This window comes from Perna viridis, chromosome 6, assembly GCF_037379345.1.
Source record: "Perna viridis isolate PV_CMFRI_1.1 ecotype Kerala chromosome 6, ASM3737934v1, whole genome shotgun sequence".
Lineage (NCBI taxonomy): Eukaryota > Metazoa > Mollusca > Bivalvia > Mytilida > Mytilidae > Perna > Perna viridis.
In genome coordinates, this window is record NC_142450.1 from 3,337,108 (window position 1) to 3,462,050 (window position 124,943).

Consider the following 124,943-nt stretch of genomic DNA (forward strand, 5'->3'; position numbering starts at 1 on the left):
ATCTTGTTTTAATAGAAAATGCAAATCACTTGTCTTCCCTCTTTAAAACAATGCCGATTGAGAAACATTGACGTAAAGGAGATGACTGATGACACCGGTACGGTTGCGGAATCCTTTCTTCACAGCTGGGTATGATTATTTAATTATCTTTTTAATAACAACATACTTGTATGTGTTAGACTTCCCATTCTATGAAATATAAGGAAATGGGGAATGGAATTGTTCCAGGGAGGATCGGAAAATAGTTTTTAAACTATAAATTGCTATGAAAATATATCAAATCAATAAGAAATAACAGATTGAATTTCTAAAGAATTCGAAAAATATCATGTAAATATATTTAAGGAAAATGCCGTGGGAACTGCATGGGGATTGGCATTTGCTACAGGGAATGAGGAAATATCCATTGGAAATGGAGGTAAAATTAAATGTGAACGGGGTTTGGTATGTCGTGCAAATGGAAATTTTTTACCATTCAAGGTCTGTAATGAATATACAACAGAGTGAAAAGAAGGTGGGATAAGAACATTTATATCAGAGGAATTTTTTTATTTAAGAAAAATATTGTATATATTATAATACCGTATATATATTTCTATCATTTTTTTTTTATTTTCTTTAATGAATAAATATGACGAAAATATTACAAAAAATGCCGTGCAATAAAATAAGACGGTGAACAATGTTTGCTGTGTAGAATTCTTTCTAGAAAAAAAACCCATTCATATTGGGTATGTAAGGCTCCTCATGTGACCCCGTGATTTCACGAGATTGGATCCTAGTCTACCATTCGAAAGCATGGAAACTTGTCGTTTAGAGAGCGTTGAGTTCAGTGTTGAGGGCAAAATATCTTTTTGTGTAAATAATACCCATAACAAAAATTATCTATTATTATCTATTATCTATTTCTGCACGATAAAGGTATTAAGAAAAATATATAATAGAAGATTTTGCATTGTTATACAGCGTTTCGAGTACCCGGAAGTAATCAATAAAATGCAGATCGGTCCTCGGTTTTCAATACGTTCTACGTCGTAAATTCTGGTAAAGAAAATGAAACTATAACGAGACTTACATACCCTATTAATGGGCTTATATTTATTTAATTTACTTATCCAGAATAAAGGTGACAATAGCATTGATAGTGATAGGTCAATAAAAGTTAACGAAAGATACTATATTGACGATGAGGAAGTTACGAATACTGTAAAACTGGGGGAGGATCTACGGAAATTCTACGAGAAATATGGAACGAATGAAAAAGGTGAAGGTTTTCCATTGTTTAAGGAGAAGAAACTTCCTGAAAATGCAGTCTTACTGAATATCACCAGCTCTGGAGGTAAGTTTTCAAAGCAAACAAATTGTCATTTATCAGTTTGAAACTTGGAAAGACAAAGGATTCATGATGCGGGTAGGTATGAAGTGTACAACACTCAAGAGTATCATTTTAGTATGTGTCATTTCAGTTGACATGGAACATGTAGGACACGATCATTAATTGTCGGAAGCTTAACCACAGATAACAGTGAAAACCCATTTCCAAGAAGGATAATAACATAAATGATTCAAATCTCTCACCACGGATGGAGCGCTTCCTTTCAATAACTGAATCGACTTCCTAAAAAAAAATACTGTATTTACATATTAACAACTTCATATCCATATCTAGGTATGTTAATTCATTATTTGAATTTTTAACTGCTTGTTTACACACGACATCTTACATAAAAATGAGTTAAAATAATAAATCCTTTATACTAATGAAATGTCTTATTTTAATTTCCGATTTTCAACACCTGAAATCACATGACTAATAGGGTTCGCAAGTCTCGTTCATGAATTTTTTTTATTAAAATGTCCGCTGTTAAAAACATTTAATCCGAGGTCTGATATGTGTTTAGCGTGTTTGCATTTTTTCTATACCTGTATTATAGGATTAGAATTCTATCCCGACATTAGATAATTATTTTTTTTTAAATTTGTTGAACCGGTAAATGTATTTGTAAAATCTAGTTCTGGAACAATTTAATATTGGGGCGAATTTACTGGTAGTTATGTTTTAAAAGTTTCTTTCCCCGAACTGAAAATTACTCGCTGTAAACAAACTTGACTGGTAAAATCAATGTGTTTTTAATAAACTATTCTTACGGTTTTATTAAGCCGTTTAGTTCGTTGCCACACTCTTTCGAACTACACGACCGCCATATTAGTTTCAGGTGGACTGACGTTCATGCACGTATGTACGATCTACCGAAGTTCATGAAAGTATGAAATTTCTGGCAAAGAACAGCTATAAGCATGAAGAATCTCTTGATAAAAATTATATCAATGTGATACAGAGCTATCATAACCTATAATTTGATGTAGAAATAGTTAGGCGACATGTTTTTTTTTTTTTTTTTTTTTTTTTTTTTTTTTTTTTTTTTTTTTTTATGCATTCTTCCTGTCTTCCTGTGTGTTTGTATGGACTCTACAAATGTATGTATCTATTCTCGTGAAGAAACATCATCTGGTGTTTAGAATTACCGTATCCCGCTATTTACAGCGTTATCCACATACGGATTATGTGTGTTTCGAATTAAAGTAAACTCACTCTTCCGTTATATCCACTACACAGATAGGCATTGTTCATGTTACTTTCTTTTGTTTCATATAGCATTTGCTTTAAATTATCATGTGAATTTAAGACTTACATCTTAAATCATCATGTGAATTTAAGACTTTCATCTTAAATCATTTAGCATGGTATTCATTTAACATCATTCACATTATATTCAAATATGACCTAATGACCTATTTCACGTAAAATTCACATTAGCTGTAATACAGATTCTATACAACATGATAGAATACTCATTTGCAATTTGTAGTGAACTAATGTGAAATGTTTTGCCAGTATAAATCTGAATTCTTATTCTCACACCAACCCAATGTGTTTGTTATTAAATAATCGATATTCATTACGAATTTGTATTATTAATTTCCTTTTATTATTGTAATATTTATCAATAGACAAGAGAACAAGGAGGTCCGTGACAACTTTAAACAATAATTGTAACGGACAGACTCCCCAAAAGAAATACGGTGTGAATACAGGCAAATCCTGCAATTATCTTAAGATCTGTAAGAAGTAAGTCATTTTATTTTAAAGCAGAGTTTGAATGCGTAAATGGTGATAATCAAGTTATCGAACTGATCACTCGAGACGGAAGTCAAAATGAAAAGTTAAAAGGAAAAGTCAGTATAACAAATGTACATCTCGTTATATGCAAAATGTAATGAAACCGCATGGTTATACATGCAAAGCCTCGTGATGTGTTACATTTAAAATACAGTCATAACATTTTAGTTGGAGGTTATTAAAGAGTATTTTAGTTGGGGGTTATTCAGAGTATTTTTGTTGCTGATAGGGTTGTTTTGTTCAAAAGTTGATTCGCCGGTTTAGCTATATCTTCGTCGTGACGTTACAGTTAAAACTGTCTAAGTAACCATCCTTGTTCAGTCATAATTTGTATTGAAAGACTTTGATTGAAATATACCAATATAGTAAATTCTTTGTATAATTAATCTAGATATTTAACGCACCTGTACCCTCTGACCTTTAGAATTCAACTCAAGCGTGGATTGACTATATTACAATACATTTCTACTTGTTAGTAGAGGAAGCTTACCATTTTTTTTTGTGGAGTAATGGTTGCTCCTGTACTTTCGTTTCTTTGAATATCTTCATTTAGTTATCCATGCTCATTGTAGTGTGTGGCTATTTGATTTGTTTAGTCATTTTCCATAGATCCGAATCGTAGTCTTTGATGTACTTGATAACAACATTTGCGGTTTTACTTTGTTGCAGAAATAATGAAACGCTTTTGAATGACCTTTTGTGATTATCTGTACATCAATTAAAATAGTAACTTATGATTCTGGAATGTTTCGAATTTCTGAACAGGTTATATGGAATAATTTGGTTTGCGGTAGTTTACAATTGTAAATCACGTACAGACAGTGCTAACGTTCCGAAACCAGGTTATGAGTAGAATTTGTTCTGGAATTAGAAAAATAAATCCCTTTAATTGAATGTCTAATGAATGACAGTCTAAATATTAATAATTAATTCATAAACAAAACTTTATATGTCTGGAATTATTTGAGTGCTGACTAGTTAACGTTAATGAAGTCATAGTATCAAGACGGGATATGCAAAAACACCTTGGTTTGCTCAGTCAGATAGGTTGTGACAAATCAAATTTTCTTTTGAAACATTTTACGCAAGTGTCTCTCAGTAGGAATGGATTATGTTATAAAGTTAACAGCTCTCTGACTTCACAGGGTCTGTAGTGTCCTTTATGTGGAAGTTTAATTGTTTGTTTCATGGCTTGTGGTAGAAGTATGTTTTATTGCTGATCACACCACATCTCCTATTTTCATATCATTAATAAATTGATTAATTACGATACAGAATAATTATGTCTTTTCTTGCTGTTTCATTCTTATATCGGATGACAATTCTTCAGTCTTTTTCGGGTTGGTTCTTATGATGGAAAGTAAAGTAGCATATTAGCTATTTTTGCAAGTAAACTGGAATCAAAGGATCTCTAACACACACGGATGGTCATCCTTTCTTTGATAATATATCTTGAACAAGACAAGTGATTTGTTGTTTGGATGTGTTGTGGTTGTGCCTGATCATTAATTTGTCGAAATAGATGTTGAGTTAATGCCTGATTAATCTGGTTATAATACTTTGTCCACCAAAATGTTTCATTTTATTGTGGTTTGTATCGTAGATCAAGAGAATAATGTGAATTTGCCTTATAAAACTATAAAACTGCACCACAGATTTAAGGGTTCTCTCCGCAGTGACTGTCAAGACATTTGGTCATTAGTTAGTCTTTGTTTTAGTATATTACTGTTTAGTTTGATTGTGAAGAAAATACCTCGTTCTCTTATCATGGATGTTTTACTTTTGTTTTTGTTTTTGTTTGTGTTTGTGTTTTTGTTTTTTGTTTTTGGGAACATTTCGGGGCTTAATTAAAGATGTGTTTATATGTGATAGAAACTTATGATGATCTCCAAACGTACCATTATTTACTATTTTGAATTTTGGTTATACGCGGAATTTTTTTATTGCGTTTCACTATATCCTATGGCAAGCCAAAGTGGACAAAAATGCATTTTCTAATATTAAAAAATGATTTTTTAATATTACAAATTCGTGTTCTAATATTACAAATCAGATTTCTAATATCACAAAACACCTTTTTAATACTAAAAAATCATTTTTTTATATTAAAAAGTTAATTGAATTTCTATTTTTAAAAACTATTTTTGAATATTAGAAATTGATTTTCTAATATTAAAAATCATTTTGCAATATCAAAAAATGTGACTTATTTTGCAACATTGCATAGTGATTTTCTAATATTACAAACTCATTTTCTAATATTAGAAATTCATATTCTGATATTACAAATTCATTTTCTAATATTACAAATCCAATTTGTACTGTTACAAAATGTGTGATATTTTATAATATTACTAAATCAGGAATTTGTGATATTAGAAAATGAATTTGTAATATTAATAATGAATTTGTAATATTAATAATGAATTTTTAATATTAGAAATCTAATTTGTAATAGTAGAAAATGAATATATAATATTAGAAAATAAGTGTTTTCTACTATAAAAAATATTTTTTTAATATTACAAAATCATTTTTTAATATTACAAAATCATTTTTTAATATTACAAATTCATTTTTTAATATTACAAATTAGATTTCTAATATCACAAAACACTTTTTTTGATATTAAGAAATAAATTGAATTTGTAATATTAGAAAATGAGTTTGTTAGATTAGAAAATGATTTTATAATATTAGAAAATAAATTTGTAATATTACAAAATCATTTTGTAATATTGCAAAATGTGACTGACTTTGCACTATCGCAGAGTGATTTTCTAATATTACAAATTCATTTTCTAATATTACAAATTCAATTTATACTATTACAAAATGTGTGAAATTTTATAATATTACTAAACCAGGAATTTGTAATATTAGAAAAACAATTTTAAATATTACAAATTGAATTTCTAATATAAAAAATCTTCTTTTCTAATGTTAAAAAAATGATTTTGTAATATTACAAATTCATTATCTTATATTAAAAAAATGATTTTGTAATATTAAAAATTCATTTTCTAAAATTACAAAATATTGATTTTTGTCCACTTTGGCTTGCCATAATATCCTTTCTTTTTCAATTGTTACAATGTGTTATAAATATTTTATTATTTAAGCGCCGTCAGACGAGGTGGACAAATGGTTTTTGCTGATTGTAATAACGTACACATCACATCGCCGTTCGTCTATGTGTGTGTTTGCTGTCCATGGGTCACTGTTATCAACACAAATGATGGTAATTGTGCCTGTACCAAAATGGGAGCATAGACAAATACAAAATGAAAATAGAACATTTCTGCAAACAAAATTCATGATATTAGTGCATGATGTTTTTAAAATAAACTAAATATGAGCGTTGTTTTTAATCTCAATATTTAAACAATATTGCCGATGAAAAAAAAGCATTTATTCGTTATTTGTGTACAATTACAACAACAATTTCCATGCCAAGTACAAAAAAAGAAATATAAAACAAAATATTGCGTGCTAATCGTGTTGTTATTGCATTAATTTAATATAACATGTGTCGAGTCAAATGTTTAAAAACGGATAATATCAATCGGTTCAATCCATCCTGCATCAACTTCTTCTTCGTCACATCCATGTGTATATCTCCATGTATTCTGAATATACAAAGTTGCAGGAAAACTACTACGGCCACTAATACCCCCATTGCCCCCAAAAAAGAAAAAAGCAGCACATCTTCAATAATTAATAGATATTATAACAGAGCAAATTAAATTATATTACGCAGTAATGGAAGAGTTCTGGGTAAGAAAAGGATACACTCTATGCAATAAAAGCAACGTAGTTACAATCCTTGAAACGTCCACTGTCCCATTTTAGCGTGCGTTTACACATCGTTTTGCGTTGGTGTAAACGCACGATGAACGCAAAATAGAAGCGTTCGTTTAAACGCACGCTAGGAGCGTTCGTCTAAACGCACGATGGGAGCGTTGGTTTAAACGCACGATATGAGCGTTCGTTTTAACGCACGAAAGAAGCGTTCGTTTATTTTTGTACTTTGATTATATCATTGATTCAACTGTTACTTTTATATCATTTGCTATCATTAGTTTAAAAATTTTCATTAATTCAATTTTCTATTTTTCTTTTGTCATTATTTGTTAATTTCATTATTTTTCAACGTTCGTCCATCGTGCGTTTACACGCACGCTGTGAGCGTTCGCGTATCGTGCGTTTATACGCACGCTGGGAGTGTTCGTTTATCGTTCGTTTAAACACACGATATGAGCGTTCGTTTTAACGCACGATAGAAGTGTTGGTTCAAACGCACGGTAGAAGCGTTCGTTTATCGTGCGTTTAGGTAGTGTGTGTGCGGGAAACCTAAACGTCTCAAGGGGTGTAAAAATTTGGTATGAAGAACGACATATAGTGAAAATCAAAATCTGAAAAAAAGAAGGTGCGTGCGCAGCATTAACAGTAAACAAACAGTCTTCAAAAGTTTCATTTATTTCATTCAGTGGTGAAGGGAAAGATAAGAAATGGGTATCTTATTTTCTCCAAATTAAAACTACATGAACTCTTCTGACACAGCCGGCCCCTTCAAAACAAAACACATTCACTTCAACATCTATAATTAAAAGTGTCCATGTTCACTATTAAAGTTACCCATTTAAAATGTTGATCATTGTCTGAATGTTAAAACTTATTATATTTGCTCATATTTCGGTTACTTACATGACTGTTGTGTTTTAAGTATCTTCCTGTTTGGGCAATATATAGAACTAGGAAGAAACTTAACACATGAAAGTCACGAAAGTAAATTAAAAAAATGCAATGAATAGAGAGATGATCAATATGATTTAATTACAATAAAACCTGCCGAACAAAATTCCTTTTGGACAGTATAATTTCTTCGGTTGAGACTTTAATTTGGCTTAACCAGGTATATGTAAACTGATACAAAAAGACTTTAAAAAGTTTCTTGTTTGCGCAGGTTCCGGGTTGATTTGGGGTTCTGTATGGACAGATTTCACTTTACATGTCACTGATGATTAATTTGCATTCACATTTCCCCACTTGACATACTGAAATATCTATCCGGAACAATCAGGGGCAGATAACGTTTACGGAAATACTCAATTATACCGGTAGATGGTCACCTCTTGCGGAAAGAAAAAAACAATAAGACATTGAACGTCTTTACTAATTGTTTAAGTTGTATCCAAAAAAACCTTTTATATGCCTACACACTGCGTAAATGCAATAGAAAGTTTGACTTTCAATATTTACTATACGTGTAAATCATATTGAGATGTTTCTAAAATGAGATAGGTTATCAAAAACAAGCAAGTGCCAATGAAAACACTGAGTATCAAAGCGGGTAAATCTTTGGGCAAAATGCTTTTGAGAACATTTAAATTGGGGAAGAAAACAACAAGAAAGACAAAACCATACACGGCAAGACAAGTAGCACAGCTCAAACCATATACTAGGAGTAAACTCATTAATAGATTATCACACATTTGCCCAAGAAATATTGAACACGAATGCTTGCCATCCTAAACCTTTAAAAGAGAGTTTTACAAACAATACTAAGCATTAAAACATTTGCTATTCTTTGACATAATATCATCATGGGTTTTCTACAAAGACTCAACCTGTTCAAAAATTAAAACATTTTGTATTTAAAATTACTTTTTTGCATCTTCCAATTTATTTTCTCTTCTTTACAAACAACTATATATACCATCATGATAAATATTTTTCGAAAGTATAAGCAGATTTTCATATCTCAGGCTTAAAAGACGATTGAATCGTCTTTTTGTTCGTTCCGTTTCATATATACATATCGTACAGTATCAATATATAGTAAACGAGCTCTCAATCTATCAATTTGTTATTGTTTTTTTTTTCTTTCCACCTCAATTCTTTGTTTTTTTCTTTAATCTTCTATCTCTTTTCTCCCTGTTGACCTAAGGAAAGAGAGCTATCACATTTTGCTGTGTTAACATTTATAAAATGACGATTTTGTTTACATTATGAAATTTATTTTATAAAGGTCTTTCCCATTTCAATGGGAAGACCTTCTTGCATTTCTTCTGAGTATCATTATTTTTTCTGATTAAATCGTATCGCGACAAGATTTTGCCAATCTTTAACAATCCGAAATAAGACCTTGGAATTCACCCTGTGAGAGGTAATCATTTGTCATACCAGAGTTATCTGCCGCGTAGCGGAAAAAACTAATTTTGTAACAATTTCTTAAACCGTTATAGATACGCATTAGCAGAATGTTCCGAAACAGAGGGCAATACTATTTGACAATGTTTCGAACGAATTTGAGGTTTCCATGGTTACGCGATATCGCGACTTAAAATAAACAATTATGCAATTGGTCAATACTACTTTTACAACCGCAAGTCGTGCAGAATTGGGACCTACACTGTTGATCTCATAATATGTTGTGTGTTGATCTTGGTCTTGTTATGGGATGAACTTAAAACCGGTAACAGATAGAAAAAATTATGGACATACAAAATGTGTATCTAAATAAGATTTTCATTAGCTCACCTGGTCGAAAGCCAAATGAGCTTATGATATCACTTGGCGTCCGTCGTCGTCGTCGACAAATTTTCATAAATCTTCTCCACTAAAACTGCTAGACCGACATGTTTTAAACTTGGCGTGATTGTTTCTGTGGTGGTTTTGTACAAAATGACTGTTGGGATTTTTTATCCTTGAAAAAGCATGGCTGCCGCAAGAAGAAGGCAGTTTTTTTTTTGTAAAAAAAAACTAAAATACAGTTGCCTAGCAAATTTTTGGCACGGTAATATTGTTCGGCATCATGAGACGGACCTATGCTGAAATTTTCAAAACGGTTTGAAAATTTGTAAAACAAATCTGATGTAGGAGTTACGGCCCCTGTAACAGTTTTGGCTTGGCATTCTTCGTATGTGCAATTTTGAAAATATTCCTCTCAACATCCACTGCACAGAATTCAATGTTCCTTAGGGTATCCCACACAAATTATTTTTGGGATTTTTTATTCGTAAAAAACATGGCCACCGTTACTAAAAATAGAACATAGGGGATCGGAAAGCAGTTTTTTTTTGCTAATAACTCAAACAACTTTTGCCTTTAGTAAATTTCTGAGATATGGTAATATTGTTCAGCATCATGACAAGGACCTATAATATGCTGGAATTACTCACACATGTTTACACTATTCATACACTTATCTAATAGATTACAAATATGTTTTTAGATTACGCATAATGTGATTTATTTTGACTACTTTCGATCATCACACACACAGATTATCCATTTCCAATTCAAAGGTCTACTTTCTGTGTGTATCTTTAGCATTACAAAGAGAGTTGGCCATTTGACCTGGAAGTGATAATTGAGACTTTGGTTACGTTTTAATTACCCCCCCCCCTTTTGCTTTCCTACTATTTTAATGACATTCAACATTTGGTATTGTTATTAATTGATGTAATGAACGGAGAATATTATAACATTTTTAATGTTACTGCTTAATTACTGTTTCTTATTAGTTTGATAACTATTTTGTATATTTAATAGTTGTCAAAAACCTCAGCATATAAATATATTCATAAATCAAGTTATCTCGTCTCATTTACTTTTTTCGCCTCTTATCCTTTTAACATAGCCTAGACATGCTACCCGATTTTAAAAGGTTAATAGCATTTCGCCGTGACCTTAAGTGAGGAATAGATAGGAAATGGGTGAGGAAGACCTTACAATTGTTCTTGAACAATTGACCTTGTAATTATTTATACTTTCATGTACACCATCTATGTTAATATGCTCTAATCACCGATTTAAATTCCTACCATGTCTACTATAAAAGCATATTTACTTGTATTAATCGAATCAAACCGACTTTTATTTAGTCTACTTCCGGTACGCAGGAATAAAAGAAACTCTGGTTACGAAATGATAATGGAGCTTTAAAACTATAGTTTAACTAAAAACAAACCACAATTCATGGAGGTCCTTGAATAGTTTTGAAATAAAAGCTAAAAATTAAGAGTTTGAAGCAGTATCTCTCGCATTAAAGAAAAATGCCACTATTATTACTATTGCATATTCAGGTTAGCCGGTATGCGGTACACATGATCCAAATGGGTGACCAATTTTCCACAGCTTTCGATCCAAAAGATAGGGATATTTACTCAAAATATTGAATGTATTGTACCGATATGGGGTTTAAAGCCTTGGTGAAATCTATAAAACATCAGTTTGTTTTTGTACATTTTTTTCAATTATATTAAACTAAAAAATTATCATCAAAACAAAATAAGAAAAAGAAAAATGAAAATTGTATACACAAAAGTTTTGCAATGTCAAGGTTAACCTGAACAACATTTAATATGATTTAAACTTACCGGCCAACATACGTGATAAGAGTTTTAAAAATGATTCAACAATTAAAACAAAGAAGCATTTCTTTAAATAATCTACTGATTTGTAAATATTCATTATTAGCTCACGTACACAGTAGTATAAATACAACATCAATATCTATCGGCTACAGTCGGTAAGCAGTTGGTAAGTAAACTACTCCTTCTTAGGAAATGCTACGACACTTGTATAAATGGTTGTAAAATTTAATGTGACGTTGACTATTAAAACTTCATCAATATAGAAAATGTAAATTTACATACAAAATATTGATCCTTATTTGCTCTCTGAACTTACGTATGAATGCATTTATGTGTTTGTGTGTATATTTGTGTGTTTTTTTATATCCAGCTTGGTGTTAAGGTTTCATTATGTCAATTTATAATTGTAGTTGGCAAAGATGCATGCTATGATTTTCGTTGTGGCCACTTTATTTGGTTCTGCAATTGCAAATGATTTGGTAAGTATCATTGTACTTACACAGTCGGTTGAATGAATTATGAGATTCTACAAATTAAGTACATGGACAAAAATCAGCATAATCATGTTAACTATAAACTTTTACACAATTTATTTGTAACTTTGTTTTCACATACGAAATATTATCAACGACATTCATTTTCAATTAACTTGTTTGTTTACAGGCTTTCCTTTTTGATTGTTTGTTTGTTTGTTTGTTTGTGTTTTCTTGTTTTGTTATGTTTTTTTTCTGTTTTTTTTTCTTAGTATTGTTTTATCGTTTCAGGAATTCAATTACCAAGTGAGTGAAGGTCAGGCAAGATTTGCAGAGAAAATCAGAGCTAATTTGGAAAGAAACACAGTTACATTCCACACTCCTCCCCACAATGATGTGGTTGAATCCTACAAAATGATGGACTTTAATAAAGTATGTTTTACATATAAACGAGCAAAATCTACCCATCAATCACGAATTATTCAACATAATCGAAGGTGTTTAACTTGTAATTAAAATCTTTGTAATATTGCCAAGCTTAATTATTTACATAAAACAAAATTTAAATCGAACTGTTAAGTGGCATAACCTGTATTTTGAAACAAAATTGTTGTCATGCTAAATTTTCTCACGATTTATTTGTAGGTAATACTTTATGCTTCAATCTTAAGCATTATTCCGATTTTGTCATTTAAAAAAAAACTGTTCGTTTGTTTTTAATTTTGCGATATTGTATGTTTATTGACTTGATTGTTTTTCACCGTTTCACCTTTTATGTTAAAAATCTGTAAACTATATTTACAGCTTTAACCGCTTCAAAATGACTTATCTATAGATTGATCAGTTAAACATATTTCCAAATAAATCTAAAGACATTTTTAGAAATTTGATCGTTATGTTTGATTTATCTCATATTATTTGCTCAAAACTAAAAGTCTCATTTTTTAATAGAAAATACAAATCGCTTGTTTTCCCTCTTTGAAACAATGCCGAGTGAGAAACATCGACGTTAAGGAAATGGCCGATGACACTGGTATGGTTGCGGAGTCCTACCTACATAGTTGGGTATTACAATTTTAATATTTTCTTTTGTGACTATAAAAGTATGCAATTCACTACGATAAGTAAAAATTAGTTAAAGAAAATGCTCTGGTGATTTTATGGAGAAACCACATTTTTCTGATGGGGATGGGGAAATCTCTTTAAGAAATGGAATGATGAAAATAATCAGGATCGGGAGGTAATGTTTTAGGTAAATTGGAGGTTTGTACTGCTAAAAGGTAAATGAAACAGTTTGTAAAGAAAAGAAAACAAAAGAGACCAAGTCAATAATATACAGGTACAAGTTATGATAACTGAATCTTTTTTATTATACATATAAAAGTTGAATATATCGAACATCCGTAAATGTATATTACTTTCGTATTTTGACATATATATGCATAAATAAAGCTTTTAAAAAATTTTTCAAAAATTGACATTGAAAAAATATTACAAGTTAAATGCTGCACGAAAGGAATTAAGATTAGAGAAAAAGACGGCGCGAAAATGTTTTCTTAATGGTTATTCATTCTAAAAAATAGATGCACCTTTATTTATTTAATTTACTTATTCAGAATAAAGGCGACAATAGCATTAACAGTGATAAGTCAATAAAGGTCAATGAGAGATACTACATTGACGATGAGGAAGTTACGAATACTGTACAACTCGGGGAAGATCTACGAGAATTTTACGAGAAATATGGAAAAGATGACAAAGGAGAAGGCTTTCCATTGTTTAAAGAGAAGAAACTTCCTGAAGATGCGGTCTTACTGAACATCACCAGCAGTGGAGGTAATGTGTGTAAGCTACTTGTTTGTCGTTAATCAGAAAGTAATTGGAAAGTTCATGGTTTATTGTCATTAATCGGAAAGTTCATGGTTTATTGTGGCAATGAATTTCTAGAGTACACCACTCAAGAGTTTCAAATTAGAAGATGCCATTTTTGTCGACATGAAATATCTAGAAAATAAATTGATGAATACGGTTTAAGAAAATGATTATACGATTTTGGAAGCTTAAACAACAAAAAAATTAAACCCAAGATGGAATTTAATATAACAAAACACTTTGGCCATGGAATAAGCGCTTGTCATTAACTTCATAATGTCAACTTTTTTTTTTCTAAAAATACATCAAAAGATATTTATTTCTTTATCGACATCTTTAAATGAACCTTCATAAATTGATGATTTGAACCTTAGAATTTTTAACGCTAATGTACTTATGATAGCTTACATATAATAAATTGAAACAACACGGTTTTTTTCTGATCGCATTGCCGTATCCTAATGTTAGTTTCCGATTCCTTATTTAACATGCCTAACTGTCTTCTGTTGAAAGCATTCAAATCCGAGATATGTTATTTATTCAATGTGCAAGCTTTTCTTTTTATATTGTTTGTTTTAACATTTACGTTACACATCTATCATAACTCATCATTTATTATTGTAGAAATGCTAAAATGGCCCGTTTTTGTCAGTTTTTCTATACATTCGTCCTGTGCGTTTGTATAGACACAAGGAACACTTTTTAATACTCTTTCCCGTCCAGGTTTTGTAACATATATTGTAGAAATATTATCTTATTCTTGACCTTGAAATGATATTTGTTTCGAAGTTCTATATGTTTTTCAAGACATTCGAATCGTCTTATTATCGTTTGTTTTAAACTTTATCATATCAAATAATTGTTGCTCATAATGATGTTAAATCATTAAGGAGGTAGACCTGAGGTAAGGAGCATAACTCTTGAAATCAGTGATATGTTTGTATCATATATAATTTCACCAAAGCCTTTCAAGCTTTCATTTGAAACAAGAATAATAACAATCCAAGTTACTTTGATGCTTACATGAAATTGATATAAAGAGACTAAATAAAAAACGTTCGATTGATTTAAAGAGTGGTGTCCCGTACCTTGGGTCTACCTCCTTGAATTATTTTTCTTATCGTAACATTTATTGAAAGCCAAGAGAACAAAGAGAACCGTGACAACTTTAAACAATAATTGTAACGGACAGACACCTCAGAGGAAATATGGTGTGGATTCAGGCAAATCATGCAATTATCTAAAAGTCTGTAATGCGTAAGTCATTATATTTCATTGTATTATAAATCATAGGTTGAATGCTGATAGGCAAAATATCGAATGATCACTAGAGATAATAATCAAAAGGAAAAAGCAATGGTTCTGTATTATACAAAAAGGACAATTTTTTTTTTTAAATACACATCTTTAACATGTAACTGATTGTAACTATCAGTTGCGAATTGTATTTTTGTTGTTGTGGTATGATGTGGTTTGTTTGTTTGTTTGTTTATTCGGTTTTTTTTTTGTTTTTTTTTGTTTTTGTTTGTTTTTTTTTGTTTGTTTGTTTTTTTTTTGTTTTGTTTTTTTTTGTTTTTGTTTGTTGTTGTTGTGTTTTTTATTTTATTTTAAAGGGCCATTTTCTTTAAGAATTAAAATCATGTGGAAACTTCAAGCTTTCAAATATCTTTAAAAAAACTACAGTAAGTCTAAATGACATGACAACATCGAAATTAGCAGACATTTTTTTGGAAACCCATAGCCGTGGAACCGATATTTGATAGTTACCTTAACTATCATTAGTTAAGACATTATAAATCCGTACTTTAGATAGTTTGACAATTCCATGATAATAATACAACCAGTTTTTGTAGGTAGTCACATCCATATCAAACGTGTGTATTAAAATGACTACAATGTTTTCCAAATTAGTCAAATTTTCATTTTCAAAATCCTGTTTCATGCAGAATTTCATTATCAATCAGTACAAAATTGCACCCGTGGTGATGTGTATACTTTGCAAAATGAATAGAACTGTATAAAAAAAAGTATAGAAAACTAGATGTGTTACTTTTCAATTTGGAGAAATTTGAAAAAAAAAAATCGTCACCCTGGAAATTCGCAGGAAAATCGCGTTTTGAGGTTTTTTTTTCCGCCGGTCATTTCATTAACATTCTGAATCAGTTTAGGTAAGCAGGTCTAACATGTAAATGCAAATTAATTCGAAAGAACAAAAAAAAACATGATTTTTAACTCCAAGGTGAAATATTTTTTATTACAAGGTCATTTGAAAGGTCGTCTTCGTATTTTCTATTTTTATAAACATGAATTTTTCTCGTGACATTGACCTTTTTTCAGTACAAAGTACATGTTTAGTGTTTTCATATGCATATCCTTACAATGAACTATCATTTTTACTTCTTGATGAAAATGAAATATTATTTTAAGATTAAAAGTTTGGACCAAATAAAACATACAAAAGCTCGTATCTTTGATTTTATTGATGGTTAAAAAGGGCAAATACCACATGTCTAATTGTCTCTTATATTGCGGAATAAATGTTATGTTTTGTAACAATGAAAGGGATTAACTATATAGGGTTGCTGAGGTTGATAATTAAAATTATACTGAAAATAGCATCCTTACAATATACAAAAAATACCTTTTTTGAAATATAGTTTCAATATTGTCAATAATAAAATAATTGTAACTAATTAAATAAATGTAATGGATTTCAAAATGTAGGCCGGAAGTAATGCTACATGTACATGTATTTAAGTTATTAAGTAAATTCAGTTATTGTTTCCATGGAAACAGAACAATTTACAATTACATGGAAGGATATTTTCAACAGAATTGTGAAATATCTTCGATATTCACCATAGCAACGTAGTATACGTGGATACCTAAATTTTTTTTATCTTCGTTACCATGCGAGAATGACTTTATACATCTGACTAGAAAATAAATATTAAGGGAATAAATTTTTGATCTAGTTATCGAAATTTTTCATTTTAATATGAAGAGTATATCAAGATCAAGAGAATAATATGAAATGGCCTTATAATTTTTTTAAACCTCACCACAAACTTTGGGATTCTGGCTACAGAGATTTGGTCAATATTAAGTCTTTGTTTAATTGTATTACCTATTTACATGAATTGTTTTATTTTGGTTTCGTGGTATTTCATATTTTGATGTAAATCGTGTATATATTTGATAAAAACTTCTGGTGATCTTCAAACGTTATAGTACTTACTATTTTGAATTTTGAAAATACGCAGGTGCGTCATTTACTCCATTTCAACAGAGTCTTTCTTTTGTTCTAAGGTATCAATATATTGTGATGTAATTTTAATATTTAAGAGCTGTAAGACGAGGTGGTCAGATGGTTTTTGCGGATTGTAATAACGTACACATCACGTCACCGTTCGTGTATGTGTGTGTTTGCTGTCCATGGGTCACTGCTATCAATACACACGATGGTAATTGTGCCTGTACCAAAATGGGATCATAAACAAGTACAATAATAACATGTATTTATTTAAGCAGATTAGTGTACAATGCTTAAATTTTTTAACATTTTATTATTAAAATTGGTTAAGAAAAAGAGTTATGTTTTATCTCAATATTTTGTTTCGTAATACAAAAAATACATCAACTGATCCCTGGTTTAGAATTACAATAATACTGTACATGTCAAGTACAGAAGAAAATATGTGAAGATATTGAGTGCAAAATCGTGTTGTCACATTAATATAATACATGTATAGATTAAAATGTACAAAAATATATCCGATCCATCCAGTAGTCCCAATGCTGCGTTAACTTTATCATATACATAGATGCATATCAATAATCACACTATGTATTACAAATAAACGACGTTGTTGGCACATTACGACCACTTATATCACAATTTAAAAGCAGCACACCTATCATACTCAATAAGCATTATAAAAGAGTCGTCAAGGGAACCAAGATTTTAGCGGTAATCAAAAGAATATAATCCAAGTACAAATATCAGACATGGAAAACAGACATAAGTAACAAAAGCAAATGAGCAACTCGGACTCCACTAAAACTGGGAGCATGGACCAGCTGCACCGGTAGGGTAAGCGTCCTCTGCTTTTCTAGAAATACCAACCGAGTTGCTCATAAAAAAGTTAAGTCCGGGGTAGACAAACGAGGAAAGGAAATCTATGACCCGTTGAATAAATCAGTTTTCTTGGTGCAGATGGATACACAATAACGATGTACGAGTTCATGATGACGACCATAAAACTTCCGTAGTGATAACTTCAATCTTGTAGCAACATAACCCTGTTCCAGAAGCCTATTTGTTAGTGTTCTAGCGTGATACAAAAAGTCTGCGTAGTTTCGACAAGCTTTGGCATAACATAAAAGAAATCAATTTAATTCCATTAAACAGTGTTAGAAGAGTTCTAGATAAGAGATGAGCATCCTCACTTAGCGCAAATAGTTCAAATGTTGGTATGGAGAACGCCCTCAAATATGAAAATCAAAATCTGAAATACGAGGTCCACATTTGTAATAGTAAGTAAATATTCTCCAAATGTTTGATTTATTTCATTCAGTTGTGTAGGGAAAGATAAGAAATGGGTATCTTATTGTCAACAAATTCAATTTCCTCGAACTCTATTGAAATAGCCTGCCCCTCCAAAGAAGACATTCAGTTCAAAATCTAAAATAAAAAAATGCCTATCTTCACTGTTAAGTAAATAATCTGTTCGATTTTAATTGCATTTCGAATTACATTCAGTAACGTAGAGGGACTAATGGATAAAAGTCGGGTACCATACGTTCATTAAAGTAAGATTTCATGCATTACTATTTACCCCTTAAAAACAATTAAATATTACTTTGGGGAGAGCAGCAAAAAATGATAAAACCAAGCAGAGGTCAATTCTAAACATATATAGACACATATATCAAACTGTGGTTAATTGCCTAACAAAGGATAAGATTTTGATCAGAATAGAAGTAGTCAAATAACTTAATATATTTGCAATAAGGCGTATACATAACAGTAAATGAACAAACTAACAGATGGACAATAATTTATACACATAAGAATTACATTTGGAGAAGATGATAAAAAGTCAAAACATACATCTAGCTGACGGTATTACATCGTTCTATAAAAATATTTTGAAAATTTGTCAAATATGCTGGAAATTTTCCCATTTTCCTCTGAATAAAGTCCAAGATCTCTAAAATGGATGAGCCAAAAATAGTACATACATTATTTGAAATAACTAATTCAACTGTTTCATACAATTTCAGGTTATTTAAAATACCAGTATGTGAATTTTTTTCTTCTAAATTAAATCACATGTTGATAACTTAAAAAAAGAATTGACACAATTAAAGGAATATAAAAATGACTATTTTCTAAGGTTCATGAAAATGGATGCAGCCTTTTTAAATTAATGTCCATAAAAAGCAGATCACTCCTTTATAATAGATTAAGTTTTTTCAACTCTAATATGTAAAACCAGAAATTTTCAAATAAAAAAAAACCAAAATTTTTACACTTATCGCAATATACATTCTTTGCAATCGGGGATGAAATAAAACATACTTTAATAGCACATAATTCAAAACATAATTATTTCTGAATTCAGATATTACTTGAAATGAAATCAAAATGAACTTCAATCAAAGGAAACCATGACAACCACAACATACAACAGCCAAAACAACGAAATATTCACTGGTAAAATAAACAATATCTGCTTAATCAAACTACCGGGTGTTCACAGAATGGGATAAGGTATATAAATATTATTTATATTATGAAACTATATTCAATTTATTTTTAGACATTACCTGCCAAATCCGCTCATCAAAAACGTTAAATATCCGAATTGGTAGTTTTTACAATTGCAATTTTCAAGAGCCAGTGTCTTGTTTTTCAAATATTCAAAGATTGCAACAATTCATAAATTAAAAACAAGTTCGATTTGTACTAATTTATTTTTCGACACATATAAAAAAGAAACCATGATTACAAGTTATACTGTGAATTATACGATACCAAATCCATTCAAAGAAATGTACAGAAAACCTACAAAGAAAAGAAATAATAATAATGACTTGATGAAATAAAACTTGACTACCTTTGTATCAACGAAAACAATCCTTATATTGCAGATAAAGTCGTTATAAGGTATTGCGTGGTACGTACAAAATAATTAATTTTTAATTATTGCAATATATATTAAAAACATGATCTAATAAAATCATTTATTTTTTATTTTGAAATTAACCTTGCCTCGTCTCTGTCCCTGGGTTACCGTCTTTTGATTTCCGCTAGAATCGTGGTTCCTTTGATTACTCTTTCAAATAGATTGACCACGTATAATACAAAATATCTTTTTGTCAATATGGAATAAACAAATAAGCGCAAACAGAAATTGATTCCTTTCATATCTGTTAACAAATGATTCGCTATAACATATATAAAATTCGTAGATACGTTTTTACAGATTCGTATCAAAATTTGTGTTTAGGTAAATTGCTCACTTTGAGTGTAAGAGGATGTAAGAGGATGTAAGAGGATTTAATACCAAATCGAATCATGTAAAATCATTTAGAATTGACCCATCCGCTAAGCAAGCGTCAGATACCATATTTGGCTTAGAGTTAGAATATGAATGGATGCAATTTCCTCGTCCGTATGTAGTAGCTGCCATTGGGTGTTTCACAATCAACCAATCAATTATACTTTTTCATTGCAATGTTGTTTCTTTCTTTTTCTCCAGATAAGGTTCATAGAACACGTACAAAGAACCAAAAAGTAAATTAGCAACCCAGACCGCCTTCCTCCAAAAAAATTAAAAAAACAAAACTAAACTAAAATGGAAGTTATTTTGTTATCGATTACTTCATTTCTCATAATGTCAGTTTCACAAATTAAATGTCTGTTTTATCATCAAACAATATGTCTATATTTAGTTTCCAACTTTGATTATATTCGTTTAGTTAACATTCGAATATTGGTTCCCTTCATTATTCTTTCTAAAACATTCATTATGAAGGAGAAATTTGAAGTAAACATCTATAAGGAAATGTTCTTAGAGAAAATGAAAAAAAAACAACAACATTGCAATGACAAAAGTATAATTGATTAATTGATTGATATTTGTTAAACATGCGATGGCATCTACTACATTACAACGAGGAAATCACATCAGCCATTACTTTAAGCTAAACAGTAGTCTTTATCTGTAAGATGTCGCTTGCTTGGGGAAGAAACCAATTTTTTACATGATTCGATTTCGGATCGAACCCACGAAGCGTGCAATTTACTAAACACATCCTTTTGTTTATTTCGTATTGGCAAAAGGATATTTTATTGTATCATACAGTGTCAGTGCATTTGAAAAAAAATCTTTTGTCAATTACAAAATAAGAAAAAAAAATAATTAATTTAATTAGATCATATATTGGTTATTTATTTCATTAATTTAAATTGAATTGATTTTATACACTGCGTAATATCTTATAAACATTTTATCTGTGGTATAAGACTTTTTTCATTTATATCACGGTAGTCTGAAGTTTTTATCTCATCAAGTCTTATCATTATACTGTTTTGTTTGCATATTGTCTGTACATGTGTTTGGAAGGTTTGGATATCGTCTCATTCGCAGTATAACTTGTAATTATTATTTTTTATATGTATCGGAGGCCGAATCAGCCCTATTCGAACGTCTTTTTAATTTGTGAATTAGTGCAATCTTTAAATATTGTGGAAAACAGACTGGCTTTAAATTGCAATAGTTAAAAATCTATTAGTTTGTAAGATTTACGTTTCTGTTGCGCGGATTTAGTAAGTAATGTCTAATGATAAATTGAATATAAATGAAGGTAATAAAAAAATTACCGAACACTAATCCGATTCATAATCAAGTCCAAAATAAATCTGGCAATATAAATATTACACCACAGGAGCAGCTGATACCGCAGTGGTCCTGCCTTTGTATAGGCACTTCAGACAAAGTCGTGAGTTAAATCTAGGTTTTACAGCTATTTCATATCACTATTTCGATTCTCTTAACATCCGGTGATTTTAATAAGCAGATATTATTTATTTTACCAGAGGAGACTTTGTTGATTTTACCTTGGTATGTTGTGATTTTCATTCTTTGTTTTAATTGTAACCCATTTTACTTTCATTTAAAATAATACAAGTATCTGAATTCAGAAAAAAATATGTTAGGAGAAGCGCGAAAATAAACCATTACAAAACGGAAAAATGGAAACTTACATATACCTCAAATTCTTTTGAAACAAATAATGAAAACTTGTTTTCTGTTTTTTTTTTTTGTGTGTGATTTTTTGTTTGTTTTTTGTTTTTTGTTTATTGTTTTATCGTTGTAAATTTCAGAATCTTTATCAATTAAAAGTAGGCATAAAAGTGGCTTAAACGTTGGAAAATAAGAATTTGTTTGTATTGTTGAAGGTAGTTTTAATTGTCTCCATTCTCTGATTGTTCATTGTCATTTTACATGCATGCAATTAAATTCAGTAAAATGGATATAAAGCTGCAATTGGTACTTTCTTTTCACTCAAGATTTGATTTTTTTAATTTACCATCCACATGAAATTGATACGAGTAGACATTTTATTGTCTGTCCAGTTGTTAGTTTGTTAATTTAATATTATGTATACACCTCCTATTTCAGATTTTTATCATTTTTGGGGGGCATTCTCAATATTAACTACTTTGCTTTTACTGTATGTTCAATACAAATCTCTTATCCAGAAATCCTCGAACACCGCTTTTTGGAATTTGATTCGTCTTTTTTTCAACAAACGGTCGGCAATCCAATGGAAACAAATTGTGCCCCTTTACTTGCTCACCTATTCCTTCATTCTTATGAGGCTGACTTTATAGCTGATCTGATCCGAAAGAATGGATATCGTATGGCTAGATCCTTTAATCTCAGTTTCCGCTATATAGATGACGTATTATCTTCAAACAAACCTAATTTCGGGGATTTAATACATTGCATCTATCCCAAAGAACTTGAGATAAAGGATACTACAGACACTGTGAGGTCAGCCTCATATCTTGACCTACACTTATAAATCGATGGTAAAGGAAAACTATTGACCAAACTTTACGACAAACGTGATAACTTCTAATTCAGAATTGTCAACTTTCCTTTCATCTGTGGCAACATTCCTTCAGCACCTGCGTATGGAGTGTTCATTTCACAACTCATACGTTATGCCAGAGCTTGCCGAAACTACGCAGACGTTTTGGATAGCGCTAGAACTCTAACAAATAGGCTTCTGGAACAGGATTATGTCGCTACAAAATTGACGTCATCACTACATCAGTTTTATGGTCGTCATCATGAACCTGTGGATCGTTATGGTGTATCCATCTGCAACGCGTCATGGTTTTCCTTTCCTCGTTTGTCTATCCCGTACTTGACTTTTTATGAGCCACTCGGTGGGTGTTTCTAGAAAAGCAGAGGACGCTTAACTTAACGGTGCACCTGGTCCATGCTCCCAGTTTGAGTTGAGTCCGATTTGCTCATTTGCTTTTGTTACTTTGTATGTATGATTTTAGTTACTTTATGTTCTTTGTTGTGTATGTCTGTTCTACATGTCTGGCCTTTGTCCCTGGATTACATTCTTTTGATTACCGCTATAACCTTGGTTCCCTTGATTACTCTTTTATAATATCTTTCAATTATTGAAGATGTTCGCCTTTCGTTTTGGTGTATTAGTAGCCGTATTTTGTCTGCAACGTTGTTTATATGCATCTATTACATTAATGCTACTACACGATTTCAAAGATGTAACTTTTTTTGTCTTTTGATTTTGGCTTTTGATATTTGACATGTGGGTTGATCAGCCAAATCAAATTCATACATGTATACATGTATACATGTATATGGCTTAATGCCCTCGGCAGGACCACAGAGATGGATTCCATCTCAATGATTTATTGTTTTAAATTCAATGAAATACAATGAACATATGGATGTGCATATAGAAATATCTTGAAATTACCATGTACAATGTAGTTGTCGTAAGGTTTACGCTTTGTCATTTCTGTCTGTCAGTCAGTTTTGTGACTAAGTGCAAAATTTCAAAGATTATTTGACTTCATACATGTACATGTAAATTCATGTGTCGAAATGCTTTGTTAATCATTTAATTTAAGCATGTCAAACATGTCCGCAACATCTATGTTTCAATATGCTGTGATTGTACATGTATCATGATGGGTTTGGTGAAGTTTTTATTACTTATTTGATTTATCTTTCATATATGCAGTCCCTGAACCGTTCTGCGCAACGATTTGACAGATCGATAAAGTTGACTGATTGATCGCTGACGGATTGATGAACGGTGACCGATCTGATCGCAGTTTTGTTTTGTAAAATGATGTAAGATCTGTTTGAAATAATAGAAATGTAAAATAAAAATATAAATTGATGCTTAAATCTATTGCATTATGTAAATATGTATAAAATTGACAAAGAGAAAAATAAAAAACCGTAAAATACAGTGACCGCTCTGTGGTCACTCGATGCGATCACCGTTTAAATGGATCGGTTTGACGGATCGATGACTGACCGGAAACTGATCAGTGACCGATGAACGATCGCAATTTTTGTTGCACGGATCGGTTCAGGTACTGTATATGCATGTACATGTATGGTTATTTTTGTTCTTGAAAGACACTAATTTATAGTTGATAAGTAACGAATATTAATAAAAAATTGGATGTTTTCCAGTTTATTAAAAAAAATATAATGAAACTGTGGGAAAGTTTGTACAGCTTAACTGGCATGGTCCCTTTAATATTTTGATAAATTTTAACTTGCTTTAATTGCAGTGATATTTGGTCAATGTACAAAATGTAGTAAATATGGTCTCGAGAGTTGAATGGTGATGATAGAGTGTTGTATAGCTTTGATTTAACTTCAATTTATGTTCTTTTTCAGCAAATGTACAATGTTTACTGGGTTAATGCCCCCTCAGTCCTGGTGGAATAACAGGGCATAGGGGACCCCTTCACAAATGGTGCCCACAGGTTCTAAAACACTTTGAAGGAATTTCCAACATTTAACAGTGCTTTAGATACTTACAGAATTCATTAATATATACACTTTTTCAGCAATGCATGATTACTTCACTTACTAACGTGTAGTTAATAGGGCATGATTTGCTAGGTGAACGTCTCAGGCTCTTCGAGAGCCTCTTATTAATTATTTCTTTGAAAACTTTGGTGCATGACAGTAGCAGCTAATGTAAGAGCTTGGATGGGATTGATTTAAACCTATATTAGTCATGTGGAGATAATTTTTCTGAAGGGGAACTAAATAAAAAATTCAGTTAATTTTAAAGTGTTGACTGGACTGCGCCTTTGTGACTTTATTTTTTTTCCTTCAAATTTTGGTGAATGGTTAATAGCTATAAAAATATGAACATACCTTCATGCATTGTGAAGGGGAACACATTTTTGGATTCACCGGTATAGGAATTGTTCAGATATTGGGGTGTATGGTATAGTGATATAGTGAGCATGCTTACTTCTTAAAGTATTGTTTTTGAATTTATATTCAATCATTTGTAGAATAGAGGCTTTCAGGTGACCTTATATTTCTAATTCAATCATACATATATAATACAATCCCTGAAATCTCAATATTTTTGCCTGAAAATGGCCTTTTCCCTTTATTAACCATAACAATTCCATTATATTTGTTGAAAATTAATTTCTTTTTTTTTTGCTTGTTTATCTCTCCCCGCCACCTTTTCTAAAAAATCGTCTTTTTTCTTCATGTCTGGTCTTTGTCCCTGGATTACGTCATTTTGTTTACCGCTATTACCTTGGTACCCTTGATTACTCTTTGGTCAGATTTGATGGAAAAGTGTTGAAAATGCTCTACAGTTGCTCTTTAAATGCATGTACCTGAAATTTCCTTAAAATGGTCTAATTTTATTAACTGTGCCATTAAAATGTCCTGTGTCTTGGTTAGAAGCAAATTGAAAGATCTGTAAATAGATCGAAATTGCCTGTATGATTTTCATCAATGTAATTATATGTAACATCGTTTAGAAATAAACAGCACGATGGCTCTATAATGTAGAAATAAAGTAATTATTTATAATAAAATTTCTAAAGTATCGGTATATCGACCATTGAATAATTTGACCCAAAACAAGTCCATGTACATGTACTTTTGTACACATACTGCTGAAGCAATTTATCAGAGTTAATGAAACATGGTATTAACCAGTATGGATGTGATATGTACCAAGTGGTTCAAAGTCCGTCTTTTTTAGGTTTTTACTGAAACTAAATTTTATTTGTTGTTAATATAACTACACAAATTGTTTCTATTGTTTTATTTTTGTTCTTTTTTTTCAGGTTTTAAATTAAAAAATGGAGTTTCGATATACATGTACATGCAGGGGTGATTCATGAAAAAAAGAACAAGATAGACAAATCATACTATTTGAATCAGCTTTTACAACAACAGAAACATTTTGTCTGTAGCAGCGCTCTAAATCATGGAATCTGATCATGTTACACAAAAAAGTGAAAAGAAAAAGGGGAACAGTAGTCTATGAGGACTAATATCACAGAAGAAGTTTGTAATGGAAAGAAAAAAAATGATTTCATGTGGAACTTGACAGGCTGAAAATGATTCATATCATTTGTGTAAAAATGTCTATGGTGTACACAGTTTTTATACAACCACAAATATTGTGGTTGTTTATTTGTATGGCACTGAGTTGTCGTTGTCCGTTAACACTTAGTTGTTTACGATAAATTTAGTTGTGGTTGACATACATGTATTGTTATGAAATTTTGACTTTTTTGATTTTACTAACATCTAAAGAAGGTTTGATCCCTACCATTTTAGAATAAGAGACCAAAAGGGTAAAAATAGGTGTTTTATATAAAATGTATGTTTTTTTTTGGTCTGATTTTGACAATACTTTTTAAGCCATAGGCCAGGTGAGCTATTGCCATTATTTGGCGTCTGTCGTCGTCGTTGTCCGTTGACAATTTTTCAAAAATCGAGTAATATAAACATACAACGATGTGTATCAGCTAGGGGAAAAGGAAAATTACATTTGCTTTATTCTTAAGAAAAGTTGTGGGGTGGAGAGGATCTCTTCATAGCACTGACCAGGCTAAGCAAAGTGACTCATACATTAGAAATAATTGAACACCGGGAAACAACCTTAACATTAAATATTTGGTGAAGGAGCATTTGGAGCTCACCTTTTAAACAGTGTTTTTGTATTGCCCATAAACACAGTAACTTAGTACTTATTTTTTTAAAATTTAAAATGAGTGTTGGTATAAACCAGTAAGCCCCAGAAAAGCATATTTCCTGGCATAACTAAGAAACAAAAACCAAAACTTCAGTAATATGGATAAAAAGGGGTCACGTGTCATTGTTGAAAAGCGTCGATATATTGGTTTCGGTAGCGACCGGATGTAATTAGATGGTTTGCTTTGCATGGACTTCCGGTTGTCCAACTGGATGTGGATATGAACAGATGTGAACATTCTTCTTTCTTTGCACTGACTCTGTATATATATTATATCAGAATTTACTGACATTTCATAATTCTCTGTAGGAACTTAATAAATGTTGAAGCTTTAGATTTCCGGATTTTCATATCCTTAAAATTACAAGTATATTAAATTCTCCTAGTTCAATAATATGCTTAATCGGAGTTTGGTTTCTGGTTCAGCTGTTGAAAACACAAAACATAACAGCAAAGTATATGTGTATAAGTGTAATAATAGCCACATCATTAAATTTGGTATGTCCTGTTTTTCTTGTGCTGAATATCTATGTAACACATATAGATATTTTTGTATTGTAAGTAACAATGTAAAATTAATCCTTACCAAATTGCACTAAAAGTTTCTAATGTTGCATTAAAATGCTGCATTCCATATTTTCTACGATGTATTGATCAACAAGTGATAAAAGTCCTTTTGACAAGTATTAAAAGCAAGTTTCTGGACATTCATTAATTCGGTATCCCTCAATCCTTACGCAAAGAAGTAGCGTGAATATCACACGCTTCTGTGTAACCTTATATATAATACTAGACATTTAACCCATATGAACCCATATTGAAAGTAAAACAAAAATGTTTGGAGTAGAAGCAGACAGTAACATTAGTCTGATAACACAGTAATGCACATATATAAACGGGTATCTACTATTGTTAACACCAATGAGGTTTTAGACACATTTTGATATCATCAATCTAATAAAAAGGGTTTTTACTAGCATACAACAGCACATGAATGAGATCAATAATCTCTACACAAGTTGTTTTATACAGAACATGAATATGTTAAACAATATCTATACAAATAGTATACAGCACATGAATCTGATGAATAATCTCTATACAAATTGTATTTACATGTACTTGTTTATTCATGAAATAATCTGTATGGTTCATTATTTTTATAGTGGTCCTCAACCTATAAAATATGAATAACTAGAAATCAGATCCGTGTCAAAGGGAGCAACGCTCAATTATCTTCCTATGGAATTCACCGACAATTACTTTATTCTATCGTCCTGATCTATACATTCTATAAAATTTCATTGAAATCTTCTTAGCGGTCTAGAAGGATTTACGTTAAGGAGGTTCATCATGTAAAAGAGTAATCAAGGGAACCAAGGTTATAGCGGTAATCAAAAGAATGTAATCTAGGGACAAAGACCAGACATGGAAAACAGACACACACAACAAAGAACATAAAGTAAATAAAATCATACATACAAAGTAATAAAAGTAAATGAGCAACTCGGACTCCACTAAAAACTGGGAGCATGGACCAGGTGCACGAGATGGATAAGCGTCCTCTGCTTTTCTAGAAACACCCGCCGAGTTGCTCATAAAAGTTCAAGTCCGGGGTAGAAAAACGAAGAAAGGTAAACTATGACCCGTTGAATAAATCAGTTTTCATGGTGCTGATGGATACATCATAACGATCCACGAGTTCATGATGACGACCATAAAACTTCAATCTCAGTTTCCGCTGTATAGATGACGTATTATCTTTAAACAATCCTAATTTCGGGGATTTGATACATGGCATCTACCCAAAAGAACTTGAGATAAAGGATACTACAGACACTGTGAAGTCAGCCTCATATCTTGACCTACACTTAGAAATCGATGGTAAAGGAAAACTATTGACCAAACTTTACGACAAACGTGATGACTTTTCATTCAGAATTGTCAACTTTCCTTTCATCTGTGGCAACATCCCTTCGGCTCCTGCGTATGGAGTGTTCATATCACAACTCATACGTTATGCCAGAGCTTGCCGTAACTACGCAGACTTTTTGTATCGCGCTATAAGTCTAACAAATAGGCTTCTTGAACAGGGTTATGTTGCTTCAAGATTGAAGTCATCACTACAGAAGTTTTATGGTCGTCATCATGAACTCGTGAATCGTTATGGTGTATCCATCTGCACCATGACAACTGATTTATTCAAAGGGTCATAGTTTTCCTTTCCTAGTTTTTCTACCCCGGACTTGACTTCTTATGAGCAACTCGGCGGGTCTTTCTAGAAAAGCAGAGGACACTTACCCTACCGGTGCACCTGGTCCATGCTCCCAGTTTTTAGTGGACTCCGAGTTGCTTATTTACTTTTGTTACTTTCTGTGTATGATTTTAGTTACTTTATGTTCTTGTTGTGTATGTCTGTGTTCGTTGATAAAATATAAATATAAGCCTGTTTAAAACGCTGTATGGTAATGTAGTTAACAACCAAACCACCTACCGGTACAATTTACCGTATTTCGGTGTGTATGGTATGCATTTGTGAATATACAACGCAGGTTGGTTTTTTCTTTAAAAGTTAATGTAAATCTTTTTACCAAAGAACCGGCATTGGTGTCAGGGTTCTTTTTCTGTTTCATTTCGTCCTGTCGAGTTGTTGATTCGTAGTTCAACAACATACGAGTGCATAATGGTAAAAGGTAGAATATTTCTTTTGGCATACTAGTACTACTTATTAGTGGTAAAAAATTCAAACGACACTCCATATTTTTTAAAATAGATATATATGTGATACTGATCGATTTTTCACGGTACTGTCTATCCTAGCAAATCTCGCAAGATTGTCCCTTACATAGAAAGTGTTAGTACTTATGATACTATAGAGGTTCTTCATGCCAAAAACCAGACAATGGAGGGCACATGATGGATATCATTCATTTCATATCACAAATGCACCTTTTCTCAAAGATGTTTTAATTCACTACAACAGAAATAAACTACAATGAACAGCATTATAAAAAATGGAAAATAATTCGTTATGTTGTGCAAAATTTAGTAAGTTTGATTTATTCGAGAAAAAACACGGTTAATGTCTTTTTATCACAAAACGTAATTTCAGAAGAAACGCATTCCAATCTCCAGCTTCAATCGACCGACTCTGCGTCTTCTTGCGTGTGTCAATACATGTCATGTGTTTGGTTGAAAACAAAACATTACAAACAACACGAACATCCTCACTTTATATCACTCGGACGTTTATTCCACCTATATCAGGGTTGGTGTAGTTAAATAAACTCAGCACTTTTTGTGCTTGCTTGCATTTCGTCCTTTCTTATGTTATCTATTGATTTCTGTACTTAAAGCAAACGTTGAAGTCTTTCGATTAAATTAAAGAGTAATCAAGGAAATCAAGATTCTAGCTGACATCAAAAGAATGTAAGCTAATGTCAAATACCAGACATGGAAAACAGACAAACACAACAAAGAACATAAAAACCAAAGTAGTAAATACGAAGTAACAAAAGGAAGTGAATACTTTGGACTCCACTAAAAACTGGGAGCATGGACCAGGTGCATCGGTAGGGTGTGCGTCCTTTGCTTTCCTTGAAATACCTGTAGAGTTGCTCATAAACAGTCAAGTCCGGGGTAGACGAGAGACGAAAGGAAAACTATGATATGATGAACAAATCAGTTTTCATGGTGCAGACGGATACACTGTAACGATCCATGAGTGCATGATGATGACCATAAAACTTCTGGAGTGAAAACTTCAATCTTGTAGCAGAATACCCTTTTCCCGCCAGACTAATTGTAAGAAGTCTAGCCAAAATGAAAAAGTATGTGTATTTGCGACAAGCTCTGTCATAACGTGTTTGTTGTGATCTCAAAACTTCATATGCAGTTGCTGAAGGGATGTTGCAACAGATTTGGGTTTTTCTTTTCTTTAATATTTTTTTACACATTAGAAACAAGTTGCAACTTTATAAATTTAGCTTTTAGTTTAATGATTTAACACAAATAGTTCGCTTTTATACACGAAGAGTATCATTTTCTATATTAAACAGATTGCTGAATATGAAAATAGAAACCATATAAATATTGCAAATTTCAAAATGCTGTGCAGGTGTTTCAATCTTTTATCAGTTATCTGAGTATCAATTACATCAGAATATCTAAATCTAAAAATACAAGAAACACACTTAACCAAAACAATGGATATAGGAAGCTCAGGTCATTCCCGAGAAGTTTTACCGTATGAAATACATGAACTGTTTGTTTGGTGGGGTTTAACGTCCGAGCAGCAATATTTCAGCTATATTCAGACGGAAGTATTTGTCCTTAATGAGGAATTTTATGCTTTGTAATTCTGCAAATTTTGATAAATAATATGCAATATAATTCGGGGTCAGACAAATCTAAATAAAAGGGGAAATAGAAGACAAAATGATTATTCTGTAATAATTTTTGGTTAATGAATTATAGTTTTTATGGAAAAAAAACAATGAAAACGAAAAAAACATTTCTCGTGTAGTTTTATTACGTTATATGCGTTCTCAAATACAGTCAAGAAATGACTCTTTTTAAACAAAAACATGCAAGTAGAAAAAAAAACAGCATATCAATAATATGTCCACATTCATCCAACATCAGCCGATTGTTTTACATACACAATCACCATTACTTGGATCGATAATCGTCTTGACATAGGGGCAGCACAGGCACAAATGAGCATGGGTTGAGGTTAAGTGTACGTTATTACAGTCCTGTAAAACGATATCGCTACCAACCCTAACAATACTAAAACAAATAAAATGAAATTCAAAAGATCAGTATTAATTTGTTTTTCTTACAGTCAGTAATATACATCAATTCAAAAATCGTTCTACAAATATTACGTCACTAAAATCAAATTGTTATTATCAGAGGAAGATTGTCAGTTAGACGCAAGTTTTAAATATTTCATGACCAGTGATGAGATTTTTTGGTACTACTTTATTATGGATCTTTATCGTATGGATAGATCCTTTAATCTCATTTTCCGCTATATGGATGACGTATTATCCTTAAACAATCCAAATTTCGGGGATTTGATACATCGCATCTACCCAAAAGAACTTGAGATAAAAAATACTAGAGACACTGTAAGGTGAGCCTCATGTCTTGACCTATGTCAAGTTCTTTTGGGTAGATGCGATGTATCTAATCCCCGAAATTAGGATTGTTTAAAATTATTACATCATTTATATAGCGGAAACTGAGATTGGAGGATCTAGCCAAACGATATTCTTTCTTTCAGATCAGATCAGCTATAAAGTCAGCCTCATAAGAGTGAAGGAATAGGTCAGTAAGTAAAGGAGCACAATTTGTTCCCATTGGAATGCCGACCGTTTGTTGAAAAACACGTCCATCACATTGGACAAATATGTTGTCGATTAAAAATTCCAGCATTTTGTAAACATCTTAAAATATACTTAAAAATAGACAAACAATAGCAAGATTTAAGACTGTGATAATGATGAAATTTTAATTCAGATTCAAATTGTGATATTATTTCCATCATTATTATTATCATATATTAGTAAAGTTTCTCCGTCACACGCTTTTCAACTCCTAAGAATATCCAAAACAGGGGATGTCTTTCTTTACCTTTCAAAGGCAATGTTTCTACCAAACAATCATCACACGACTTCTAGGTACTTTATAAGTATCTATTGTATGCTTTACGATTACTTGAGAGTTGTTTATATCTATTTTACTTTTTCAACAGTAATCAAGGGAATTATGATTTCTGTAGGCCTTGTTTAAAGGATCATTATAACAATTTAAAGTGTCTCTTTTTTTTAACTATGTCGGTTTGTAACCTTAATAAAAACCATAACAATCATCATGTTATACTTTCAAGGGGCAATGACATAAATTAGGAGTCGTCAAACACCAAACTGGAGACTTTTTAAGGTCTCTTCATTCTGATGAAGGAAAGTTACATTTTTCAGTGTTTTCTCACAATTTTTAGAATAATGTAAAAACTTGTGTGCATTAAAATATCAATGGTGACAATACATTGTTTTACGTTTGGTCCACATAATCTATATCATTTCAGGGGTTTTCCCGGCTTTTGACCATTATGGGGCTATAACATGGGACAATTGCCCATTTTATATAGGAACCAATGAAAATATTCAGAATTTCAATGGGGCATTAGGAAAAAGATGGGCCCTTGCAAAATTTCGATGGGCCAGAAATCTCTTAATACTGTATAAAGGGATTAATAAACAGTTTTTATTTTGCCTTATCAAAGGGCCCAATTAAATAAATGACCAGTTTAAGTCTATCTCAACACATTTTCCCGTAAAATTGAAAGGGCCCAGCCCAAGATATTCCCTGTTATTTTCAAAATAGATACCATAGGTTAGATGCTATTGACAAAACTTGACCATAATTCTCTGAGCATTGCAGAGGGGAAAAAGAAAAGTGAATGACAACAACGGACATTTAGTCGAGGTGACCAAAAAATAACATGCATGGATGCACAAAAGTATGATATCGTGGAATACTGGCGTATACTTGGTTTTATCGGACAGGTAAGCTATTTTTTTATTTCATTATTATTATTATCATTATTATTATTTTGGATAAAACTTCGATTCAAGGAATTTGTAACATAAGAATACAGATTGTTACAATTGTTTTTTAAATTGAAAGAAAATTTTGACAAATTAAAATTGGTTTTACTATAGAAAGTTAAAGATTCACCTACGACCTTTGTTCTCAGATCTATTGACTTTCAGTGAGACGACTTTGTCTGGAAGTTTCTTTTTATTATAGGATTCGACAACTTTTCCGACGTCATCGTATCCATATGCCTGGTAAAGTTTTCGTAGAATTTCTGTGGATCCAATACCGTGTCTTTCCTTTCTGCTGATGAGGTACATTTTATTGAATTTGTTTGAGATTTCTCCGTTTAGTCGACTGTTCATTTCTTGACTCTAATAATATGTTACATTGTAATAGAAAGCAATATATACAATGTTTAATATACAAAGATTTTATTCAATATTTTATTGCATGCTGTGTAAATTATTCACATTCTGTATCTTCTAAAATTGTTAAATGAGGATTTTTGTTGACTACCCTTCACGCATACTAATATGATATAATACATGACGTCATCATTCGTTCATCAGAACTCAAAGTGTTCTTTTTATTTAACCTTTTATTTACAATCATACCCTTTTCTCTTTGTTAAGATAAATTTCAGGAGGCCAAGAATTTAAAATTATCTCAAGTTTATGTTTACTCGCAACTTTAGTTAATTGCATGTGTCAGTCAAATTCTCATTTCTATGTTTGCAAAAGACGAAAGTTTAATTGATTCGCTGCGCTAGAGCAAGTACTAACTAGTTTGATTTTCTTGAACGCCATAAGTATCTGCGTAACATACTCCTGAATCAGGGGTATACAAATGCTTCTCAAATTACAAAATACTCAATTTCTTTTTAAAATGCAGTAATGAGTGTTGTTTATTTTTATTGTTAATTGTTCTTTTTTGTTGATGTGACTGTTGATTTACCGATTATGACGCACTAGAAAACACATTCTATTTAATCACCACTGGTATATCCAAGCCGTAATGGACGAGAGAAGTTAAGCGCGCTGTAAAACTTAGATTTAACCCACCATTTTGTTTGAAGTACCTGTACCAAGTCAGGGCCATTGTCGTACGAGGTGCTCCGGTGGTGTTATATCTATTTTAGCAGATTTTTTCTGACCTTTACTTGATTATGGATAGGATTAGTGTTCAGTAATTTTGTTGTTACCCTCATTTCGAATTGCCCGAGGAGTTTTGTTTAATCAAAGGTTTTTGTCCCTTAATAGATTTCAAGTGATATGTATTGATTATAACATGTCAAAATATATAGTACGTCCTCTAATAACCTTTTTTGGGTACACCCAAAGGCGCGATATAGGTTGATGGTAGGTTAGCATCTTTCAACTCCATGCAGTATATTGAGATGAGGAGTAAATGTATCGAATGTGACAATGTAATTTAATTTTGGAAATATATTAAAAACAGTGACATGTTATATTTTAAGCGGAAAACTTGCAAATTTTTCAACACTGGACTAAATGATAACAACCATAATAGCGTTCCCTGACTTAAGGTGTTTAATCAAGCTCACTCTTAGATTGTCTTCACATGTACTGATGTTAAGTATTGCGTTTGCAAGCGTCATGCTGTCTTAAATAATTTTGAAAATTTTTTTGCTTCCAAATGTAATTTTTAAGGTACAAAAATATCAGATTGTTAATTCTAAATACATGATATATGCTTTTATTTTCAGGTAGTAGAGAGTATATTTTCAGAAATTCCGACGCTATAAAATACAATGCAAATCAGTAGACAACTTAATCAAATCTAACAAAACTGGAATATTTTAGAAGAATATACATAATGATACTCACCAATATCTGTCCTGAGACGTGTGATAACATAAGGAAAAACGGAAAAAAGATAGACATCATGAAAACCACCTAAAATCAAATTTACCCTTATTATTGCTGGTTTTTTTTTACATTATATACATATTTTGGATAAACATATATTTTGCATCAACCCTCAAGCCATATAAGACCTCGATTATAGTTAATTCACAACCGATATGGAAAATACTAATGTACTTTTTTGATACATTTTAATTTAACAAAAAAACAATCCCGGCAAAAGGGTTTTTGTTCCCGAAAAAAAATATCAATTTGATATAAAAAAAATTCCATTTTTGATTCTCCATTCTTCCAATTTATTGTCTATTCTCCGATGTTCAAAAACAACCAATTCGACATAATGGACAACAAAAAATAAAAGCAACATTACGTCATTCACAACAAACACTTGCATAAAATAGTAAGCTCTATATTTTATCTTATTGTACAACAGATAAAATTAAAAATCACGTCTGGATCTAAGCATTGGAGTACAAAAATAAGAAATTTCATGTTTTCAAATTAATAGGTGCTTTACGATCTGCCTGCTCCTATAAATTCGAGCCTGCTAGTACTCTTAAGGTCGGCGTTTCATTATAAATCCTTATAAACATGTGTATACAAGAAACTTACCTCGAAAGAAAGAGACAAATACGTGTGAATACAGTTATTAACCCTATTATATATACGACCTGAAGTGAACTTGATCAATGCGTTTTCTACGATAATGGACTTCTTACAAAAGGTAGGGCACTTTACATGTTAAGTGTATTGCTTCTATGAAGGTTATTTAAATGTCGATTTCTGGAAAGAAACCGTATTTTATATATACTTTTTTCTTATGTTGTCTCTAATTGTCTATTGTGAGTGTCTCAGCAGCAGATGGTTCACGATTATGTTAGGTCATAAATAGGGTCACTTTAACCATGAAGCGCAGCACCAACACGCATAACATACATACCATCATCTTTAGTTCCTAAAGTACAATAAGAATGGAAAAGAGTTTCATCAACAAATACTGTAAAGATAAGGGGGGTGTACAAAAGTAAAATATGATACATATGTACTGATGTACTATATTACGTTGTGTAAATCAACAAATATTTCAGCTAGGCTCCAAAGGCGAAATATGTGAACATTATCGAATTTGTAAAACAAAATCTGGACGAAATTTATTCATTTCAAATTAGGTTCATATAGTGTAATATATGATTACAATATCTGTGAAAAAAGTATTACAAAACAAGTTGTAAACTATATAATGCATGTTTAAGTGAACAGGTAATTAAACAACGTTATTTAATTTGATAATGTTGCTTTAACATTGTTACCCCTGGTTACCGATGAGTGTTTCTAATTATATAGAAAAAGTGATTGACCTTGATAAGTTTTGACAATAAAAATCTGCACAGATCGATTTCTGTACGAAACATCTTTCTGAATTTACATTTAAACATTTATATCATAAATTGTATATGTTTATGATTATACGGAGTTTATGTACAATAAACTACTTAAGTCAATAAAAGGTAAATCAGATATCAATAAGCTGACATTCTGTTAGACTTGTTTTCTTTTAAAATCATATTACAAACTACCTCTTTTAAGGATTGTATGTAATTATTTAATGGCTCTTTTAGTAGATTCATACCAATTTTGGATTTAGCTTTACACTTTAAAAAAAATAGATAGCATATTTTCATGTTTACTGTAAGTTAGTTCTTGGCATTTTATTGAGGGGGTTATGCAGATCAATATTCTTAACAAAACATCTTCCTAAATTGGCATTATTTAAAACAAACAAATATTTGTATTATTTTATTTTATTCTACTCTATCTTTGCACGTGGTAAAATATTTTAGCTAGTTTATCTGATTGTGGCCAGTAATTATAACTATAACAAAAGAATAATTAAACTTTATAGATGAGTTGTTTTCATGATGGCATCAGTTACCTCTGCTATGATGTTGGGTTTGGCTTGAGGTATCATCTTTGAAACATGATTTTTGTAAAATGATTTTAAAACGTGTTTTGGTTCCCTAAAGTGCATAAACAATCCGTTTTACATGAGAAAAATTTAAATAAAAATATCAGTTGATTAAACTATACAAAGATAAAAATACTTAATACCAATGGTATAGAAAAAAAAATGTGTTTTACATTTTCATACCATTGAAAGTCTTTTTTTTCCCCAAACATTATTTTTATTCACAGACAATATATAAATTATTTTATAGAATTACATAATATGAAATTTTGAAATAAGTTTTTTCCGTATTGAAAATTGATGATTTCTATACTATAATTTTTTTTTTTTATTTGCCAACCAATTTGATAGTGAATGAGATGCAATTATAGTGCATATGACATCAATATTTAATTTGGCGGACTCTCCTATGCATTTGTTTGTACATTAATGTAACTTCGTTGAAAGCTTGGTTCATACGATATGCCGAATTTCGTCGTAGTGTGTATGTTTATCCCAATTTATTTTTTGTCTGTCGTTTAAGAAGCAACCATTTTACATTAATAAAAAATATTGATTCCTGAAACTCTGGAAAAAATCATGTTAACTTTATTTGATTTAATAACCAAAATTCATTTTCTTTAAATCACCTCGGCTGTATTTGCTGGTCGGAAGTCCAATTAAAAAAGAAATTGGTTGTAAGTACTGATCATCATGACGTTTGTCAATACATGTCCCCACTCATTTAGTTTTACATAAATCCGGAATCTTTAGTTACACTAGACAGATATTGTCGGAAGTGATAACAGAGATTGTTTGTATTAGTTCTCGGAAAATACTCAGCTACTTCCCTATTGATAGATGCTACTTGAATTTGACAACCACTGTTAACTGATATAATGAAAATAAATGTTACGTATATACTTAGATAAAATGAATGCTTCATTATGACAAATCATCAAAATTCCTCAGTAATGTACTGTAAGATATCTGTGTATTTCTTATGTTCCCTTGTTCAATATATTTACCTACAGAACAACTTAATCTGTTTTTACCCAATCGATACAAAAGGAGTTTATGTCATGAATTGCAAATCGGTGTACCACTTTGATTTCCGCATGAGTAATTTGTCTGGTTCTCGAAAGGCACAAACGATTGTGTACTCTTTTAGAAACGAAATACACAATGAGCATATCTACGAAGTAATAAGTGCTTAATGTAGATATAAACTAAATCAGTTCCATTTTAAATATTAGGTTTGCAATAGTTGTCGATAGAAATCATAAAAACATCGTTAATATATGTATCATAGTGAATTCTAATTGTATTTCTCCTTTCATGTCTATGTATGAGAAATTCCTTTATGCAACTGCATCAGATTTCATCATATATATTTTTGTTTGTCTAAAATGAGTTTGCCCTCTCTTTTATGGTCAATTACATTGTTTACCCCATGTGCTTCATTAACTAGGGCAGGACAGGAGGAATCTTTTACAAAGGATCCAACAAAGGTATCCCAGAGTCCTGTAAGTGATACAATTATGGGATCCCAGGTTATTGTTGGGGTTCAATTATGGTATCGCAGAATTTTGATTAATGGGATCATTTAGATATATATAACATTCACAATGTTTCCTTTCTGATCTTGTATATTATATAATCCAGGGTCCATTCCTGGAATCCTCGGAGTACTCTTAATTGGTAATTTGACGGGCTCCCGTGGTACACTGGGTCCTCCTCAAGGTATACCGGGATCCTTTGCAGTGGTGCTTCAATGGTCCGATTAAGAATCCTAGGTCCCAAGTTTGAGTCTGGCACCCTTTTACAGTGCACTAGAATATTTTATCAGCTTTGGTAATGTATCAGAATAATTCTAAAGTATTTCATCAGTAACTTATGGTAATTTCCCTTAGATTCAGTATAAATAGGTTGAAAGCCTTTGTAAAAGAACTCCATATCATTGAGATATTTAACTTAATTCGATTGAGCTTGAAGATACAATATAAGGATAGAGCTCTATTAACATTTACATTTAAATACTTTTATACCATCTGTACTGATCTCCGACTTCAAAGGGATCCAAAATTTATTTTATGTGACCAAGAACTCTCTATATACAACGCTACAGGGAATCCTTGCTTAAGTACTGTAGCTTTGTACAATGAAATGGACATTGACCAACACATACATTTTAGTAACATTGGCTAAATTTACCTCTGTTGACAAACACTCTGAAACACTTTCTTTCTCTTTCGTCACAGTATGCATGTACTTTAATTATTTATTTAACGGGTCTATACCTGATTAATTTTTATAAAGAAGCCATTGATTCGTTGACACGAAAACACAACAATTAAGACATGCCATATCATACCTTAAGCATACCTTAATCTGTTTTCTTTTTCCATTTGTTACGTTTTATGTTATTGATGGGTTTTGTTTCATCTGATTTATTCTGCATCTTTTTATTATGTTTGTACAGTGTACTTTAAAGTAATGTTCTTTATTTTGCTATTGGGTGAGTCGTAAATTACCTATTCTTTTCTTCCGTAATGTTTTGAAGAGATATTTTGGGAGTCGATGCGGCTTTATCTTTCCTCATGTTTCAGGTAGCTAAAATTTCAAATCTTAGTTAATAATAATGTGGTGGAGTGGATATTTTGTATTACAGTTATTTTTTTATCTTTGTATTTCTGATAAATAAATAAATTTACTTAATTATATAAATTGTGTTCATTCTTGCTATACATGTATTATTATGTGTATTGCATTCATTGTAATGAATGGTCAGAGATCGTTCCATGGCTCAGTGATTCCACTAGTAGTTTGCTATATGCTGATTTCATGGTTGAGTGCATCTTCATAGCAGGTGCTCTCTATTCCTATACTCTTAGGTGTTATCATTCTATTTTGGGAAAACTCGGATTGTTTGTCTTTTTATTGGTTCATTTTGGTCATGTGTCACATTTGGAGGGAAATTCTATTGTTTCTTTCTATTGACAGCCAGATTTGTGATTGATTGGCAGACATATTAATTTCTAGTTAACTTTATTAATTTACTTTGGTTTCTGCATTTATTTCTAGTGGACAACTTTTCTGTATTTAAGGTTAGTTTACTTATCCTTTACTTATGTTCTTGTATATAGTTCCATTTTCCACAGTTTTATGAGTGTTGTATGTAAGATTTGTATAAATGGCCAGAGTGTGTGATTTCTGGGTGACAGTGCTGTATAAAATAATAAAACACATGAGAGTTTAAAAATCATTAATTTTATTGATAAAAACAGTTAAATGTTGTTTAAATTACTTAAAATCATAAAAAGCTAAATTTAGAGATCAGAAGATTAAAATAACAGATAAATCATATTTTTCATTATAAACCCGTTAACTTTGACTACAATATGTTCTAATAGGTAAATGTATATAGTTTTATGTTAAATATTGAAATGATCAGAGAGTACTCTAATTTGTACCATATACATGGTAGGTTGTGTTGCATGTTGTTATTTATATGTATTCTTGTGTTAAGTATAGTGTTTTCAGCATGATTTGCTTACATGTGCATTTTAATAGCTTATTTGTCTTGACAATGCATATGTTTTATTTATAACTTGTATTTTTCAAAAGATGTGCATTATTATCTAACAGATGTGCTTATTTTTGCTAACCAAATACTTTATGCAGTTTATATTTGATAATGTTGACAAAAAAAAATAGAAAACTAGCACTATTTTCTATTGACTATGAAACATACATGTAATTTTGGCAGATTTTGCCTATTTGAGTGCTAGAGTTATCTTTCTTAGTACTGATTATATGTATTTTACTTCCAGTGTTACTAGAATATATTTATACATTGTTCTGTTGATATGATTGGTTGGACATACAATACACATCTTGAATCAACGCCTTGAGTTTAGTTATTCCTAAATGGTGCTACAGCCACTAGGTTACAATAATTCTAGTTCTTAACCGATAATGCAATTGGTTTACTTCTGAAACTGGAAATAGTAAAAGTGAGGTTTCTGTTCTATCAAAAATTAATAATAACAATTAATTTTTTTTAAATTTTGCTGTTGTTGATAAAACATCAACCCATCTTTGCGCATGCGCATTCACCGTTATTTGGATGGATTGTCGTGACGTATGGACAGCACACACATCTGTAGACGAATGGTGAATTGATGTGTTGGTTATCACAATCGGCAAATACGTTTCTTCCTCTGACCGAGACAACGCTTCAAAATAAATTAGTTAAAAATGGATAAAATAATATGGCCGAATATGAATAATAATTGTGTGCTTTAGGCTTTCTATCGCCAGATTAATATTAGAACACTGTGTAAGTACGAATATATATAGCAGACAATGTTGTATTGTATGTTCAATGAGAAATCAAGGGAACCAAGATTCCAGCGGAAATCAAAACAACGTAATCCAGTGACAAAGACCAGACATTGAAAACAGACAAACACAAACAAAAACCTAAAGTAACTAAAATCATACATACAAAGTAGCAAAAGTAAATGAAAAACTCGGACTCCACTAAAAACTGGGAGCATGGACCAGGTGCACCGGTAGGGTAAGCGTCCTCTGCTTTTGTAGAAACAAACAAAACTTAATAAACAACAACTTGTCTATTTGTAACAACAAAGGTACAATACATGTAGTCAAAACTCGATTTCTTTATTTTGTAATACAACTGAAGGGAGATACTATTTGTTATTAAAAAAATATATAATATATATCCTTACAATCACATTACTTACTTTTTGCAAATTTTGAGATAGTTGCAGGATTTGCTTGTATTTATACCAAACTTTTGAACTGGTGTCTGGCCTCTACATCCTGTATTAAGTGTCACAACAGCTCTCCTGTCTCTCTTGTCTGTTAAAATATTTTATTTCTTTATTAAGAATAAGTTTGGTAAAGAATTTATTAGTAGACAGATAGTAGAATAAATCTAAGATCACCTTTAAACTAAAACCCGTAATTAAGTAAAGGCTCCGAATAGTTCCTTTGTCTATCAAACCCATGCCTTGCAGCCTGTCGAATCCGGATAGAGAGAACGAGTTTTTATGACATTGCATTGACGTGACATTGGAAACAGAACCCTATTATAAGGGTACGACCGTAGATCGTCTGAAGTGACACCCTATCTTATGACAATATATCCTTGTCCTGCCAGCGGTTGTTAAAGTGACTGTGTTCCATCTTGAATAAAAAATATATTTGCAAAACAGCTATAGTAGAGTGAGATGTTGTGGTAATTTTAAGAATTGATTGAACAGTCCAATAAAGGCAAATTACAAAATTCCGAAATGATAAGCAACAATTTAAAGAAATAGCCAAACCGTTAAAGTCCAGGTAACAAATAGCAATACAAAAGTATATCAAGGTAAACTCTATGACAGGTACCTACGGTAACAGTTTTCCTACACTGGAAATGGGCAGAAAACTAACCAACAAATACACATAGATAGAACAGATACGGGTAACATGCGTTAAACTGAAATGTAAATGTCTTCTACAAAACATAGACTTGCTAACATTGTACAATTATCACAGGAACATTAATAGGGAAGTGTGTTATTGTCAATAGGTACATCTAGTATATCAGGACAACATTAATTCATCTTAACAATATGACGAACTTACTGTCTGATGTTGTGATGTTCAGCAAAACCGCGTTTGCAGGAAGTTTCTTTTCTTTGTAAAGTAGGAAGCCTCCATTTTCATCTTTTCCATATTCCTCGTAGAATTTCCGTAGGTCTTCTCCGAGCTGTACTGTATTCTCCACCGTTTCATCATCAATGTAGTACATTTCATCTATTCGCTTAGATTGCGCACTGTCTATACTGTTTTCTCCTTTGTTCTGATAAAATTTTGGCTTATTATGAGTTCTGATCTTTCAGTTTTGTAAATGTCTTATTTTATTGTCTGATTAGCATTGCAACTTTGTTTCCGAATTGTAGTGTCAGTGAAGCATAGTACAGTCATTAATGTATAGAAGTATAATATGATTATTTTCAATTCAGTACATATCTACGTAAAATTCAAGCAAGTCGTATAGTTACATTTTACTTTTCCTTGCCAGAAAATATACACAAAAAGAACCATACAAACACCCCCTATAATTTATCGAAAAAGATCGCGAAAAAACATGTATCTTTTGAATAATGACTAAGTTAAATTTACAATACCAATGTTGTTATCTTTATTTTTAGTGCTTTCATAACCGGCATCATTTCAACGTGCACAAAAATATGTTTTATGTTAAGGGTGTTATGAATACGAATTCCAGCAGCAAACGAAGATGTTCTAATTTTAGCCTTTTATTGGTTTATACTTTAATAAATACGGGTATGATACTCACCCAACTGTGAAGAAAAGACTCCACAACTGTTCCTGGGTCTTCAGAAAGTTCTTTAACGTCAATGTCTCTTACACGGCATTGTCGTAGGGATGGAAGACAAGTGAGTTGCATTTGCTACAGTAATGTTTATACATTTAGTATATAATGCACTTAAAATATATTTTTTATTTTTCGTATTCAAATCATTCATGAGAAAACGGACAATAAGTAAAATACGCATTGACGCAATTTGGGAATGAATACAAACATAACACTTAATTCATTGACAGATTGTGTTAGGGACATGATTTACTTCAGCTTAAAATAACGCTCACTACTACATATATTTCTTTGTATCATCGATGCCTTTCCAAATAAAAAACATTTAACTTACGCATGTGTTACATAGAATAATTCCTTCACGTACGATTCAGATAAACTGCATTAAGTTTGTTTATTTGTCTTTTTTATGTTTTTAATGGAGAAATTCATATTCTATCGATAAACCATAGTTTATAGTTTTGTGCTAAATTTGGGGAATCGTATATTTTCCTTTTGGATGTAACTTTTTTTCTACAAGAATGTATGCTGACATAAGATAATCTACCTTATCAAAGGCCATCATTTTGTAAGATTCCACCACGTTATTGTGGGGAGGAGTGTAGTATGTCACTGTATTTCTCTCCAGATTAGCTTTTATTTTCTCTGTAAATCTTGCTCGCCCCTCACTTATTTGATACTCAAATTTCTAAAATAAAATAATTTAAAGGTAATTTTTAACAAGTAATTTCGCAATAACAACGCTTTATGCTTTAGAAAATCTGAAAGTCAAAGATGTATTTACTATAAACAGTTTAAAAACAGGTTCATAGAAATAAATAAGTAATACAACGATTGTCATCTTCCTAAACATCCATAAATCTGTTCGAAAGGCATCTTTTGGTTAGAAATATCAGTATGAGCTGTATCTAAGATTTGAAATACAATGTAATTCAATTCAATTATAAGTACAAATAAGTCCAAATCAAAGAGAAAATGAATGGAACAAGGATAATTGCGGTAATTGGCAGGATAATTATCCAAGGATAACGGCTAGAAGACATAAACAATGAACACAACAAAGAACACGAAAATAGCACGTACAATAAAATGAAATTAGCATGCCGGACATAGACATATGGTAACACAGACCAGTAGTGTAGGAGAACTCGGCCAGACTAGAAATACCCGTCATATTGCCAAATAAATGTCATGTTCTCCTTCATTACTGATTTATTTCTTTGACGATTAAAAGGCTTCAAACCTTTTATTTTTCATACTCAAGAAATGTGACAACAAAGTTGACTAGTCGCACTTTGCGTATTGAACCCGGGAAGCAAAACAAATCATTGCCACATTAGCCGCAATCAAAAAAGATAAGTTACACGTATCTTAGATTTATAATGAAATATGAATGTATCTAAGAAAATCATTTCTATTTTCACAAAGTTCCGTGTTTTCAACACTTTTCGTATGCAACATATTTCATAATAAGCATGATACATTCGACACAGATGACCATAAGATTCTCTATAATTAACTTCAATTTATGGGTCTTAGTTTATCATCTGTGAACTGGTTTGATTCTTATCTATCTGATAGACAGCAGATGGTCAGCGCAAATGGTACACAGTCTGACTTTCGTAAGTTCAACCGTGGGGTCCCGCAAGGAAGTATATTAGGTCCTCTTCTATTTTTATGCTATGTCAATGATATGTCTGCCAGTATGGGGTCTGACTGCAAGCTATTATTATATGCGGATGATAGCGCTATATTGTACTCGCATAAAAATCCAGATATTATTTCAACTAAACTGGGATAGGAGATTCAGTCTTGTAGTAATTGGCTAGTAGATAACAAATTATCACTACAATTAGAAAAAAAACAGAGTGTATTCTTTTTGGATCAAAAAGAAAATTTTTAAAAAACACACAGTTTATTGTTACTTGTAATGAACATACTATGACATCTCAAAAAAGTGTAAAATATTTGGGAGTAAATATTGACCAATTCCTATCTGGTAATATTATTGTAAAAAATATTATCCAAAAAGCCAATGCTAGACTGAGATTTCTATACAGGAATGCCAAATGTCTATCTAAAAATGCAAGGAAGACTTTTAGTGTGGCCCTTATACAATGTCATTTTGATTATACATGTTCGTCATGGTATAGTGGTATAAATAAATCTCTGAAAAGAGAGCTTCAGGTTATGCAAAATAAAATTGTACGATTTATTAATGGTTTTGACCACAGGAAAAGAGTTGATTATCCTGTTTTGTTAACAACTGGTTTTTTAAATGTTGAACTAAGAGTACAACAAATGTGTCTAAACCATGTACATAGAATTTTTTATAATAAGTGTCCAAGGTACATGAATAGCAATTTTGTGAAAATGGCAGATATTCATACTTATGATACAAGATCAAGTAAATTCAATTTTTTTACTCCATCGGTTAATTGCCATTCTTCAAATACATTTTATTATAATGCTATAAAGGGTTGGAATAGTCTCCCTTTAGAATTGAAGAGAACAAAAATGTGAACAGTTTTAAAACTGAATTAAAAAAGTTTTTTTTGGAAAAGATGAAGGTTACTTTAGAAAGTAATTTTATTTCATAATATATAAATATAATGCCTGCCTAAGTCTTGCGTCGGTCAATTTGTTGCTTTTTGATTTTTAGCCCTAAATAAGTTTGGGTACATTTAATGGACCCCATTGGAAATAAGCTGAAAAGCTATAATGGGCTATCCAAGGTTAGATATCAACCTACTCTTTACTTTTTAAGGCTACCAATTAAATTTTAACATTTAGCCTAGATGCATTCATGGCAAGTTTTAATATTATATTGTCATAAGAGTATACAATATATTGTATGACTGTATTTAATGAATGGATGCTGTCCTGTAAATTGTATGTATGCTGTTCTGATCTGAATAAAGCTATCCATCTATCTATCTAAATGTATATTGAGTTCTTGATTAGCAAAAGGTACTTACCATGTCATTGGCTACCGCTGCTGAAAATAGCAGAGTGAATACACATATGGCAAACATGTTGTCAAACACCCTAAAACAAAATGATATATCTGTAAAATGGTTCAAAGTTTATTTCATTTTTTTACATTTGTGCAATTTACCCACAAAACTTATATTCTATAATTATGAATATATTTAAATTTACAAATTAAAATCATGCAACTTTTCATTGATTAACTTTTAACATGGAAATCACATCGTACGTAGTTCAATATTAACTCTTTTGAAATATAACGTTTGATTATAGTATTTTGTGGTCTCCTGTACGTTTATCATATAACACTAAGGTAGATAAAATTATTTCCATATACGCCCCATAACCCAAACAGTTGATGAGATATGTGTGCATTATTTCGAAAAATAAATCACGGTGAAAGTACGTGCGAGAGTTTCCACACGATTGTAAACATTTAAAGTTATTCTTGTATACTTTTTCAGAAAGTAACTGATTTTCAGTAGTCTTTAAACTTGAATGTATCTACTCTCTCTACATCAATTCACTTTCTATTTCTTATATTGAAAACAATCTAAAACATAAACCCTTCATTTATATAAAGGAAATTTTTCTTCAATTTTCATTCTAACATTTCTTATCATAATGATAATTTAGTTATGATTTTTTGCAGAAGTTATTAACTTATTCCAAATTTTTAATTTAAATGTTCATAAAAAAAAATCTAGTGCGATTTCAAATATGACGATTCAAACAGAAAGGAGAGTCTTGAACCAAAAATCTTCCATGTATATAAGAATTATAAACTATTCTATGACTTCATACAAATTTCTGCAGTTTGAATAATGTATACCAATATTTTTTTCTTCCAAATCTAAAAGTCAAAGCAAAACCTCTTTTCTCTTTTAAAAAATCAAAATATGTATGCTTTTAAAGATAAACTTACCAGCTGCTGACTGCGGAAGACAGCGTTTATAGTTGTATTTATACTGTAAAAGTAAAGAGTTTCTCAGAAACTCCTCCACATTGCTATAAATATATTTCAACGAGGTAGTTCAAACTAGAAAAAATAATTGGTTGCGACTATTTATATTTTAATACAAGTTTTAAAGTATGTTGGCGCTTTAATTAGTTTAATTCCTCGTTCTATGGAAATTGAATAGCTCCACAGAGTTCTATGACTTAATTTCTCCTACCCCTTACTTCTAAGGTATTAACTAAAATTTACTACCATCTGTCTAAATCAAAACCCTGAGTTACCAAAAACTCGTCTATACATGACATTTTATAAGTCACTTAATGTCAATCTAGACTTATTTTCAACCACGGCCAACCGATTACCTTTCTACACCCAACCCAGAATATACCCGGCTAAACCGAAAATGTTTAAATTCACTTTATATCAATTAACATTTATTTCTAACTTCTGTACACCGAACACCCGTCTAAACCGAACATGTTTAAATTCACTTTATATCAATTAACATTTAGTTTCAACTTCTGTTTACAGAATACCCGTCTAAACCGAACATGTTAAAATTCCCTTCATATCAATAAACATTTAAATTATGTACACCGACCACTCGTCTAAACCGACGAAGTTTAAATTCACTTTATATCAATTAATATTTATTTTTAACTTCTGTACACCTGTCTAAACCGAACATGTTTAAATCAATGTTATATCAATAAACATTTATTTTAACTTCTGTACACCGAACATCCGTCTAAACCAAACATGCTTAAAGTGCAAAAGAAGTTCGGTTTAAACATGTAACATTGGGTTAAATATGCTATTTGGTTTCGTAAATAAATATACAAAGGTTTTTCATTACATGTTCAGCATTTATGTCAGATAAAGTATAAATAATCCCTACATTGTTTGCCTCCCTAGAAATGATGTGTGCTATGTAATAAATGTTGACTGGATAGAGTGTACAAAATTCTAATAGTGGAATTAAGTCAACTCGTAATCTAAGTAGCCTTTAAGTATAACTGTTTGTAAGAATAGGGCAAAATGAGAAAAATCAGAAACATGCATGTCAAAACCCCACCAATCTGACAATGTAATTTCGCTCAAGAATACTTTCTCTATTTGAAAAGACCACTATTTGATCTCTGCACGACCGACTGGCTTTGCACTGATATGTTTCAACAGAATCTTAGAGATCAAATAATGGTCTCTTCAAATGGATAAAGCGTCGTTGTTTGAAAATATATTGTCAAATTGGCGGGTTTCCGATATGCGCGTTTCTGTTTTTCCCCATTGTACCGATTCTTACAAAAAAAAACTTATTTAAAAAAAAAAGTGTTTCAATTACATTTATTTAGTAAAACGGTTTTCCATCCCTTCACTTAGATATTTTGTTCAATATGAACGAAAATGTCAATTCTAAGCGAATAAACACCGTAAAATAGAGACATTTCTAAACAAATAATGAAAAACCGTGAAGGCTGAGTGATATCTCAAAAGTGGACCTAGTGACTTTTTATTTGTGAAAAATAAATTAGATAGATAACTCTTTCAAAATGGGTTGCTATTGCTTTAAAGTTCTAAACCAATGCTTATTCTAGTCCTTCAATATTGACTTTCAGAGCAAATAAAGGTCTATAGAGAGAGAAAGAAGTGGTAGACAGAGTAGAATTGTAATATTGGACCAATTATGTGAGCAGTGTGACCTATCACCAACTTAATTTGCACACACTTGATCCATAGTTAAGATTTCGCTCAGTCTATCACAGCTTTTCCCCCACAGCCCTGTATATGATAAAAAAAAGTATGTATATAAGGAGTTGAATAGGGAGGGTGAACAATGGGTTGGCAGGAATCGGTGGTTGGAGGGGTGGTGAATGGTGTTGGAATGTATCACGACACGATTTTGACAATCTTTGGAATTCACCCTGTGAGACGTGATGATTTGTCGGTCCAGAGTTATCTGCCCCGTGGCGGAAAAACTAATTTTGCTAAAATTTCTTAAACCGTTTTAGATACACACACACCGAAAGCTCCATATTTTTAGAAACCCGGGGCAGTACTATTTGACAAAGTTTCGAAAAGATTTGAGGTTTCCCTGCTTACGCGATTTCGCGACCTAAAATGAAATTGTTCGGTTGGTCACTAAACTTTTAAACCATAAGTCGTATAGACTTGGTACCTTCACTGTTGATCTTAAATGATTTGCAGTATGTTTTTGTATTTCTTGGGTCTTAGTCAAACTTTGTCAGGATATTTTACCTCATTTGTATGTTAATTTCTGAATCTCTATTAGGCACTTTTTTGCTGTAGTTTTTTTTGTTTAAGTCTTTATAGTATGAGTTATAACTACTGGTAACGCGGTATTTACTGTCTAAATATGTATCTATAAAGGAAAACTCTCCACCGACATTTAGAACTATATTCGAATACAACGAATTCCATTAGTGGTGTCTTTGCCGGTTTTCGTTATTGAAAATCACCTCTCTCTTTGAAAATTGGTGCACACGTTGAAAACAACAGTACTTACCGTAATTAATGCATTTTTTTTTAACTAATCTAAAAAAATGCATATGGATAAAGACAATAAGTAAATAATGTTAATACATGCGTAATGTTCGTTTCTTAAAACTGTCTTTAAAAGTATACTTCCAATACATTTTTTTTTAAAAAGTGGCCTTAGACATATCATGGGCACCTAAATCGGGAGTGTCCAGCTTTTTATCAGTAAAAACCACTATTTACGATCAATAAATGCAAAACAATCCCATGTATGGCCTAACATTTAAACAACAGCATAGCGAGAATATCACGATAAATAAACATGTATTAATAATTTTCAATTGTCAATTAAATAGGAAAATCAAAGTACTCATGTACTGAATCAATTTACATTTACTCTTTAAGTTGCCTTAAAATAGCAAGAACAGAGACCGACTTCTTGGTTATCAAAATATTTAAACAGTTATTGTACAGTAATTTTGTAAAATCACTTTCTTCCGACATTGTTGTTCCAACTTACACAATGGAGGCACATTATTCACACTTATACAAAATACTCATACTTTTGTAGAGACTTAAAAGTACGAAATAAGAGTTTACAATCTGAGTTTAATTTTGACCACATTTGTTCAATACACACTCAAATAATACCTTTACAATGCATAATTCTAGGTTAAGTGTGTTTTAGTACTTCATAGAGGGGTGACCATTTGACCTGGAAGTGACGATTGAGACCTTTTGCTTTGCAATACTTTATAATTATCTCCCTTTGAATTTATCTATTTTCATGAAAATCACAAGTTCATTTTGTTCTCAACTGATTGTATTAATGGAATTGACAGGAAAAAATAGTTTATTACAACACAGTTACTGCAGAATTCATCGTTCTTAAAAGAATCAGAGCTGTTTTGCAAATTTAATAATTGTCAAAAACCTCGCCTTTTAAAACATATACAAGAAATAAATATTGTCGATAGAGCCGTCTCGACAGGCTAGAGCACAATAAGCCATCAGCCGTGAAACAAAGGTCATTTCTCATGAATATGATAGTTGTCAAGAGAGAATTGGTGGGAAAGACGATTGTTCTGTAACAATTGACCATTTAATTTATTTCAACATTTATTGAAGTTAGCAAAACAAACAGGTATACTCATTGTAACTCAGGAATATTAGCAATGCAACTGCCAAATATCAGCCTGACTTATAAGCGGGACAAGACTAAGTTCCAGAAATTTGAGACTGAAAGGGGGTCCAATTTTTGGAGGGATCAACTTATACTTGAGTATATAAGGGCAAATTTTTATTACACATATTCTGAAATGTGTTGATTTTCTCTCAATACCAAGCCACGTGCTGGCATGTTGGATAATTGAAATTTATATCCTTTCTGCCAGTACACATGTATGAAACTATGATTTGATTCAACGTCGGTTTTTTTCATAATGCCTATATGAAGAAGGCTTTATCTCTGCACAAGGATTTTTTCAGATGTGGTCAGCAAGTAGAGGAGCACAATTTGTTCCCATTGGAATGCCGACCGCTTGTTGAAAAGCGCTTCCACCACACTGGACAAAAATGTTGTCAATTAAAAATTCCAGCCTATTGTAAACATCTTCTGTATATTTGGAAGATGATTTGAAATTATTTCTTACAAAGTATGAGGAATCTCTACCAAGAACTCTATATTTGTATCTAGGTGTACCATCTTTTTTTGGAAAAACAACAGTGTATAATGTGTAAGTCGGGATTTCAACTGAGTATGGGGAATAGAAATATACAGTGTTGATAAATCATAGGTTTTAATGGTATTATATTCTTATAATAGTCTTGAACTGATTGTCTCTAAAAGATCTTTCGAATTTTTCGTGATCCACATTGAATTAATACCACTACGGGAGTAACAAGTGTTGTGGTAGGACTGCAGACCCTCCTTGACAGCTGTGAGTATAGAAGTTCAAAATTTTGAAAGAGGTTTGGTGGTACATTTTGCAGACCAGCTTTAGGTCATATGGATAAGTGCAGATTACCGTCCGTTCTTTGAATGTCGACATTGACACCGACTTTCAGCTTTCCCATTTCATCCATGACTGTTACCAGTTGAACAAATATCTGACAAATTTATCAGTTTTTCATTTAAATGTTTGTTTGTTTGTTGGGGTTTAACATCCGAGCAGCAATATTTCAGCTATATTCAGACGATGAACATGAAATTGATGATGAAATGAAAAAGGGATGGGACACAAGGACAATGGGGTCGACAAATTTTGATTACCACTGGAAATAGGGAGAGGTGGGTAGGGTCGGGCAATTGAACCTCCTCTGGCGGAGCCCTATGGTTCCTACTCCGGGAGAACACAACAGTAGGGTTCTTTAACGTGCGAGGCACGTGGCATCTTTCCAAACACGGTGCACCATTATGGTTTGCGGTCAGGTTTTCCGTGTTATAGCCTGACAACCCCAGCATGTAACACGCCAGGGGTACCCCATTCCACGGCCTGGGGCACACATCCCAGTTGCTCTGTGGGCAGAGCGCCCTAGCCCCCGGCTAGGGTTCTGAACACTATTTAGTCGCCTTTTACGACAAGCTTAGAGCTGCTGCAGGCCTATTCTTTGAACATCCGGACCTGCACGGGGTTTTTCATTTAAATAAAGTAGTTTTAAAGCCTCTCGTTAAAACATTTGAAAGGCATGTACGCATGCGTACAATACTCACTAAGTTTACTTCCTGAAATCGCTTGGCTTTTCGGACCAAAAGTAACACGTATCATTTTAACACGGTTATTTTATGAGGGTATCATCCCCTTTTTGACTCGGGATTTTGGTCATTTTTAGAGTGTACTTTAAACTTAGGCACACAAATCCATTGACTTAACATTTCAAAACGGTCCTACTACACAAAGAGTGGTAGAGAGCACGTAATTTTGAATTATTTGAGTAAATAAATGTTTCTTAGTATCTATATAGTGTTTATTTTTCTATGTGACCATTGAAAATAATATATCAACTACTATTCTGGATATTTATTCATAGATCGGCATCTAGACACTGTCGCGCGATCAGTTCGCAAAGCCTGATGGTGTGAAGGAGTTAAATAGCTATTTATTTGCATTTAAATAAACAAAACCAATGATGTATGGTATATAACTTGTTATGATTCAAAGTTATTTTATTAAATTAACGTGTCTTTTTTTCAAATTTAAACATGATTTTTGGAGTACGTATTTCTACTCGTAGACTGTTCAAATTGGCGACCAGATAAATAAACTAATAATGTTACGGTGACGGTGAGGAAACGTAATTAATCAGTAAATAGATTCGAATGTCAACATATCCCGTCTATTTTTTGTGGTTATTGATATAGTTGTTTACTTTGTATGTACTAATAAATGCTGCCATTGGTAATGTGTTATAGTATATGTAATATTCAACCATTTCGTAACATCTTGATGAAAAGATAAATGGAATTTCTATAAAAATTCGTATTGCCAATACATGTATCTCACCTGCAAATAATTTTCACAAAAACAAAAACAAACAAACAAACAAAAAACAAAAACCAAAAAAAAAATCGGAAAAGTAAAAAAAACCCAAAATTTTCGGAAAAACCAAAAAAACTGACTCTCCCAAAATTTTTGGAAAAGCAATACGTCCGTCAGGCTACTATCTGCAGGTCATTTTTGCCTGTTGTGGGTTATGTTGAGTTGGATTTTTTATGACCTGATTTCGGGCAATATTAAATTTATCTCCAGGCCACGAATTCGTATCAGTTTCCGTAGGAAAACAACTGAACCTATCGTCTTAATTCGGTCATTTTCGGTTTATGTCCGGCCTTATTTCAAATAATCTTCATTCTTATTGGACCGCACTAGCACTGTTGTAATTCTATTGGCTTCTGTAATTTCTATCTACAGATTTCCCGCTATTATGTCAGTTGACCATCTGCTATCGTACAATGCAGTAGTGTCCTAAGAAGTAGGAAACATGTTGTATAAAAAAGAAATTTAGAGCGCTGTCACTTTGCTTCAAAGGTAAGTGATTTTATCTGTCACTTGTTTGTTTATATTTATAAATGATTTGTTTTAAGGCGATGTCACTGTGAGTATTGGTTATTTAGTAAGTTAAAATTTCAATTTCGAGAAGTCATTCCCCCTTTTCTGTGCTATGAAAGGCTTCCTCATTGCTTTGGCCTGGCTATGGCACTCAAAATACAGGTTAATGTACAATGTAAAGTTGAAAGTTTGGAAACTTGGCGATCGCAATACTGGTATACATGTACCAGTATTGTGCACTATACTGGTATAAAAAATATTCCGGTATTGAGATTTTTTTCCCAAAAATATATTAATTGATGTATAATACTGATGTATTACATTTATTTTTTAATCATTAAAAACAAAAAGAAATTTGCTTCAGGAGAGCCGGTTTCTCCCATGAAATACATGTATGTAGATAACTTTGAAAATTTTAATTGGTGAGCTATCTCTCACAGAAATTTAAATCACTCCTTCCAAGTGGTTAATTTTTTTTTGTCACTAGCATAAAGTAAGATCATATTTATTTCATGGCTCAATAGCTTAATAAAACAAATTTTTACTGGGTATTTGGTGATAAGAAATTTCTAATCTTGACTTCATCAGGGAGTGTGTATTAATATAAATTCCCCAACTACATATGTACTTGAAGAAATTTTAGTAGACCCTACTTTATGTAAATGTATACATTTATACATGTACATGTATGTACCAAGGATTTTTACAGTAGACTATAAAAATCCTTGTATGATATATAATCTGAAAATGCCCAAAAGGGGGCACTCCAGTTTTCTTTCCAATTTATAATATGATACAAATTGTTTATTATCATGGCTTTTCAAGCATAGCTCCCACCACATGCACACATAATTGTGAACTTGCCATAGATTTGTGGTATGTCATAGAAAATAAGCATGAAATTATTGTATTTAATATTGAATATTTTATTTGCTGACACACATTTTCATTAAATTGTCATGGCATAGTACATTACAAAAACATACATGTACATTAGGAGTAAACATGAACAAATACTACATGAACCGGTACATGTATGTGTGGATGGCTACATGTGTGTATTTTATTCTATTTTTGTTGGTTCCACAAATTGTGCTGTCAGATGTACATGTTCACAAATGTATGTTTTCAGTCTGTGGAGGTCACTTCACACAGCAGTGCATTCATCATACTGATTTTTACACGTAAATTGAAAAAAAAAAATTTTGTTTTAAAGGTACATTCTGAGTGGTGTGAGGTGGAAGCCCCTGCAGTCCACATCATGTACAATAGAAAGGGTCAGCCTACCCTCCTGTAGGTCAGCCATTATCTTATGGTCAAAGAAGCTTATACGTCAGGTAAAGTATTCACTGTTGCATTTTTCAGTTACAGTCCACCTGAGCTAAATGTACATGTATTGTCATCATCTGTTGTAATTAACCTTACTTGAAATTATTTTCATTTCTAACTACTCAGTGGATTGTCACCAAATGTATCAGGGTATGTACTTAAACTGTGTCATTAGTATGCTGATGAAACAACTTTTATCAATAAATGTATAAGATTCTGGAAAATAAAATGTGACAAAAGCTTTTTCAGCTTAAGCCCTTGAAATACATTTGTATTCCTTATTGAGTCCAACTTGTGTGGCAACTCCAAATTTGAGTTATTGGCTGTGGAAAGGCTAAATGTAGCAATTAGCACTTTTAAGCTGCTTCTAATGTGTATAATTTAAAATCTTGTAGTTTTAGAAAAAAGCTTATAATTGAAAAAAATATCCATATGATTATACTAATTAAGATATTCATTGAGTTGAGGTTGTTTGTCTCCCTATTAGAATTTTTGACCTTAAAATATAAAATGTACCAGAGAATTTTTGAAAATTAAAAGAATAACTCGCCTAATGCAATGATCTTAATGACGAAGGTACTATTATACAATGTAGTGTATGATAGATTGTGTAAAAGTTGTACTTCAACTCCTAATTATACTGAAGTTGTACTTCAACCCCTGATTGTACCGAAGTTAAACTGAACTTGTGAGTAAATGAGGCTTCAATACAAATGATAAAATGCTAAGTCTATTTTAAAATGTGCTCAATTTTTATTTTTCAAAAATGTATATATATTTAAGGTAACATTTGAATTTGCATCATTTCATTTATAATTAATACATGTTGTTGAATGATCACCTGAATATGGCTGAAATATTGCTGCTTGGGCTTTGAAACCCAACAATCATGTTATTGAATGGTTTTCCAAAATTACAAGATGATTTATTTATTTCAGAAAATGGCAGCTGTACTCAGAACAGCAAGCTTCAGAAGCCAAGTTCCCGTAGGTTACAGGACCCTCTGACTGAATTCTTCATTTCAAAACACTCGTCCATTCTCATTCAACTAATACTACTAAAACCACTAACCTTGAATGGGGTGGTGAGCCTACTTGCAAGATAATCTGGGGGGATTTCTTGTGAGGTCTTTGGCGGAAGAAGATTCAGTCTGATTCCTGGGGAAAGACAGCTACAGAATTGCATCCCACGGTTCCAAAGACAGCAAATCATCATAATTGCTGAAAGTCAGTAGACCCTTTCATAAAAAGGTTTGTTGATATTTATTGATACATAAATATAAATCAATTGGTATTCTCTATCAGCTGTTTAATATACATGTATACATGCACACTTGTTTTATTTTTGTTTTCTAAAGGATCACATGTCTGCTGTTCTCAATTAAAAGGTAATGAAGTTCTATTTTTTTATGATAGGTTGATGCAATTCTTACACAGTGGTTCTGACACTGTGGAAACACTGGTGTGGATACCAGCAGGTCAAGGTTAGTAACAATGCTGCTAAGCTTGTTTTGTCAGTTATTATATATGAATATGTTCAGTAACAGTTTATTAACTACATGTATTATTTTTTAATACCCTTCTAAGTTAGAGGTATAAGAAATTACCAAATAGATTTGTCCATCTATTCATTTTGGTAATAAACCTCTGAAATATTTTTTTTTATCATTACATCAATATCAAACTGCTAGGCAATATAAATACATGCATGCAGATGGGGATGATAGAATCAAGATTGTAATAACTGTGACAATGTTTTCCTAAGAAAGACATGGGATTAGCAGGTTTTTAAAGCATGTTTAGGCCCTCCTAAATCTTAATTTTGCTTAAAAGAGGTCATGTATGAAGATATTGAAAGTAATAAGATACAAGGAAGATAATTCTATTCTTTCATGAAGAGTAGCCAGGGTGTTCGGTGCAAGTGATTTTATAACATAAGACATTAGATTTGTAATTAAGTACATGTTCAGCCAAGTACAAACATTGTATGTGTACAAATAATGTTTTTATCTGTTATATTGTAGCATCAGATTTCCTGGCTTTTTATGACATATGTATCCATTTTCTTCTTTTAATTTATAGCTGAACCACATTGAGAAGAAGGGGGAACTGCACCTAGGTGGATTTGTGCCAGTAAGTGAAACTTAATTACAAATAATTTTTATATCACACAACAAACAATAATGATGCTTCTTGTCATACCTGACAGACTGGATCTGTGCAAACTTTGGGATGATTCCGAGGAGGGTCAGAAAATTTATTTTCAACCATATCAGGGTAATACTATTTATTTTCATTTCGCTCCATGAAGTATCTAGAAATGTCAGAAATTTTTAGTTAGGTTATACGAAATGGAAAATGTTGCTGGATAACTCAGAGCTATTTGAGAATTGCCTATGATAAAAAATTTGTCTATTGAAAAATAACGTAAATTTTCCTTGTACATATTGTTTATTGCACAAAGTGCAATAAACAAAATATGCACATGGAAAATTTGTTATTTTTCAATAGACAAAATTTTTTTCATAGCTAATTCTTATAAATTAATTTTAAAACATATTTTTATCTTTAAACATGAGAAGAGCAGCTCTGAATTTAACTGGATAGGGGCGTGTCAATATTTTTTTATCCACTGAGATATAACAAAATTATTTTAACCAATCAGATTACAGTATTTATCTCAAATTAATTCAGAATTTCACAAAATTCTTTAGGTAGAATATATACATACAGGTACCATTATTTGTCTATTGATTTTCCTAAATTAGGAATTTTTGTATCACTTACGGACTAAAGTATGGTTTTTTAGTGTCAGTGTCATTACATCACAATCTGTCTCTTGTAATCAATTTTTATGCCCCAGTCAGAGTCTTTGTAAAAATTTTAGGGTAAGATTTCTCATACATTTTAAGTCAGTTAAACATGAATCACTGTACAACTTTTGCTAGATCAATTGTATTTGGTATGCAGTTGCATTATCACTACATTACAGTTGCATATCTTTTTGATGTTTTATTGACGTTGAAATTTCATGTTAAAATTTTTAATGTTTAGTTTTTTTGATTAGGTCAGTTAACTCCTCATGCCAGGTCAATGGTATTTTGTTAAGTTGCATTAGCATCACAAAGAAAATTAAAATTCCACATCATTTTCATGTATATGCCCCTGTAGTCATGGTCTATTGATTTATTACAAACTTTAAAAGTATATGTACTTATGTATTGAATTTGTGAATTTGTAAGTGAACCTAGACAAACCAAATCATAGAAATTCACTAGTACGGGTATAATCTCGAATTACCAAACCATTATTAGGATCAAGTGCAATAATTAGGAAAAACATGAATTTGACGATTTGGTTAGGAACCAGAAATTTGGTACAAAGGTAGTGTTTTGCATGGTGAACAATTTATGCAAAAAAATGGAAAGATATGTTGCCAGTTGCTATGGCAACTGATTTTTTCTGCCAAAAATTTAAAATGCTCCCATTTGGTTGGAATTCTCAGAAACTTTAAAGCTGATTTTTACGGATCATTTCACACAAACCTAAAGTTCTCAAAACTTAAAGGGAAAGACCACCTTTGCATTAAATTAGACTCTTATGATAAATCATACCCACATAAACAAAAATAAATAACCTTAAATACAAAATGCGCTTTTATAAAATGCTCAAGGCTATGCAGAGTTTGAGATCTTTGAAATATAAGTGGATAGCCATCTTGTAGAACTCTCCTATCTGCAGGAAGACCATAGCCAGAGTTTATTTATTTTTACCAATAGATTCCGATTGGCTCGTGACGTCTCTTAGTTGGTATGGTACTTATACAAGTACTGCAAATAATGTATAAACAAAGAATATTCCGTGAATATTTCTACGATCATATTTATCTTATCACCAAAACGTGATGACTTGTCAAGCTTACAATTGCACGAAATGTTCTATAATTTTTTTTTACCAGCAACGTGAACATTCTTCGGAAGTAGCCATAAGATTTTCCTTACAATACTAGTCATCTGGCTGCAAATCCCGTTGTTCGTCAATGATGTCTGACATTTGCTTGCATGTTGTGCCTCAATTTCTTCTATTTATTTTGGGTTGAAATTATAGGGGAAAAGTCCTAAATTTGTGATTTGTCATCTATTAGATATATAGCTTTAAGTATTGAAGATAAGTTTGACTAAACAACACTTAAAAATAATTCTTTTTAATACATATAAATATCCATGTATAGATATGCAGGTAATTTGTGACTGGTCTTTATTTTTTTATATTTCTGCTAAATTTAATACATGTACTACTTAAACTGCTGAAAACGTGGTTTAAAAGATTCAGTGATTTTTCTAGCACTCGTCATTACTGTCATTGACGAAAGACTTCAGAATGACATTAATGACGAGTACTCAGGTGTTACTCCATTTTGTAGTTACATTTTGGCAATATCAATAAACTCCTCAGAGACCAATACTGAATGTAACTGTGAAATTGTCATATAACTCGCTCTGGATCCCAAAAGCACAGTTGAAATCTTGCTATATATATACCGCTGTGACATCTATGGCAACACCGCCTGCACAAAGTCCAGCGCCCTAGACCACTCGGCCAGCTAGGCTATATTAATTTGATCTGTATCAATTTGATCCGATGGAGCAGTGTCGTGAATAGTCTCGTCACATATATAGTCCCTGATTAAGTGTGAGAGTGTCCTAAAAGGATTTCTATTTTTGATGATTCTTAAAGGGTGGGGAGTTTTTTTTTTTAATCTCAGGTATATTTGCTATTTGGATTGTCTGGAAAACATGCTTACATGATAGTAAAAAAAATAATGTGCTTTACTCATATGTAATGTATATTTAAGTTTTATTTAATGTTTTTACACAGTGCTGTAAATAACAGATGATACTGAAATATCTTATGTCAGATGCAAATACTACTTTAAAAATATACCATTAAAATGGGCCTCATTTTCTCACGCTAAAGTGACTAAAGCATTCAAAATCCAGGAAAAATACCCTGGGATCTATAGAGTTCTCTCAAAATATTGTGTTACACTGGTAAACATGAATCATTTATTGTCTTCCTCTACCTTTATAACATCTTATGGATGCTAATCCTATTCCATCACCAGATGGCGTCCTTCTTCCTTGGCTGTTCGGTGATATTCCACAACATCCAGAGGTGCGCCTGCTCAGGTGATCAGTCTGAACCTGGAACTGGATGGCCTACATGATTCTGATTCTCCTGGTGTAATTGCTTTTATGTTCTTAAGTTACTGAGTGTTTTTTTCCATTTTCATTTTACCATAACTGTTCACAATTACACTGCACTTTCTCACATATTTTCTCTTTACTATAACTGTCAGGGTTCGACATTAACGGTTGCCCGATTGCCAGGGGCAAGTAAATCGCCGGTCTGGGCAAGTAAAAACGACATCAAAGTTGCCCGACTGAGCAAGTGAAAAAAATATGTGCCCAAATTACATTATTTCTGATCATCGCAGCTCTAAAACATCGAAAATTACTTCTGTATAGTTCGCCGTTCTTCCCGACCTTGCTGACCTAGATTATCATTGGATAGTTTTCTGATTTTCCCTTTGCCAAAAATAGATCGTATGATATTAATGTCGACCAATCGGATGCATCCAATTGTACATCTATTTTCGTTATCCAATTGAACATCGCGATTTATTTATGGAATTTCTTACTTTGGAAAATTGTAAGAAATCTGTATCGAAAACTTCGAAAATATGAGAGAAAAAGAGAAATAAAATTCTATCGAAGATAGTTATTGTTGTCCATTTGTTAAACTAAAGATGTGAAATAAAAACTCCTCACATGAATACTTGTAATTTCTTTGCTTCTTGTTTTACCCCTGTTAAACCACTGTCATCTGCATTATAGTTGAACAGTTTCTTCCCATCCACGTCTTATTAAACAAGGGTTTCTGGTTTAAACACTATATAGTGACACAAAGTTCTGGGCAAGTATTTCAATATTTCGGGCAAGTGAATCACATATGTCACTTGCCCGACTGGACAAGTGAATATAAAAGTTAACGTCGAACCCTGACTGTTCACTTGTACACTGTACTTTCTTTTTACTATAACTGTTCATCAGTACACTGCACTTTCCCACACATTTTCTTTCTTCCTCCAAGTCCATTGGGATGTCTCTGCACATTTCTATAATCAGTCCCTACCAATACCAAGGTCCACAATGACTGCCCTGCAAAGCCTCTTTATACAACTATTTCAAGTCACCATGGACTCCATCCTGCTGCATGCAACTTTCTACAAGTTTCTGGTACTTTGTAGTGTTTCTTTCATTAGCCGCCTTTATTTGGTCTTATAAAGGGACTGAAAATCCAACAGGACTACTTGCTTGGTTCCCTGCATGATTTGTAGGTAGAATTATACACTTCGAACTTGTACTTTGTAAAAATGATTTTGTTTTCTTGAGCATAACACCAAAGTTTTATGATACAGCCAGAAGAAACAGATGAAGTCACAGATGAAGAAACAGATGAAGACACAGATGAAGATATACAGCATGTCACAACATTGGATCAGGTAACATTAGTCTTAGATGTGTTTTATGGTATTTTGATGTGTATAGTGCGCATTTGTGTATAATGCGCAGGGTTGTTTTCCTTTAAAAGTTGATGTAAAAAACTTTTTTACCGATGTATGTATAGAACCACGAACATTACTGGCTTTATTTTATTTTTAAATAGAAGGGACCATTTCGTCTGTTTTGTGTATTAATTTCATTAAAGAATATTGTTTTTGTTACTTTTGTATTTATCTGTTTTGTCAGTGTTTATGTGTATTCATTTACTGTTCGAGTAAGAAATACGTAACGTAGACAATAGCTGAAATTGTCTTGGACATAAGTTTTGATTACCTTTGAAAGATTTCTATTGAGAGTAATCAATTTCTGAAAATTGCTAATTCTAGAAAAAGGACTGTTTTTACTACAATCAATTAAGGGGTCTGAGTGAACAATGCAAACGGTCATCAAATAGGGCATGTGTGTTGATAGCTCTGCCAAGCGTGATAATGAGATGCAGAATTTTCTCTGATGTGTGTCGGAGATACATAAAGGGTTTGTGTTAAAAAATTATAGTATTTGCACTGGATAAGGATTTTGATATTAGTTCAATGAAAAAAGGAAGTCAATATTTTCAAAAAGTAGAATATCCAATAACTATGAAGTAGAGTTATGCGTAAATAACAATATATTTTTTTAACCGACTACTTTGTCCAATGGAAATATTTTAGGGCTCTATTAGCAATGTGCCGAAGATTTTGTTATTTAGTAATTAAATTGTTTAAACTTGTGTGTATTTTAATTACTTATTTTAAATCGTTAACAAGTTGTATTCCCTATTATGGAGCTGGGGATGCAGGCATATTTTATCCTGTTTTTGCAGAATTACCTCCCGTAAGAGCAGGAATAATTTCGAAGTTTCTCTAATCGATGTTCGGATTCGGGTGCAGAAAAAAGAGGTAATTCAAATGAAAATGGAATCCCCAGCAGACAAACACAACAGTGTTTCTAAAATTTACAGGGTGTTTCATTTTGTTGGTAGGTGACATAAGGATGATTTTCATTTGTACCCCCGGGTAAAGAAAATTTATGGCAGGGTCAGAAGAATGAGAAATTCCCTTTTGACTTTCGAGATTTTCTAAAGTATCGTTGATATCGGATGGAAGACCTTGCATGTTCCAAATAGACACCGGCTACAAAGAGAGATAAATGTTGACAAAATGTTGGTCCACAAGTCGGGAATAGTCGTATACATCGTAAAGACATAATTATATACATATTATATTGTTAATCGATACACAAAAATGAAAGTATGGAGGTTGTAAACATAGTCTGCCATGTTCTTTTGGGAGGAAATAAATCAAAACCAGATTTTGTTCAAGAAGATTTTATTGACAATCAATGCTTACAAACAAGTCAACGAAAAACTTATGAAAAATCCATAAATATGCTTTGGCAGCTCATAAGTGGTCTCTGATTCAATGTTGACTCCCTCGAGGTCGTTAATTTTGGACTGATCTAAGGTCTGTAAAAATGTGTTGAAACGATGTATGGGTGTATTATACACACCCCGTGTTCTGAAGTTAGTTTCCTGGTAAAAAAAAGTGCGCACAATACACACCAAAATGCGGTTTAATATGAGTATTTATTGTATGTCATATTGTTCTTAATCTTACGGTTATGCCGCCAATGATAAAATAATTATTAGATATAAGAGTAATCAAGGGAACCAACATTATAGTGGTAATCGAAAGAATGTAATCCAGGGACAAAGACCAGACATGGAAAACAGACATACACAACAAAGAACATAAAGTAACCAAAACCATACATACAAAGCAACAAAAGCAAATGAGCAACTTGGACTCCACTAAAAACTGGGAGCATGGACCAGGTGCACCAGTAGGGTAAGCGTCCTCTGCTTTTTAATTTTTTTTTAAAGATTAAAGTATAATTTAGCTTGACAGACATGTATTCAAATTAAAAATCAATAAGCATTCTATATCACTTCTGAGTGATCATTCAATGAAAGTAATTCATACAAAAATATGCACTTACACTTCACTTACCTTTGCTGCAGGCTATATCTTTCATGTTGTGCTTGAGGGGGAAAATCGTGTTGCCAGAGTAAAGCAAGAAAGGATTTCTGCGGAAACAATGCCTCAAATGATTGGCTATCTTCACTGAAATTATGGTCCACAGATTTCAGTTATACTGCCCTTTTGTATGTAGTAAGTCTTGACTACATACCAAGGTACCCTGCTCAATGTGAAATAACCTCTCAACATGGCCCCCAGAGGATACTGGTCAATATATCACAAAGCAGGAGCAACACGATTACAGATTCTTTACATTGGTCAAGACGTAAGTAATCTTAAATTTATACAAACCTAACGAGGAAATTGGTGTCTCCCAGTCGGTTCACAACAAGTATCAAGTAGAGAGTATTTTATTTTCATGAATCCTTCCTAGTCAGATTTAAAATAAGGAAGTTGGACAAGAACTAATAGTTAAAACAAAAACTATGATCCCTTTTAGAAAGCCATAGACAGCAGTTTTGACAGGAATTGATACAAAGAATTAAATCCAGTACATTGCTAACAATTGTAATTGTAATTGTAATGTAAGAATCAGTTTTACTTATAATCCTAAGCTTAATTGATATAAAAGTGTGTACTTTATTTAGGTTTTGTGTATATTTTACAGGTCACCAGAACCAATGGATGTTTACTGAAGGTCAAGAAACAGTAAACAGAAGTTATTGTTTGAAGAACAGTTCAACCTAGTAGAAGGTTTATACTTTTCCTATTTTCCTTTTTTTATGGTGTTTATAATGATAAAAGTTGATAAAATCAAGGAAGTGGAATTTTTTTTATATTTTTTTTTTTTATATTTATAATACTGCAAAATTTGGGTATAAATGGGCAAATGGGCCAAGACCTGCCCATAAGAATTTTCTAGCAATGATTGTATTATTTGATGTTATTGTTGGCTAGATTTATTTGTTTTTATGAAAAATGATGTTTGTGTAAGGACAATTGTATGTATTTTTTTTACAGGTTTAGAACTAAAGGCTGTTAATGTGAAGGTCAACACTAAACAGTACATACATGTATCATTTTGGATAATGTATTTGGAAGTATTTCCCAGTTTATGGAAGGTACAGTACTTGTTTTAATAATATACCGTATTTTCCAGATTTCAAGTCAATGTGGAGTACAAGTCGAATTGCCTCATTTTGACCAAAATCAACGAAAAAAAGTCGAATTCGGCAGATAAATCAAGGGTCAGACATGTACATGTATATTGTAGGTGTTAGCTGTGATCTGAGTTGAGCGGTTTGTTTTTAACAGCATATATTCTAGCGATGTTACTTATGTGTTACGACATACCGTAAATGGGTATAAATTCGCATATCGAAGGACGGATAACTCTGGAACACTCAATAATGTCTTTCCAGTTAAAAAACGTATCAACTAGTGTTTGTTTATATTTTATATATTTTTACGGTTTCAAAGTTTTTATTATTTATCATGGTATTCATTCAAAATGGAAAGCAGCACTGATCAATAATCTTAAAGTTCGATTGCCGGTTTGACAGTTTGAGTGACAGCTTTCGTTGATTGCAGTTTACTCAAAATTTTGAATTAAAGCAATCAAAAGTGAACTGCACAAATCTAATGAAATGCATTGTAAATGAACATTTTTTCTTGAAAAATCCTTATAAGTGGACGATAAGTCATGGCTGACACTTTGCTGAAAAAAAAATATCGACTTATAGTCCAGAAAATACAGTATGTGCTCAGTAATTTCACATTTAATCTTAATTCAATTGTAATATGTCAATAAAGGCCACAACCCACCTTTCACATTTTGTCTGCTTAAAGTTTCCTGAGTTTTTTTTTATTCAAGGACACTGAAATATTAAAGCTTTTTGTTTTTTTGCATCTTACAGTTTTGTGAAGGGCTTGTATACAGTATATATACAGGCAGTAGCCTCACTGCTATAGGTACCCAGCAGTGATTACAGAGGTGATGCAGTCCTTCCTTATTGGTCAGGTAATTAATAAATTAGTAGGCCATGTGATCTATTGCCTTCATTTGGCGTCCACCGTCATTGTCAACTGAATGGATTTGGATGACACTTAAAACAATTGTTCCGTAGGGTATCCTGCACAAAGTTTTTGCTTTGATTTAGACTCTGGTGAAAAACAATGGCTGCCATAAATAAAATAGAAGATAGGGGTCAGACAGCAGTTTTTCGCATATATCTTCGAAACCGTTAAGCCAAATTCTGACAGGATAAAAGTATTCAGCATGATGAGAGCTATCTGAGTGGTTATTCTCACGAAAATATGTCTACTGATGTGTGAGTTATTGCCCTTTTTTTTTTGACATTTTTAGCTCACCTGGCGAGTGATGGCAATAGCTCACTTGGCATCCGTCTCCGTCGTTATTAACAATTTTTCAAAACTTTTATCCTCTGACACTACTTGACCAATTTGAACCAAACTTGGTATGAATGTTCCTTGGGGTATCCTGCATAGAATTGATGTGGGGATTTTTGATTTGTTGAAAAACATGGCCGCCATTACTAAAAATAGAACAGTCAGACAGTAGTTTTTTTTGCATATATCTCCAAAATTGTTAGTTTTAGCTAAATTTTGACTGGGTTAAAGTGTTCAGCATTATTAGATCTATCTGTGGTCAAATTTTCACTTTAATCCGATAAGCCATGTTGTAGTTATTGCCCTTTATAAACATTTTTGCTATTTTTTATGTTATTTCTTTCAAAAATCTTCTCCTCTGACACTACTTGACCAATTGGAACCAAACTTGGTTGAATGTTCCCTAGGGTATAGAACTGATGTGGGGATTTTTGATCTGTTGAAAAACATGGCTGCCGTTACAAAAAATAGAACTGGGGTCAGACAATAGTTTTTTGGATATATCTCCAAAACCGTTAGGTTTAGCCAAAGTCTTCAAGGATAAAATTTGTCTGATGATTCCTTGTAATAGTTATTGCCCTTGAAAAGAGAAAAATGGCGGTTTTTTTTTTTTTACAGTTTTCAGCTATCATCTTGAAAACTATGATAGAAATTCTTCTTAAATTTACTGCCCTTGAAAGACAAAATTCAACCAGGTGAGCAATTAAGGCTCCTGGGATCCTCTTGTTATTTGAAACTACTATTCAGAATCAGATGAAACTTTCTTTGAATGTTTCTTAGGGTATTCTGTTTCGACACAGGGAAAAGCATGCCCCCGTTACTAAAAATAGAACAGGGATCAAAAAATTTTTCTGCCAGTAATTTAAAAAAATAATGAATTGTACAAAATTTTGATGAGCTACATATTATTCCCCATCAGACGGACCTATTCCAAAATTTTCAAAATGATTTGTTGCATGATGTAGGAGTAATGGCCCGTGAAACAGAATTTTTGTCGTATTTCATGAGTACAACTTTAAAAATCTTCTCCTGAAAAAATACGACAAAATTTAATGAAATTTTGCGTTATTGTTTTTTAGGGTATCCTACACAGCACATTTTCTTCAGTCAAAAAACATATCCATCATTACTAAAAATAGAACATTGGGGTCAAAATACTATTTTTGCTATTTTGTTATTATTTCCTCCACCATAGAAGAATATTGAAGATGAGCGCCATTAATAAAATAATCTTGATATTCTGAGTAGACTGGCAACATTGAAATGTTTTTTAGGTGGCTATTTTTAAAATTGCTGGTATTTTGTGACCAAATTCACCAGTTACTAAAATCATACAAAGTAACAAAAGCAAATGAGCAACTCAGACCACTAAAAACTGGGAGCATGGACCAGGTGCACTGGTAGGGTAAATGTCCTCTGTTTTTATAGAAACTGCCGCCAAGTTGCTCATAAAAAGTTGAGTCCGGAGTAGACAAACGAGGAAAGGAAAACTTTGACCCGTTGAATAAATCAGTTTTCATGGTGCAGATGGATACACCTTAACAATCCATGAGTTCATGATGATGACTATGAAACTTCAGTAGTGATGACTTCAATCATGCTAAACATATTTCGGATGAGAGCCAGTAAAGGAGCACATTTTGTTCCCATTGGAATGCTGACGGTTTGTTGAAAAACACCAACAAACACGTCCACCACACTGGACAAATATGTTGTTGATTAAAAATTCCACCATTTTGTAAACATCTTCCTCTGTATATTTAGAAGATGATTCGGAATTATTTCTTACAAAGTACGAGAAATCTCTACCAAGAACTATATATTTGTATCTAGGTGTACCATCGTTTTTGGAAAAACAACGATGTATAATGTTTTTAAGTCAGGATTTTAACTGAGTATGGGGAATAGAAGTATACAGTGTTGAAAAATCATAGGTTTTAATGCTATTATATTCAGATAATAGTCTTGAAAGTCTGCCACTTCCCGGCTAAATTTTATAATATCTTTGATTTCAATAATATTTGGTTTATATAGTAAGCATGGTCTCCTCAGTTGAATGATGTTGATGAAAATTCAGTGTAACATTATTTAATCCACTGAGACATATTTGGACTCAATAAAATTTTAACAAATTTTGCAAGAGTTATGGAATTTGGGTGACATCAACACTAGGGACATGTTGCTATGTCTTGCAGTACTAAGCAAATACAAGTGATCTTTTGAAAATTTCTAAGATTGACTCCTGAAATTACATACATTGTATACATAAGAAACTTCATATATCTGTTCTTCAGTGATTGGGAAGGATTTTTTTATGATGGGACAATGGCCCCATCCCTGACAATTTCATGGGGCCATTTTAGATTTGAAGGGGCCATTTTGTTCAGATTTACCATTTTTTAAAGAAATTCAACGAACGATCGACATCGCTAACTTTATCATATTACGTAACATAAAAGATGTAAAAATTTCATCAAAATCGGGTAGGGTTTATCAAAAAGTTTGATTGAAAATACTTAGAACATTTAGAAGCATTATTTTCAATATTAACCTTTAATTCAAGTTCATTTTATTTGTTTATATTCTTTCGGTTTACGATCGTTTCATTTTGCCGAGGGATATCAACATAGGCCAATACCGAGACCCCAAATGCGGGAAAATGGTAATACAGTTCCAAGAATCGTACGACAACAATCAATTTCATTGGCTAAAGCCGCTTGTACAAATTTATCCTCCAATCAGATCGGCGATTTATTTTTAAAGTCTATTTTTAATCGGGGGAAAAGCGCGATTTCATGTCATTTTAAAAATAATACAAAAGATTATGACGCAAAACGGAACAGAACAGGAATAATACCGATCAATAAAAGAACTTTAAGGGCGCACTACGGCGCTTTCTGATTGTGCTTTGATGCGCCATTTTCGATACAAATGCGCAAATTGCGCATTGCGCATGGCCTTCCCAACCACTGGTTCTTATTGGCTTATCTCAATGATAAACTTTTTGTAATTTCAGAACAGCTTTACTCAGAACAGCAAAACTTCCAGCTGAAGCCCAGGACATTCGGAAACTGGTTCTTGATCTAATTTTTTCTTTTTGGGGATTTTTTGGGAGGGAAGTAAATATTCAAAATCCATTAAAATTTGTCTTCCATAATATCATTCAACCCTAACAACCTAACAAGTACTAAAAAATACTCATAAAACTAATGTAACTCACATTTAACCCCTTACTAACTCCTGAATGAGAGGGAGACTTCTTGCAAGAAATCTGGGGGGATTTTTTGTGAGGCCTTTGGCATATCTATCTTTGGCGGGGGTAATCAGTGGATGTCTGTCCTTGGGGAAAGATCACAAAAGATAGCTCCAGTTTGTGTAAAGTCAAATCATCAGAAGGTATGTATATTATTTTATAAAGAAACAGATCAGATACGCTTTTAGCTCACTTAGCCCAAAGGATTATATCTCCAAAATCATTAGGTTTATCAAAATTTTGACATAGATCTCATCAGGCTTAACACTTTTACTATGATGAGATCTATCTTGTAAAATTTTCATGTAAATCTGTTAAGCCATGTTGGAGCCTTTTTTAATGTTTTTTTTTTCGCTATTTTGATGTTATTAAATTGAAATAATCTCCTGACACAACTTTACCAATTAGAACCAAACTTGCTATGGATGTTCCTGAAGGAATTCTGCATAGAACTATATGGAGATGTATGATCCCATAAAAAAATATGGCCATCATTTTTCGCACATATGTTTAAAACTGTAAGGTTTTTTGAAAATCCGGCCTTGGTGAAAGTTTCAACATGATCAGATCTATCTATGTTTTTATTCTAAAAATAAATCTTAATTCGCTTTACATTATTGCTTTTACCTCCCACTTTTTGTTGTAGTAATCAGTTTGTTTGTTTTTTTGTTGGGGTTTAACGTCCGAGCAGCAATATTTCAGCTATATTCAGACGATGAACATGAAATGGATGATAAAATGAACATGAAATGATGATGAAATGAAAAAGGGATGGGACACAAGGGGGTCGACAAATTTTGATTGTCACTGGAAATAGGGAGAGGTGGGTAGGGTCGGGCAATTTAGCCTCCTGCGGCGGAGCCCTATGGTACCTACTCCGGGAGAATACCACAGTAGGGTTCTGTAACGTGTAAGGAACGTGGCACTTTCCCAACACGGTGCACCACTATGGTTTGCGGTCAGGTTTTCCGTATTATAGCCCGACAACCCCAGCATGTAACACGCCAGGGGTACCCCATTCCACCACCTGGGGCACACATCCCAGTTGCTCTGTGGGCAGAGCGCCCTAGCCTCTGGCTAGGGTTCTGAGCACTATTTAGTCGCCTTTTACGACAAGCTTAGCACTGCTGCAGGCCTATTCTTTTAACACCCGGACCTGTAGTAATCAGAAAATTAGGTGAATCCTATGGGGATGCCCCCTTTTATATTTCTGAACTACACTTATTTGGTCACTGCAGATGTTTCTAGAAAAGCAGAGGACGCTTACCCTACCGGTGCACCTGGTCCATGCTCCCAGTTTTAAGTGGATTACGATTTGCTTTTGTTACTTTGTATGTATGAATTTAGTTACTTTGTGTTCTTTGTTGTGTATGTCTGTTTTCCATGTCTGGTCTTTGTCCCTGGATTACATTCTTTTGATTACCGCTATAACCTTGGTTCCCTTGATTACTCTTTCGCTAACTGATGAAAGAGAAATGTTTTTTTGTCCCCTTTTGGCAAATGCCTAAAGGAACTTAGATTTGCACTCCGTCAGTCTGTCAGTCCATCACTCACACTTTTTTTTTTGTAATGCCTTATCCAATTGATTTCATATTTGGTATATAGTCTTATCATGACAAGTTAAGTTCGAATGATGTTACGGTTGAATGATTTTTACAGAAATTGTGTCCCTTGGATATAGAAAATTTCATTAAAGTTTATGTTTTCCAGACTTTCCTTTGTAATGCCTCATCCAATTGATTTCATATTTGTTAGCTAGTCTTATCTTGACAAGTTACAAATTAAATTTAAATATCATTGCCTAAAATGGTTTATATGGAACTTGTGGCCCTTTGACATAGAAAATTACATAAAATTTTATGTTTCATCATTTTGATGCAAATTGCTGCTGTCATTCTAGAGTTATTTGCCCTTTAATTCATAATAACGAAGTTTTTTTCAACTTTCCAGGTGATAGAAAGAGAATGTCTTTATGCAGCTTTCTGTAATGCAAAAATGTTATTACTGTAAAATGAAGCTCAGGTTTGATTTTGATGGAATTTGCTTTTGCTGTTCAAGAGTTATTTTCTCTTGATTGTTAAAAAATAACACCATCCATTTTAGTTCACATACATGTATATAAAAAAAATCTCACAAAGGCAATGAGTTCAAAGGCCGAAAGGGGACACTGTGTTGCATCAGCAATACTGTCAGAATGCTTGCTTCAATATGAAACGCAGTTAATTCTGGTTAATTATTTACTGCATGCAACAGGATGTATTCCCATTTATTCTTGCCTATTTTATTGTTTTCAGTCAATTAAAAGAAAAGCCACCATTGGTCAGGAGGAGGTGAAATTAAATAAACTGCAGGTTAAAAGCAGTAGAGATAAGCCTTGGTGAAAAAATGTTAAAATGAAGTAAGCTGCTGGTCAAAAGCAGTGGAAAGAAGCCGTAGGTAAAAAATGGTGGAATGAAATAAACTGTATGTCAAAAAGTGGTCACTTGAGCAGGACTTGGGAGCCAGGAACCAAGTTATTTTATGATCAGAATTGTGACATTAGAATTGACAAGTTAATCTGATGATGAGAAAGGGACAAAAGAACCCCAAAAAAGAGGAAAAAAGGAAGAAATCTGTAGGTCAAAAATGGTTGAAATGAAATAAACCAAAAAGCAGTGGCAAGAAGCCTCCGGTCAAATAGTGGCTACTGGAGCATGAACTTGGAGGTCAAAAACCAAGTTAATTTGTGATCAGAACTAAGACAATAGAATAAACATTGTTAACTGATGATGATGATAAATGTACAAAAAGAAAAATAGAAAATACAGATCAAAAGACAAATGAGGAAGATTCATAGCATGTCACCACGTTGGATCAGTTAACATTAGTCTTAGAAGTGTTCTGTAAAATGTGAGTACATATTGTATGTTATATTGTACTTACATTTGGTTATGTTGTCAAATCTTATTTTGATTTTTTCTCCTCATAAAGCAAGTTTTTGTTTTAATAATTGTGAAAGGAAGACAGTAATTAAGATTAAAGTTTATATTAAAAAATAAATTTTCTATTGCACTTCTGAGTTGTCATTCAGTGAAGCAAACAAACAAAAGTGCACTTCCACTTCACTTTAATTTGCTGCAGGCTATATCTTCCATGTTGTGCTTGAGGAGGGAAATTGTGTTGCCTGAGTAAAGCAAGGAAGGATTTCTGCAGAAATAATTTCTCAAATGATTGGCTATCTTAAAATAAGGAGGTTGGACAAGAACTAATGGTTAAAAAAAAACCATGATCATGGTTTAGAAAGCCATAGACAGCAGTTTGGCTGCCAAATGCAACTGTAATGTAACAATCTGTTTTGCTTATAATCCTAATTGTAATTTATACAACCAAAAAAGTATACTTTATTAAGGTATTGTGTATATTTCAGAGGTCACCAGAACCAATGGATGTTTACTGAAGATCAAGAAACAGTAAACAGAATTTATTGTATGGAGAACAGTTCAACCTAGCAGAAGGTTTCTACCTTACCTATTTTCCTTTTTTGATAGTGTTTATAATGATAAAAGTTTTTTTGAAATCAAGGAAGTGTAGATATTTATATCAATAATACTGCAATGGTGGACCCCCTTCTTTCAAATATTTTGTTCATTTTGTGCAATTGTGCAAAATTTGAGCATAAATGGGAAAATGGGACCCCTCCAAGACCTGCCCATGTACGTCATATTTATTTGAGGTAAGTCCTAAACATAAATAAACCCATAGAATGTTCTAGCAATGAATGTATTATTTTATAAGATGTAATTTGTTGGCTTGATTTATTTGTTTTTTTTAGCTCAACTGGCTGAAGGCCATGTGAGCTATTGCCATCACTTGGCGTCCGTTGTCGTCGTCTTCTGTCATCGTCGTTAACAATTTTTCAAAAAAAGTCTTCTCCTCTTACACTACTTGACCAATTGGAACCGACCTTGGTATGAATGTTCCTTGGGATATCTTGCATAGAACTGTTGTGGGGATTTTTGATGTGTTGTAAAACATGTTCGCCATTACTAAAAATAGAAGTCAGACAGTAGTTTTTCGCATATATCTCCAAAACTGTTAGGTTTAGCTAAATTCTGACAGGGTAAAACTGTTCAGCATGATGAGATCTATCTTTAGTCAAATTTTCATTCTAATTCATTAACCCATGTTGGAGTTATTGCCCTTTATAAACATTTTTTGCTATTTTTTATGTTATTTATTTAAAAAATCTTCTTCTCTGACACTATTAGACCAATTGGAACCAAAGTTGGTATGACAGTTCCTTCGGGTATCCTGCATTGAACTGAGTGTTGGGATTTTTGATTTGTCTAAAAAAACATGGCCGTCGTTACTAAAAAAAATAGAACATAGGGGTCAGAAAATAGTTTTTCGCATGTATCTCCAAAACCGTTAGGTCTAGCCAAATTCTGACTGTGTTCAGCATGATGAGATCTATCTGTGGTCACTTCTTCATTGTAATCTGTGAAGCCATGCTTTTGCCCTTTTTTTATGTTTTTTTTTTTTGTTGTTGTTTTTAATGTAATCTCTTTCAAAAATCTTCTCCTTTGTCACTATTGAAGTTGGTATGAATGTTTCTTTGGGTTTCCTGCATAGAACTGATGTGGGGATTTTTGATATTTCGAAAAACATGGCCGCTGTTACTAAAAATAGAACAAAGGGGTCAGACAGTAGTTTTTTGCATGTATCTCCAAAACAGTTAGGTTTAGCAAAATTATTTCTATAGTTGAAATGACCCTTATTATAAGGCCTTCAAAAGTCCTCAGGGAATAAAGTTGTCAGGTGACTCCTTGTAAGAGTTATTGCCCTTGAAAGATGACAGGTTTTTTTTTTTACAGTTTTCAGCCAATATCTTGAAAACTATAATAGATAGAAACTTTCTATCGCTGAAATGATCTTATGATAGTCCTACCCAAGTCTTCTTGAATCAAAATTGTTGGACAACTCTTTGTTAAATTTATTGCCCTTGAAAGACAAGAAAAAAAAGGTGAGCCATTCAAGCTCCTGGGAGCCTCTTGTTTTGAAAAAAAGTGTTTGTGTAAGGACAATTGTATGTACTTTTTTACAGGTTAAGAACAAAGGCTGTTTATGAGAAGGTCAACACTAAACAGTACATACATGTATCATTTTGGAACATGTATTTTAAGTATTTCCCAGTTTATGGAAGGTACAGTACTTGTTTTAATAATATATGTGCTCAGTGATTTCACATTTAATCATAATTCAATTGTAATATGTCAATTAAGGCCAATACCTACCTTTCACATTTTGTCAGCTTAAAGTTAGAAGTTCATGTAAATAATTTCAAAGTCGGTATATATGAAATTCAGCACGAGTTGTTCCACTTATGTATAGATTAAACATCAGGAGTTATTATTATTACACTAAACTTAATTGTTTATCTACTTAACTGTTTACAGCTAGGTTTGCATTTGTTTGGATGGAATGTGAAACCTAGGTAAAGTTTCCTGAGTTTTTTAGCTCACCTAGCCATAGGCCATGTGAGCTATTGCCATCACTTTGTGTCCATTGTCATTAACAATTTCTCCTGAAACTACTGAATAGATTTGCATGAAACTTATAATGACTGTTCCTTTGAGTATCCTGCCCAAAATGACCTTTTGGATTTTTGATCTATTAAAAACATGGCCGCCATCACTAAAAATAGAACATAGGGGTCAGGTAGCAGATCTTTGCACGTATCTCCAAATCCGTTAGGTTTAGCCAAATTCTGACATCGGGTATAAGTATTCAGCATGATGAGATCTATCTGTGGTCAAAGTTTAGTGAAAATCTGTTGATCCATGTTATTGCCCTTATTGGAAGTTTTTTGCTGTTTTTAATGTTATTACTTTCAAAAATCTTCTTCTCAAAAACTACTGCACAAAGTTCAATTGAAGTTGATATTTTTGTTTTTTAGGGTATCCTTAACAAAATGACTTTAGATTTTTGATCGGGTAAAAAACATGGCCGCCGTTACTGAAAATAGAACATAGGGGTCAGAGAGCAGATTTTTGCATATATCTCCAAAACCGTTAGCTTTAGCCAAATTTTGACATCAGGTAATAGTTTTCAGCATGATAGAACATAGGGGTCGTACAGTAGTTTTTTTGCATATATCTCCAAAACCATCTTTTGCGGGGGTAATCAGTGGATGTCTGTCCTTGGGAAAAGATAAAATAAGATAGCTCCAGTATAAGTAAAAGTTAAATCATCGGAAGGTATATATATATAGTATAAAAATGAAAATTTGCAGGTCAAAAGCAGTGGAGAAAAGCAGCTGGTCAAAAACTGGTAATTTCAGCAGGACTTGGAAGTCAGAAACCCAAGTTAATTTATGATCAGAATTGTGACATTAGAATTGACAAGTTAATCTGATGATGAGAAAGGGACAAAAAGAAAGAAAAGGAAGAAAACTGTAGGTTTAAAGTGGTGAAATGGAATGAACTGCAGGTCAAAAGCAGTGGAGAGAAGCCTCCGGTCAACAAGTGGCTACTGGAGCATGAACATGGAGGTAAAAAAACAACTTATTTTGTGATCAAACTAAGACAATTGAATAAACATTGTTAAGTGATCATTGTACAAAAAAAAATACAAAATAAAGATAAAAAGACAAATGAAGAAGATACACAGTATGTCACCATGTTGGGTCAGTTAACATTAGTCTTGGAAGTGTTTTGTAAAATGTGAGTACATTTTGTATGTGATATTGTGTTTATATTTATTTTTTTCCACAAAACAAGTTTTTGTTTTAATTGATAATGAGAAAACAATCATTAAGATTAAAGTTCATATTGAAAAAATAAATATAAAATAACAGATATGTATTCAAATAAATGTTCTTTATCACTTTTGAGTTGTCATTCAATGATGCAATCAAAAAACAATAAAATGCACTAACACTTCACTTTAATTTGCTGCAGGCTATATCTTCCATGTTGTGCTTGAGGGGGAAAATCGTGTTGCCTGAGTAAAGCAAGGAAGGATTTCTGCCGACACAATACCTCAAATGATTGGCTATCTTCACTGAAATTATGGTCCACAGATTTCAGTGATACTGCCCTTCTGTATGTAGTAAAGCTTAACTACATACCAAGGTACCCTGCTCAATGTGATATAACCTCTCAACAAGGCCTCCAGAGGATACTGGTCAATATATCACAAAGCAGGAGCAACACGATTACAGATATTTTACATTGGTCAAGACGTAAGTAATCTTTCATTTATACAAGCCTAACAAGGACATTGGTGTCTACCAGTCTGTTCACAATAAGTATCCAGTAGAAAGCATTTTATTTTCATGAATCCTTCCAAGTCAGATTTAACATTACGAGGTTGGACAAGAACTAATGGTTTAAAAAAATCTATGATCTTTGTTTAGAAAGCCATAGAAGAAGTTTAGACAGAAATTGATACAAAGAATTAAATTCTGGTTGCAGAATTAAATCCAGTACATTGCTACCAAATGCAATTGTAATGTAACAATCTGTTATATTTGTCATCCTAGGCTTATTATATATAACCAAAATTGTGTACTTTATTTAGATATTGTGTATGTTTTACAGGTCACCAGAACCAATGGATGTTTACTGAAGGTCAAGAAACAGTAAACAGAATGTATTGTATGAAGAAAAGTTCAACCTAGTAGAAGGTTTCTACTTTTACTCTGTTCTTTTATTGATACTGTTTATAATGATAGTTTTTTTTAATATCCAGGACGTGTAGATATTTTTATATTAACAATACCATAATGGAGGTTCAGAGGTGTTACTACCCCCTTTTACCCCTGCTCAAAAGGAGAGTGAGGTATACTGTTTTACCCTTGTCTGTGTGTTTTGAACCCTTTTTTTCTGTCACAGTTTTTACGATGTACAGTGCCATTGCTCTTAGAATTGTGTTTATTTTGTACAAAGAATGGGCAAATAACAGCCTGAAAACACCCAAAGATCTGCCCATTTACCAGATGACAGTTTTAAACATTAAGATTTGATAGAGATCATGAATTTTCCAGCAATGTATTATTTTATGAGGTGTAATTTTGTCAGCTTGAATTATTTGATTGTGTAATTTTTACAGGTAAAGAACTAAAGGCTGTTTATGTAAAGGTCAACACTGAACAGTACATACATGTATCATTTTGGAACATGTATTTGGAAGTATTTCCCAGTTTATGGAAGGTACAGTTGTTGTTTTAAAAATGAATTCTGCCTTGATAAAAATAAAATTGAACAATGTTCCACAGCATTTGATTTTTATGGGGCATTTATTTGCAGAATATGGATTGGCTCAAAGATGTATCACCTAGGTATATTTTTCTGCTATTTTAAAGTAAAAGACACTGAAAATAATACACAATACTATTCAGGCTGGGTTTGTATATTTTTATACACCCACAAACAAAGTTTAAAGGGGGTGTATACAAATCACTCTGTCTGTCCATCCGTCCGTCTGTCCACATTTCTTGTAAGCACAACTAAACCAATCAAGGGAGGAAGGTTGGGTATCACATGTAGATGAGCATGAAAGGTAATAAAGATAATCCAAGGACCTAGATTCGAGCAGAAATTGAAAGGGCAGGGGCAAAACTCAGGCATGGCAAAAAAAAACCACCCACAACAAACATAAAATAACCAAAATTTATATAAAGGAACAAAAGTATATGAGCAACACAGACTCCACTAAAAACTGACAGCATGGACCACATGCACTGATAGGCAAAGCATCCTCAGCTTTTCTAAGACAAGTTGAACAAATCGATTTTGATGGTGCAGATGGATACACTGTATTGATTCAGAAGTTCATGGTGCAGGAAAGTCATAACTCTCAGATTTCTCCAAAGGGAGATAATTCAAATCAAGGGCAAAACCTCATAGGCCTAACTCCACCTGAACTTCTCAAGGGATATTTTTATATGAAGGCTGGGTCTCATATGCAGATAGGCATGAAGGAATATAATTATTGTTGGATGAAGCCAAAGGAGATAATCCAACAAATGTCTAACACTATTCTTTTTGTGAGCTTGCTCACATATTTCTAGTTAAAAATACTCTTTGTCAAATGCAAATTATTCAAGGGCAATGAAAAATTAGCTCTTTGTTTTGTGCTCTTTCAGTTTTGTGAAGGGCTTGTATACACAAACAGGCAGTAGCCTCACTGCTATAGGTAACCAGCAGGAATTACAGAGGTGATGTAGTCCTTCCATATTGGTAAGGTAAGTAATAAATTTTAAGTTTGAAGGTAATCATATATCACCATTAACCCTGTCCAAGAATCTAGTGCATCTGCCAAAGACAAATGCACCACCTTTATTGCTCCATTGTTTGAATCTTTCCATCTGAGTTTCTCTACATTTTACAACCTTTTGAATACATTTCCTCTGAAATCACGTTGATTGAGGTAAAATGGCAGATCACATATTTGAGAAATTTTAATCAATGGAACAAACTTGACTTTAGATAGGAATTAAATTTCAAAGCTCTTGAATACTTATAGCTGTAGCAAGGATGGGGAAAAACACGAACGAGCGATTTTTTATAAGAGTACCCTGGTAGCTAAATTGCTGCTTGATTCTCGGACCTATCGAGCAATACTTGAATACTCAAGTATTCCTTGACATCTCTAGTTATTATATACATAAATTTCAAAGCAACTGAATACTTATAGCAGATGTACCTTTTCTAATATGCTTTTCTCTATGATAAACTTTTTGTGATTTCAGAACAGCTTTACTCAGAACAGCAAAACTTCCAGCTGAAGCTCAGGACATTCGGAAACTGGTTCTTGATCTAATTTTTTTCTTTTTGGGGATTTTTTGGGAGGGAAGTAAATATTCAAAATCCATTCAAATTTGTCTTCCATAATATCATTCAACCCTAACAACCCTAACAAGTACTAAAAAATACTCATAAAACTAATGTAACTCACATTTAACCCCTTACTAATTCACATGCACTTAACCCTGAATGAGAGGGAGACTTCTTGCAAGAAATCTGGGGAGATTTCTTGTGAGGACTTTGGCATATCTATATTTGGCGGGGGTAATCAGTGGATGTCTGTCCTTGGGGAAAGATCACAAAAGATAGCTCCAGTATACATAGTCACAACTTCAGAAGGTATGTATACTAATGTACAATGAAAGAGGTCATACATGCTTTTAAGCTCATGTAGCTCAAAGGATTATTTCATTATTGCATCTGTTGTCAACTTTTCACATTTGGCTAAATTACATGAAAACCCCTTGACTAACTTGGCAAATAAGATATATGCAGGATCCACTTTTGGTTCGTCTTGATTAAACAAGATGGTCTCCAGAGACTATTTAAGCTTCTGATCGGCCAATTTTCAAAGATCAACTCCTCAGAAATCACATGTGCCAAACTTGATAGGGTTAATGACCTGAATGCTTTGTACAAAGGTCCACTTTTTGTGTGGCTTGAGTGGCTCATCGGGTGGCTGTGGCCACTGAAAGTCACTGAAAAACGATATATCTTTGCGTTCTTTTAGCCAGTGGAGACCATACTTGGCAGAAATAATAAAAGGGACATCTTAGATGATTTTTGTTAAATTTGATTTAACAAGATGGCTGCCAGAGGCTGTATTAGTTTTTGATTGGCCAATATATATCTCCAAAACTATAAGGTTTATTAAAAGTTTGTGGTTAATTTTTCATGTAAATCTATTAAGCTATGGTGGGAGTTATTGCCCTTTTTTTTATGCTTTCACTATTTTATTATTTGTTGATTATAACAGTAAATATTCATATTCTTCCTTGTCTGTTTTATTTCTTTTTATTTTTTTTCAGTCAATTACAGGAAAAACACACTGTGGGTCAAAAAGCGGTGAAATGAAATAAACTGCAGGTCAACAAGTGGCAAGTGGAGCATGAACTTGGCGGTCAAAGAACGAGTTAATTTGTGATCAGAATTAAGACACTGGAATTGACATTGTTAAATGATGATGATCAATGTACAAAAAAGCAACAAAAAAATAAGATAAAAGACAAATGAATTCAAAAGTTCAGAAAAGTAAAGCAATAGAAACAGAAGAGAAAAGAAGGAAAAAAGATATTTTTTACATTATTTTTTGGTTATTGATCCTTTAGTATCAAAATACCTTATGTTTCTGGTTCATGCCAGGAACTTTCCTACTGTTTCTGAACACTACACAAAAATATAATTCTTTTATATCATTGAATACATCTTTGTAACCTGTAAATATGTTTCTAGCAATCATTAAGCTCAGCAAGACATAGTCTATGTTTCTGGCACTTATTCAGCTCAATAAGATCAATAACTCAGCAAGACCTAGTCTAAATATGTTTCTGGCAATTATTCAGCTCAATATGATCTTGTCTAAATAATCTCTGACAATTGTTTAGCTCAAGCTCAATAATGAGCTTCAATAGTCTTCAAATGAGATGAAGATTTGAAGGACTCCTTTCAGCCTTGAAAGATGTTTAAATCTCCATCCTATCATTAATGTTTTATGATTAATAAACAGGGAGTTCAAGCAAGTAAAATTTGTGGGAACATTCAAATTGATAAAAAGTGTCTAGTTATGAAAATCTTATATTGATCATGGGAATTATTTTCTTTGGGCTGAAATTGGTTCCATGTAAGTATATAATTACAGTGTGGGATAATACTACGTTGAAATAGTAATAGATGTGACTGCAAATTAAATTTTGGACAGGTTTTTTAAAAAAAAAATTGAGCAAAAGGTGAAATGGAACAAGATTTGTAAATGTGTGTGAAGTTATAATTATTGTTATTGTTATTGTTGTTGAAGTTATTGTTATATTTCTGTTATTTTTTTTTTCCAAGGCGTAGGACTTGAACGCCTACTCTGGAGGCGGTGTCGGCATTACCTCGAGTCACAGGTTTCCATCACTTTTTTTTAAAAATCTAATTGTTTTTTAGCGTTGGTTTTTCCTGGGTGGCATTCATCGCCAATGAAAGAGTGTATTTTCATTCATGAATTCATTAATTTTCATGAACAACAAAAAAAGAAAAAAGAAAGAAACACAAAAAAGGGAAAAAAATAACGAAGAGAAGATATAATTATTTTTTTGCTCCTTTAACTTAAAACTTTATTATCAAATTTCATAGCCACCTTGTCATGGGGGAACTGTTTTGACAGACGGAGATTGGGCAAAGGCAAACTACTGCTGCCTTAACCAATCAGTCTCAGGTAAATGGGACTCATTAACCTTGCAAGGTAGCTGATCTAAGTGGAATGAAGCTATTTTTTCAGCATATTTTATCAATTTTACTATTTTAGCATAAGTTGTAATTACACTTGAACTTGGTTCATACATATTGTAGTAATCTAAAAAAAAAAAAAAAAAAGCATTGTTTCTTTTTTCCCTGCATTTTGTGATGAATTTATCGAATAGCAATTAAAAATGTATATGGAATGTTAGTTTGTTTAATAACAACAAATAAATTATCATTGACTGAAACTGTTACCTTTTTAGTTTGTTTATAGCCAATCAAGATGAACTGAAAAGGAACAAATCTACTATGTTGAATTTATGTCGGGTATCCACTAGTTTAGACTTCACATTGCTTCTATTCAAACTTTTTTGCATGTTTCTTTCTTAAAATTTCATTGCTGGATTGATTTTACCGGTCTAATTTAAATTTTAAAAGAAAAATAGCATTACACAATATGACATGCCACAACCATAGGACATGTCATATACATATTCTTCCTTGAAGGTGTACTTCCATGGATGTGTAGAATTAACTTGCTATGTCATGTTAATAATGATTGGACATTCACTTTATGTAGCTATAGGTTAGCTTGGTAAAATTCTGGGCTCTCAGTTTTTTTGTTTTGTTTTGTTTTTTTTTTTTTTTTGATTAACAGAAACCGACAGTGTGGTGTGTCAGTTACATGGATGGCCCTATTTTAAAAATGGTAGGGGCCATAAACTAAAAAATTAAATAGACGCAATCATTAATTAATATTTAGTAAAATCATATCAAAATTTCATAACAATTAGACAACCATAACCATAAAGTCATCGCACGAAAATTAAGTGAATATGGACGACGACGACACGGACGCCGCCGACGATGACGACGCTGTCAGCACTATTTCGGTAACTATTATATTAAACACACACACACACATATATATATATATATATATATATATATATATATATATATATATATATATATATATATATATATATATATATATACAGAAATTCTTATGAAACAAAAATAAAATACTGGTATATAAAGGACTTCAAGGCTAAATCCATCGGTACTGACTCAAATTTAACACTTCAAAATCAAACTTTCAACTAAATCTTGTATCAAACAATTTTATCTAATTCTAAATAGTCACATTCATAAGTAGTCTGAAAAATGTGTCCTTGGAGGAAAACTATACTTGTTATGCAGCTGTATAAAATATTTCAAGAGGCACTGCCAATATCATTTATCAAGTCAGAAAAAAAGCTTGCCAGGCAATCTCTAGCACTACTGGAGTAATAAACAGACCATCCGTTTAGACCTAAAAAATGTTTCCGATCGCCCTAGGCCTACTGACCCTCTTTCAGGCCCCTACTCATAAATTTTGATTTGAAATTTTGAAGAAAAAATTACGTAAAAATTCTGCCGATTGTCTTCCAGAAAAAAGAAGAAAATTTAAAACACACGTGCCATAAGTGTACTCTTGGTCGTGGATAATCCCTGTTTGTAATTCGGCACTAGAGATATTTTTTGTTTTTACCACCTCCGTCAAAACAGAAAAAAAAATTACTCATGGGCCAAATCCCTAAAGCGATTAGGCTGTGGACTAAGTCTATTGTATGTTTAGTCTTTGCATATTTAGTTTTCATTGTATCTGTATGACTTATGTCATTTCAAAAATATTAAATGAAAATAAAAATTCCTACCTACCGACTTCTACTAAATTTTAGAATAGTTCTCGAAAACATAACATTATTTTTTCTGCCTTGGAAATTTCTCGTCAATTGACTGGCATGCACCAATATCAGTCTTACATGCAGCGGAAAGTGCTGATTTTATCCCAAAAAAGTATTTTTGCTGGGTCAAAGATTCAGCAAATGCTACTGTAGTCTATACAACGCTGTATATAGCGTGCATATTACAGATTGAATCACCTGGTCGCCGATCGACATTCTATAATAGACCCAGGCAGAAGTTGATACATCAAGGTATACTGAATTTCACCAAATTTGTACCAAATAGTACCTAAATTAAGCAAAGCTTGGGTAACATTTCATTTTTTATTCTTCTCAATAATAAGAGGCTAAAATGAGGACCATCTCTAGGTCCCCCTCTTTGGCCCCAGAAATTCATCAAAATTTCTAAAAATCACATTATTTCGACACCATTCATATTGAAATGCTCCTGATGAAAAACAAGGTAATCAAAGGTTATAACTTTATAAATGTATCAAATATCTTAATGTCTGAACAAAAATATAACTAATTTTTAAGTTACACTTTAAGGGAAATAACTACCAAATAGTGCCAATCTTCAAACAAAAGTAAAAAATAGAATTGACGCCTCGTTTTCATTTTCAATAGTTTCTAATTAGAAGATTAAAACCTTTCGTCAAAGTGCCCGACCGCCATCTTGCGTTATCGAAACCAGGTTCCAAAAAATCTAAACCGACCTCGTTCAGGACAGTGATTTTGGCCCCTACTATTTTAGAATAATGGCCCGAAAAGATAAAAATGTAGAATGTTTGTTTTTCTTCCTTTATGAAAATTCTTTTTTTTATTGTGTTCCTTATTTAATTCTGGTAGACTTTGATGATTACGCACAATTTTCGAGTTTTAAGGGTAAAAAGATCTACTTTTTTCATTTTTGGTCCGATGTCAATTTTTTTGTTGTTGGATTCCTTATGAAAATCTCTGCCTGTAATTTTCAATCAGAATACACATATATCTTATGTTTTTTTAGTTACACTGGGTCAAAGGGACCACACCCCCAAAAAATGGCTTTTTTGTCCGATTTGATTTTTTTATTTTGGATTTCCCATGAAAATCGATATCTTTGTCTACATTTTCCAATCTCCTTTTTAATTTTGTTCTGATTTTGAAAATTTTTGATTGAATTTCATATTTTGTGCAAACCATTTGTTTGGTCCATAATAACTTTTAAGTCCTTATGCTTGAGTGTGTAAAAAATTAATGTTGTGTCCACACTTGCCCCAACTGTTCAGGGTTTGGATCACTGTGGTCGTATCATGCTGCGCTCGGCGAAGCTTTACATTAGCACATAATGCCGTATTGCACCTCTTATTTGATTTCTAGGAAACGGAAGGGATATCAACAAGAAAACATACTTTGCTCACAGTTTTACACGTACAAGTAGTTTTTTTTTAATTAGACTACACCAAAAAGACATGGTTTCTATTATTTCGATTCTAATAGGACTAGTTTCTTCATATTTTTGAATAGACGCAGCCTCTGAATCACACGAAATGTTGGTCATGTGTTTATCTCTTTTTTCGTCCCTGTGGCACGTCATATAAGAATGATACATTTATTGATTTTACATTTTGTACATTTGTAGAGCAAATATCTCATGCAGTTGAGAAAGAGAACGGTTGAGTCAAAGTGAGCACTCTACCCTAAGACCATCGAGGCGTTTCTTCTTATAGGGAAAAGCAAGCGATATAATCATTGATAGATTAAAACATGGCATTGCGGTCGTATAATGTTATCATTCTCTTGTCGTCGTCATCGCCGGCGTCGGCGTTGTCGTCCGTAGACACTTCCACGTCCACTCAATAACTTGGGTATAAGTGTTTTGATATTTATGAAATTATACCACAAGGTGTCATACTACAACAGGAAGTCTGACATTGATTTTTGTGGTTGTGACTTGAACCGTTTAGGAATTAGGGGACTGAATGGGGTCAAAACTGGCCTTTTCATGACACACAGACAATAACTGGATGATGTGAATATATAGAACTCTTTGAAATTTTACCACAAGGTGTGATACAACAAAAGGAATGCCGGGATTGATTTTTAGGGGGTGTGACTGAAGGTCTTAATTATTTAGGAATTTTTTTTATATTATACGACAAGGGTGCCATACTACCAAAGGAAGGTTCAGGGTTACGACATGAACTATCTTAGAATCAGGGGCCAAAAGGGTCCAGAAAAGTGTATTTGTATGTTCGGAAAATAACTTGAGTAAACGTGAACGAATTTTTAAAAAATTTTACCGCAATGTGTCATTTTACAAAAAGAGAGTTGGAATTGAATTGGGTGTGTGCCTTGAACTATTAAGGAATGAAGGGGTTTTTTTTAAAGGGGACAGAAACCAAAGTTTTTTTTAAATTTTAGGCAATGACATTAGTAAAATTGAATGGATGTCTTTGATATTGTACCATAATGTGCCACACTAACAAAGGAGGGCCTGGATTAATTACCGGGGGTTGTGACTCGAACCATTTAAGAATGAGTTGCCCAAAAATATAATGTAATAGCTATATCGCAATTTACGACATATTATATACATATAACTTTATTCTTATAAACCGATGTAGGTACAAAGGTATGCAGAAAAACAAATTACATCAAAACATTATTATTTGTTCAAGTTGACGAGGAGGGATAAAACATCTTATTCAATATAAATACACAAGTTAATACAAAATGAAATAACGTCAGAGGGCATCCAATATATCATTTATCTTACGAATAAATATACTCAAGTATTTTTAGTTTGGACTATTTCTTCTGATTCATTATTTTCTTGAATTTAACATTGCAATTTGTTATGAGTTGCCTATCAATATTTTTCCGATCGTCATTCAATAAAGTGAATTCCATAATATAATGGTATTCATCCCCAATAGTTGTGTTACACGAATGACATAGTCTTTGATCTCTCTGAATATTTATCCATCTTCCAGTTTCTACTGGCAGCTTGTGGTTTGTCGTCCTAAATTTTGCTAATGTTACTATGTCTTTATCACTAAGTATTCCAAATAATTTTCAGATTCCAAAGATTCTTTGTATAATCGGTAGTTTATGGATTTAGGTGAAGTTTGTTTTTTTCCAAACCAGAATTGTCTAAACTGATCTTCCAGTCTTTCTTTAATTATTTTCTGTATTCTGGCAACTCCAGAGATAAGAATAACCGCAAGTATCAAGTATATTTTTAATTTTGTCGAGCTATTTTGATCGGAACGTTGTTTCTTAACTTAAAATGTACATGTAACGGAAAATAGCAGCACTCAGTTTCATGTCTTTGCCTAATAAGATTTTGGACCGAAAAGACACCGCCCTGGACTTTATATCGATTTCAGTGGGATATTGACCTAGTTCTCCATAGACCATATCACTTGGGGTTGACGGTTTTAAGCGCATGACAAGTGGCCCTAACCGGCTTCTGTACATTGTTGGTAACACAGTGCATATATGTTTAAACAAAAAAAAAACCTCTTCAACTTAATGAATCTCTACCCTTAAAAGTTTCTACCATTTATCATAATTCAGTGCAGCGTTGCCATACACCGAGTATGATATCTTCCAGTTGTTATAATTAAATTTAATATTTTTATAAGAGCTTTTCGGAGACGAAGAAGTTGCTGATGATGTGATGCTGACAAACGATCCGCGTGAACACAAGAAGCTTGGGCGTCTGGTCAGAAATTTTAATCAGAAACTTTGGGACGAAAATTGTATGAATATAGTGGAAAGGGGAAACTTTGCAAAAGTAAGTATTGCCTATTTTTTCAATTGATCAGAAAGCAGTAGCTTGAAAATGTATCGAGTAGACAACTCGTCTGGTAACCCTTTAGTGTTTTTACTCTTTTTTAATAATTGCCTCTTACAACTGATTAAAAAGGCTGTGAACACTGTGAAAACTGCAGTTGCCGTAGGTAACACTTGACATTGCTCGTATATTAGTATGATGCTGTCGTCATCGTGTTTCGTCCGTGTCGTCGTCGTCCGTAAACACTTGGTTTTTAAACTTCAGTATTATTTAAATGATCTTTATAAAATTTTATAAGAAGGTTTCAAACCACAATTAAAAGGAAGGGTGGTATAGATTTAAGGGTTATGGCCTCATCTGTTTTAGAATTAGGGACCAAAAAGGGGCTTAAAACAAGCATTTCGTGGAATTTAAGTATATAACTCCAATAAAAGCATAGGAATGTCTATGATATTCCTTCACAATTAGGAAGACTGGGATTGATTTTTTGAGTAAAGACTTTTAACTTTTCAGAAATTAGGGGCGAAAAAGGGGGACCAGAAACATGCAATTTCGTCATGTCCAGACAATAACTTGACCATTAGTGAATGAATCTTTGTGAAATTGTATTACATGTACAAGGTGTCATACCACAAAAGGAAGATTTAGATTGATTTTTTTTGGGTTGTGACTTGAGCCAAGTGGGAATGACGGGCGACAAAGGGACAAGAAACAAATAGCAGGTTTATTTCTGGTCTGATTTTGAATTTTTGTTTTTAATTATATTTCTCATGAAAATTCCTGCCTGTATTTTTCAATCAGATTTCAGATATCTCTTACGGTTTTTGAGTTATAAGTGGCCAAAGGGGACCACAACCCCAAAAATGTTTGGTGCGATTTTTAATTTTTTTATTGGATTCCGTATGAAAATCCCAGGAAAAATACATTAGCTTTAAGAAATAATTGCTTACCATTTAATACCAAATTTACCCTATCGTTTACTGTTCTTGAGATAATGAGGTACAAAATGATCAATGAACGCACCCTGAAGCAGAACTTCATACTAAAATTGAATTTCAAAATATTGTGCAATGTTGTGTCCAAATGAGTTGTTATGTCCATAATGAACTGTAAGTCCCCATTTTTGTGTGTCAAAAACTACTATTGTCTCCACACTGTACTCAGTTCAAGTTGCTGTGATCTTATCATGCTGCGCTCGGTGAAGCTTTTTCATATTTTTGGTGTCACATTTATTTAGATAATACTAAGAATTTATGAAGGTTTTGAGCCCATCCGATACCACACATACAGGAAATTTAAGCAGAACTATTATGGCAATTGTTTGTTAACAATTGAAAGAACTATCTCTTTGTAATATACACGTAAAGACATTTTGTTTGATACATAAAATGCTACCTTCTACAAAAGTTTGGATTTTTTGCACTTGGTAACCTAGTCAGATGCAATTGTCGATGTTTCCAACATTAGTTTCGTAATGTAACCTTAACGACCATTCATTAGATATACAAGAACCCTACTTTCTGTGAACTTTAGCATTTTGTACTTATTAACTCCAACTGGGTTCTTTTTCTGTATAAAAAAATAATATTTGAGATGTATACGTTATGACCTTTAATTTGATATGCGACAACCTAACTATATCAAAACTTAAGTTTTGCACTCATTGACCTCCTCCAACTCATTTATTTCGAGTCCAAACATCGATATTTCGGATGTACGCTTTAAGACCTGTCATTTGATATGCAACAACCTTACCCTCCAAGAACTTTAAATTTTAGCACTCAATGACCCTACTCTTTGAACATGTATGACTTATCGAGGTTGAAACTGATTTTTTTCTTAATGTGCCCATTTAGACCTTCAAAATGATATATCACATGACCCCTTCGACGAAGTTGAAAAAATGATGCAATATCAAATCTATAAATAGGTATTAATGAAATGTATAAAGCCATTGGAAAATATGAAAATTTTAAGTTGTTGTAGTATCGTTGGTTTTTTATATTGGTCCTTGGAAGTTTGTCAAACAGTCGTACTTTATCATATCTTTGATAATGTCAACTGATTACGGGGCGCTGAATGGGACTCTTGTGATTTTTGTACTCAAAATTCAGTTTTGTACAGACAAAAATGAATTTTGTTCAAGAAAAATAAATTCAGATGAACAAAATTTATAACGTACTACAAATTTTCAATTTTGTGTCACAAAAGTCAATTCACTGTCACAAAAAAAAAGCAACCGCGGGTCTCGCAGACATGGCAAGGCAAGACAAACATGCCTATTTATAAATATTTATAAATAATTATAAATATTTATAATTCATTTATTAATATTTATAATTAATTTATTAATATTTATAATTAATTCATTAATATTTATAATTCATTTATTAATAGCGAGCGCCGCGAAGTGGTGTGAGCTCTACGGTTATTACGCTCCCGAAGGTTCTATATACTTATGGCAAGATGAAGCATCAATATCCGGTTTGTACCTGCATTTTCAGGAGCTGAAAACAGCATAATGGCAGCTTCATTTGCGTATACTTGTACATGTGCGATTGAGAGCCAAACCAGTCTCGAAAAATATTTGCTAGTTTCGATAATTAAATACAAATCGAATCATAGCTTTTCCAAGATAGGGTTGGCCTTATAGTCTGCAGTATGGCGCCTAGATGTTTACGAAAATTACGTAATCAATATTATCCATAATTCTCTGGTCATAAAAATTGCGAAACGAAAAAGAACCAAAACGAAACGAAAGTAATCGATAAAAGAAGGAATCGAAAAGAATCAATTCGATAACATAAATCAAATCGCAATAAAAACATAATCAAACAGAATGAAGCGAAACTAAATTGAATAAAAAAATATATTTTAAATTGCAAGAACCATAATGTTTATCCATGCCGGACAATGCGACCCAAAGACATTTCGGACCATGAAAACCAATAATTCCTTATGAATGCCGAACATTTTGGCCAATAGACATATCAGACCATGACAATAAGTATAATGCGTTAGGACATATATAATTGCAAAAATGACCATATTTGAAGGTTGTAAATATAATATATCAAATCTGAGGACAGAGCTGACAAAAATTATCAAAGTTGTTTTTAATTAATGTTTCTTCGGGAGCGTTAAAAGGTTTCACCTTCATCATATTACGTGTAATTTCTAAATTTTCCTTAAGGTTCCCCAATATACTAACGAAACAAAGTCATGTCCCGGAAGTAACAAAAATCGACTGTCCTTACGGAGAAAATTCATTATTTCCTTCGATCAAACAAATAAAAAAATATAGGTTAAGATTACGTTTCAGTAAAAAACAAATTTATCTTATCTGATAGTTTTTCAAGTCTTTTTCTAATTTGTTTTACTTATTTAAAGAAGTGAATGTTATGTTTTTAAAAACTTCGGGAAACACGTGGATGTACGTACGTGTATCTCCGCTGTTACACTGTTGCTGTTGTAAAGAACCTAACCCGCCTTGGAAAAAAATATAACTCCGATTATATTATCGAAGCATTACGGTGGCAGAATGCGGCCATGAAGAAAAAAAATATTATGTTGTTCCCTCAAGAAAGCATGTAGTTCAAACAAGTTTCTCGTTCCCTCAAGAAAATATGTTGTCCCCTCAAGATACTATTTCGTTCCAAAAAGATACATATATCGTTCCCACAAGATAATATCTCGTACCCACAACATATTTATATTTATTTATGTACACACAACTCTCATTCTGCACAAGGGAACTAAGGAGTAAAGACGTGATGGCCACAGTGACTTAAAGAGATTGATCCCGAAAAGGTAAAGCGCCTCTTAACGCACACTAGCTCACTATTCCCTAACCCCCAAACATTAAAATCTATCGTTGGTTCAAATTTCAGACAAAAAATGTAACTCTTATTGGAGTTAGGGTCCTTGAAAGTGTCATTTTTTGTGTGTGAATTTTTCTAGTTTTTTTCTTATTATTTAGAAAACGGAAGCAGATTGATGTTCAAATAACATTTGAAAATTGTTGAGCATTGTAAGATCTATTCCTGGTGCATTTTTCAGAAATATGTGTTGATCCTTCTTTGAGTTACGACAATTGAAAGAGTAATTCTTGGTGATTTTTTCCAGTTATAGCAGATTATTAAGAAAACAATGACAGACTGATGATTAATGTAATTGAGAAAAAATGGTTGGAATAATAATGTGTGTCATTTGTTAAAATTTCAGAAAAATTTGTTGATCCTTTTTAGAGTAATAGCTCATAAAAGTGTCATTTTGCTGATTATTTCGGAAATAATAGCAGATTACTTGAATGTAAATAGGAAAAAATAATTAAAAGCTTGATCAAATAAGATCTATTCTTCATGCAAATTTGCATAAGTATTTGACCATCTGTAGTTTATGCATGTGTTTAACCAGGTGAGCGATTCAGCTCTCTAGAATCTTTAGTATATGACGTTGCGCACGCTACTGCGGCAGTGTTGAAAAACACACCTATCTCAACTATAAATGACTATTGTATGCAATCAAAACTGTGATTATGTGAAAGCTCTATACTCTTGGAATATGGATTAATAATAAGTTTTGAATATTTGTCACAAATGGTACTTCTAATTCTTTATAATCAATTACACTTTCCAAAAACCCGTACAAAAAGTCTAAATTCCTTATGTCAGGTGTAACATTGAGTAGTTTCAAAAAAGCTAAAATAGTGAATTGCGTATTGCAGAGGGTATCATATTTGCCAAATTTTGCATGGAAGAATAATTTCATGTGTTCTTTTTGAGATAGTTATCAAAATTGCGTTAATTTTAGGCAAAAAAAATATTCAATGCAAAAACGAAAGTGTTGGTAAATGGTCAGATTTCTAAGAGCGTTCAGTAATCATATTCTGTTATTAATGTAATAACTTATTTACACAATATTCTTTTCCGATTAATTTTTCCAAAAATGTACATACTTTCAGCAATTCTACGTCGGCATTTGACGAAAATTCCAGTACAAACAAAAAAGTTACATCTTTTTTGAAAACGTCTAGCGAAATGTCGGATGTCAATATTTTCCGGGTAATTCGTTGAGAAAATGTCATGCTCCAACGCAATTCTACAATCCATTGCCAATTTCTTCTATGAAATAATGATACTTTATAATTAGTACATACACTTAGGAATACACATATTTCATTTCTTATGGTTTAAACCATTTAAAACGGATAAAATTCGACCAAAACACATGTCTAGCGATTTGTCGAACTTTCACTTTTTGAACGTTTGGAACGTTTTCCGTCGATCGGGTAATGTAGAAATAAAACGAAATCATGAATTTCCGCTTAAGAGAACAAGAACTAGACACTTATACGCATCTCTGCAATTACAACTATAGAACATGCAACTGAAAGAGACAAAAAATCGAAATCAAAGGGATCTGATTATCTGTAGTTTGTGTTAACAACAAACGTAAGAATAAACAAAAAAAAAAAAAAAAGAATAAAACTAACTAAGGGGGTTTTTAACGACCTTGACTACCCTGTCGGGTCTCGCATGGACGGCCCAATTTGGTGGGCTTTAAATAATTTTGCTATTTATTTAAATTGTATTCATAACCAAAAAAAGTTGTTTAAAAAAAATAGGAAAAAGATAATATAAATTACGAATAGCTGCTATGTTAGAAATTAAATAGTGAATAGTAAATATGAAATTTAAAAATGGACCATGTAAAGGAGGAAAATGCCAAGTTGGATGGAGAAGCGACATGGACAACCAGTCGGACCCAGAAGGCGGAAGATCTGTGTGATTTAGTTTGCCAAAAAGTGTATGGGTTTTAGAGTCAAATGGGTGTGGTTTAGTGAATATCCAAAGATGAAGTGCAAATTTAATAATTGATAATGTTGGAGTTTCAGTTACCAAAGGTGTATGCTTTTTTAGAATGCCGAAAAATTTATGCCGAGCCAAAAAGTGTATGTAAATTTAGACTGCCTTGTCTAGCCGGGCGTATTTCCCAGATTTTACCGTGCAAGCACACGACGTTAGTACGCAGTTTTACTAACGCCACACGAGACCGTTCCAGCTCATGCTTCTGGTGAATGGGTTGACCAAATTTGTTTTATAAGTTTGAAAACTGGATTGATTATCATTGGTTAGATTGGTCAACTTTTAGAATTTAACAAGTGTAAATGTAAATCAAAATTTACACTTAAGAACAGCCAGAAGTTTAGCCAAAGAAGCAAATAAAAAATGTATTTGTAAGCCAAAATAGTAAAATAAGGAAAATAAAATTATTTGGGAGTTTATTTTTTTAAGAAGAACGCACGCGACATTATACTACACACGACTGGAGCTATCGGCGCGGTAGATATGTTTCATAAGCATATGTGTACATGATTCACAAAAGTAAAAAAAAATAATTATAGTAAAAAATAAATAAATAAAATGAGAGATTATGTGTATAAATATATTGCATTGTGGAACCCCATATCAGGTGATTAATTTTATTTTAATTCAATTATGTATTAATTTGGTTTTTTTATTGAAAAAGAATAGAATAAATTGTTACATAGCTTACTGGAATTCGATCGGAGTAGAATGACTGAAGCGCAAAATAGGGCTGACAGAACTTTAAAAATGTGTAGAAAAGCAGAATGCTAATAGATCAAATGAATGCAGAAAAGGGAGTCATGGATATTTTTTATTTGGAAAACGCAAAAGAGCAAATGAAAAAAATAAATCAATGAGCGGCTATCTGATGGGTGTTGATGAAAGCCCGATTTTCTGATGGATAGAAAACTCTTTCAATCGAAATACTAAGTTGTGAAAGGTCCAAATTCTGCTATTGGTACATGTAACATAAAATCAAGCATGTATATCAAAATGCACATTTTAACTTATCGCAGGAGAAAGTTGTTATGTTCCCTCTCTAGACAGACAGAGTGTGCATATGTGTGGCGGTTGCATTCCATGCTGCGGTGCACATGCATGTGCAAATTTAATTTATCGGTAGTTCTGTTAATCAAATTAACTAATCTTTTCGATTTTTTAAGAAATGTTCAAGATGTTTTAATTGCTACCAATAAAAAAATATTGTATATTTTGCTTTACTGTACCAAAAAAGTCCAGCGCCGATGTAAACATATTAATATTTCTTAGAATATGGAAAAATGGTGGCTTCCATCTCTGTATTCCTATTTCAGACACGGATATTCTTACTCAGAAATGAAGCTTTTACTTCAGGATAAACATGATATCTGTATTAGTACACGGCATTTACGTCGAATTGCAAATTCTATTGGGCTTTATAAACGCAAACAATCAAGTATAGAAAGATGCTATGATTTTATTCAATAGTTTCTGACAAAGACAAATGGATCACATGGATACCGCTTTGTTCATCAACAGTGTATACAGAACAACTTAGTGATTAGCATGGAGAACGTTCGTGTTATTCTGAAAGCTTTGGATAGGCAAGGTGTTGAATTTCGGAAAAGACGCAAGTTAAAAAGAAGAGAGTACATATATTGTGGACCCAACAGCATTTGGCATATGGACGGGTTCGATAAACTCAAACCTTTCGGCATAACCATTCACGGATGTATAGATGTTTTTTTTCTAGAAAACTTATATGGTTGAAGGCTGGAATAACGAACAATGACCCAAAAGTTATAGCAGGATACTATATCGAAGCTGTCGTAGGACTGAAATGCCCGAAATCGGCCAGAAGTGACTTTGGAACAGAAAATAAGTTTGTTGAACATATGCAGCGATTCTTCCGCCGAAATAGTATCCATTCGGTTAAGTGTTATATTTACGGCTCAAGTACACACAATCAGAGAATTGAATCACCGTGGGCAATGTTCCGCAAACAGTATGCGGAGTTTTGGATAAATCTGTTCAAACTGCTGAAACATAATCTTTTCAACGGATCAATCTTGGACGTGACGTCAACTTAATTCAATTTTGTTTTATGGAGCTTATTCAGGTATGTATAAATCTTAGTTGTTACAAGTTCTAAAAGTTTTCGCGAGTGCAAGAGAAATCCCATTTCTAGATGATCCTAGATTCATTTTCTATAATGTTTTATGGGGGTACATGCTGGTCATGATTGTAAATGATTTGTCTACCTCCCGTGCACAATACAACGTCTCCTTCATAGTTTATTTAACACATAATAGACCATTTTGTGGTAAGTTGATGAGAATGCTCAATATACACTTCCGTGAGGTAAGGCTTGGGTGGAACAAAAGAATTTTCCTGGTGGAAATGTATATTGAGCATGCTCTACGCATGCTCATCGACTAACCCATTGTTAGCAAAAAAGGGTCTATTCATAGAAGGGTAAATTTCTGGGGATTATACTATGGGTAGTCAATTTATGTCTAAAATTTTACCATGAGCGTTAGCGATAAATTATACGAAACACGTTTCAACTCTTACGTGACAAAATAATGATTTTTTTCTTCCCTTCGTTTCGCATTTTACAGTTTCGTTTCGCAATTTATAGATTTCGCTTCGATTCGTTTCGCATTTTATAGCTACCCCCAGCGGATTAGGAAATTAGTAATCTGATTATTGATAATATTTGCTTATTTTTTCTAGAAAGATATAAAAGCTTTTGTATCGGATTGGAATCAGCACAAAACAAGGCACAACTCATCAACAGCCGCATCTTCAGGGAGGCCATACCTATTACACAGAATGCCAGCGTTGCTTGATGCTGAAGATTATATCCATAGAGTAAATGAAGACGAAGTCTACGTTTGTTTGAATGAATGTTCTTTTAACAATAATCGTGTATGCGGCGTTGATATATATGATTTTTTGTAACAATATATTAGAGGAGATAGGATGGATAAGAAACGATGATCCTTATTCCAATGTTGATTTATATATCGTCTTACGAAATTATATATCTCATGTATTACATTGATTATATAAAGGAGGCATTTTTTGAAGCGAGAGAAAATAAAATTGGTATGAATACCCTTGTTAATAAGAATTTCAAGCAAAACATCACTTCTAATTGGCGTTATTTGTCTGATTTTATTTGATTTTATTGGTTGGTTTTTATTTGTTTATTTATCTCCCTAAGCTTTGTTGTAGGATATATATATTTTTCGGTATGTTTGTTCGTTTGTCCGACCGTCACACCTATGTTAAGCTTTGCATTTAAGTTGATTTCTCTGGAGTTGTAAGTCTGATCTTGATGAAAATTTGTACACTTATTCATCATGACAATAACAAATGAACTGCATAAAGGTTAGGGGGTTTCCACAAATAAGTTCCGAGCGGAACATCCGTGTCTTAGAGACTCATTTTCTTGTTTCCATATTCACTCCATGGGAATTTGAACAATGGAAAATGTGAGTATATGTTGTATCTATGATTGAACGGTAAGTAGATATTCAGATAAAAAAAACATTTGCAGACGAGTATGGAAAAATGCAAATTTTCCTTTCTGTAATATCCTCGACAATGTTAGAATGCAATTACAAATTATCAATTAAATATAAAAGTTTCAACCAAAAAAAATTCAAAATAGCGCAATAAAATACAACAGTTATTTTGGACGCAAAAACGATGTAGATGTACAGGTAGTAGCGGTCAGAAAGAAGTCCTTGTCCATAAACGTGCGTAGCTGATATATTTTTACAAACATCTTCCCTGTGATAATTACCCGTCGTAATATGATAGATACACACACTTCTCATTGCTCAGGCTCCCATGGTGTGGTATTGTTTCCTAAATATCAAAACAATAGAAAATGGAGGAATACCGATTGAAAAGTATGTGTGACCACTCTTGAAATACATATTCCAAGTTCTGGAAAACATCAAGGTTACTCTCTTGCTCCCCACCCGTCACACATCTAGGGGTATGCTTAGAGATCTCTAGCTAAAAGCACAAAGGTAAAAGAAGTTCTTGGTCTTTCTTCAAAAAACAAAAAACAAAAATATAAAAAGCCACACAAATGAGTTAAGTAACATGTTCAACTTGACTTGAAATATCTCAACGGCTATAAGAGATTGGATGGTATTTGGTCAGTGGATCAAGGATGATGTTTTAAGGCTCGTTAACCAAGTGTTATGTGCAGAATGTTAAGCACCCGTCCAACACGAGCATAGATATAGCCATTAACAAAAACTTGATCAAATCAATTCTGCGGAAGATGTATTTCAAGATAACTTTTTTCTTGTAAGGTTACTACCTATATGTAAAATGTACCCACTGACTAATTGGAAATGTCAACCTGTCTGCAACTTGTTGCTGAGATGACAATGACCAAAAACATAAAATCAATCATGCAGAAAATACACGTCAAGGCGACTTTATCCTGGTGCGGATGTTAGTTATTATCCAGCAAGTTATATCCACTTTCTGACTGACCAAGCATACATGTACTTCCACCACTGTGGTTGCTAAGGTATGGAAATTCAATCATGTTATCATAAAAACTTCAGGGTGACCTAATTCTCGTAATCATGACATATGTGTTGGTAACTATCCAAGATATATCCAGTGACCAAATATCAACCCTTAACTACGGGTAGTTTCTGAGATATTGAACTTAACTGAAAACTTGTTCAAAGCCAATGAAATATGTAGATTAAGGGGATCTACTTATGGTAAGGACAGTTTAAGTGCCAAAATTTATTCCCAAAATAAATAACATTCCTCTACAATGTTGATGAATTATGAAACGTTATCGAAAACTTGGTAATAAGAGTCAGACATTTAAAACATAGGTAATCTATCGATTACGAAGCTCACCTCGTTTTTCAGTTTGTCTCTCAGCCTATTGATGACAGCATCCCACAAAACAAGCAGAAAGAAACTACTTGGATTGACAACAAACTCAGACTAAAAAAATTACCAATCAAAACTTCTTTATGAAAAAAAAACGAGTGCAAAATATACAAAGGAGTATAAACATCATAAAATAATCATCACAAGATATAAGAAAAGCCTACTGGTGCTACATCCAAAACTTTATATTTGACTTGCTAGCATGCGAGCCTGATGAAAACAGGAAACATCCAAAAAATCTCTTTACTTACTTCAAAGGTATGAAAAACGACAACAACGGCAGAGCAGCACTATGAAATAATGGCACACTCACTGAAAATCCATTTGAAAAAGCAAACATCTTCAACTGTCAATTCGAAAAAGCATTCCCAACTGAAACTACTGATAAACCACTACCATATAAAGGCAAATCAACTCATCCACTAATGGAAAAATCAACATCACAAAATAAGGTGCAATTAAACTCTAAAACAAATAAATCCACACAAAGCCATTGGCCGGATCTGATATGTGGATAGGGACTAAAAGAACTAAGTACAGATGTGGCAATATGCATCATTACATGCGAAAAAAACCCAAAAAAAAACACTGAAACCGGTAGAATACCAATAGATTGTACTTGCTCAAAATAACAATAGCAACATTCAGACGGATGTAATTGTGGTGGACTTCGCCAAAGGCTTTGACAAGGTCCCGCACAAAAGACTCCTTTATAACCTCAGTCACTATGGGATAGATTATTACATCTTAAAGTGGATTGACGATTTCCTTTCACTAAGAACACAGACAGTCTTTGTTGAAGATGAGACTTCAGAAACAAGTCATGCCACATCCGGTGTATTACATGGAAAGTACTGGGTCCTATACTGTTTCTGTATACATCAATGACTTTAATGACTACATCAAACATAGTATCTAACAGCTTTTTGCAGACGACAGCATCATATCTAAAACTATCAAAAATACACAGATGCTGAACAGCTCCAAGAAAATCTATCAACTGCAGCTGAATGGGAGGAGGACTGGCTCATGTCCTTCCATCCTGACAAGTGATCAGTTCTCCATGCAACAACGAAGAAAAATCCAATACAGCATAACTACATGTACACACTCTTCAACATGTACTACAAGAAGAAATCGCTACACAAAATCTTGGACAACATCAAATGGAACAAACAGATAGACAACATAACACCAGCAGCCTCAACACAACTAAACTTTATCAAAAGTAACCTAAAAGTTGACTCATAGGCCAAAACTAGAATACGGCAGCTGCGTGTGGGACCCTCACAACAAATCACAAACACAACAGTTTGAAATAGTATGGTAACAACGTAGAGCAGCATGCTATAACTGCAACAAATACCACAACACTAGCTCCGTAACTGACATGCTGGAACAACTAAATTAGCTAACTTAACAATTACGACGAACAAGAATACGTCTCATCTTCTTTTACAAAGTAATTCATCACTTAGTAGATATTTATCCTACAAACCGGCTCACTCCATTAGACGTCCATATCAGACAACATACACACAATTTCTCCCTCAGACATATCCAAACACAGAAAGACGCGTACAAATACTCCTTTTATCCAATAACAATAACACAGTGGAACATCTTACCGGCAACTATTGTACACTGCACAACCTCAGAGAGCTTCAAACAGCAGACCACAAGATCTGTTATTGATAGCCTCTTCCAACAGTAAAATAAAACATTGTACATTGTTTAACCCTACTTCAAGTACCTGACTCTGTAGTCCCCAAATGCAGAATGAGAGTTGTCTGTACGGAATTATAATTATGTTGTGGGAACGAGGTATTTATCTTGTGGGAACCACATATTATCTTGTGCGAACGAGATAGTTATCTTATGGGAACGACATATTATCTTGTGGGAACCACATATTATCTTGAGGGAACGATATATGTATCTTGTGGGAACGATATATGTATCTTGTGGGAACGAAGTAGTATCTTGAGGGTACAACATATTTTCTTGAGCAGTTGACGGAACGAGAAACTTATCTTGTTCGAACTACATGCTTTCTTGAGGGAACAACATAACATTTTTTGTTCATGGCCGCATTCTGCCACCGTAAAGCATAGCTTTTCTAAGATCGGAAAGGCAATAATTTTCTTGTTTGGAATTTGCAGCTCTCGTCTGAATTCTGTTTACGTCACATGATATGTGTCAAATATTCCCACCTTCCGTGGAGAACTGTAATATTCCCGGTATTTGTACATGTACAGATTGATCTGACATGCCAAAACTGAAATGTTGCTAGAGATGCCCTTAAGGGATAAAAATGTAAAGTATTGCGAGGTGCTATAAAGTTATTAACCATTTTGAGAGCGAGGGAAAGGGGGTATGGGGTTGTAATATTTGGGGGGGGGGATTTTTCAAGTTTTTCATTTATTGAAAAAAACTCCCCCCCCCCCCCATTAATTAAAAAGACAGATTTTGCTTGCTGCTTAAATATAAATGAAAATATTGCACTTGTGAAGCAAACGTTTTCAACCGGGTCTTTGTAATGTCATTTATTATTTTTTACGAGTCTTGCACAGACGGTATATGTATGGTAAAGCTCACAGAACTCGCTGACTTAGGCAGTGCCTACCCCATATTATTTATAATTATTTATAAATATTTATAAATAGGCATTTTTGTCCACTTTGGCTTGCCATACGCAGACGCAGGTTTCCGATTACTTCGAGCAATTTAACGCAGGACGGTTAAGGCCGTTTTTAGTGAAATTAAAAAAAAAATCTTTTAAGTTGCATTCTATAGTAAAACAGTTTTGAAATGACTAAAATTGCTATTATACGTTATACGTTTTCTATGAGATTTGTTTGTCAGGCGACATAAAAAACCGACATAGTACGTGTCTAACTTTCCCTTTTGTATACAAACGCGCAAATGATCGAACTTTAGATTTAAGATTAAGGTGTAAAACCACTATTAAAAGTCCCATTACTTTCTATGTTGAATTAAGCTATTTTCAAGGTCCAAATCTTTTTTAAAGTTTGTTAAAATGAACTTTAACAGGTTTTATCATAGAGGGGACCCTTTAAAGACTCTCTCATAAAATTTGAAGCATACCTTTAATGGCTTCTAAGAAATAACGGTGAAGTGAATGTAGACAGGTATTAAAAATACTACTTTCCTTTTGGAAATTTGACAAATCTATGGGCTTAAGATCTAGACTCTGACAAATTATTCTCTACATCAGAGTTCAAAACTGTTGTATTGAGTGTGTACCTGACATGACAAGCTCTAAGATGATATTCAGTTTGCATATACTGGCTAAATCACAAAAAAAATATACAATGCATCCTAAGAACTACTTTGTTTTTTACGGACTACTTTCTGGTATGTGCAGGTGACTGGTTCTCCTTAATAGTGGTATTATACCTTAAGTGACACAGTGGGTTATACGATTACGATATCCGATATTTCTTTCACTTACGTGCTTTATTATATCCATGCACATTCGTACCTTATCAACTTAATTGCAGGGAATGCTTTAAGTTTGTAATACATGTACACGATGCTGCACATTTTGAATTCATTTGCATATCCAAAGGATTCTGTAACTATTTGCATACAAAATTGAATTTTATGACACAGAATTGAATTTGTGACACTGAATTGACTTTTGTGACACAGAATTGAATAGTGTCACAGAATTGAATTTTGTGACACAAAATGGACTTTAGTCTCACAAAATTGATTTTGATTACAAAAAGATCAAGTCCCATTCGGCGCCCCGTACTGATCATTTGTGTGTCTATTGTAGATTTTGAAATATATAATCCCGCTCTGAAAAACTAAAATTTCAATAGGTCTAAGACTAGACTAGATATCTCAAATCTGAAAACTGTATAATAATCTACAGAACATATGCAAAAAAATTTTCAAAACAATTTGGGCAATTATAGGGCTCATTTTGAGCACAATGATTATTAAAATATGATGCAATAATAAACTCCAGAACCGGAAGTGGTAGAGACGTGCAACTACCACCATACATCTTAGGATTACGTGGTCTTGGACATACAATTATGTCAAGGTCACAAACCAGATTCTGCAAAACATTCCAATTGTCAAACTTCTAAACAGACGGTCTGACAGATGTACACTCGGTCTCAAAATGAAGGGCTTATCGAGAAGGTCATTCCATACGCTGTATGTATGCACTTATCTCTTATCGTTTTCTTAATATCAAGGCATGGAGTTTGCAGTGAGAAGGCTTCCTAGCACTCTGTGACCTTTTACCGTGGATTCAAATGTAAGGTCACATAGACCAAAGATCAATGATGAAAATCCCATGTCTCTACAACTTCCGATTCTTGAAAGATAAATTTGAAAAAACTTAAGTATGAGATTTCAAGGGATATAACTCCTGTATGGTTTGATAACGAAATACATGTTTATGAATATTTATAAGGTCTTCGCTTGTGTACATGAAACTGTTTTCAGATTGATCCTTTCTATTATGGTTTTTAATATATTAACGATTGAAAGAAATTGTTTTAAAGGGACATTACTCTTAAAGATTATCATGGAATCCTTAGCAGGGTCATTTTCTAATAGAACATGATAACATCTACATGTTCACTACGTAGGATCATGATAACCTCTAAAATGTGTTCGGGGGACCATGTTGACCATTTTGAAAAAAAAAACGCTAATAAACGGGAGGTAACTTCTACAGTGGATGATGAAATTCTTCACATGGTCATTCTGTAGAAGTTCTAAATGAGCTCTATCGATGGTCCAAATTGGGCAATGATATCTTGAAAAATGACGAAACAGGGTCATTTCATAAACAAGTTAATAAGAAAGCACTCTTTGACCATTGACCAAAGATCATTGATGAAGGTCCCATATCTCTACAACTTCCGTTTTATGAAGTATAAATTTTCAAAACTTAAATATATTTCAAGGGGTATAACTCCTGTATGGTTTCACAACAAAATACATGTTTATGTTTATTCATTATCTTTTCCGCTTGTGTACATGAAACTGGTTTCAGATTGATCCTATCTATCTAAGATATGAGCTATGGAAAGATATTGTTTTCAAGAGACATAACTCTTGAAGATGATAAAGAAAACCTTAGCATGGTCATTTTCTAACAGAATATGTCGACATCTTACATGTTCACCAAATATGATCACGATATCATGAAAACTGTGTTCGGGAGACCATGTTGAAAAAACGCAAAAAAGGGAGATAACTTCTACAACAGATAATAGAATTCTTGACAAGGTCATCTTCTTCAAGTCCTAAATGAACTCTATCTATGGTCCAAATTCGGTAATGATATCTTGAAAGATGAATAGGTGGAAACGATCTTTTTTATTCTTATTCTGTATAGCCATCATATGACTTATATCATATTGTGATTTATTTTCATTTCTTCCATATTTATCATTTTCACCATGAAATCGAACTTCCAGTCACTTCAACCTTAAATCGGAAGTAAATGTGGTGGTAAATAAGTAAAAACATATTTTTAAACCACAATTAACACAATTGATACATATAAAACCTATGTTTATCATTCAGTACCGTTCTGGTCTTCTTTGGTCTTTATTTATAATGCCCCCAAACAGGCAAGAGATCAAACTCCGGAGCATTGGTCTCTTCCATGCCTGCGCTACTTTTGCCATTCCAGAATATTAGAGGAGGAACGTCAATGGTACGGAACTGGAGCTGCCTTGGAGTTTGGCAAGAGATCAGTAGTCGAAAGAGAAGAATTTCTTGTTTCGTTTTTCGTAGGTAAAGCTTAAGCATTTGATCGATAATGTCAAATTCAATTAGTTTGAAATCCAATGCATAAAAACGATTAATTGGTAATTTTAGTATTAAAAAATATATATTTATGGTCACCCGTGATAATATAAATACATGTACACTTTGTACTTTCGGTTTCATTGTTGAATATGATTAAGAAGTAAAGAAATTAACTGTTTCACCGACATTTATTTAATTAAGCAGATTATTTAAAATATACCACTACGTACATGGTCACAAAAAGAATGCTTGGATTGATTTTGACTGTTGGGCCTTGAACTAATTAATATTGGTGGTTTATTCTGGCTATTACAACATTCTAAAATTTATAGGTAAAATTATAAAATCCATGTAGGAATAGCCAGAACGGATTAAGATTGTGTATACCTAAAAACAAAACTTTTATTGGAATTCTAAATGTGTTGGAATTACCTGTCCCATTTTTGCTGTATTTATGAAATTTTATTTTGGATCTGTAAAGGTTTCATGTGAAAATTCTTATGAATTTTAGACTTGCAAGTGTTTAGGTGTCATTTAGAGTTTTCTTTTTTAACAAATAAAAAATAAGATTTTTTTTTCATAATTTTATTAAATATTCAATATTCATGATAACAATAAGTCATTGGTAATACACACTTTATAAGTACATTATATTCAAGAATTGATAACATTGTAAATAAATGAAAAAGCAGTAGATAAAATTAAAGTACTCATGATTTGTGTAAAAGAATCATACAATAAATACATAAATAAAACATACAAAGCACAACAATTCAAGCACTAATCAAGAGTATACTCTAGATGCAAAAGATGAGAAGCAGCGTCAGCAAACTGGACTGGTGTGAGTTCCTGGTTCTGTACAACGAGTCTTTAGTGTTGTCAGTCTGGTGTCGATATCTCAGTATTTGCGTTCCCTTGGGACACGTTTACCTCCGGCTTGGTACTGGAGCAAGGTGCAGGCATGGACAGCTTCTTCGTGCTTTAATAGTTTCACCATGTTGAAGATGTTAGGATGTGGAGCTTTCACCAGTTTCTTTAGTTTCCCGTGCCAGCCCTCAAATTGGTTGGTAGTCCTTGGTCCCTCTGTTGCATGGTGGTTCCACAGGTGACAGTTTCCCTCTATCCAGTAACTGGTAACATAGTCTGTAAAGAGAAGTGTTGGTATGTTGATGTTGGTGTCGTCGATGTCTTCTAGTGTATGGAACCAAACGTCTTCAACTGTGTCGGGTAGCAATAACGGCAGTACAGCAGCATGTCTTACTATGGTACTGTGTCTGGGTAAATTTCTGTCAAGTACTGAAAAGTAGTATGCGTCCATTGGTGTTGTCGTCGGCGAGTAGGAATTGCTGTCCCGTAGCAGTCTGTCTATTCTCCTTGTAGTTGTAGGTCTGCTTGTGAAGTGGGTAGTGTCTTGTGTCGCTGGTTGTAGAACTGGTCTTTAGATAGTACAATACAGTTAGGTCATTTCTGAAAATTTGGTCTCATTTTGTTGAAATAAAGCTGTTTTGAGGCAGTCCGCACAGAAATTTCTAGTGTTTTGTCATAAAAAGTGCATATTTTTGAAATCCTTGGTGTGTGGAGGTTCAAGTCATTTATAAGTAATTTAGTGATTATGGTTATAAAATCTAGTATCCATGGTAACATACTGAAAAAAATATTACTGAGTTTTAGTACAAATCAGGGGTGCCTTTCAACAGCCAGTTACTATGTTTTATAAAATATCAGGCACTTAGACACTACCACAGGATGAAAGCATGCGTGGAGTAGATGGAAAAAGGGTGAAAATAATAAGACCCTTTTTGATTCATTCTCTCACAATTTTAGTTTGTGCAAAATAAGGTATTTTGAAAATCAGCCATCTGATGCTGAGGAGAGAACCTATTACGGCAGGGGACTGAAGCTTTCCGGATACCATTCTTCATTTAAATTACACCTGTTTACCATTACATATATTACATCTCTCTATGTATAAATGCTTAACTACATTTAAACAATATATCCACCAAATTTCAACTTTTTTAAGTTATACAAAATTTTACTGGGCTAACTTGGAGTGCGAAACAGCATGCCTTAATGTAACTGTATAGTGCAGCCTTACATGACTGGAAAGTGAGTTTCTGTTGAACTAGTTGTTGAGTGTCGTCATTCCATTCTCTGTTGCAAATGTATCCCATAAAAGTTTTTCATTCCATTTCAACTGCAATATTTGCCAAAGACATTTATGCCCATTTCCACATTTTGTAAACATATGCTCTCTTATAAAAATCCTCTTTTATAACAAATGTTTTACTTGAATTTGTCATTTCTCTTAATTTAATAAGTTGTTGTTTTATTTATTTGAAAGAAAATTATACATGCTTTTTTAAATTTATAATTTTCCATATTTTCCAGCAAAAAAAGTACATTCAAAGTCAAGACAAATAACAAATATTAAACCGAGCAATTGGTTATGGGCTACATTTTGTTAGACCATATAGGTTCATATTAAACTGGGGCATGACAATCATGTGCCCTCGCTTAATTGATAATGCATGGACCAAAATGTTCTAAAAACCAATCCGCCAACTGAATGTTGTTACTTTTTTTTTAATTGGTATAAACTTTAACTTTCAGCAAAGTGACAGTTCTTAAAATACAGTTCATCTGACTTCAGAAATGGACTCTTCAAATTCAGGTAGTACATCTAATGACTTGAGTACAAAATCTCAACTTTATCCAAGTCCACCTACTAATGTGGACATTAATGACATGACAACTGGTGTTTCAGGTGATAAATATGAATTAAATGCTTTTTTGAAAGATGCTACACCTATTCCGACGGAAGATGACACCCAAAATGCTCATTCAATAACACAAAATCATACTGAAGTCACTGATGATATAGAAACAGATCCATCAGGTGATAAATATGAATTAAATGCTTTTTTGAAAGATGCTACACCTATTCCGATGGAAGATGACACCCAAAATGCTCATTCAATAACACAAAATCATACTGAAGTCACTGATGATATAGAAACAGATCCATCTAAGAACAAAGACATATCAAACAAAGATCGAAGGCGAATGAACCGAGTTCAAAGTGGCACTACTGGCAACAAGTATCAAAATGCACAACGATTTCCAGGTGGGCATAATAAGGCTAATGAAAGTCGAGATAAACCAACTGCAGTTGTCAATCCATTGTCTGACAACAATGGAGGTGAGAAAAAGACTGTTGGAAACTCAAAGGAAACAAAGGGAGGTTACAGACAATACAGAGACAATTTTGTTCATAAAGAAACTGATGATTATGTGTATTTCTGGAGACAGGACTCTCCATTTAGCCAATGGCACCCCTCAGAGTTCACAATTGATGGGTTAAAATTTAACTGCGCAGAACAGTACATGATGTATAATAAAGCTCGTGAGTATACTTTAAAGGTTTTAGCTCAAGGAACCCCTTGATAGTTGTGAATTTAGCATTGAAATCTATATGGGAAGTGGATTTAGTGGTTTCTAGCCTGTCATTGAAGCCATGGCAAAATGAAAAATTTTTTCAACTGTAAAAAATTGCAAGTGTATTTAATGGCATCATGCTGTCTTTGTTGATATCATTGTTTATAGACACTTCATTTCCGGACAGACAATAGCTTTTATATTTATGAAACTGTACCATTGACCACAAGGAGCTATGTCAAAAAAGAAGGCTGGGATTGATTTTCTTTGAAACACCTAGGGGACAGAAACAAGCACCTTCATCCTATCTGGACAATAACTTGAGTATATTTGAATGGATCTCTTTGAAATTGTACCAGAAGGTGTCATACCACAAATTAAGACTAAGATTGATTTTCAGGTTTGTGACTCAAACTGTTAAGTAATTAGGACCAAAAGGGGCCAGGAAGAAGTATTTTCATGATGTCTGGACAATAAATTGAGTAAATGTGAATGGATCTCTTTGAAATTGTACCACAAGGTGTCATACCACAAAAGGAAAGTTGTGACATGAATTGTTTAGGAAAAAGAGGATAAAAAACAACAAAAAGACCAGAAACACACATTTTTCTATGTCAAGGGATAAACAAGTGGGTGTCATTTGAAGCTTTCCTTTGATTTTTTTTAATTTTTTTATCGTGTTCAACTCTGTAACAATAGTTTGGGATAAATTATATTATAAAATGTGTCAGTGAGATTACTACAGTAATCTAATTTTAGATCTTACTCAATATAGTCACATTTTTTTCCTTTGTGGCAAATAATATGATGTTATATTTGTTCAAATGCAAGAGTATTATTTCTTAATAAGGGAATACTAATAATATTAAGTACTTCATTTATGTATATGAAACAAGATTATTATTGCTGCATGCTTTTAAATGAACACAATTCTACTTAAGGTAGATCATACCTAATATTTCTAGTAGATAAATTTCCTAGTTTTTCTGAAGGATGACCTTGAATGAGCAAACTTAGGATTTGAATGTAAAACACATAGGTCACCAAACTTGATTTCAAGATAATTGAGCATTAATAAAGCAATTTTTATATGGATTCTGTTGGGAATTTCACTATTTTGCAAACTATCAAATAAGTGGTAGATAAAATTTCGTCTTAATTTACATAAAGAACATTAAACTGACATTTTTGTATATTTCAAAATGAAAATTTTGGGTCACTGAACTCATTTTATTGTAATACATGTATTAAAAAATTAAAATTCCCATTATCAGAGGCAGATCGAGGATTTGAGTTTAAGGGGGTGTAAATTGAATTAAATGACATGCAAAGCAAGGCAAAAAATATTATGGGGTGAAACTTGTGGTGATTTTTTTTTCTTACAATTTAAGGGGGGAGCATATGCCCAGTATGCCAGTCCTGGGATTAGCGCCTGATTATATTTCTGTAGAACATTTTTCCACTGATTATCTCCCCTTAAAAGAAGCATTATACAAGTAATGTTTGTAATTTTACCACACAATTTTTTAAGTAAAAAAAATCTATTAAAAATAATTTAAACATAATATTTTTACACCATTTTAAACATTATTAGTTCATTGAAAATGTATATATATCTATATGATTTTGTAAAATGACAGAAAAAAATGCTCAGGTAAATGCTTTAAATGCTTCAAGCAATTAGCTCACAGACAGGGCTAGTTACAACAACAAAAATTAATAATTTGAGGTGTATTTTTTTATGAGTTCATGATATCAATGTTTGTCCCATGTGACCTAACAAAATTTAAAGTGGGAGTTCTTTGACATGTTTAATTTTCAATTGTATTAAAATATTGATATTAGGTTAAATTAGGGAATTGCATAATTTCAAACTTTTAGAGTTCTCTGAACACCTTCATTCTGTGTCAGAAACTTAAATCACACTCCTTAATCTAAGCTGTACTAAGCTTGTCATTACTTAGCCCAAACTGTTCAGAGTTCGACAGCTGTGGTCATATCAAGCTGCATGTTGCAAAGCAATTGATTGAAAATGTTCTACACCACTTCAAGATCTTGCAAACTATGCTATGAAAGGAATACACCGCAAATCTTATGAAGAATAAATTTTTGTAAGTTTTTAAATACGTCTGAAATAATTTTTTTTGCTGCTTTGATGTCCTATTATTATTAAGTAAAAAATGCGATCTGTCATAGGTGCAAAACTTATTACACAAATTGTTAACATTTTTGTAGAAATTTTATGAATCAATTTTCATTCCTCTTGTGTATATTATTTTTGTAAGCAATTAAGGAATTAGACCTGAGATTAATATGTCAAATGTCACAGATGGCTTCAAGTTACTCTCTTTTAATTATTATTGTTCAGTTGCTTAATAAGAGTGACAAATGTTTTTCATCTTTCATTTAATTAATATCTCATAATTAGCTTTTGGCATATTTAAAAAAAAAATGTTAATATTGCTCAAATACATAAATAGACTGAAGATAGTAAACGAATGGAATGATAGGGTAAAATATAGAATAGAGTTAGAAACAGTAACAGTGAAGTTAACATCAGTACAGAAGGAATACAGTAGAACCTACAGAATCGTCTAGTTCCAGTCACTCCGAATCATCCATAACCAGCTATCCGCAAACGGTTCTGATTCATCTGACTTTCAAGGAACAGATTCCAGTACTCGCCGGATCAGAACTTAACCTTCTGGACTTTATCAAAATTCATTCAAATTTGGATTTAGTGAATTTGGACATTCTTAAATTTGAAAGTTAATATTACAGAACAAGAAACTGTAACAATCTTATTAGTGCATTTTATATTTTGGTTACTTTTGGCTATTGGTATTATTAAATTGTTGAAACTTTATTTGTAGTTACTTTGCCACATATCAGTAAAAGAGTCTAAACCAACACACATATCCCAAGTCACTGGAGCCAAGTATACAGAGTTAATTCCCCTAATTTCATGCTCAACTGGCTCTTGGTGACATATCCAGTTTAGTAAAAATGTCACGTATTCATTTTGAAGACTATACTTACCTTGAAGTATGGCTTGGTAAACCTATATTTAAAACTCAAATATTTAAAAAAGTGCTTACTGTATTTCACTGAAATTTTACAAATTTATTCACTATGCATACTGGAAGGTACATGTACTTGTACAGTTATTTAAATTTTTAAGACAAAAAGTGACTGTTTTTGAACTCTTATCACTCACTGCACAATTCATAGGTGAACCTATGCTTAATAATCTGCATTCCCTTTTCTGTTTTGTAATTTTTTATAGGTTTTGCCAATTGTGAAGCATTAATGATTGCAATATTAAATGAACCTAATCCCGATGTTCAAAAAGATTATGGAAGAAAAGTTCCTAACTTGGACTTTGATGGATGGTATTCAGTTAGTTCCGATATTGTCAGAAAAGGAAATCGTGCTAAGGTAATAATGAATTTCTTGTACCACATATTGGAATAATTTTGTTTTTGAGGACATAATTTTGTTCACAATTCTCATACAAATGGTGTGTTTGGTGCACTTACAGCCACTTAAAGTAAGGAATCGGCTTCCCCTGTAAATATATACATGTATAAGAAACAATAATTCATTTGATGGTGTACGTACTTGTAATTATTTAGGTTCCTATGACATTTTTAGTAAAACAATACCATGAATTTTAGTCACTTCAAGTAGAATCTAACAACACTCCAGTCTCCATTCTAATTTCTCTTCACATTACCTTTCTGAGTAGCCAAACAGATTCCAGCTTTATTAAGTGGAAAAGTTTCAAGGAGTATGAAAATGTCATCTAATCATAAGTAGAATGATGTGTTGTTAGATACTACTTGCACACACTATGACTGAAGAGAACTACTAGCAGGTGTAATTTTAAATAGATTTATAATTTTTGTAATTTTTTTGTATCAGTTTTCACAGAATGAACACTTAAAAGAAAAGCTGTTTTCAACTTACCCGAAAAAATTGGTTGAGGCCAGTCCTCATGATCAAATATGGGGAATAGGATTACATGCAGATGACCCAAGGGCTTTGAACGAATCTAAGTGGAGAGGGACTAACTTGCTTGGTAGAATTCTGACAGAAGTGAGAGATGAACTTTTAGATGAGACAGGATTTTTGGCAAAAAAGGAATAGGACAGTTAATAGTGTAGATTGTCAAATTGTCTACTGATTTTAAAATCAATTATTAAAGTGAATGGTCTGAAATTTTTCACCTCTTTGTGAATTATACAGATAAGACACATAGTCTACCTAAATAAATGGTGATAAGTAACTAATCTATTATTAGATAACTCAACATTCCCTTTAAACTTACCTAGTGTTTATATCTCATTCAACTCGTTTCTTACAAAATACTTTCATGAATACTTAACAGATATAAAATAGCATTTAGCATTTTCAGTCTATAATGGGCCAAATATTGGGGGTCCACACCCTAAAAACCAACAGTTTATCTCACATGGCCCGAAGGGCTATGTTGGATATTGCCATCATTTGGCCTGCATTAATGTCGTTATTGTTAACAATTTTTCAATACTCTTCTCCTCTGACACTACTGGACCAATTAAAACCAAACTTGGTGTGAATGTTCACTAGTGTATTGACTGTATTCTACAAAGAATTATTGTAGGGATTTTTGAACCGTCAAAAAACATGGCCACTGTTACTACAAATAAAATATAAGGGTCAGAAGTTTTTAGCATATATCTCCAAAACTGTTAGATTCAGCAAAATTCAGACAGAAGGTAAAGTGTTCAACATGATGAGAACTATCAGTAATGAAATTTTGGTGTAAATCTGTTAAGCCATGTTAACGTTGGAGTTGTATTTTTCTATGTATTTTTGCTCTTTTAATGTTATTACTTTCAAAAATTTTCTCCTCTACCACTACACAACCAATAGAAACCAAACTTAATATTAATGTTCCTTATGGTATTTTGCATAGAACTGATGTGAGGATTTTTGACCCATTGAAAAACATGGCCACTGTTACTTGTAATTGGACATAGGGGTCAGAGAGAAGTTATTCGTAAATATATTTCTAAAACCATTAGGTTTAGCAAAACTCTTACAGGGTTAAAGTGTTCAGCATGATGAGATATATCTGAAGATAGATTTTGGTATAAATCTGTTGGTACGAGAACACAATTTTTTCATATTTTTACTGGAAACTTATTTGCTGAAGTTTTGCCTCTAATTGGTAGAAAATAGGTTAAAATTACATGGGATTTTTTTTTCATTAATCAATTCTGACTAAAAGTTGTGAATTGGTTCAGTGGAAGAAGGTTATAATTTAGGACTTTTAACTCAGTTCATTTGTCATGTTTACCCCATCTCCTAATTATATGTATTAATTTCAGAAAATGATGGTAAAATTTTCTACAATTTATATATAAAATCCTGTTTGTACATATCTTTAGGCCAGAGAAGTTTTATTCAGTTTGCGCCGGTGGAATTTTTTTAATCTGCTCAAATGTGTATATTGAAATGCACTTGAAAATTAATTGCGGTCTCGTGCCCGTTAAGGTCTCACTAACCACTTCCGGGTCAAATATGGTATGTAAGTCTCGCCATGTGACCCCGTGATTTCACGAGAATGGGTCCTAGTCCACCATTCAAAAGCATGGAGATTTGTCGTTTAGAGTTTAGTGTTGAGGGCAAAAATCTTTCTGTGTAAAACATCCAGATAAAAAATGACAAATAACTATTTTACATGATAAATGTAGTAAGAAAAAACATAGAAGATTTTGCATTGATATACAGAGTTTCGAGTACCTGGAAGTAATAAAATACAGATCAGTCCAGTTTTCAATACGTTATACATCGGAAATTCTGGTAAAGATAATGTAACTAGAACGAGACTTACAAACCCTATGGCCAACCCCCTATGTAGTACCAAAAACACACTGAACCTAGATCTATGCATTCTAAGTGAATTATTTGTGTGTATTCTAATCAAAAGTAGTCAATATAGGCTAAAAACCACCAATTCCACTTTCCATAGGCTTCTATGCTAATTTCACAATATTCAATGGCTTCTCTGGACTTTACCTTAACTTTAACCTGCAGAGGACTATATATCAGCATGATTCTACATATGTCAGCTCAGAATGGCATGTGGGGTTAGCAGACTTGCAGTGCAGTACTGGTCACCAGAAGTGAAGGGTCTATAAATAGCATGGGAAATCCCAGTGTTTTCACAAGATAGGGGTATATTTAAAAATCATTATGGAGATTAGGCCTCACATCACAAGAAGCAAAATGCACCTATAAAATGTACAGAAATGTTTTTCCTTTCAGAAACTTTAAATTTTTTAAATAAGATGAGAACTTTTTTCACAGCACTATGAGGAACAGGGGTAACTTCTGCGTAGGACTATTTTTGCGTACGTTCCAAATGCTCATTGGTTGAATTGGTGGTCTGTAACCTATAAAGCTGAGAATGTGTACTTTAAAATCATACTTGTAATTTACTACAAAAAGTATGAATATTGTTCACATGTGTGAGTTAATTGCCTCCATGCTGTTAGTTAGCAGGAGAGCAAACAATTAGGATTTTCAGTATTATTTTTGCAAGTAAATTTTGTAAAGAATTTCTAGGATCGTATCATTAGCATAATGATTTTGAAAGCCTTATTTTCCAAGCTTCACAATGACATGCAACTTTAAGATGTCATTTGTCCTGGGAATTCACAGTAAAACTTTGAAAATTACTTTTTAACGTGTGAAGTAATAGAAATGTTAGAAGTGGTACGTGAGACCATAAACTAAATTATGGCATATTTCAGAGAAATGCATAATTTGATGAAATTTGCCCTTCCTGGTCATTATTTCCATTTTCGCATAATATCAAAATTGTGATATTGGTAATCTGGCTAATATATATTTAGGTGTGCATTGTGCAAGATATTGTAAAAACAATATAGCAACAAGATTTTTGGTCAGTAAAACTGACTCATAACTTTACGTCATCCCTGAAATACCTAACTTCACTGCTTAGGATATTCAAAGTACTCAAAAGGTCATACAGCTCAGACTAAGAATCACACAGTGATGAAATAGGCATGATATTTATTGTTGAAATCTGTCCATTCTTCATAATGACCAATGATATTAACTATTACAAATTCTTGAATTATCATAGATATCAAATTGGTATGACAAGTTAGATGAAATTATCTTTTTAAGTAATTTAGGGAAAATATCACCGATATAAAAATAACCATTTCTTTGTAGTCCCATCTCTGATTTTGATAGTTTTGGTCGTATTAGACTCACAATACCACAAGCTTTCATAAAATGTAATAAAAGAAAAACATAAAAAACTCATAAAATGTTCTAAAGGTCTCACTTACCACTTCTGGGTCAAATAGGGTATGTAAGTCTTGTCATGTGACCCCGTGACTTCACGAGAATAGAGATTTGTCGTTTAGAGTTCAGTGTTGTGGGCAAAAATCTTTTTGTGTAAAAAATCCAGATAAAAAATGACACTTACATACCTTATTTTGGAGTTATTGCCCTTTTTCAACGTTTTTTTCGCTTTTTTGATGTAATTACTTAAAAAATTTTCTCCTCAGAAATTACCGGACAGAATTCAATGAAAATTTAAATCCAAGAATAAAACATAGCTGCTTTTACAAAATATAGAGTATTGCTTATCAAGCAAGGTGAGCGATTCAGGCTCTTTTAGAGCCTCTAGTATATTCCTTTTGGTCCGATTTTACATTCTTTTTTACTGGATTCCTTATGAAAATTCCTGCCTGCATATTTCGGTCATATTTCACATGTCTCTTACGGATTTTGAGTTTTGAGGTGCCAAAGGGCTACGCTAATAACATCCGACTTTATAGCTCACCTGGCGTCTGTCATCGTCATCATCCTTCATCGCCTGAGGTCGTTAACAATTTTTCAAAACTCTTCTCCTATGACACTACTTGACCAATTAAAACCAAACTTTGTATGAATATTCCTTAGGGTGCTCTACATTGAACTGATGTGGGGATTTTTTATCCATTGCTGTTGTTACTAAAGTAGAACATAGGGGTCAGTTTTTCACATATATCTCCAAAACCGTTAGTTATAGGCAAATTATTACATAGGTATTTAGCACGATGAGATCTATCTGTGGTTAAATTTTCATGTTAATTTGTTTAGCCATATTGGGGTTATTTCCATATTTTCGCTATTTTTAATGTTATTTCTTCGAAAACCTTCAGCATGATGAGATCTTTCTGGTCAAATTTTCGTGTCATGTTGGATTTATTGCCCGTTTTCGACATTTTTCGCTATTTTCAATGTTACTTCTTTCAAAAATCTGTCACTACCTGACCAATTAAAACCAAACTTGTTATGCATGTTACTTAAGGTGTTCCGCATATATAGTACTGGTGTGGGGATTTTTGATCCGTCGAGAAACATGGCCGCCGTTACTAAAAATAGAACATTAGGGTCCGACAGAAGTTTTTCGCATATATCCATATAAGCCATGTTGAAATTATTGCCCGTTATTGATGTTTGTCAATCAGATTTCAGATGTCCCTTTCAGTTTTTGAGTTATAAAGGGGCCAAAGGGGCCACGTCTCAAAAATCAACTTTTGGTCCGATGTTGAAATTTTTTTATTGAATTTGAAATTTTGTGCCAGTTTGTGTTAGACCAGTTATTGTGCCCATAATAAACTGCAAGTTCCTATGCTAAAGTGTATCAAAACTGTATTTTTTTATTTTTTTTTTACATAAATGGACGTATCCAAGCCCTCTTCACCTTAAAAAGATGTAATTGTCAAACACAGACAAGGCTAATAAAAAAGTTGTTTCTTTACATAAAGACCTTGAATTGTCTTTCAATTTAGAAGTAGTTCAGTTTGGTTGCCAAAATAAACCACTGGTACAAAAACTTTTTTATGCTTTATACAACAAAGCTTTAAAAATGTATGAATGCATTCAGAGTAATATTTTTTTTTAATGTATTACAATACACAGTTGCTGATACTGTAGATTTTAGGTGTTCTGGTGTAATTTAAAAGGCGTGTACTTATATAAATAATGATACGGTTCATTACTTGCGGTCTGTTTCAACACAAATCGGCTGCATAAAATTGTCCTTAGTCAAAATCGGTAAAACCAGTTGTCAAAAGAATACAGAAGATATGAACAATAAAGAAGTGAAAATTAAAGAACCTTAGTGAGGGCGCTCACATACCCCACGCGTTCCCATGTTGGATACTCGAGTAAATTTCTTCGTAAGAGAAATACATGGAGAAGGACCCGATAAAAAAGGAACTAAAGTGTTTTTTTAGACATTAGAAAAAGATTGCAACAAAATGAAATTGAAAAAAAATTTGGAAATGATTTTTATCAATTTAGGTCGAAGATCAGAATTGATATAGCAGTCGCCAGAGCCTTTAGATTTGTAAAACTTGATAGCATCTGTAATTATATTGCACTACCGCAGGAATATAGTCCCAATTGCATACCTCATTAAGGTTCACATGCAGAAAGTTAGGTCCACTTTTTAGGTATTTCTAATATGTTAATTTCTATGTTATTGACGCAAATAAATAAACCTAATAAACAACTTTTACTGCGAACTAATATATGACATCTTATCAGTACCTGTTTATTTCTATGCATTTAACCGAATAAACAAGTCATTCAGTGTCGATATATTCAAGTTGCCTATTTATTTTTAAACGCATAATAAACCATTTGATGTTTAGCTAGAAAAGAAAATCCTGCAAGATTAAAATAGTCTTCAACCATAGAATTGGAATATAAAGAGGAATACTGATCGGAAGAACTGTCTTCAGAAATCTCATGCAGGCCCTGACAGATAAAAGGGGAGGTGGTTCCGATCAAGGAACTTGTATAAAGAAAGGGGTTCCAGGCTATTATTTGTAGCTCATCTTTTGGCCATTTTTGTTACAAAAGGTTAGCATTACCCCCGAAACCATCCTGACGTATCATTCACTGTATCGTGTATTTTATTACGGTGACCGCCTCGTGACAGCGGAAGCCCGGAGATGGCAAATACATGCATTTCTCGGGAATTATGTCTTTTTTGGTCTGGTGCTATTCCTTTTTCAATAATAATTCTGTTTGGCTATTTTGGCCAAGTGCATGTTATCAAAATAGAGCTGTAGGTGTTCCAGGGCCTTAAAAGTGCATGGCTAATGTTTTCTGCACCAGGCATGATTGGTGAATTATATTGCAGGGGCTTGCTCCCACTATCAAATATGCAAGAGACAGTTTATAATAAGAAGTATTTGGTGGTGATACCTGTATTTATTTATTACAAAGCAGAGCAGTAAATGTTCGATTTTATTAGGGGGGACTGAGTTGAAACGAGTTACACCCAAATCTGGGATCCCTCTTTTCGTGTTGTATACTAGTCGGGCTACATATTTAATAGTGGGAGCAAGCCCCTGTGATTATAGTTTAAGACTTTATCGTTTATGTTAATGTACGTGTCTCTGGACTAGGTACCCAGAAGCTAAGCGCTTTCACACGACATATAGGTGTCTATGGAATAACTTGTAGCATTTGAGCTATAAAGCTTATCAACTGAGAAATGTAGCTAGTTGAGAGGAACATGTTTCCAAAGATATGATTTATTTCAATGATTGTGGCTTAAGTTTGAATGATTTAACAGGGAGTTTCGACCTAGAGGTCGATAAATTGAGAATTTAGACCTGGAAATTAAAAAACTGGGAATGGCCAACTGGTAATTTGTAGTTCAATTATGCACTATGTCGGATAGTTTTGTGTTCATTCATCTTGGTGTTCCATGTAAACTGATATCGAGCCTGAATATTACGCAAAATGGCGCACTGCTACGATGCATTATGAATTTTGGTGTGTGTTTTTAAAATGTCCTTTAAAAAATCAAGTGGTGAATTTAAAATAAAACAAAAAGTTCAATATTAACCATTTATAACAATAAGCTTAGGTTACGATACGGTTGAATTCGATTCCCGTACTTTCCTTTTATCCCATTATTTTGCAATAAGACGGTTATTTGAGGCGTAAAAACTCAAACGATCTATATAATTTGATTCAGTACATGAGTACTTTGATTTCTTTATCATCTAAATGATTTCTGTTACTCGGAATGGTAGTTTTAAATGCAGACTGTGATTTATTTGAGTAATAATTAATCCAAAGTAAATATCATCGTAGCGGAACAAAATGTACACTTGACCTGTAACTTATCGCGGTGAACCTAATACCAAAAATCATGTCATAATCTGCAAGCGTTTAGAGAAAAACGATTATTTCTGTGAATTTTGCTAGGTTTAAGGCCCGTAATTTCATTAAAAATCATCGGGGTGAAACGTAAACATAAACCTGACCTGTAACTTATGGTGAACTTATATACCAAAAATCATGTCAAAATCTGCAAGCGTTAAGAAAAAAAAGTCCGGAAAACGGTTATTTCCGTGAATTTTGCTATGTTCAAGGTCCGTAATTTCGATAAAAATCATCGGAGCGGAACGAAAGTTAAACTTGTCCTGTAAGTTATCATGGTGAATTTATATACTAAAATCATGTCAATATCTGCAAGCGTTAAAAAAAAAATCCGGAAAACTGTTATTGCTGTGAATTTGCTAAGCGAAGGCCCGTAATTTCGGTAAAAATCATCGGAGCGGAACGAAAGTTATACTTGTCCTGTAATTTATCATGGTGAACTTACATCCCAAAAATCATGTCAATATCTACAAGCTTTTAAAAAAAAGTCCGGAAAACTGAAGATGGACTGACGGACAGACAGAATGACGGACGGCACGACGGATCAAAAACATTATACCCGACACAACTTCGTTGCGTGGGGTATAATAAAAAGAACTAAATACAAGACAAAAATGTGTAAATCCAAGTCTCGAGCTCAAGATTTGAACTTTGTCGACCGGGAAGGTGTGTCAAGTTCAAGATAAAATAATAATGTACAAGTAGTCAAGGACGTCTCTCTAGATCACTTTAATGATCTTCTCTATTGGGTTTTCTAAAGTAAAATGTGCACGCGAGCGGAAGATCTGTGAGGAGCCATTTTCAACATAGCGGACACCTGGTTGTGCAATGTGATGACTAATGTTCTCGATTGTAGGTTATACATGAACTAGTTTTATTGATAGTACGTTTGAATTGTCTCAGATTGTTTGATTCATTTTAAAACAAGTTGTAACTGTTTATATCTTTCTTTGTGTTACTTTTGATTTGAATGGTATTTTTAGATGGACAACAGGGACTGTTTCATAGTGGTGTGGGTTAAAAAATTATTTGATTGAGCTTTCCAATCTATAATAGTGATGGTTTTTTTTATTGAGAGCCTTTTTTTAATGGTATTGCTGATATGTGTCAATGTACACTCGACCGACTGATGTAATGTCGTTATGTAATATTCAAATTTAAGATAATTAACTAGTTGACTCGATGAACGACTTTATAAGGGGGGACAGATGTCGTCTGCTCGTGTTCTATGTACTATTGATTTTTGCTTGTCGTGTATTTAGATGTATTTGAAAGGTTATATTTGTTTTCGTTTGCGGTCATTCACCCGGAGGTTTCGAAGTCGAGTTACCTCCCTTTCAATAACAAGACATTTTAACTTTCATATTATTGTATTACTCCGTCATAAGAACAATATGGATCGAAGATCCCACAATGCCTTTACAATTCAATATCAATACGGGTAGCTTTGGTACGAGTCCTTTATACAAAGTTTATCGAAGACGATTCGAACGGTCAACAATTGTTTCTTTCTTCTAACCTTCTAATTATTCTGTCATCTTCTAACGTGGCGCCTTCAGATCGGTTTACTACAATTTCTCTTAATAATTCATAGTTGATTTGAAGTGCGTTTTTATGATTAAACGTAATTCCACGCACTTTACAACAGGTCGTCATTCCGTCATCTTGTGTTTTGGTTAATTTGAAGGCATAGTTCTTAGGACAGCCCGTCACGAATTCTTTGATCATTGACGCTATGAATTTGACAAACTGTTCTGAGACAGATTGCTGGCGAGATTTGACATGAATTTCAGCTGGATTGTCTTTCTCTGGCTAATAAATTATCTTTAGTTTGTACGGCAGTAGTCGTAGACCCCATCTTTCAATTCGGAGAGGCGGCTTGAGTCTAAACCAGATTTGCTGTAGAGGTTTATGATCAGTGGTTATCCTGACTAACGGAGCACCTCTAAGCAACGTGTTTCTGTGTCAGTTAAACTTCTGCTCGCGTATGCCACTGGCTTCCCTTCCTGAGACATAAAAGCATCTAGGCCGACCGGACTCGCATCTACTAGTATCTCTGTCGTGTAATTAGAATTAAAGTTAGTCATTACAATGTCACTAGAAGGTGCTGATTTGAGCTCTTCGAATGCTGATTCTTGTTCAGATTCCCAATTCCAGTCGGTGTCTTAACGTGCAAGTCGACGTAAAGGCTCAAAGATTGTAGCAAAATTTTCGATAAATCGTGAGGAGTATGTTGCAATTCCTAGCAAGCTGCGTAATTCTGACACATTTTTCGGAGGTGTCATACCTTTCAGAGCTGAAACCTTCTTGGGATCAGGTGATATTTCATTTTTCGAGAATTTTACTCCAAAGAAGACGACTGAATCTTTGTTGAACTCACATTTTTCGTACTTCAGTGTAAGCCCATTGTCACTTAGTCATTTAAATACTGCCTCTAAATCTTGATCATGTTCTGCCTGTGACTTGCCATGTATGATTTTTTCATCGGAAATGTTTTTCGAGCCTGGTATTCCAGTAATGACGTTTCGGATTACTTCTTGAAACACTTCGCTAGCCGATGATATGCCGAAATTTAGGCGTTTGTATCAATACAAAGTCGGATTTCATCTCTTGGAAGGTGTCACTATAGGAGATACCCAAGATGTTGCTTCACCATCGACTTTCTCTATTATGTCTTGCTCTTTAAGTTTATCAAGTTCTTTCTCAATCATCTTATATCTGAGATGGAACGGTGATTTTCGGTGCCTTTGAGTTACCGGTCTGACATTTTCGGCTACGTGTAGCTTAACTTGTGACCCTTTGTTCTTTCCCATTACCATCAAAAGGTTCCGGGAATTTCGCCTTCGGATTGGCTATCTGATTGACTATCTTAACAAGACCTAGCTTTGTCGCTAATAGATAGCATAGCAAAGTACCACTGTTGCCTTTCACTACATAAAACGTGTCAGTCTATAGAGTGATTAGTCTCTACGGTAAGTTTACACTGACCCAGAACTTTTATTGGATCACTGCCTCCGTAAGGTAGGAGAGTAGGAGATTTTGCTTTTGTCAGTTGGCACCTATATTTTGATAAGTTCTTTTATCAAGCAAATTCACTGTTGGCCCAGTGTCCAATAGTAAGTTAACAACGGTTTGTCATTTACTTTAATGTATATTTTTTGCATTTACTACACTAAGATGTTCTGTTTTCTGTTTGACTGAGTACTCGAGCAACTGAATCGCGATGAGCACTTTGAACTTCATGATCGTCATGTGTTGGCTGTGATCTACATACGTGACTGAAGTGATTCATTTTACTACAGGAATTGCACCTTTTGCCTTTTGCTGGACATTCAAACTTGTGTGGGTAATGTCCACCACAGTTGCGACATTTAGATTTGTTCGTCTTAGTTTTAAAATCATTGTTTTTCTGTTTTCGTGCTCTATGTTGACCTCTTTAATTTTGTCTATTTTGTGGTTGTTTATGTTCTCTATTGACATGATTTACAGACTCATGTTCCATTGTGGAAGCTTGGGCATCGGCCATTTCTAGCGCCCTTCCCATTTTCAGGACATTATCAAGCGTTGAGTCAGTTTCGCGCAGTGCCCTTCTGCGGAGTGTATTTGATCTACAATTTTGTATCACCTGAGTTAGGATTTTCTTGTCAGTGTTTGCAAATTGGCAGTTCTTGGCTAGTTTTCCTAACTCTGTGACAGTTTCGTCAAGGGATCGTCCTTCAAGTTGTTTGTAGGATCTGAACTTAAAGATTTCCATTTGTACGCTTTGTTTAGGGTCAAAATGGTTTTTCAGGACCTTTTTTGTAGCATCATATTCAGCTGCAGTTTGCTTTCCTTCTGCATCATAAATATCATTTGTCTGTGTCTACGTCAAATGATGGAAATACGGGAAGGCTAAAGATTTCTGTCATTTTCTCGGCGCCTATGTAATGTCTTTTTTTTTTGTGTTTCTGTTTTGTTTAAACCGTGTTTGCGAATTGAAACAAGGAACCATGCCGTCACTCCTGTTTATATATTTAATCAAGGGAGATAATACAATCAATTTGGAAAGATGGTAATGCTAAAACCTGTATGACAGTTTTTGGGTATAATCAGGACACTGCAGGTGATTATCCCTTTAACCCACACCACTATGAAACAGTCCCTGTTGTCCATTCAAATCAAAAGTAACACTTAGAAAGACATAAACAGTTACAATTTGTATTAAAATCAATCAAACAAAATTCAAACGTACTATCAATAAAAGTTCAAACTAGATCATGTATAACATACAATCGATAATAGACAATTAGTCATCACACTGCACAACCAGGTGTCTGCTTTGTTGAAAATGGCTCCTCACAGATCTTCCGTTCGAGTAGACATTTGACTATAGAAAACCCCATAGAGAAAGTCATTAAAGTGATCTAGAAAGACGTCCTTGACTACTTATACAAGTAAAAACTTCAGATAATTAAGATATGGATATAGAAAATAAAACTTTTTTTAGGCAGCGTATAAGGCGTATTTTCTTAAAACCTTGGTTTGCATCATTTAAGAAGTCAGAATAGTCGCGACTAGTTCTGACATACCGTACCTTAATAACAGAGAAATATAAACATCATATGCAGGGAAAACTGATATATTACTGCACAAGAAATTAGGGACCTTTTGTATCGCGCCATGAAAACTGATTTGTCATAGTTTTCTTCCCTTTTTCGTCTACCCCGGAATTGACTTTTTATGAGAAATTCGGTGGGTGTTTCTAGAAAAGCAGAGGACGCTTACCCTACCGGTTCACCTGGTCCATGCTCCCAGTTTCAAGTGGAGTCCGAGTTACTCATTTGCTTTTGTTACTTTGTTTTATTTTAGTTACTTAATGTTCTTTGTCGTGTATTTCTGTTTTCCATGTTTGTTCTTTGTCCTTGGATTACTTTCTTTTGATTTCCGCTAGAACCTTCGTTCCCCTAATTACTCTTTTATAATCCACACATGATTAATACACTACCCGAGTAAACAATTTCACGATACGATTAGAACACTGTCAATGTAAAATATTTTGGTGGTTTCCTTTGCAGGATTCGAATTCATACCCCTGTGATACATCTATGGCAACAAGATCAGAGCCTTAGACCACTCTGCCAGTTAGGCTTCAAAAATTTATAGTTTTCGCCGGCTGGGTGATTCTCTCCGTGGGTTAGTGGGTACTCCTACAACCGTAAGAGGTTGGAATTCTGTTCCTCATACTCAACCACCCAAAATCTGCATGCTTTACGAATTTGACAGTTCTACTATAATTGGGAAGTTTATCAAGCTCATTCTGCACGGTTGATACTGCATGCAACATATGGTCAAATCAAAATGTATTTTTTATTTATTTTTAGGTCGTCTCTCTATCTAGTCGGGCATTAAATTTAAATGGCACATACAAGTTAAAGCTGCTATTATTCTAACGAACAATTTTATCCATCTCTGTGCCACGGCCACTTTTGGGTCACTTTTTTCATACTACGTTCAGTGCCGCGGGCCAATTTTGAGCCACTTGTTTTTTTTTCATTTGATGTTTTAGTATATATTGTGACGTAATATCATTGTTAGTGCTTCCTTGTAGAACGAAAATCGCGCCAAATAAGGAATAGACTATGTATTTGGATTATTTGATATAGTTTAATTATAATGAATAATGATTGCTTGAATTCTTGGAATCGATAGGTGTGTCAACTTGATAAACAATAGGTGCAAGCCCCATAAAATATTTTCTTGAATCCCAAAAATTAT

At 32.9% G+C, this 124,943-nt stretch overlaps 5 protein-coding genes across 8 annotated transcripts in view; 4 read left to right on the forward strand and 1 right to left on the reverse strand.

Moving 5' to 3' along the window:
• The window catches only part of LOC148613236 (uncharacterized), an 8,660-nt gene extending 2,115 nt beyond the window's left edge, over positions 1 to 6,545 (forward strand). The window contains exons 4-7 of the mRNA XM_088586504.1: positions 16 to 129; positions 1,120 to 1,339; positions 3,013 to 3,130; positions 6,304 to 6,545. Of these exons, the coding sequence (XP_088442630.1) occupies positions 16 to 129; positions 1,120 to 1,339; positions 3,013 to 3,130; positions 6,304 to 6,454 (603 nt within the window). The 3' untranslated portion in view covers positions 6,455 to 6,545. The remainder of the gene's footprint in view (positions 1 to 15; positions 130 to 1,119; positions 1,340 to 3,012; positions 3,131 to 6,303) is intronic.
• A 5,131-nt stretch (positions 6,546 to 11,676) lies between these two features.
• Positions 11,677 to 17,496, forward strand: LOC148613237 (uncharacterized). Its single transcript, XM_088586506.1, has 7 exons — positions 11,677 to 11,728; positions 11,973 to 12,041; positions 12,327 to 12,467; positions 12,987 to 13,100; positions 13,652 to 13,871; positions 15,047 to 15,164; positions 17,253 to 17,496. Exons 2-7 carry the CDS (start codon positions 11,982 to 11,984, stop codon positions 17,401 to 17,403), a joined length of 804 nt encoding a protein of 267 aa, XP_088442632.1. The 5' UTR covers positions 11,677 to 11,728; positions 11,973 to 11,981; the 3' UTR covers positions 17,404 to 17,496.
• A 23,427-nt stretch (positions 17,497 to 40,923) lies between these two features.
• On the reverse strand, positions 40,924 to 48,023 carry LOC148613238 (uncharacterized). Its single transcript, XM_088586510.1, has 7 exons — positions 48,002 to 48,023; positions 47,064 to 47,133; positions 44,633 to 44,773; positions 44,047 to 44,160; positions 43,329 to 43,545; positions 42,440 to 42,557; positions 40,924 to 41,908 (listed from the first exon to the last, which is right to left on the reverse strand). Exons 2-7 carry the CDS (start codon positions 47,118 to 47,120, stop codon positions 41,761 to 41,763), a joined length of 795 nt encoding a protein of 264 aa, XP_088442636.1. The 5' UTR covers positions 47,121 to 47,133; positions 48,002 to 48,023; the 3' UTR covers positions 40,924 to 41,760.
• A 9,015-nt stretch (positions 48,024 to 57,038) lies between these two features.
• On the forward strand, positions 57,039 to 82,628 carry LOC148613239 (uncharacterized). Of its 3 annotated transcripts, XM_088586512.1 has the most exons (19): positions 57,039 to 57,158; positions 57,324 to 57,391; positions 57,990 to 58,040; positions 62,389 to 62,472; positions 64,533 to 64,816; positions 65,159 to 65,244; positions 65,512 to 65,612; positions 66,408 to 66,511; positions 69,917 to 70,296; positions 72,448 to 73,042; positions 73,560 to 73,647; positions 75,237 to 75,335; positions 76,425 to 76,682; positions 77,092 to 77,375; positions 77,734 to 77,819; positions 78,245 to 78,345; positions 79,281 to 79,379; positions 79,887 to 80,280; positions 80,970 to 82,628. In XM_088586512.1, exons 18-19 carry the CDS (start codon positions 80,115 to 80,117, stop codon positions 81,008 to 81,010), a joined length of 207 nt encoding a protein of 68 aa, XP_088442638.1. In that variant the 5' UTR covers positions 57,039 to 57,158; positions 57,324 to 57,391; positions 57,990 to 58,040; positions 62,389 to 62,472; positions 64,533 to 64,816; positions 65,159 to 65,244; positions 65,512 to 65,612; positions 66,408 to 66,511; positions 69,917 to 70,296; positions 72,448 to 73,042; positions 73,560 to 73,647; positions 75,237 to 75,335; positions 76,425 to 76,682; positions 77,092 to 77,375; positions 77,734 to 77,819; positions 78,245 to 78,345; positions 79,281 to 79,379; positions 79,887 to 80,114; the 3' UTR covers positions 81,011 to 82,628. The 3 variants fall into 3 exon arrangements, with proteins under 3 accessions (XP_088442638.1, XP_088442639.1, XP_088442637.1); XM_088586513.1 differs by lacking the exon at positions 75,237 to 75,335; XM_088586511.1 differs by lacking the exons at positions 57,039 to 57,158; positions 57,324 to 57,391; positions 57,990 to 58,040; ... (6 more) ...; positions 72,448 to 73,042; positions 73,560 to 73,647 and adding an exon at positions 73,659 to 73,865.
• Positions 82,629 to 104,305: 21,677 nt separating this feature from the next.
• Positions 104,306 to 112,151, forward strand: LOC148613240 (uncharacterized). 2 transcript variants are annotated; one of them, XM_088586514.1, is made up of 4 exons: positions 104,306 to 104,477; positions 107,106 to 107,898; positions 111,217 to 111,368; positions 111,855 to 112,151. In XM_088586514.1, the coding sequence occupies exons 2-4, from the start codon at positions 107,148 to 107,150 to the stop codon at positions 112,077 to 112,079; spliced, it is 1,128 nt and encodes a 375-aa protein (XP_088442640.1). In that variant the 5' UTR covers positions 104,306 to 104,477; positions 107,106 to 107,147; the 3' UTR covers positions 112,080 to 112,151. The 2 variants fall into 2 exon arrangements, with proteins under 2 accessions (XP_088442640.1, XP_088442641.1); XM_088586515.1 differs by having other exon boundaries at positions 104,322 to 104,473.
• Positions 112,152 to 124,943: the final 12,792 nt, after the last annotated feature.

Bases quoted from the DNA above. Each gene is read 5' to 3' on its own strand.
- LOC148613237 (XM_088586506.1), top strand. From the start codon at position 11,982: ATGCATGCTATGATTTTCGTTGTGGCCACTTTATTTGGTTCTGCAATT. The intron at 13,101-13,651 runs GTATTACAATTT...TTACTTATTCAG, and splicing joins AGTCCTACCTACATAGTTGG to AATAAAGGCGACAATAGCAT. The intron at 13,872-15,046 runs GTAATGTGTGTA...ATTTATTGAAAG, and splicing joins GAACATCACCAGCAGTGGAG to CCAAGAGAACAAAGAGAACC.
- LOC148613238 (XM_088586510.1), bottom strand. From the start codon at position 47,120: ATGTTTGCCATATGTGTATTCACTCTGCTATTTTCAGCAGCGGTAGCC. The intron at 44,161-44,632 runs GTAGATTATCTT...ACATTACTGTAG, and splicing joins AAATGATGGCCTTTGATAAG to CAAATGCAACTCACTTGTCT. The intron at 43,546-44,046 runs GTGAGTATCATA...AAATTTTATCAG, and splicing joins AGTCTTTTCTTCACAGTTGG to AACAAAGGAGAAAACAGTAT.
- LOC148613239 (XM_088586511.1), top strand. From the start codon at position 73,747: ATGGTGGACCCCCTTCTTTCAAATATTTTGTTCATTTTGTGCAATTGT. The intron at 73,866-75,236 runs GTAAGTCCTAAA...ACTTTTTTACAG, and splicing joins GTACGTCATATTTATTTGAG to GTTAAGAACAAAGGCTGTTT. The intron at 75,336-76,424 runs GTACAGTACTTG...GAAAATTTGCAG, and splicing joins TATTTCCCAGTTTATGGAAG to GTCAAAAGCAGTGGAGAAAA.
- LOC148613240 (XM_088586514.1), top strand. From the start codon at position 107,148: ATGGACTCTTCAAATTCAGGTAGTACATCTAATGACTTGAGTACAAAA. The intron at 107,899-111,216 runs GTGAGTATACTT...AATTTTTTATAG, and splicing joins CATGATGTATAATAAAGCTC to GTTTTGCCAATTGTGAAGCA. The intron at 111,369-111,854 runs GTAATAATGAAT...TTTTTGTATCAG, and splicing joins GAAAAGGAAATCGTGCTAAG to TTTTCACAGAATGAACACTT.